Below are 121,896 nucleotides of genomic sequence, written 5' to 3' on the forward strand. Positions count from 1 at the left end.
CTCAATATTCGGTATACCTCTAAAACCACGCGCTGAAGGATGTGTTGAAGGGTAGGGTAATAAAAAGGAAGAGAAAAATAGCGGGGTAATGCTTGAACCTAGCTGTACGAGCGAACGCTATGATAAGCATAGTTGTGCATTGTTGAGCAAGGTTGTACACGGTTTGAGTTTTGAATCGGAGAACGTTCAAGCTTTGCCTAGGAGTAGATGCGACAGCAACACTGCCTTTTCATTCGGCGCTTTTTTTAAATATAATTTTTGCTCAAGCTGTTCTTTTTTTTTTTTTTTCTGAAAAGGCGCAGTATCTATCTTAAATTTCGGTGGACGCCTACATTTGATTTTAAACTGGTTACCCGTCGCTGTGGCTTAGTGGTTACGATGCTCGGATACTTAACCGGAGTACCCGAGTTCGAACCCGACCGTGGCGGCTACGCTTCGATTGAGGCGAAAAGCAAGAAGCCCGTGTTTTGTGCGATGTCCGTGCATTGACATTGCACGTTAAAGAGTCTCAGCTACTTAGAATTTCCAGATCTTTCAACTACGGCGTCCCTCAGCCTTAGTTCCTAAAAAAGGCAGGCTTCCCCTCTGAAATATCGATCGAAGAACAAGCATTCCGTCCCTCGCTGATACCACTAGCGTGCGCTTTGAGTTTCTCGGTTCTCGTGGTTTCCAGAGTTGCACATTATACCGAAATTGACTGCAATCTTCCAGAGCATTTATGAAAAAGTATAGACCAGACTTTTCTTAACCACGTTCTTATGCTGCTAGTGCGTTCCTACAGTCGACACCGGCGCCATCTGCCGGGTGCGCATGGCTCGGGGGCAACGGGTCGCGCGGGATACGTCTTTGTGAGCAAGCGCTCTTGAATTCTTCCGCTGAAGCGCTCCACCGTCTATACTGATAGGTGAGTGCAGGGCATCGCATTTCTCATCTTTCCTCGTTTCAGAGAGTTCTACAGAAATTAGAAGTGCACAGTTCCCCCGTTCAAGCGATATCCGAGGGTAGTCTACCATGCAGGTAACGAACAAGAAATCGCTGTTTGACGCAAAAATGATCTGGCGTCTTTTTCTTGTTTGTTTGTTTCTGTACCTGCCCTTCACATTCGATAAATGAACGTATGCTTCTTTTTTGCTTTTTGATTTTGTGCACGTGGATATGATTTTTGATGCCACTCCATGGCGTGAGAGGTAACCGTAGCGATGCGCTTCGCGTTGAACGTTGCTTAGGCAACAGGTATAGTGTTTTTGGTCACCAGTTATTCGTCTCTGGCTTCCTCTTACCTTTTATGTACAGGAATTGAAGCACGATCACCAGCAATCTAAATTGTTATTTCCGCATTTAAGAGATAAATCGGCGTGGAAGACGGTTGAGCCTATAGTATATTTTTGCTGTTAGTATTTGCCACGAGGCGCAACAAATAAGCACAATTTCATCAAATGCTATGACGCATGGCTCAAACGGCTATGGGGCGCTTTCACACACATACACACACCAATAGTTTAGAATTAAACCATACTCGTGTTCTGACCGCAGCAGTCGCGATAGCTGGGTCAGTTCAGTTCAGTCGTTCAGTCGTGTCCGACTCTTCGTGACCCTATTGACCATGTCACGCCATGCTTTCCGGCCTCTCACTATCTTCCTAACATCACATAACTTCATCTGCAGTGCCTCGAGGATGCCATCTATCCATCGCGTTCGCTGCCTACCCCTTCTCCGGCGACCCTCAGCCTTTCCCAACATGAAATCTTTCTCCAGCGACTCCTCTCTTCTCATCAGATGACCAAAGTAGCTGAGCTTTAACTTTAGAATTTGACCCTCCAATGAGCAGTCAGGGTTTATGGTCGACAATATTGACTGATTTGATCTTCTGGCAGTCCACGGAACTCTGAAGAGTCTTCGCCAGCACCACAATTCAAACGCGTCAATTCTTCGGCGGTCCGCCTTTTTCACAGTCCAACTCTCGCATCCATACATCACAACTGGAAAGACCATAGCACGAGTTATACGGATCTTGGTTGGCAGACTAATGTCTCTGCTCTTTACTAGGCGGTCAAGGCTAACCAGTGCTTTCTTTCCCAGAAGCAGGCGTCTCTTAATTTCATGGCTGCAGTCTCCTTCCGAGGTAATCTTGGAGCCCAAGAAGAGAAAATCTGTCACAGCTTCCACTTCTTTTCTCTCTTTCCACTTTCATTCCCACCTTCCTCCCTTCTCTTACGGCGCGGTTCGGGTGTCCACAGAGCAACTGTGACAGTTACTGCGCCTTTCCCTTCCTGTGAACAAATTAAACTAAATTAAATTAAACTTCCACTTCTTGTCCCTTGATGCTCCAGGACTTGATAGGGCAAGACGCCATGATCTTTGTCTTTTTAACGTTCAGTTTAAGCCCAAACTTCTCACTTTCTTCTTGTACGCGCATCAGAAGTCTCTTGAGTTCCGCTTCACTTTCTGCCATTAAAGTGGCATCATCCGCATATCTAAGGTTGTTTATACGTTTTCCAGCAATCTTCATTCCAGCTGAAGACTCGTCCAGACCGGCCTTCCTCATGATGCACTCTGCATATAGGTTAAATAGGCAGGGTGACAGTATGCAGCCTTGCCTCACTCCTTTCTCAATCGGAAACCAATCAGTAAGACCATGCCCAGTTCTGACTGTGGCCTCTTGCCCTTCATACAGGTTCCTGAGGAGACAGATGAGGTGAATTGGAACTCCCATCTCTTGGAGAGCTTGCCACAATCTGCTGTGATCTACGCAGTCAAACGCTTTCGCATAATCAATAAAGCAGAAGTAGATGGGTTTCTGGAACTCTCTTGCTTTTTCCATGATCCAGCGAAGGTTGGCAACTTGGTCTCTAGTTCCTCTGCCCTTGCGAAACCCAGCTTGCACGTCCGGAAGCTCCCGATCCACATACTGCTGCAGCCTACCTTGGAGGATTTTCAACATCACCTTGCTAGCATGCGAAATAAGCGCGATCATGCGGTAGTTGGAACAATCTTTGGCACTGCCTTTCTTTGGAATGGGGATGTAAACTGACCTCCTCCAATCCTGTGGCCACTGCAGGGTTGTCCAAATCTTCTGACATAATGTATGCAGAATGTTAACAGCGTCATGGTTGAGGTTTTGAAGCAACTCAGCTGGAATGCTATCAATTCCGCTAGCTTTGTTCTTAGCAAGGCTGGCTAAGGCCCATTCAACTTCACTCTTCAGGATGCCCGGCTCAAGATCAGTTATCACAACCGTCTTATGTTGGGTTTGCACATTCGGGTCCTTCTTGTACCGTTCTTCTGTGTATTCCTGCCACCTCTTCTTTATCTCTGCGGCTTCAGTGAGGTCCTTGCCTCGTTTGTCCTTTATCACGCCCATCTTAGAACAGAAGCTTCCTTTGATATCTTTGATTGTCTTATACAGAGCTCTTGTGTTCCTTAATTGGCTGTTGTCCTCAACTGCTTGGCACTGTATGTTCAGGAAGGCATTCTTATCTCTCCTTGCTATTTTCAGAAAATCCGCATAGAGAACCTTGTATCTTTCTCTTTCCCCCATAACTTTTGCCATCCTCCTTTCCTCAGCTATTTGCAAAGCCTCTTCAGATAACCAGTTTGCTTTCTTGCATTTCTTTTGCTTTGGAACTACCTTAGTAGCAACTTCTTGTATTATATCACGAACATCAGTCCACATCTCTTCGGGCTCTTTGTCTTCTAGATCTAATTCTTGAAATCGATTCCTCACTTCCACAGCATATTCTAATGGAACTTGATCCAGATTATACCTGAAAGGCCTTCTAGTTTTCAGCGTTTTCCTCAATCGAAGCTTAATCTTGGCAACAAGAAGCTGATGGTCGGTGCCACAATCGGCCCCAGGCCTTGTTTTTACTGCTTGTATAGCGCTTCTTCATCTCTGCCGGCAAATAATATAATCGATCTGATTCCTGTACAGACCGTCCGGTGAAGTCCATGTGTACAGGCGCCTCTTGTGCTGTTGAAAATGAGTATTCGCTATGGTCAGGTTGTTTTCTTGACAAAACTCTACTAGCCTCTGCCCAGCTTCATTTGGCTCACCAAGAGCGAACTTGCCTGTAATTCCGGATATTTCTTCACTCCCTACCTTAGCATTCCAGTCTCCTATGAGAAAAACGACGTCTGATGATGGGGTGCGGTCTAAAAGGCATTGTAGGTCCGCATAAAATCTCTCAACGTCAGCTTCTTCAGCAGTAGTCGGTGCATAGACTTGGATAACTGTTATGTTGAAAGGGTGACCTTGGATCCGAAGTGAAATCATTCGGTCGTTTTTGGGGTTGTACCCTAGCACTGCTTTGCCCATTCTTCTGTTTACTATGAGAGCGACCCCATTCCTTCTTTTGGATTCGTGCCCACTATAAAAGACATAATGGTCGCCAGAGTTGAATTCTCCCATTCCGGTCCACTTGAGCTCGCTGATACCCAAGATATCAATGTTCAATCTGTCAATTTCTAGCTTGACGATATCCAGTTTACCTTGCGCCATAGATCTTACATTCCATGTTGCTATGTGATACATCTCCTTGCAACATCGGACTTTCCGGTCGCTTCCCGACACATCCACAACTGAGCGTCCTTTTGGCTTTAGCCCAGCCGCTTCATTCGTCCTGGAGCTACTAGGAATCGCCCTTTGTTCATCCCCAGTAACATGTGGGACGCCTTCCAACCTGGGGGGCTCATCTTCCGGCGCCATATCGATAATGGTATTGTGACTGGCCATAGGGTTTTCTTGGCAGGAAATACTGGAGTGGGTTGCCATTACCTTCTCCAGTGAATAGCTGGCTACTCTATCAATATTTATTCAAAATTTAATACAGACAGCGAAACGGTGTTGTGCATTATAGCGGTGACTTAGTGGCTAGGGCTCTCGACTGCTGAGCTGAAAGGCGTGGGTTGGCTAACGACAGCGACGGCCTTGCTTCGATGAAGGCGAAGCAGAAGGCTCCCGAGTACTGTGCAATGTTAGCACGCGCAAATAACCCCAGGTGGTGGAAATTTCCACAGCAATCCACTCTGGCGAATCTCGCAGCAGATGCCACTATAGGAAGCTGAACTCCATACACCATATGGAAACTGAGTTGTTATGCTCCTGCTAGCATTCCTTTATTGCAAGTTTTTTTTTTGGCATGTTTGACAATGTACGTGCAGCATTTAACAAGAGTCAACATGCGTGCCACGTAGGCGCAACAGCTTGATAGGGGCTATAGATCTTCTAGGCATTACAAAACACGATCTTCATGCTGCGGTATTTATAAGTAAAGCACAACGACGTGTGCCTGCCGTTAGGTTGGCAACTGATATGAGCACACAGCGATACTTTGTTGATGTGACTGGCGCACCACCATGAAGCCGACAACACAGACTAATGGGCGAGGCTTACTATGGCTAGCATAACGGATAAAGAGCGCATTGGAAGTCGTACAAAAGAGTAATGCTGCAATGGTTGAAAAACGTTTTCTCGGCTGTAGAGTACCGAAATGGCAGCATTAGCGCGGCTGCGGGCTGAGCACAATTAACGTGAATGTCAAACTAAATATCTCATAAAAGAAAGCGTCGATTTCAATTCTACGACAACGCAAATAAACTTGCTCCAACACAACAGCGCAGGGAAAAAATCTTGGGCAATATTCTCTAGTGCTCGACGGCTAGCCAATCGGGGCTATCGTGCAGGCGCGGCCGCGGGGCAGTCCTGCAGTCCCGAGGAGGCGCGACAGTCACCAGAGAATAACTGCTCTCGAGAACGGCTAAAAAATATTTTCTATAAATGCGCAGTTCCTCGATTCAAATATCATATAAAAAGAAAAACACCATTCTAAGAAAGCTTGCTGCTTATCTTCACCTATATGGCACTGCGTGCTTCACTGGTTTTAGCGAATGTGAGCTAACTTTTTTCTTTTTTTGTAAATAGGCCTTTTTGAGATATCGATTTGGCTTCGGCGGCGTCGCATTACCAGTTCTAGCAACATGGCAAAACAGGTGGATCATGCGAAGTATAATCGGATGCAACTCCAAAAGAAAGCGCCTTCAAAAAAAGCGTTGCGACCTATTCTCGCGACGCCGCAGTCACACTAAGGCGTGGTTACCCTCCTTTTATCTGCCACATCTGAGTTGTTTCGCTAGCAGGTCCAAGGAGATTATGGGCGAGAATCGGTTGACACCGTTGCTGTTGGGGATGTTTTGAGGAACAAAAGCCTTTTATTGAGCTACATATGACTGTGGTAATCCGGCTAAGTAAACTCTATTAGTTTCGCTTTTAGCTATGTCGCTTAGGTCTTTCGTGCACTTAAAGTTTGTTTCGTAGCAGGCCGTTAGTAATATACATATATCTTTCTGAAATTTTCAAAACACCAATTCCTTCGGCGCTGAAGCTGAGCGAATTTCGCTAACCGTGCACGCTCTTTTCGAAAAGCGCGCCTATTTGGCGGTTCGTGAAGTGGCACCAGTCACAACACGCCACTATCCGGCGCACCTGAAGCGTAGTCTCTAAGTGGTCTCTCTTTTGCCTGGGTTGTACAAAGGCAGCGGCGAGCACTGCAGCGCGGGCGGGGCACGACGTGTCACAAGGCAGATGGGCTCCTGGAGTGACGTGTTTTACTCACGTCGCTTAGCCCCGAGCGGTTTTCGAAAATGGCGCGAAGATGATGAAATTCAGAGCCGCAGCGCCAAGGGAAGTTGCGTTTTAGAATATATATATATATATATATATATATATATATATATATATATATATATATATATATATATATATATATATATATATATATATATATATATATATATATATATATATATATATATATATATATATAAAAGAAAATTGTGGGGGTTTAAGCATGGCTTGAACCTAGTGATAGAGCGAAAGCTGTGAGTGTTGCAGCAAATGTTTCTGCGGACACCTGGATTTATTGTGCCGCCGTCACAACGTTCAAATGAACCTTCCGTCCTAGCAACTCACTGCTGGCGTTCGTCTCTACCAACTGCCGAGTTATCGGTCTTCTTCTACTTCTTCTTCTTTTACTTTCTCTCCTTCTACATTTTCTTCTACATTTACTACTTCTTTCACTTCCACTTTATTTTCATTTCCTTCTTATTTTTCTTCCTCTTCTTTCTCTTATTCTTCTTCTCCTTCTTATTTTCCTTTTCTTCTTTGTCTTCCGCGGTGCCACGCCGACGGCTTGAAAACCTACAATAGTGTAGCTTTCGCTACAAAATGATTTGGTTGTTACTGCCTGCTGGCTACAAATCTTCAACTACATTCAAGCACCTGTTTGGAATAACTCGTAGCAAACAGTTAAGCTTTAGTTTTAGCTAACCAGCTTATTAGTTAGCCAGTATTTTTCATCTTTCTTTCTGATTTCAGCCAACACTTACGACAATGGTGATTCCACCTTTATCCTCAGCATATATATATTTTTTAATTTTGGCCCCCCTTCGGTGAAAACGCCGTTATATGGTTGCAAGTCCCCAGCTCTAGTTGTAGCTACACTTGGTGCAAAATGGTCTTCAGACACCCCCAGATGCGCACCATCAAAGGCTTTGTTCGAGACAGGCCCGGAGTTAAAAGACGTGGTATCTTCACGCCTCTCGCTGCGTCTCACAATGGACACCCGCAAGCAGCCTCAACCATTTGGCCGCGGGACCGAATCGGCTGCCAATATATGAGCACGGAGGCCGATCACTACTACACAACACCTACTAGAGCTTCAGCTGTGAACCCACAGCAAGAACATGAAAACAACAGCGAGAGGAAAGACAGCGTGCGGCGGCTTGCACTACGGGAGGTCGGATTGCGCGCGCCGCAATGATCGCTCGCGGTTGGAGCACCTCTCTCTTGAGCGTCGAGCATAAAGGCGCATTGTTGTGTGTTTGGGCGACTCTCGGTAGTTTTTCATCGGCTGGACAAACAATGAACATCGCTCGGCCAGCGGTGCTGGCCTTGCGAGCTGTGATGAGAAGGAAGAGCAGGACACCGATCGAGTCTGCCTGCGCGGGAAGGGAAGTGGTGATCGCAGGATGCTGCTCACTCTGTCCTCGAACGAGTGAGCAAAACAAGCGAAGGGGAGTAGATCGAGGGGTAGGACTGGAAGCTAGCGTAGGCTCACCGAGCGTCTCTCCGGAGCTGCCGAAAGGAACATTTGGCTGTGACGGCGCATCATATGCGCAGACAAGGGACTGTGATGGGGAAGAAAAGGAAGGTTCCCTCGTTCGCATTCGCTGTGCCCGTATAAGACATGGGCCAACCTTCCTCTGATCAGGCGAAATGTCAGTCTGGATAACTGAACTTCATTAAGAAGGGGGGGGGGGGGGGGGTATAAAGCATGAAGTGCGTTCTTCGCAAACTTTGCGGAAAAAGTTTTCTTCCGAGTGGCCATTAACGATTAGTTGGTACACCAAGCTCATCTTGGCTATATAGGAGCACAGAAGAGGAGCAGGACAAAATGGCGGAACCTGCACTGGCTCTTGCTCCAGTATTATACCAATATTGGCCGATACAATGTCTGTATCTATATTCGAAAATAGATAGATTAGCTTTCCTGTCTTCGCAGTTAGAAGTGTTAAGAAACACTAGTTACTGAAGATGTGTTCACTGGCTAATTTTTCCTTTTAACGCATTTTTCTCTAAACACTAACATGTGACGAAGCTCTGATGCAATAGCATTTCGTCTGACTGCTTCCCAAGAAAGCTGCCTTTTCTTGACAAGGGAGAATTCAGCTATGCAACCAGCAGCCTCAGCTAGATTTCTCTCCTCTAAGAGGAAAATAAGCGAGGAAGAAAATAAATGCCAATGTCGGCGTCATCATCTCTTCTATCGCTGTTGAGACAATAGCAGTCATTTTATGCTTTGTACACCAACCAAGTACTGATAATAAATCGCGCGTCATTTCATTTTTTTTTGTCGTTGTTGCTGCACCTTTATTTCTCCTCTACGCTTGTGTGATAAGGGGTTTAACGACCGAAAACTTCATGAAGGCTGTGAGAGACGTCCTGTGGGAGGACTCCAGGTTAACGTTCTTAGACCATAGGCAAGAAGAAGGATTTATCTGAATGGGGTATCGAGTATCAAACCCAAGTATGGGAGCCACTGCACTTGTGCGAGAGTACCCGAGGCTCTTAAAGCCTACGCGTAGCAAACACTCCATGCATGGACTGTGACTCTCAGTTCTTAGTCATAAAAGCAGTTATGACTACGGCAGACAGTAGAAAGTAAGTCTCGGAGGCTATTCCTTTTATTATATACCTCGCATGCGCCCACGCAGCCTCTGAAGCCAGCCCAACTGGTGCGCGCTCCGCAGCGAGCTGCCGGCGGGCGGCCATCGCTGGGCCCGATGCCATGCCCCGGACAGCCGGCTTCGCCAGAGCACGGGGCCACACCCTGAGCGCCCCTCCGCGACCAAAACGCCGCCCGGTGGCCAAGCCAAGCTGTGGGAGGCGTCACCATCCGGGACAGGCCCTCAGGTCGCAAGGCAGCCGAACGCAGGCTGCAACAGGCTGGGCTGCTACTCTCCTGCTGAGAAGGCAAGGAGTAAGGTGGGCCATGGATCGAGGGCAGGCAGATTCCAAACGTGAAAATGACAGCTGTATTTGCCTCCTGAAAATTTTCTTTCACTCTCATTGTTTGGAGATTAAAGTTACGTGGCACTAGAGAAAAATGCGCCTGTAAATTTCATGCTTGAAAGCACAAATATATTGACAGCGAAGGCGACGGTTCCACAAAGCACTCCGATAACAGTGGGCTGCCAATAATTTGTAGGCGGATTCAGAAGGAAAAAAAGCATGAAAGGCAGCACAAATGACGTGGCCCCGTAAAATAAAGTACTACTAGTTATGAAACGACTGCGGAACAGATACTTACACTCGAAACCATGCATGGCAGAATTGAATTACAGTAATGGAATTACTGTAATTTAATTACTTTTCTCAGTAACTTGTAATGTAATGAATTCCTTTTTCGTGTTGGTAATTTAGTAATGTAATGAATTTCTTTTAGCAGTAATTTCGCAGCAAAAGTAATTAATTCCTTTCGAAATTCCTTTTACTAAAATGCGCCACTACTCTTTCAATAGGCAACGAAGTATATAGTGCCGCGAAAGCAGGAACGGCGTGCGGCAAGCGAAGCCAGCGTAACAGATGGGAAAGGGGGACCAGTGCTTCTGAGACCACAACCGTTTTCCAAGCAGCAGGATACAAGGAGTCAAGGGAATGCTGAAGGGAGAGATTGTGCAAGAAGGCTGGAGCGTAAAACTAGTTCGGAGCGCGGCGCAGCGTCACTCCCTTTTGCGTCGGCTAGGGCACAGTGGTGCCTGGTTACACTCGTCGCCACGGGGCGAGGGAGGATTGTGGTTGGGGGAGATAGGCAGAAGGGTCCATGAAGTGAGGCACCGTGGCTTGAACATTACTGCGCAGTGAGAACAAATGTGCCGACATCGATTCTTGGGACTGCAGAAGCAATAAATAACCTAGCTTCGGGCCTTTCAAATGGCGGAGACCGTTCCAGGCCAACAAGACGCTGTGTTCGCCGGTCATGTCAAGACCGTTCGACCATGTTTTGTTTTTCTTTTGCGGCAGTCTTGTTTTTGTAATCGCCCGTACTGTAGGAGAGAGGGAAGGAATAGCTCTCTGGGACGGAATTTGGCGGGAAGACGAAAGATGGGTGTGCTTCGCGTCTGGAGAACAAGTTGTTTTGTTTACAAGCTTTGCTTAGTTTTTGCATGCATGGATGAAAACCAGTAAGTAATTGAAAAATAATTTAATTACTCAGTAGAAGTAATTGCAATGTAATTTCATTACTTTTTGGTAGCAGTAATGAGTAATGTAATTTAATTACTTTTCTGCGATTTTCAGCAAAGTAGTTAGTAATGTAATTAATTCCTTTTCAAAAGTAATTTTGCCATGTATGCTCGAAACATACGCTGCTTTCCTGTACGACGAAAAGTTAAGCAATTCGAATATATATATATATATATATATATATATATATATATATATATATATATATATATATATATATATATATATATATATATATATATATACCGGGTGTCCCAGCTAACTTGAACCAAGGGTTACAAAATAATATATTTGGGGTAGGTCAGTGAAATCAGTTGCATACAACTGCCAGCCTCCTTGCGCACTACAGGCAATTTTTTGTTTCGCAATTACTTCATTGGCTAATTATGTTAATTTTTTTAATTTAATAAATATCGACTTTAGACCAAAAATGTGAATTGGAAACTTGTAGAGCACCTTCAGAAACCCCCATTCCATTAATTGCGATAAAGAAAGGCTCACGTGTATATTTTTTTCCGGGCTCAAAAGAAAGCCCGCGAAATACAAATAATACCACGTGACTAGCGCATTTGAGCGCCGCGATTGTGGTGCTCTCAGTCGTGGTTTGAGCGAACGAACTCAGCTGTGGCCGTGACCCGATTGTTCCGTTGCAGCGGCAGGCAGAAATGTTGGCGATGGTTGGAGCGAGCTCGAGCTCGCCCGTCGCCGCCGCGATGTTGGCCAGGCCTACCCACCGCAGCAGCCTACATCACGACAAGCGGATGACGATAAAGAACCGGCAAATGAAGATGCAGCGCTAATTTTAGTCGAGTCACATGATGTCATCTCGCCCCTTTACCCAAGCCTGTATGCGCAGATTCAGTGGCTGATACCGTATCGCTCATCCGTTTGTCGTGACGTTCGCTGATGGGAGAGAAGCAGGCCTTGGTAGAATCTCCGTGGTGTCGTCTCGCCGCTCTCGCCGCTACTTGCACCGTCACGTGGGCAGGCTGTCTGACGCGGGCGAAGAAGCCATTGCAGGCATATCGGCCTGCCGCTTTAACGGGGCCGAGACACGGCCGCCGCTAATTTCGTTCGCTCAAACCACGACTGAGAGCACCACAATCGCGGCGCACAAATGCGCTAGTCACGTGGTATTATTTGTATTTCGCGGACTTTCTTTTGAGCCCAGAAAAAAAGATACACGTGAGACTTTCTTTATCGCAATTAATCGAATGGGGGTTTCTGAAGGTGCTCTACAAGTTTCCAATTCACATGTTTGGTCTAAAGTCGATATTTATTAAATTAGAAAAATTAACATAATTAGCTAATTAAGTCATTGCAAAACAAAACATTGCCTGTAGTGCGCAAGGAGGCTGGCAGTTGAATGCAATTGGTTTCACTGACCTACCTCACATGTATTATTTTGTATCTTTTGGTTCAAGTTAGCTGGGACACCCGGTATATATATATATATATATATAGTGCCTACACTGCACTGTAGAATATGAGAGCTAGTGGTACCATTGTTCGGCATAAGCGAAACGATATCTTTCTTCCTTTGCGTTGGCATCTGTACTGTTTTGAGCATGGCTCTCAAGCCTGCGACCGGAGATCGCTGCTAAAGAAAGGAGGTCGCGTAAGCACAAAATGCACCTGCTTTAAGAAATATGAGGTAGCAAATGGTGCAAAGGCGAAATACATCGCAAGTGATGCTCTTTTGAATGACATGAAGCACGGCCCACACGGACGCCGTACATTTATTCTTTGGTTTCATTTGGTTCATAGGGTTTAACATCCCAAAGCGAATGAGGCTATGAGAGACGCCGTAAAGGAGGACTCCGGAAATTTCAACCACCTGGAGTTATTTAATATGCTCTGACATCGCATAGTACATGGGCGCCTTGCTTTTCACCTCCACCGAAAAGCGGCCGCCGCGGCCGGAATTCCATCCCTATTCCTTGGACTCAGTAGTCGAGTGCCTTAACGACCGATCAGCTGCGGCGGGGTGATTATTCTTTGGCGGTCGACATTGTGAACACAGCCGTATAATGGCGGCCTGGAATTTTTGGAGAAGGTTATTATAACGTCTTGGCTCTCCACATTTTTTAAGGCGACAACCTTTCTAGGTTCATGGAATGAAATCTCGAGCGCGAGTGAGTGAGTGAAAAAACTTTATTGAGGTCTTTTGGTTAGTCTCGGAGAGTCTTCCTGCAGCCGCTTCTTCGCCACCGTTGGAGACTCCTTAGCACGGGTGGTTCCCTCATTCCAGGGCTCCACTGGTCCTGGCTACCTCGCATGCGTGCTGCACCAATGCCCTTTGGGCGGTGAGCTCGCAGCTGGTTAGCAGGCCCTCCCATTGCTCCGCACTCGGGTTAGTTTGTTTGTGGAAAGTGTAGTTGTGTTTACATTCCCATGTGACGTGGTATAGGGTCGGACTGTCTCCGCACCAGGGGCAGCTATCTCTATACTGTGTGGGAAACATTTTGTTTAGAATGTATAAGTTGTGGAAGGTGCCAGTCTGCAGTCTTCTCCAGCTGGTCGCTTCTTCTTGTGTGAGTCGCTTGTGGGGCGGAGGGTATTTTAACCTGCTGCCTCTGTAGTGATTTAAAATATCTGCGTACGTCGGGTCCACCATCACGGGGTCCACGAGGTCTTCTGTCAGCAAGGCTCGGTGCGTGATTTCGCGAACCAGGCTGTCTGCCCTCATGTTGCCCTCTATGTTGGTGTGCGCCGGTGCCCAGAAAACTACTTGTGTTGCTTTATAGCCCGAGGCTCCTGCGCCGAGGAGAATGCGTAGGGCCTCCCTGCAGATCCTTCCTTGTTGGAACCTTCTGCAGGCTGTCTTGGAGTCTGTTATTATAACCTGTGCTTCGTTTCTTCGATAGCCCTCGGCCGCTGCGAGTGCCGCAGCGATCTCCTCTCCGTCTACTACCGATCTTCCTCTCGCGGATGCGCAGCTGATCGTGTTGCCTGAGCAGTCAACCACCGCTGCTGCTATCCTCGTGTTGGTGCTGTATCTGTCTCTCGGGTATAGCCCTGAGTCTGTATATACTGTATATGCCTTTTTAGCTAGGTGGTTCTCCACGTATTCTGCTCTTGCCTGTCTTCTGGTCGCGTGTAGGTTGGGATCCATATTTCGTGGTATCGGGCGAATTCTGAGGGTTCGCCGGATTTCGTCTGGAATGTTTTCGTTTGGGTCTGGCGTGTTTTCCGCCTGGTAGCCTAGTCTTCTCAGTAGTCTTCTGCCTGTTTCCGTGAGTTCTAGCCTTTCTAGCTGTGCTTCCAGTTGGGCCGTCACCAGCTCCTCCCACTACTAGAACTCCCAGTTCTAGTAGCTACTAGAACTCCCAGTTCTAGTAGCTTGTTGTTTGGGGTGTTTCTTGGTAGGTTTAGGGTCGTTTTGTAGGCTTTCCTTATCAGAGCTTCGGCCTGTTCTTTTTCTTTCTTGATTGCCGGGTGGTAGGGAAGGGAGTATGTCACCCTGCTGACTACCAGGCTTCTGACTAGTTTAAGGGTGTCGTCTTCCTTCATGCCATGCCTTCTATTGGAGACTCTTTTAATCATTCTGCTGACTTGTTCGGTTGATTTTTGCAGTAGGCTGATCGTGTGGCTGCACTTTCCGCTACTCTGCAGCCACATGCCTAATATCCTTATGACGTTTTTTTCCGGTATGTTTTGGTCTTCGAGCTTGATTTCCAGGTTCGCCTTCGTAGGTTTCTTCGCCACTCTGAGTAGCTCCGACTTGTCTGTTGAACACGCTAGGCCTCTTGCCCTTACGTATTCTTCTACGCATGTTGCGGCTCTCTGTAGGCTTTCCTGCTTCTCTTCTAGCGTGCCCCGGTTGGTCCATACCGTGATGTCGTCCGCATACATGGCATGCTGTATGTCTTCGATTTCTTCCAGTCTTTTGGCCAAGCCAATCATGGCTAGGTTAAAGAGCACGGGCGAGATCACCGACCCCTGTGGGGTTCCCTTGTGGGGGGTGCTGAAAGGCTGACTTCTCACCTCCCCCAGCCCTATGGTGGCTGTTCTGCCTGCTAGAAAGGCTCTTACATAGTTGTGAGTTCTTTCCCCGCAGTTTATATTTTGGAGTCCCTCCATTATGGCCGGGTGGCTGACGTTGTCAAAGGCCCCTTTGATGTCTAGGGCCATGACCACGTTTTCCCCTGTTTTTGGGATGTTGGTTAGGATGTCCTCCTTCAGTTGTAGGAGAACGTCCTGCGTAGATAGCTTAGACCTGAATCCAAACATGCTGTGTGGATAGATTTGCTCTCGTTCCATCCACCGCTGGATTCTTTTCGTAATTATTCTTTCATACAGCTTTCCCAAGCATGAGGTAAGGGAGATTGGCCGCAGATTCTCGATTTGCAATTTTTTGCCCGGTTTGGGAATCATTACCACCTCTGCATGTTTCCATTCGGCCGGGATTGTGCCCTCGGCCCAGAGTTGGTTGAGGTAGTTTGTCAGCTGGTTTACTGCCCCCTCGCTGAGGTTGCGTATGAGGGAGTTTCGTATCTTATCTCCCCCGGCTGCCGTGTTTTTAGTGAGGGCCCTCATCGCCTCGTGCACTTCTGCCAGCGTGATCGGCCTGTCCATGTCAGGATTCTCTTTGCCCTGATAACTTCCTTTGTATTCTTCTGGGCTTTCTTTCCCGTAACATTTGGCCTTTAGGTCCTCAATCATTTGGTCCTCGGTTCCTTCGTACTGGTGGATTAGTCTTTGTATTGTCTTGTTGCTTTCGGTCCTCGTTTTTCCCGGATCCATCATGGCTTTCAGGATACGCCATGTCTTAGCCGTGCTCAGTGTGCCGTTTAGCGAGTTGCTGAATTCCTGCCAGTTTTGCCTTGCTAGTTGTGTGGCGTATTCTTCTGCCTTGGCTGTGATTTCTGCAATCTTTTTCTTTAGCTTTCTGTTTAGCTTTTGTTTCCGCCATCGCTTGGTGAGACTGCGCCTTGCCTCCCATAGCCTAAGCAGGCGCTTGTCCACCTCTGGTGCTCGCTCGGTTCTGTCTACTTCCTTCGTATACGTTTCCTGTATTTGTTTGAGCTGCTGGCACCATTCTTGGATGCTCGTAATCTGTCCTGTTAGGTCCCTGCTCCCTTGTCTGAATGCGTCCCAGACTGTGAGGCGGGCTTTCCCAAGCTTCCGTCTGGTGGACTCTGCCGTCATTGTGAGCTGGACTATGTAGTGGTCGCTTCCTAGATTCTCTAGGGTGTTTTCCCACTCTGTTTGATTTGTACCCTTTACGAAAGTGAGGTCTGGACTTGTGTCTGCACTTACGCTGTTGCCCGTTCTTGTGGGTTGGTCTTCGTCCGTTACTAGTTCGAAGCCCTGGCCTGCCGCAGTGTCCCAAATGCTTTGGCCTTTTCGGTCAGACGTTGGGTATCCCCAGTTTGGACTTTTGGCATTAAAGTCTCCCGCTATCACAAGGGCGTTTGTTTTGGCTAATTTGTTTACTTCGGTAAACAACCTTCCAAAATCGCCGTCCTTTTGTCTCGGGGGGCTGTATAGGTTTACTATGAAGGTGCTTTTTGCCCCAATTTTCTTCTTTGGAATTATTTCGGTGATTACGTGTTCTATATTCGTTCCCTCGATCTCTTTGTGTGCTATGATGGCTATTTTGCTGCTGATGAGGGTTGCGGCTCTTTTCCCGCCTTCCTGGCAAGTGTATCCCTTTAATGTGGGTGTGCTGTTGGTTTCTTGGAGCAGGATTATGTCTGGCTGTTTCCCCCTGGAGTTTATGTACTGCTGCAGGAGGCCCTGTTTTTTCCTGTACCCCCTGCAGTTCCACTGCCAAATATTTAGTTGCTGTTGTCTTGCCATGATGGGTTTGCATTGTTGTTTGCCCCTTGGTTTTCTGTTGCGCCAAAGCGTCTTTCGCTAAATAGTCTGTCTCTAGCCTCGTGGATAGGTCTGTTGTTTTGATTCTTGACGTAGCTGCGGAAGCTCTGGTCTTGCATAGCTAGTCTCTGCTGGAATTCCTGCATTTGTTTCTGTACTGTCATCATAAAGCTTTTCATTTCGTCCCATTTTTGGTCCTCCGTTTGCTTCTGCTTCTCCTCGACCGGTTGTGGAGGAGGGGGAGAGGCTGGTGTAATATTGCTTGCCTCGTTTCTGCCCTGTTGCTGCCATTGCAGTTCTTTGATGAGTTCGTCTAGTTTCCGTTTAATCTGTTTAGTTTCCTCTCGACTTTTCTTTAGCTCCTCCCTCAGAGCCTTATTTTCTTCTTCTAGCTTTTTCTCCCTGCTTAAGGGTGTATTTATATCCGTGTATGTGTTTGAGTGCGGATTAAACGATTTAGGAGGACCCGCTTCCCAGCTTACCTTGACTCCGCTACTCTTCTTCTGCTGTTGTTTCGGCCCGGGGCCCCCGAGCTTCTCCAGTGGCGGGTAGGATTCGTCTCGCCGTCCGTCCCGGCTCTTGCTTCTCTCCCGGCTCGGGCTTCTCGAATTGTTCCGTGGTTGGGTGGCCTCTTCCTCCCCAAACCATCTTGGTCGTCGGTTTCTTCTGCCGCTCCTACTTCTTCCCCGTCCTAGCGACTGCTGTTGCTGCTGTTACTGGCTTCTGAATGCGGGTCGCCCTCTTAGCTCCGCCGCTGGCTTCAGTCTTTGCTTGCATTCCTTGGTGCCTGTTTGGTGGTCTCCGCCGCAAATCAGGCATTTCGGGGTGCATCGGTGTTCTTGGGTTGGGTTCTGCTCTCTGCGTTGCTTGCAGGCCTTACTGTCCGGGGTCGGGCAGACGTCGGATCTATGGCCTTGCTTGCAGCATATGTGGCAGAACTGGCGGGTGGGAAAGTATGGGTGGCACCACATCTCCCCTCCGTAGTATAAGACTTGTCTGGGTTTAATGCGGCCGTCGAAGGTGATTACCGCCGTGCTTGTCTTGCCTAGCATGCGAGCGCTGTGAATCTTGACTCCCTGGGTCATCATCATCATCATCATCAGCCTGATTATACCCACTGCAGGGCGAAGGCCTCTCCCATATCTCTCCACTTAACCCGGTTCTGTGCTAGCTGCATCCACTTGACCCCTGCGAACTTCTTAATCTCATCCGCCCACCTAACTTTCTGCCGCCCCCTGCTACGCTTTCCTTCCCTTGGAATCCAGTTTGTTACCCTCAGCGACCATCGGTTATCCTCTCTTCGCACTACATGTCCTGCCCATGTCCATTTCTTCTTCTTAATTTCCACTAGAATGTCGTTAACTTGAGTTATTTCTCTGACCCACTCTGCACGCTTTCTATCTCTTAATGTTACCCCTACCATTTTTCGTTCCATAGCCCTCTGGGTTGTCCTCAACTTAAGTAGAACTCTCTTGGTTAGCCTCCACGTTTCAGCCCCATAGGTGAGTGCAGGCAAGATGCAACTGTTGTATACTTTCCTCTTGAGCGATACCGGTAAGCTGCTAGTCATAATCTGCGAGTGCTTGCCAAATGCGCTCCATCCCAATCTTATTCTTCTTGTTATTTCCCTTTCATGGTCCGGATCTGCGGTTACTACCTGTCCTAAGTAGATATATTCGCCTACTACTTCCAGTATTTCGCTACCTAATGTAAACTCCTGTTCCTTCCCGAGGCTGTTGAACATTACCTTAGTCTTCTGCATATTGATTTTCAAGCCTACCTTTCTACTTTTCCTGTCTAGGTCATCAATCATTATTTGCAGTTCATCTCCCGAGTTGCTTAGCAAGGCAATGTCATCAGCAAATCGCAGATTACTGAGGTATTCTCCATCTAGCCTTATCCCTAACTGCTCCCATTCCAAGTCTCTGAATACTTCCTCTAAACAAGCTGTGAATAGTACTGGGGAGATTGTGTCTCCTTGCCTAACACCTTTCTTTATGGGAATTTTGTTACTTTCTTTATGCAGAATTATGGTTGCTGTGCAGCCAATATATATGTCTTCCAGCACTTTCACGTATGGCTCGTCTACCCCCTGATTTCGCAATGCGTGCATCACCGCCGAGGTTTCAACTGAGTCAAATGCTTTTTCGTAATCAATGAATGCTATGTATAAGGGCTGGTTATATTCCGCGCATTTTTCTATCACCTGATTGATGGTAAGGATATGATCGATAGTAGAGTACCGTTTCCGAAACCCTGCTTGATCCTTTGCTTGATTGCAGTCTAAGGTTGTCCTGATTCTATTAGCGATTACCTTAGTAAATACCTTATACGTAACAGACAGTAAGCTGATTGGTCTGTAATTTTTAAGGTCCTTAGAGTCCCCTTTCTTGTGAATGAGGATAATGTTTGCATTCTTCCATGCTTCCGGTACCGTCGATGACACCAGGCACTGCGTATACAGGGTGGCCAGTTTTTCTAGCACGATATACCCCCCGTCCTTCAGCAAATCTGTAGTTATCTGATCCTCTCCAGCTGATTTCCCCCTTTTCATAGTTTCTAGTGCTTTCTTGACCTCGTCCTTCGTCACTGGTGGAACATCTGACTGTTTTTCTCCACCGCCAATCTCATTACGGTCCTGACTACTTTGGCTACTGTAGAGATCTGTATAGAACTCCTCGGCTACTTTGACTATCTTGTCCATATTAGTGATGACGTTGCCCGCCTTGTCCCTTATCGCATACATCTGGTTTTTGCCTATGCCCAATTTCTTCTTTACCGCTTTAAGGCTTCCCCCGTTCTTTACAGCATGCTCAATTTTCTCCATGTTATACTTCCTTATATCGGCCACCTTGCGCTTATTGATTAGCTTTGATATCTCGGCTCCCTGGGTACGTACCCTTAAATTGGCTTTCAGCTCTTCGGGCGTTGTTCCGGGCTCGATGCCGTGGATCACCCCTCGTATTGTGTCTTCCGGCGCCGCCACGTGTGCGTTAACCTCGTAGGATTTCCCGCCGAAAATGAGATTGGATATGCGCCTCACTTGCTGGGCCGCCTCTTCGTTGTCGGTGCTCACGATGATTATATTGGAGCCGTTGCGTAGTCTGATAATTAGGTCTTCCCCCTTGCACCTCGAACCGGTCGCCACGACTACCGCCCGAGCCACTTGGTGGGTCTGTAGGTTTCTAACGATGAGGCCTTTAGGTCTCAAAATAATCTTCAAATCATATTTGGGTAGAGGAGGAATTCGTTTCCTCACCTCTTCTCTGCGTTTCTCGCCGTTGGTGGTTTCCATGCCGGCCTCGCCGCTCGCCGGGCTCCTCGATCCCGCTAGGCCTAACACCGTGCCGGCCGGTCCGCCGCTATCATTGCCGTCACTATTCTGTCTTTTCTTCTCTCGCTGGCGCCTCGCTTGCCTCCTCGACATTGCGAGCTTCCAGTTTTGGTTGTCTTCCTCCTCCGATAGACTTGGGTTGAGTGAGGGGCTGCTTCTCGGGGCTTCGCTGCCGACCACGCCGTCGGTTAGGCCTAACCCCGTTAGGCCTGCGCCTTCGGTCTCGGCCGCCTCGTGGTAGTCCATTTCCAGCGCCTCTGCCAGGCCCCTGGGTGGTCCCTCCATCATTTTCTTCGGTTCAGGGTGTTCCGAAAATTGTGCGCGAGATTTGTGCGCGAGATCTGTCATATTCCACGAGATTGTACGAGATTAGTTCTTGTCTATCGTCCCTGCCATCTGCAATGCCACACTTGAACGTGCGCCAAGGAACGCCACACGACCGGAGCGTTGGTGTACCGTCCAGACACGCTTACCAGAGAAAGTGTGACAGATAGTGTGCCTTTCCTTTCCTGCAAACCAATTATGTAGCACTGAAACGAACGTTGATAAGAAAAATACGATGATAAGAGGGAAACGGCAAATGATAGGTGAGGAAGGGTAGGATTTCGCCATTCTCCTCTCAAGATACATCTAAGAGACCCTCTAATTTTATTATAATTTATTTTAGCACTGAATGTAGGAGTCGACCAACGCATGGAGTGCCTTCGCTACTTGTTGCACTGCCGTTGGAAGAATAGCACACGGAATGGTCTTTAAAAACTTGTTTGCTTGATTGGGCTTGTTGGTTCCGCTATGTTGTATGAACCACAGAAATGGGATGATTTTATCAACGCTTTATTGACGTCGGGCCTAAAATATTATTAAGAATCACTTCCGATGTCTTCTCAGATTGTATGGTTTTGATTCGCCACTGCAGGAGTATCAGGTGCAGTCTCGCGAAAGCGAACAGTACACGCATATTTTTAATTCGCTGGGCTAAGTTTGTGGCTGCCTTATGTGCGAATAAAGATGCTCATTCACGGAAACCAGAACAAAATAAAAGCAATGATGAAATTTTCCAGAACGCTCTTTAATGAATCTTCAGCGCAAGCGCAGAACACACTTAAAAACAAATGCTAACTACGCATTGGAAGATTACACCACTACCGTCAGTATGTTAGTAAGAGGTTCTTGTAACACCGCTGTTGTTTCACAATTACTGTCAAAAAGTAACGCCATTGGTTTTCTATGGCCAATTAACTGATTGGCGTGAGTGCGGTACCTTAATAAAAAGGAAAGGATTTTCTACCAATGAGGACCACTTCCATCAACGCGTAAATAGCGGCATGAATATCCCACAGTTTTCTCGCAATTAGCAGGTGTCCCAAAATCCTGGATTGAAATATTTTGCCATAGTAGTAAAGATGTATAGATGGATAGGCGCAACGCTTAGGCGCCTATACATCTGTGGCCTGCTGAACGAACAGGCGCTGTTCTTCACCTTCAGCACCAAGCCAGTCCACCCAGGTCCAGATAGTATGGGAGGAGGTGGAAAAGAATCCCGATTGAAATGCAACTGGACATGAAAATAGGCAGTGTGAAAGGTTGCCATATGTATGTCCTATGCAAGAAGTGTTTATCTATGTCACAGTTTCCGCCATTTTGTGGTACAAGTAGCATAGCGAAAGGCTCCAAGCATACCTAATTGGTTTATCGCCTCCTGCTCCGGCTTGCACACCAGAACCTATACACAGCATGACAAAATGGCGCCCATGGAATCAGTTCAGTACATCCTATACCATTAATAAAGAAAAATGTATGCTTATCAAAAGATCGAACATTGAGATGTAAAACAAAATGATTGACATTGACATATTGGTATAAATATATCGATAGGCATGACTATACCATTCCCATCAGTATACTCCTAACAGCCACATGCAGTATTGCACATTTGCCTCGCAGTTAAAAATGATGATCAAGAGAGCTGAACATGTGTATAACAACAGATTAGTCACATTCACCTGCACAAAAGTGGTCAAGGTGGTAGTGACTATCTGCATGTTTCCATATGTTTAAGCTGTTATTAGCCCTATATACAGTCCAAGTAACCATGCAGCTCAATTCAGTCTCTCTAATGTACTCACAGCATGGTACCAAGATGTGATGACCATAATGCATGAGACCTTAGCACTGTTTTCAGGTCGCTTTTCTCTGTAATTTGATAGCGTTAAGAGAGATCATTTCGCGTAGACAGAAAGTGTTTTTGTGACCGTATTACTCAACTGCGCGTACAGTTTTGTCAAAGGAACGTCGATGCTCAAGTGAACGTTGCGTGCTCTCTTCAACTTATCACTGGTTGTACTTGGGTGTTTTTCGTGCAGGTTTCTGGACTGCCAGACGCTTCTAGTTCATCAGGACACCCGGTAGCATGGACTCCAGAGCGCACTATTCGAGCGAGGCTAACGCGAAGAGGACACTATGGACACTAAGGTACCGACATTTTCCCCTTTTAGTGACCACCGCGACACAAAAATATTATACCATCGCGTACAGAAAAGATAGACAGATAGATAGGGATGAGGAGGGAAGACAGGGATGTTAACGAGAAAGGCCTCCGGTTGGCTTATATGTTTTAAAATAAACTTCAAAGACGGTCATTTGAAAATACGGCAGCTGCAATACGAGGTTAAGTATGGTCTGCAGACAATGGGAAGCTGTCCGCGTACTTGATCTTGAATATGGGTATCCCAAGTTTAAATTTCTTTCCACTCAAAGTGTCCCCGCTGGGCAGAGCTTATCGCACTTGCACAGCGCCCGTGTTATATCGCGAATGCATCATATTTTCCTACACACAGCAGTGTCTGACAGTGCTGTTAATCATTCCAATCTAGCGAAATGGGAGACGGCGAGGAGGAGGATGCCGGTGCCGCCAGGTCGGAGGCCGAAGACGCCAAAAAGTACGTCCCGTGTCCTACCATTTACGTTTAATCCCTCTTAAACACTGTTCAATTGTTTTTAAACTTGGAGTTGCTGAGAAAAAAAAATAGCTTTAAAATGGCGCCGAAACCAAGCAAATCGCGACAGCTCGCTTTCTTTGAATGTGAAGACTTTGTGTTTTGTGGCGTCGTACTTTATGCAGACGCCATTTATGTGGGTAAAGTGTAGATGTCAGGTGTGCAGTTGCTGAGACCGTGAAATCATCAGTAGGGTGAAGCTATGAACTATTTCTCGAATGGCGTACAAAAAGTAGCTCAGCTATGCTTTTTCGTCACCTGTTGAGCGCCGTGCGTATCCCTTGTTCATCCGTACTATTTGCGTTCTTTTGAAAGAATCACGAGCAACCAACTACAATGTGCAAAATCATAATATAATGCCCAGAATCTAGTATTTGTGCCTGATTTTGTACCTTGCAGTTTCCGAAAAAAAAAAAATGGTTCCAACGGTCTTGAACTGCATTTAAGCACATAAGAATTACTGCTTTTAAAGTGCGAATTTTTCAAATGCAGAATGTGCTGACTCTTCCTACTGCTTATTTTATGCGGTACTTGTGATAGAGAAAGCCAGAATTTGACTGTGTTACCACGCCCTTCTCTTTGCTTCGGCATCATTTGGCACTATTTTGACTCACGAATCGAGAATGACCTGAGGAGGGACATGGCAGATGCGCAAAAAAAAAAAAAAATAAATAAAATGAGCCTGTCCTCTTAGCCCGTAATGAGCGTGCAATTAGGCAAAAAGTTGGTGGCTTTTATGGACCTACTCATATTTCTAAGCGTCGACAGGCAATATGCCTTCTATGAGGAAATTAATGACGGCAGAGTGTGCGCACTGAGGCAGCGTACTATTGCGGTTGGCCCTGCAGGCAGAATCACAGCGAGATCGAGAAGCGGCGCCGCGACAAGATGAACATGTACATCACCGAGATGTCGTCACTGGTGCCCATGTGCAAGGCCATGTCCCGGAAGTTAGACAAGCTTACCGTGCTGCGGATGGCGGTACAGCACATCAAAACCATACGTGGTGGGTCCCAGTTCAATGTAGTGCATCGTTGTGATTGCGTGACTTTCGTTAGGTCTTCATCCTTAGCGTCCACGCTCACATTGAAAATTCTGTCTAAATGTCGCAGGCTCTATCAACTCTTACACGGAAGGTCATTACAAACCGCCCTGGATATCGGACGAGGACGTCAAGAACGTTGTTCTTCAAGTACGTATGAGACAGGCGTGAAAGACGATAAAATTAAAGGTAAATCAGCGCAAAACACAGGCAAAAAGAAGAAAGCAACCTTGTGTTCTGTGGTTCGCGCTGGTTAATCTCTATTCGAAACACTTATCTTTTTCTGGGCCAGGCTTGTCTTCGTCCAGAGAAAGACAAGTCATTTTGTCGAAACGTCCCTTGTGAAAAAACCTTATGAGTCACAATAACCTCATACCGATTTTTCACACAAATCTCATTCTAAACACGTACAAGTCTCATATATTCTTGTACAAATATCATTCAATGAATGAGACGTATATGAGATTGTACGAGATTTGTATGAGATTAGTATGAGGAATCTGTATGAGGTTATTGTGACTCATACAGCTTTTTCGCTAGGGGTTGACTTGCGAAATGAGATTCTCCCTCAAACCTTGTTCGGTTTTCTTTGATACCGTGTAGCCATTTCCTTCCCTTCATTCTACACTACAGAAGCATGTGAGATTGGCTGAAGCAAGGATCAACTGACGCTTTTAACGAAGCATATGCAGGAAGCGCATGCCGCACACCGTATCGCGACAACTTATTCTCACCTCCCGAAAGAGAGTTTCAGGACTTTCGATGTGAAATGCGTAAAAGATTGCACGTTTTCTCTATGCATGTGGCTTTTGCATTAAACTAAGTTCAAAATAAGCGAAGTGCCATGTGTTGCGACAGAAACGAGGTTCTGCACATGCGAAAAGCATAATATTGGTTTAGTCTTTCTACATCGGGGTCTGTTCTTCCTTAAATGAATCAACGTAGCTGTACTGGCAGTGGTGGCAGTGCATGATGGTAGAAATGAAGCGGTATCATTGCCGACCGCGGGGTCAGGTTGAGGCCTTTTTCAGCCACTGCTTTCACGAAAACATGTAAGAAAGGTGTTACAATCATGCCAGTGGTATTGGGTAAATCTTATACTATGCTTCATCATCATCAAACGTTCAGGAAAATTAGGGGCACCCTTCAGTTGAAATCGAACACGATGAACATATTTCAACATGACAGATTGAGAAGAGAACGTTTTACCCAATATTGTTAACTTTTGTCTGACTTTTTATTCCATTGTCCTCTTTCAGGGTGCTGATGGTTTTCTGTTTGTAGTAAGCTGCGACCGTGGCCGAATCCTTTTTATGTCGGAGTCTGTGCAGCAAACATTGAATTACTCTCAGGTAAGCGGACTACTTCTGTGCTCAGCTAGGTTGGATGACATGATCACCTTCGTTTAACGAGTATTAAAATTCTTGATTTGCTAGAAAAATTTGAAGTGTGCTTTCAACAAGCAACAGTAAATGTAACATCGAAAGCAGGCTGTTTTTGAGAGTTGGCTGACTAAGTTTCCGACGCTATTTTGGCTCACAGATCGCATGGTGACGTGCGCGAACCGGCTGCACTTTTTTTACACTTCTGTTGAAGCAGAGCTATATTTGAATACACTGAAATATTACGTTTCCAAGGCACACTAAATTGATCCTTGCAAACGTTATGTCATTGAAAAACGTTGGGATCAGGTGACACTATATAAGCTTGCCTACCCATGTGCTGCGCAGTTGTGAATAAGTAAACCTTATTCCTGAACATTCACTGCCTCTATTGAGAACGTTGTAATGAAACTTTTTCGTTTGGTTGTGAAGATGCCGAAATTTGTGCCTCGTCAGTTACTTTCCATGGGCAAATGTGGTTTGTTTTTGTTCATGCAATTTAACGCCCCAGAGCTACTCAGGCTATCAGGCACGCCGAAATGGAGGCCTCTGGATAATTTAGACCACCTGGGGTTCTTTTACGTTCCTAGAATCGCACAGTACGCGGCGCTTTTGCGTTTCGTATCCATATAAACGGGGCTTGGGTTTATCGAATCCTAATCAGGATAGTTCTCTAAGATATCTCATTTAGAAACTTGCTTTAATTATCATCGTAAATTTAATTGCGAAGGACAAATAATGGATATCTTTCCCTGCACTTGAGATAAATAGATTTCAAATGTGTGAAAAGGCTTTGTGTGCTCTTATCGTAAAATGAAATTCGTAAATTCCGGTGCTGACAGTTTTGCATTTATTCGTCATTTGTTTTCAGGGAGACCTCCTGGGACAAAGCTGGTTTGACATTCTACATCCGAAGGACATCGCCAAGGTCAAAGAACAGCTCTCATCACCAGATATGTCTCCGAAGGAAAGGCTAATAGATGCAAAAAGTGTGTGCTCACGTGATTCCGTCTTCTACACTGTGTGTGCATGACATAGTTCAGCAGAGTGGAGCATTATATTGTTTGGTTTATGGGGTTTAGCGTCCAAAAGCTATTCGGGCTATGAGAGATGCCGTAATGGAAGGGTCCCGAAATGTCGACCCCCTGTGGTTCTTGCACCGAGATCGTGCAATAGAGCTTTGTATGCTTAGAAAGCAACATAATGTGTAGCGAAAATGACGTGTCGCACCGAGGGGAAGCCCAAAGCACAGAAGTGTTACGCTTTTAAGACTAGATTAGAGGCATGTTCACTTTGACTGTGATGTTGGTAAAACTCAGTGAAGCAACTGGGATATTGATCAGTCGTCAGCTCTCTAAATATTTTTACTGCTATGGTCGTTAAGCAGTATTTAAATTTTCAAAACCTGCTTTAAGTTTAGGGAAAAATCTGACATCGGCATGAAAAACTTGGTTTCAGGAAATTAAAGGCGCAGTAAAGGTTTCATTGCCAGAAAATCAAATCAGTCGATATTGGTGACCAGAAATCCTGACTGCTTCTTGGAAGCTCAAATTCTAAAGTTAAAGCCCAACTACTTTGGTCATCTGATGCGAAGAGAGGATTCGCGACAAGTACTTAACTTGGAATAAAATGTCACTCTTTCAATACTTTTTACCATAGTAGATTCATGAGCGACCACTCTATACATTGCTTTTTTTTTTCTCCCTTCCCCTCATGCTAATAGTGTAGCACCTAGTAACGAGCCGTATGAACCAAGTCCTCTTTCTGTCAATTATATCTTTGCTACCTCGACACCATGACCAAGCCTGGGGCGTACGAGTTGACGATGGATGCATTAGACAACGAGCGAAAAATGTCTCATCATTGACCGCTAGGAGATGAGCGCAGTTTGTTAATTTCTTGGCATTAACCACATAAAAACGAGAGCCCTAGCTCTTTTGTTTCCTTATCTAAGATATGCACTTTAAGCTCCTTGTCTTCTTTGTGTATACCAACTGTTATTGTCTCCGGTTTCAGCGATGTTGCCCCTGAAGGGCGACTTTCCGCAGCGGCAGAGCCGGCTATGTCCTGGTGCGCGGCGCTCCTTCTTCTGCCGAATGAAGTGCAAGACGCAGGCTACCGTCAAGGAGGAGGCGGACACCACGACGGGCGGACAGCGGCGCCGCAAGTCGCACAGCTTCGACCGCCGCTACTCGGTGATCCACTGCACCGGTTATCTCAAGTCGTGGGCGCCTGCCAAGCTTAGCCTGCCCGACGATGCCGCCGCTCCAGACGACAGCGAAGGGTGAGCGTCTAATGGGCATCCATGGCAGCCCTCGAGCTTACATCGTTCAGCCACTGCACAAAAACAAAGTAAAAAGAAATGATGAGTACGAGCACACTGGTTGCTTATTGTGAAATAAGCTAGGAAGATAACCATGGCGAACATCTGCTGAAGCAAATGGGAAAGAAGGGTATCAACCGTAAACAGTTAATGGGGTTGCTAAACGCTACCTTTTCAATTTGAGAAACAAACCAAGATATAAGTTCTTTACAGCGTTAATCTTCCCATGTTGAAGAAATTTATCCCCGCATATACAGACTAAACTGCACAAGTGACAAATAAATTTGAAGGCTATAATTCAGCTTGACCTAGGCTGCCGACAACCTGCTTTTCTGGCACAAATTGAATAGCCAGCCTAAGTTTATAGGGCATGAGTTAGTGCACCACCCACATGTACTTTAATCAGGTGGTTTTTTCGCCACATACTCGTCTTTTCTTCTATTATGTTCAGGCGATAGCCTTTAATGATTCATGCTCGCGGATCTTGTCTTTCCTTCCGTCCGTAACGCTTTCGTTACGGAGCTGGCAGCTGACATAGCCGAGCACTAACTGGACGTAGGGCTTCCTGACATTACGTTTGGCAGCAGCTGCCAACTCGGGCCTCCTTTCATATGGGAGGGTGATATCAGAATCAGCCTGCCAAGACCCTTGCGTTCACGTTACCCCTAGGCCACGGAGGCACGTTCATACGCCTCGGTTAAAACGGGGCTTTATATGTTGGCTGGCAGCTTACGCTATCGCGTCATCGCGAAGGTGGGAGTGAAAACAGAGAAAAAGAGGTGCTTTAGTGGAGGGCTTCGGACCACCGCGCGAAAGAGGCTTTCGCCTCATCGCAGTTTAGTGATCCAAAGTGTCCCCTAGAATTTTATTTGAAAGACATGTCGAGGGAAATGCAGTATCGTGCAAGCTTTGCACTCCGCCCCCTCCCCCCCCCCCCCCCCCCAACACACACACACAAACGCGTGTGCTAAACTAGATACCATCCGGCTGTTCCCCGCAGCTGCAACCTGAGCTGCCTGGTGGCGGTCGGCAGGGTGCACGGGGACCTGGCGAGCAGCCCCGCTACGAGGAACGCCATGGACGTGGAGCCTATCCAGTTCGTCTCCCGGCATGCGGTCGACGGGAAATTCCTTTTCGTCGACAAAAAGTAAGCTCTCGCGGGCTCCTTCAGGACCAGAGCGTAGCAGCATGCAGCAGAGCAGCTCGAAAATCTGTGTGCTGTGTTGTTCCTGTGATTTTCGAGGCTTAGATTCGCAGAGCTTATCGCCAGTGTCTGTGGACGGTAAATTTCTTGCTGAAAGAAATACAATGATATGAGTTAAATAGCAGCATACCACGCCGTCTCTTCTGCGTTCAGTTCAGTTCAGTTCAGGCGTTCAGTCGTGTCCGACTCTTCGTGACCCTATGGACCATGTCACGCCACGCTTTCCGGTCTCTCTTCTGCGTTACCTTCACTCATTTGTTTTCGAAGCGTCTGAAGATGCACCAAAGGCACGGTGGACGTCGCTGTCGGTCTATAGATAGTTACGTCCAACGTATGCCCGTCACTCGCGCTCTTCCCCCCAAAGCGTACTCAAGGTACTCCACATTTTTGCAACTTTCAAGGAGTTTCGTAGACAAGTTCGCCCATCGTTAATTCTCCGTGCTCACCACAAATGACTCTGATCGGCGTCTTCCCGTCTGGTTGTGCGTGGCAAGCACCGTAGTTTGCACTCAAGAGATAGTGGCAGGGGATGCAGTGGGTGCCAGCAGAGATGGACATCCGATTGGTGCCTTCGCTTCGCCCATACTAATCATTCCCATAATGGGTACAAAGACAAATCTCCTTATCGAAACATTGGTTTGGCTCACGAACTTAGGCTCCCCCTCAACCCTTGCTCAGTGCACTGTCATATTGTGTAGCCATCTCCTTCCTCTCGTTCTACCCTCGACCTACTTGTAATTTATGCAAGCTATCACTTGCATTTGCGCTGCTTATAATTCTGTACCGGCCTCTACCGGCACTGAGAACAGAGCACCTACACCCGGCACGACACGGATCTTACTGTGCAGAAAACCCGACCGCAACAAGTGGTAATCCGTAAGGTATGTGCTAGCTCTCGTTTACCGGCATACGGAGTAAGTGAAATGATCATCGTTAAACTTTTTTGGTTCCGTATAACAATTAAGGCGTGTAGAATCTATCGGAGGCCTATGCTGGTACAGCATCGGCGGCCGGGCTAAGACGAGCACCACCCTTATGCATCCGCTTGCTGATAAACGTGGTACGTTGTTTGGTGAAGACTGAGCAACCGCCCAGCCCCGCATCTGCGTCTTCTCACGAAAGTTCGCGTACATGGAGTTTCAACTCCCGCTGGTTCGATGTTAGCGCGAGTGGAACGGACCCCGCTCAACCATTGCCACACGCGAGCGGGCATGCAGCGCGCACTCAGTTTACCGGATAACACAGCTCACTGCAAGAAAATGATCAGAGTCCATGAAGCGGACTTCAGTACGCGGCAGAAAATGGAATGTAAGTGATACCTGCATAGAAATAGCGAGGAGTAATTTCGCAGTGTGCATGCTGTAGCACAACGACGTGTGCCAACTAGTATATAACCGAAAGACACGGTGTTACTTTACGCGTAGCGGTGCAAACAGTTCACTGCTTCAAGCGCTTCATTCCGGAGGGTAATGTTGCGCGGGTAAAGTAGAGAGGGAAGCTGCACCACACGCGCCACCCGCATTTATAAAATCGTGTCAGCTTGCATGTGCCGCATTTTGCCCATGTAATCGACCAAATAAAAAAAACACTGCCGTAGCCATACCGAACCCACGAGAAATTTTAGTCAGATACTCCTGGCTTTGAAAAACACTGATTGGATCTGCCCGACGTACACGGGGAAGAAATGTGCCTGGTTGATTGGTCCGACTTATACCATTAGCACACAGACTCGAAGGACATAGATCTGATTCGTCCGATATAACAAAAAAGAAAAGAAAAGATCTCATATCTGGTCCTTGTATCTTTAGCCACAGCAATGACGTGAGCGGTTACCGGGACATTACTCGAGGCTTCTCACTGAAGCCCGTTGCAGAGGTTAAAGCTGCAGAAATCAGTAACCCAAAGCAAGTCAGGAGCCAAGCCAGCAGGGAAGGGATAAAAAAAGAAAGAAAGAAAGAAAGAAAGAAAGAAAGAAAGAAAGAAAGAAAGAAAGAAAGAAAGAAAGAAAGAAAGAAAGAAAGAAAGAAAGAAAGAAAGAAAGAAAGAAAGAAAGAAAGAGAAATTTCTGTGTCTTTTCTGCGCGGCATGTCGCCTATATACTGCGGCATACCGCGCTGTTAGGTATGTGGTCGTTACTGCGTTCTTGCTCAGCATTCACCTTTACATCTGCTAACATTGCGCCTTTAGAAAAAAAAAAAGACGAACTGACGCAAAGAAAAAGGCCATGTTAATATTTTTTTGTAAAAGATATTTAAATAGGAAGACACTAACTTGTCTCGGTATCTGAAGTTCCTTCATGAATGAAGTCTTGCACGGTTTTTACGGGTGCATTGAGGCTTCGTCATACCCGAGGCAACACAGCGCATGAAAACAAATCACAAATGCGCATCCTGACATTGCGTAATGATAGATTTCAACTTGCAAAGTTTTGACATGATATAACAGCTTCACGTTATTCGCCGATATACGTTTTGAATGCGGCTTAGAAACAGGCATTGTGGCCAGCCTCTGGCATAGGAGCGCGGACACTCGTTAAACTTTTGTTTATGGATGTCACAGCGATTGTGTTCAATTATTGCGCTCAGTGTACCTATGGCGCTGGAGATGCTATCGCTCTGCTTCTGGCGCAGTGTTCAGGTGTCACACACTGGCGCTTTAGACACGATGCGAAGGATGGGTGTTCTGCAGCGAAGTAATTCCCATTACATCGTCCATGGATATCCGCAGTTGGCATAGGAATATTTTTGCTGGGAAGAATGATGCATCCTTATAGCTCGCCTCGGTGACATGCAGCATACAGTTATTAAGACGAAAGCCTTTCTAGGCTCACAGTGAAAATCTTGCGTTCGCGAGGTGTGTCCGCGAGACGTCGCAATAGGTTCTGACGTCGGCATAATTTCTCCTTTCGGTTAGTTAGGTCTTCATTCTCGCATGTCGAGGAGAGGAGTCCTGAGATGGCGATGTCGCCAACGACGAAGGTCAAAGAAAAAAAAAAAAGAAATTATAACAAGTACACAAACACACACGATAGAGGTAGAAGAGAAGAGGTAGAGGGAAGAGGTGGAAGAGAAGGAGGATGAAAGGCCTTCTTTATTAGGCTCATAAGTGAACCTATGCACAATCGTTTAATTTTTAAAGAAAGAATACCACAATGAATACACACTGCGGTACGATTTCCTATGTTCGCGTCCTGTATCCACTTGAGACTATATCATGTGTTCTAATTCACTGTCTCCATTGCAGTCTAAGTTGATCATTTATAGTATAGCTTTCTGTCGCAACTCTTTTTATGAAGATTCTTTTACCTATAATATGTCTCAGGAGCGCCGAAAATTTCTTGCTAAAACTAAACTGAGCGTGCTCTTCCATGCGCAGGGCGACATTGATCCTCGGCTACCTACCACAAGAGCTGCTCGGCACGGCGTGTTACGAGTACTACTGCCAAGACGACGTCTTGAGGCTATCAGAATGCCACAAGAAAGGTAATAGCTGATAGCTGCCACACAATAATGCTAAGCACACTATAAATATTGAAGAGCACTCTGATGAATAAGACATCTAGCCAAGCAAAGTATTTCAAAGCAGGGCAAATAAATTAGGGCTGACATTTGCTGCTAGCTTCTGGGCATAATGCTTTTAAAGAAAAATGGACATTACATTATGTAAAGGTCGAGCTATGGCCCTCGAGGTAAGCGGTTTACCGTTTCTTTGAATGAAACAAATTTTGCGGTGTTTTTTTTAGTTCACTAGAGCTTAGATCCCTTATCCATAAAAAATGCTGATGGTGTGACTAATTGCAGCTGGCATAAATGCGGATTGTAAATCTTAAAGAAACACGTTAATAATGTGGAAGTGGATCGAAGTGACGCACTTAAATGGTGCGAGAAGCCAACAGGGGACGTCTCTTATTTGAGCCAAATGCGTTTCATATGCACGTTTCTTGGCATCCGCGTATCAAAGCTAACTCTGAAAATTGTACAAGCGCATCCAGTGTCAGGATGACTTGCATTTCATGCACTAAAGTCATCGCAGGAAAGACTGTTTCCCCGTTTCATGCACGAGGGCTCTTGCTTCTCCTCCATCTTGAAAGGGAATGAAAGCGCCTGTACCTGTTCTATGCCATAATGAACGACCTGCTGCATGTCCACAAACAGAATTACATACAGGGTGATTCATCGCTAATCCCCATTGTAAGCACAGCAGATACCTGAAACAGATGAAATTAGAATTTCTAAACACTGTTTCAAACAGGCACGCTACCTGTTGCTGTACGACACCTGAATAAACTTCCAGATGATGTTGTTACATTGTCAAATTGTGAATAAGTCCAGTTCCATCTTCAAGAAGTGTTTAATACATAGAAGCTAAATATAATAAAATTGTTCTCGTGCTCCTCTTATACACAAATATTTAGTTTAGTGTGTTGCGCTTCGCTAGAACAGCACGCCGGATGTCTAAGTGTACACGGCTCTGTGCGCATTCTGCCTTGTCGTTGTTTTTTTTTTTTTTTTGATTGCCCACCCGTATCTGGGTAACAGTTAGGACCGAACGTATGAACAAAGTGCACCAGATCAGCGAGAGTAATCACTCCTTCTGTTTTCTTTGGCCTCGCAGTTCTGCAGACGAACGAGACGGTGTGCACCCAGCCGTACAAGTTCCGCGTCAAAGAAGGTTCTTTCGTTTGCCTCCAGACCTCGTGGAAGGCATTCAGGAACCCGTGGACCAAGGAGGTCGAGTGCCTAGTTGCCATCAACACGCTCATCAGGTACGATCCTGTAGTTTAAAAGATGCAGAACATCTGGTAAGCGAGCAATATCATTGCAAAGTATTCGATCTGGGCTGTGCGTTCAAAGAAACTGAGCTGCAGATAACACCATGCATGACGTAATGCGCATTTTCGGAAGACTCCCCACGTGCTACCTTGTACGATACACATCCAGGCGCACCTCTCCATCCGGTTGTTGTATACAGGGTACCATGTTTGTTCTTTTTTTGTTACACATGCCACGTGCGATTTGTAAGTATTGTGCATGCTCTATCACACTCCACCCCAAGCATGTGTGCATCCGTAGTCAGGTGTGGTAAATTTGTACTCTAGCTTTACACGTTCGTTTGCGTCCACGAGCAGGGAACTACGGGACATCACGAGGCAGGCGAAGTGCGAACATTGGCCGCCCACTTGTGGTGTTAGCCTGCTCAGGTATTCGGACAATAGCGGGAGAGCCGTGCGCTGTCTTGCAATGTTTTGTAGCGTGAAGCTACACTATGCGGGTCAGAGCCGAGCTTCGCGTCAGTGTGCGCCACCCGTTATGCGAATGCGCGAGAGCCGCGTGACGTCACGAGAGGCGCAGGTGCGTCGCCTCCTCGCCGCCGCCGGCGTGCGCTCCTCTCCGAAGTGTGACCTTTAGCCGGAGCCGTGTTTACGACAGTTGCGCCGCGCTCTACTGCGCATTCTTTACGCTACGTATATTCAGGCATAGCAGAGTTAAGCCACTGCCAGTTTTTTTAATGGGTTTTGTATAGCATTGTGCACAGTTCTAATCCTGTGCTTTCTCTAAGTATTTCCCCTCTGTGTTCCTCCTCTTTCGTTCATTTCCGCCGGCCGTAGCTCAAATGCTCTGGGTTATAATATAGAACGCAGTGGGCAGTAAAACCTTTTCATTTACCTTGCTGCTTTTTTAATAAACCTATAGTTAGAAGAGAAATGAGATTTTTTTCAGGTCAAAGTTGTAAGGACTGCCACGTGAAATCTCAAATTGTCAATACGCAGGGAAACGTAAATTGTACGTTCGTAGAAACACGGATAGAAGTTTGACCATGTCTTGCTGTGCTCAGAAACCAATCCATGCGATATTAAACACACACAGTAGGCCAAAGAAGCCTCGATTGTGACGCCATGCTCACCTGCTTGTTTGTCCTGCTTTGTGGGTGTCGCAGAGTCATTCGCTTCATGATGCTTCATAACTAGATAGACCATTAAAACGTCTCCTGTTGTCGATTGCATAATGTCTCAGTTGTCAAGCCCATATCCAGAAATATAGAAATATAAATGTGCTGCTGGTGCAAAGAGAAAAGACACTAAAATACACTTAGCTTACTTGTAGGATAGGAAACAAAATGCAGTTGTAAACAACTGACTCATTCCTCTGGTTAACTTCCTAAATTTCATTTCCTGTCCTTTCTTTTTATTCCTTCAGTTGCTGATCTGATCGGTGGGTTGAGTCAGCAGCAATCAATGCCGTTTGGTCAATCCTAAACAACGTACTCGCACGTTATGCTTTACAAGCTATTGCGTTAACGGTCTAATTAACTGCCCAGTTGATAATATCCACATTAGTGGTCTCAGAATACAACAGAAACTTATGACACGTTGTTTTTATCCTATAGCCTTTGCACATTTAGTATTGCGCTTTTTTTTTGTATTTGTGATCACAGTGACTCTGGCGCAACTGCACGAAAGTTTTCTTTGCGGATCATTCAGCTCTGGCTTGATATTTGGAATCTGAGCACTGCTACGCAAAGTCTATCGCCATGCGGCAAATGAACCGTTGCTAGACCAATTTACGCTTACAATTGATAATTCTGCTGCTACCATACAACTATCATAATTATTCAATCCTATTTTTACAGTTACCACCACCATCATAGTAATATCCTACTATTATCAAGATGTGACATAGCTTGGCTGTTGCCAAAGTTTGGTTGTAAATATAAAGCTTTCGCTTTGGTGCTGTCTTGTCAGGCTAGCAGGCGTATTGCTGCTCACCGCGATGACAAGATGACAGCCGAGAACTTTCGCGAAACGTTCTGTGGGACAACAGAACATGGCGGAAAGTCTTAACTGGAAACATTGGTGGAGTCAGCATGCTATATCATTACTTGCTCAAATACATGTAACGACAAGCTACTGAGCTTTTTCTTCGCGCCATCTTTAAAATAGCACCTTTCTCGTCCTCCTGTCGCCCACGCCCGTTACGTTGATATCTTCAACGCTGCCGCGATTTCACTTGATGTCGTATTTAGAAACACCACTCTCCTTTTTTCCTGGAGTAGGCTCAACTCTTAAAATTCATCCGAAGCATGCAACCCTGCTACTCTATTGACGGACGTAGCAGTGATTTTTGGACTACCCTTCTGCGCAGGTCTCAGGAAGTGGTGATCGTCGATAGCTCGAACGGCCAGCTGGACGAACTGCTGTGCGCCGGCTCTGCCGTCAGCGGCCAAAACATGGACGTGGTGATGCACAGCGTCGTGCCTGTGGAACACGGGAGGGCGCTGGCTCCGGCCAGGGGGGCGCTGGCTGCACATCACGTAGGATCCCGTGTAGGTGCCGGAAAGATAGGCCGCAACATCGCCATGCACGTCTTCGGCAACCAGATAAGGTGAGCACACCAACCCTTTTCGGGACTAAAGGTCACGCGGAGGAAACCTTTTACTTAAATTGTTGCTTACGGCTTGAATTTTAACGGCGGACACTGTTATACAGTGGTGAAAACTACGTGTTTAGGATAATAACCAAATATAAAGTTCCTGAAAGGAAAAAAAGATGGTATTATAGCGACCTCTTGACCATTAGAGCAGGAAGGACGAGGGTGGCGCAGGGCACGCAAAGAGCAGGACTGGTGCTTAAGTAAGAAGTGCTTTACTCAGTCAAGAGGACCACACTTGCGCTCCGAATAAGCATTACAACGGAGCCTCGTTTCTGCCTGTCTGAACCTCCAGAAATTCGTGATCCGAAATCGAAGCCATATTCACAAGGTGAAACGTGCATTTAAACTATTTCCATAGTGCAAACAAGGCAAAATAAAATACGGCATCTGGAGAGCTCTATTCGGGAGGCCTGTCCTTTATTTTAGTCTTTAAGTTAACCTTTTGATTAGGTTGTCCATTTCACTTTATCCACAGTAGGATCACACGATCGAACACGTTTGTTCACAGAGATTAGACTGAAGTCAAAGAGGACGACCTCGCCTACATCCCTACTGTTTATGAAATACCATCGAATGCCACTTCAAAACCACAAAGGCCTCTTCGGGCTGTTCAGCGCCGTTTTAATTTGCGTGGCAAGATGTACAAAACCTAAATCTACAAGACCTACAAAGCCTACAAGGTCTACAAGACCTGCTTTGCGAAGAGTATGGCGACCTGTAAGCACCACGATATCTACACCACGTGGTCATAACGTGAAAATGGAGTTCATTTCAAGGTCCAATCAGCGTTAGATGGAACTCCGTGTCTGCAGTGTACTGTAGCGCACTATTATTACAGTCTTCCTCAATATCGTCAAATTCTTTCTCGTAATACTTTCTCTGCCCTTTTTGTACCCAACCCCATCCTCGCCTTTTCCACAATCAAGGATTTGCCTGTGGCTTTGCTCAGGTGGACGCTAAAATCAACTTCTTTTTTGCCTTTAAGTGGATTTACTCTGAATTTGGGGATTATTCTAAAGACATCAGTTCTAGCACAAGTAAAAGGTTTCCGCCATTGAGATACAAAGAATAGAAAGCATTGCAAAAAAGCATATAACTCAGTTGAACCTTCAGCATTGATACAGGCGCTGTGGAACTAGGGCGGGGAAGAGCTACATGTAGAAACACTGCAAGATAGCTATCTGTAGAAGCTGCACTGACAGTATAGTCCTCCACAAATAAGGTAATAAAATATCAAAGTATATTCAACAACTTATACAGACAAAGCAGAACAGTCAAGCTAGAAATTAATACGCAGAAAACTAGTGTAATGTTGAACAGTGTAGTAAGAATACGGCAATTAACGATTAGTAACGAGACGCAGGAAGTGTTAAGGAGGAGATGGAAGATGAGGAGGAAAAGTAGGGAGGTTAACCGGTAGAGGAACTGGTTTGCTACCCTGCACTGCAAATTAAGATCCCAGGTCCTTCGCCACGGCGATCGTCTGCGGTGAAGGCCTCCCAGGCACTGATCCGCTTTATGAAAAGCACAGGACTGATCGAAAGGCTATGATTTTTTATGTTACGTGATATGACTGTGACGTGATGTGATGTGACATGTCTGTGATATGACTGTACTGTCTTCACTCATCCCTCTCTCACCCACAACTTTTATACCCAGGAAGTGTTAAAAGAATAAGTCTACTTACGGGATGTAGTTACCACATATCCAGATCACGAGGGTGAAATAATTACAATTGAGCTGAAGGGCGTTTCGCAAGGATTTCCTCATCATTAATGGTAGCTATTCAGTATCTTAAGAAAGTGGTATATAACAGCGGCAGCTTACTGGTACGCACAAACGTAGAGGCTTGTGAAAAATGTTAGTGAAGGAAAACGTTAAGAGACAGGAAGAGTGCAGAGTGGTCAGGGATCAAACGCGAAGTTTCTCATGTTGTGGATGGAATCAAGAACTGGTCAGGCACGTAATGCGAAGGCAAGAAAACTGGTGCTTGCAAATGGTAGCTGACTGGATATCAGGAGAAAACAAGCGTAGGAAGGGGAAGCAGATAATTAGGTGGGTGGATGAGATTGGGAAGTTTGTGCGGATAAAACGTCCACAGCAGGTACAAGACGTGACTTATTGGCGGGCTATGAGAGGGATTGTTGTCCTGTAGTGAGTATAGTTAAGCTGATAATGACACTGTCAATAGATGTAACGGGTTCCTGATCTTGGTTTACTCCAGACTGAGCACCTTGCTGCCGCGAATGTGACCATCAATCGAGGTCGCACGCTTTCCACTGCGTGCCATCAGCGATGCCGGATTTGGATGTGCTGAGAGCGCCTAGGACGATTCACTGGATGGAAAAAAAAATTGTCTGCTGTACAAACACACTAAAATGGCTGACGACCAACATTCCCAGGGCTTACGTGCAGCTAATGCGAAGACATCTTTATGAAGTGAATGCTGTTTGTTTACAAAACGGCGGCCGCGCTGCGTTAACGGGTGCTGAAAATTCCTCCCTTGCCCCGCAAGCAGGCAGGCGTGAGTAACCGGTACGCTATAATAGCAGTGAGATCTTTTCAGCTCTTTTCTTCAAGACATATTGGTCATGGGCGAATTTCAGCGACGGCGGCGCTGCAGTCCGCTTATATGTTTGTAACGAAGAGTTATACCTCTATTGAGCTGGTACCAACAACCATGCTCGGAGGAGGAGCTGGTCGTGCCTACCAACGCTCGTCGAAACATTTAGTTTGATGCGGAAATGTGCATAGAAAGTGCTCAAACACTAGGGCAAATGGCGTCCGGATATGGTAAGAAGGCTACTCTTGTCAAAGGTACAAACATAGCTAAATTGATGTGCGTTATGGAAACAAAAGGTACGCTGTGCTGTTTGCACAGTACAATGAACTGCACTGAGCCCTCAACAGTGGCTGCCTTTAATGTGGCATTTCCAGTGTTCGTTTTTGCCCAGCACTATAGTGCGTCTCACATTCGATTAAGGTAATCTTAGTTATTTCTTGAGGCGCAGAGAAATGGCGTACACTCTCGTCTCTCAAGCAAGTGATAGTTAATCATTATGATCACCAGCGCCATTGTCCTCACCGTAATCGTTATTTCCTTCCTGATCTTTGTCATATGCGTTGCATCCACTGCAGGGCATAGCATTTCCACTAATAAGTCTTGTATTGCACAGACAGATAAATGAAGGGGAAATGAGGGTGCTCGTTATAATACATGAAGGAAAGAAGCCAACAGTCGGCGAGGCCAAGGAAAGCATTGGGGATTGTACTTTCTTTATTATTAAACACAAAGTAGAAGAAAAAACAACGTGTCGATGGTGGGAACCGAACCCACGACCTCCGAATATTCATGTCCGGTGCTCTTCCAATTGAGCTACATCGGTCGCTGTCCCCCTGCTACTTTCTTGGGTATTAATGTTGTCTGTATACGAACCTTGAGAGTGTTCACCAGCGCCACCCTCAACCATAGCGGCAGACGTAGAAAGTGGGTTCGGTTCCCACCATCGGCACGTTGTTTTTTCTTCTACTTTGTGTTTAATCATCTTTCTCCTAAACAGATTGCATTACTAATTTCTGTGATTATCGAAGTAAAAATAAAAAAAAGACAAAGTACAATCCCCAATGCGTTCCTTGGCCTCGCCGACTGTTGGCTTGTATTGCACAGGTCACTCAGCCGCTCTTTTCCAAAATAATTTCCTATACTTATCTCACTTGAACATCTGTTGTCTCTTGCTGCCTTTTCGTTCTCTTGGAATCCATACTATTTCCTCTATTTCCATCACATACATTCAGGTGTGGTCTACACATTTAAAATGGTATTTCGCCCATAATAGATGGTTCATGTTCAAACAACCGACGTAGCATTAAATAACGCCTGCCACTCTTGCGGTACATCGTTTTTACGCTTTCTCGCGGCGCGCGAAATTATATTTGCGCTGTAATTCTTGTTGGTTGTCTTTGCTGCCGCTCACGGCTACGCCTTGTGAAAGTAGTTATATAAATGCGAAGTTTGACAGCTTTTTGTTCGTTTTCAGGACAAAAGAAGCCTGTCAGAGTTCCAGCCCAACAATTTTGGATGCAAGCTGCCTTAGTGGCTCGACAAACCAACCATCTACATCAGAGGTAAGCGGTGACAAAACATGATCTTAGTGTAAATTCTGCTGAGTAGCCCTGAGGTCTAGCTCGATTCTTTAGAACTCAAGATTAGCCGCGAAGAAAGTAAATCACCTTTAAAAATCCCATGCCTAATATGTTTGAAAATACATCTCTCAGAAGCAATCCTCCATTATTATTTTTTTAATACCAGCAGGCCGACTACTCGGCCTGGAATGTTTAAACGCTTTAACTTTTATATTCTATGTGTTCAGAAGTTACGTAATATTTTATTTTCTTCCTGTACCCGCAGCTTGTTGAGGCAATTTAAATTTTTTTTTTAATGTAAACTGCCTGAAAAGTCTAAAGGACACCATACCCAAATCACAGAAGGTGCGGCAGCTTGCCGAATCTCTGCTAATTCTTGAAACAGTACGCCACTGTAATGAAAAACATGAAATGCTAGTGAAATGACCGATTTCAAAGCTTTTCAGTCTTCTGTTCCTTTTCAACCGCATGAAAAACCTATTGCAACAGTTTCGCGACAGCGAGCTTGCTGCTCGAAAACGACGTAATCCAAGGCCTGTCACCAGTGACCTTGAGACCAAGCTCGGCATCATCAGATCATGAATGATCAAGCCTTAATTAGTGAAGCTAAAATGCACACCGACGTCTTTTATCTTGCTGGTTTGCTTTAGTCCCAAGTCTAGTCGCAGCATTGGAATGTATAGTTAAAACGACGTGTCGTTTCCTTTCTACAAACGTTCTAGGGCGTGTAAGACGAGCCCCACTCCGGTGGTACTATGAAGCTGGCTTCAGTCGTTGCTAACATGTCCATGCATCTGTTAGTGCAGTGTTGAGGCAAAGACAGGGAAAGGGGCTGAAAGTTTCATTCAGGTAGCTTTCGAAACGACATCGTGTGATCCCTGGCTGCAGGAAACGAGGAAAGCCTTCGGCAGTCCATCGCCCAGCTCGGGTTTGGGAGCAGCGGCTGACGTGAGCGGCGAAATGCAGACCGACTCGCCTGAGCCAGCCCAGATGAGTCACAGTGCCGCGTTCCGGTCCGCGTCGCCAGCCAATGCGACCATGGCGGAGTCCGGTGAGTGAGTCGGCTTCAGAGAAGCTAATGCACCGTACACAGCTAGCCTCGCGATTATGAGATTTCTAGAAAGTATTGCTCTTCTTAGGCCATACTTTACTGAGGCGGAATATTTTTATGATCTGTTTGCAAGCAGATTACGGTTCTCCTTCACTTTTATAACTTCTACCACGTTATAAGCGCTCTTGTTTATATCAGCCAGGTCTGTTCTTTTTAATTTCGAATAAACGCACGATGAACTTTGCGTGCAGCATAAGAATGTGCTTGCATTTACTTGTATTACGAGCATCGATGCAATGTTGTGCTTGCCAAAGTGGTAGTTGAAGGGGCTGAAAGATAAACACAAAAGAGCAGCTTCATGTTAGCCGAGTGAAGCCATTTGCGAAAGTATACTATTCGCTGTGAGCAGTGTGTTTTCCGCGCTGCCTTAAATGCTCATCTAGGTGTAGCGCTGTAATACTTTGCTCTCCCCCGCGTTCCTAAAATAGCACATGTAACGATGCTCGCATAAGCACTCGCGCATACGAGATGACGCTGATCCTAATGCGTATTGAAATACAAATTAATACTTGCGTCGTGAGCGGTCTCTTGCGCTAAACAGCTTGCGGTCTCTTCAAAGAGTGATGTTGAACAGATGTATTTTCTGTTATTCGAGTCCGCACCACAAATGCAGATATTACTGTTTACAACGACTTCACGCTGCCCTTGCAGTGTGTATTGTGTTTGGTTTGAACTGTGTCGTTTTTCCGAGAATAGTGTTATGGCAAAATATTTTATGCTGACTTTGTTTGCTTGCCTAGTCGACGAAAACGACAAAACTGTGCCAAAAATATGGCATTTTTTTGTAGTTTTCTCGGACTTGAGGACTTTCTGTTGTTCTGCAGTTTTTTTTAGTAGCTGATGTAGTACATTTCTGCAGTGTGTAGCTTTGTTGCTTTTTTTTTTGGGGGGGGGGGGGGGGTAGCTGCACACTTTTTGTTGCGATTTGAGAAATTTCCGTTCCTATGCCAGCGTGCTCGCTACAATGATCTTTTTTTTTTTTTGGCCTTTTTTTGCGGGAAAAAAGCTGATCGCTTACACCGGGAATCAGCAGGCAAGTATCACCTTTAACATTTGCGTTACTTCTACCGCCCAGAGCTGGATCTGGTGAACAGCTTCGTGAGTCGGGACATCCTCAGCGCTGGGAGCCAGGGCAACAGCGAGGGGAACGACGAGGCGGCCATGGCCGTCATCATGAGCCTTCTGGAAGCAGACGCCGGGCTCGGGGGTCCAGTGGACTTCAGCGGCATGCCTTGGCCACTGCCATGAACCCTGTTCGCGGACCGTGCTAGTGGCTAATTGTACTGGACCGGAGAACAGCCACGCGTGGTGTGCGCCAGAAGACGACAGTCAGTATTCACGTCCAAGTGTGCTATTCATGTCCACGCACACAAGAAGAACCTTTCCAACCCGTGTCGGCGTGGTATTGTGGACTTAAGCCGAAGGGAAGCGCTTCGCTGAACTGGAGCCAGCTTTAGGGCTGAGTGCCTGCGGCAGGACGCAGGCCTTTTCGCTATGAGTGATCCTCTGTTTTGGGCCGTGTGTGCTCACCAGCCAGTTTCGTTTTGCCAGCAGTGCCGGTTTCACTCCCTCGTCCTGTCTTAGTACACACAATGGAAGCGGTATATACTACGTCATGCAGCGCATTCGCAGCCATTTCGCGCGCATTTGCCTAAAGTACGGATGCTTGAAATTAGAAGTAGAGGCCAGCAAAAAAAAAGACAACACTGCAACGATCCGCGTTATTGGCTGCAACAAGTGGATTCCTGCGTTTTCAATCCAGCATGTCAGCTATTGTGGTGTACAGCGCAAGTCGCATGGCTCTGCATGTACTGTTTACGTGACGTCATTATAGTTTGACTGCGCTGCTGCCTAAAGAGGACTGGCGCATGTCGTGGCTAGTGAATATGTCGCGTTCTTTAGCCTCTACGCCGCGTACGCACAGGAAAGGTTATCATTAAGCTGGTCTCCATCACGTTTTTCGTTGCGAAGTAATTTTATTTTTGACATATGCGGGGTAGGAATTCTTGTTTATTGTCGCGTAAGCGCAGCTTTAAACTAGTCTCCGAAGCGATTGCCGAGCCCCAATGAGTATGCCTGCTGCTTTAGAATGTAATAAAAGCTAAAATACTAGGCTACGCGACATTTAATGGCACTACCAAATGTCCCTCTAATTTGCTGCCCTCATTGAGAATTGAGATATTACTACATTTGTTATATTGTTATTTAAGTCCATTTTCTATACAGAATTGCGACCACATAATCTTTGGTAACAGTCGGGGCTCAGCCTCTGACATTTGGGTATTGTCATTTAAACGCCGAAGGAGAGCAGTTTTCAAAATGGTCTACCAAAGGTAGTGCTGTACGGCGAGGTAAAAATGTTCTTTCCTGCGTATTTGATATTATTTGCTGTTAAAATGGCGCAAGTTTTACGCTTTCTCAATCGCATTAGCATTGTGTAACAGTACAGACAGACGAGCCATCTGTATTGTTCATGTTGTCAGCACTGTTCGTCGTGCACTTGTGCCCATTTGTCACGCACTGACTTATCCTGAGTAACACAACGAAGTGTTTGCCGCAGTCAAGTCTGGCTTGAGTTGCCTCGGTGATACAATGTTGAGAGACATGTTGCAGGTATGATGGTGAGAAGAAATCTAAACGCGTCATAATTGTTTTTAGATTACCGGCATCTATTTTCTGACGATGCGCCAAACTGTGGGTCAGAAGTCACAGTTCCGCCACTCACTTTTACTTTTACTTGGAAAATAACCTAGCTAGCACTGGGCTTGAGTTTTGCTGCACTGCGCACACACCTACAGCTCCCGACAATTCTGGTATTTACGCTAACCTAGGGATAAGCTACGCTAACGTAATCGCTAAGAAGCCTGGAGATATTCTGTCACGACTATTCCAGAAGCACGAAAGTCATCGAGACCCAGTGCGGCGTCAAACTTCCGTTGGTATAGGCTCATTCCTGAGCTTCAAACTGCGTGCATACATAATTTGGCGTGACAACTTTTTCGTACTCTCTCAGGTAGTGTTTGCAGCACTGAGTGAACGTTTATTCTGCTAGAAAGGAGTGAGAAAACAGCGCTGCACGAAATAAACAAACAATTGTTTTGAAACATGGTTTTATGTGTGAACTTTCTTTCCACCTTTCTTTCTTTTTGTGTGTGTGTGTTTGCAAGCTATGCACGCACGCAGACTTTTAACGGTTAACATTTTGCACATTCTTCATATGTTGGTGTTTGGGTCTTCTGTCCACCATTCTTACCATTGAAGTAGCAATTAAAAACGTCAAAACGGAACTAAGAGAGAACTTAGTGGCAAAACTTCTCATGTAACTTTCGCACTGCATACAGTCTATTCGCGTGGTGTGTAGCCCGTGTGGAATTTGGCATTAGTGTACTGAATTAGACGAACGTAGAGAATAAACGTGGCACTAAGCGTACTGCTGCAATACGCGTGCATGTTTTGCGCAGAGGCACAGAAACGCTGTAAACAAGCGTCATGCTTGATTCGAGTATTAGATGAATATAGGTCGATACCAGCGCAAACTCTTCTCAAGAGAATTAGATTATGCACAACGTCACCAAGAAAAGAAAACTCTACTACTTAATGTAAATAATGTGATTATTAATGATGATGAAAACTGTGCGCGAGTGTTTCCACTGCGGCATTCAGAAAGCAAAACTTTCTCTAGCTTTCTAAGTACAGTACTCTATTACTGATTATCAATATGTCTGTCGTCATTCCGAGCATGCCAAATGAACTGCACCTTAGTTTTCTTGTTTTCTTCATTACTGGCTCGGAAATGGCAAAACAATAAACAACCAAAGGTGCCTATGCATGATGTTTCTTTGACTCACGAGAATTCGTTTGCTGTTGTTCTTACTTCTCCTTATCTTAAGTCAATTGCTTAATGCAGACGTCTTGCATCTATCAGCGCGTAGGTGATTCGCACGAGTTACCTACGCAACAGCGGACGCGCGCTGACGGTAAGAACTTGTCCTTCCCGAATTCGAGTTAACTGCATCCAGAATAGGCTCACGAGTCCAGATTAAAGTCACATCTTCGACTTTCTAGATCTTGGTGCTTTTAATCTAGTTCGGCAGTGTGATCGACGAAGCTATTTTCTGCTCGCTGGCACGGGAAAAGAAAACGACACCATGTTATGTAATACAGCCACAGCTACATCTTCCTTTCTCTCTATTGCTTTCAACTTGAAAACACGACGAAAGTTCGACCTTTAGGTAAAACTCGGCGACAGCGTGGAGATAGGTAAACGGACACGAAACGAAACACTGCCGGATGCGTTGATCAAACCGTACACTGGTTCCTCGAAAACCCATCGAATCGAGCGGGCTGCGTACAGCAAAGCCGACTGCTGCGCCGCCCAGCGCCAGTAACCCGTAGCAACCAGGCGCATCGATTTCCAAGATGTCAGCCGCCCGGCCCGAAGCGGCGTGAACAGGATGGGGCCGAAGCGTGAGTATCTTTTTGTAACTGGCGACTAACGTTGCGATGGATGGAGACAGCATTGGCGCGATAAAACGCGACAAGTGTTTTGCTAGATATAAATATGACTTGGCCGGTCTCGAGAGTTGGCGCTCGGAGGACCAGCGTCGCTGCCCCGACGATTGTTGCGGATTCGAGAGGGATCAAAGCGGAGCACGTCATCGTCCGCGGTCATGCCGGTGGGCACGAATCAAGTGGAGACCTTACGTAACGAATCTGTCAATACTCACGAACATAAAGGTGCTTCCGATGATGTTATGCAAGCGACCGGCGCCGTCTAAGAGAAAGGCAGCAATGCGCAGATTTTGCCCTCAGACAGCAATGATGTCGTCTGTCTCAGAAGAAGGGGCGTACACTGCAGGTTTATTGACAACTGCTTTGTGTTGCGCTGCTGATTGCTTGATAAAATTCTCGCTTTCCTCATTCCGCGTTAATAAAATTTAGAAACACCCACGGGACTTTTCATTTTCGTGTATGGGACGGGCCCAGGTATAGCAGGTATAGCAGCCATTCGGTTCTAGTTTGGAATGCCTGCGACATTTTGTAGAAAGCAAGTTAAACGCAGAAAGAACGATTGACTAGGATTCCAGATAGGGACTGACGCGTTTATTAATTTAATCATTAAAACGTACACCGAGAGAGGATAAGTTACGGCGATAGCGATTGTCGTTGGTATAAGCGATGAAGTGCTTGCGTGCGGCATCAGCTTTGCGTGTCACGCGGAAGTTAGCTACGGCCGTGGTGAACCCCCTTGAAATGTCTACGTGTGTTAACGCTCGACGTGGCGTAATATTTAGACCCTTCCTGGTACAAGCACAGCGGACGATAGAGTGGTTAGGCCTCAGTTCGATGTGTGTGTCGTGCTGAAAAGCACAGGGGAGTGTTTTATTGAACGATTTGTCAGGATAGGTAGCAGTGCCGCTGAAAGGTACGTGTTCGTGCGCACATGACACTAGCGGACACGGGAAGTCACGTATAATGCATTGTCCTTCTTGTCTTTATGGCGCGTGTCTATGCTCTGTCTCTGCTTGTTTTCTTGAGCCACGAAAGCGCGCTTTAGGAGAGCTCCTGTAAGGCTGGCGTGCACTGTAGTTTTTTTTTTTTTTCGATTCATTGACTAGCATACACTTCCCGGCCATTGACTAGGTCCGGTAGCAGTGAATGGGAGAATAAGCGGCCATCGTCTTAAAAGTTTTACGGGTCCCAGGAAGGAGGTTGAAGGGGGTGACGCATGCGATTTCTCAACGCCATACACACATCACAAAAACGTAAATGTTTAACCGAAGGAAAAGAACACGACTATAAAATGAGTAACGATAAAAGTATCGCAGTAAAAAGAAAATATGGTAATGACATATAGCTATAAAGTAGTAAATGAGCAGTCATAATGACTAATCGATTGCGCTGCAGGGATATCGAGGAAGGAAAGCCATTAAACATGACTGTTGATATGTGGTCAACTAATTTGGAGCAATTATATTCAATGACGATGTGGTCGGAAGATTACTAAATTCTTATATCATACTGCAAAGGACACGCTATGGAAATAAAAATAACCACTGTGTTGTACCATGTTGTCTTAGGGTTGCAACAAAGTGGTGCACAGTGAAGCATTTCGGAAGCACAGTCACGCCAGAGAGATAAGAATCCTTGCGATGCTCTGTTCCGATGAGTACATATATGGTAAAACCATTAGTTATAAGGGGTTATGCTTTTATAAACGTGATAGATATTGCTACTATAGTCAGATAGAACTTGTGAAAAAAAGTGGTAGGTGTCCCTCAAAGGAGGCTCTTCAGCCTCTGCGCCGACAGAAACTCCAAGACCCCATGGTTGATCTGCCACACCCTGCGTTGTCCTACCAGCACGTCCAAGAGGATCATTCACGAGAATCAATTGACGCCATTGGCTGCTGGGGGCTACTTCAGGGGTACGCTTCTTGCGCTGTGTCCGACTATATGATATCTGCTCTTCTTTATTAGTAGTAGTGTTCAAAAACTTTACCTAGTTAGATATCCTGTCTCCAATTTGTACTCTTCCGGGTGACTAAAGCGGCACTGCCGCCCGTGTCAAATCCATAGTACCATATCGGTCACATGCAACGTGCCCTTTTGACAAAGATTTGCAACTTTCTTTCACATCTCTTGGTGAGGATGGGAGGTGCTGCATGTCCAGGTTCATGAAGCATAGCATGGGACTTCAATATATTCAGTTATAGTGAAGCACGGCTGACGTTCTTCAAATATTGTAGTATAATGGTGTCGCTGTAAGGATTCTTAGCATGCGTATTGTTGCTGTGACAGCCAATTAATAAAAGAACATTGAGTAGAAAGCCATGCGAAGAGATGGCTATAGTCCGCATTCATGGCACAGATAGTCAAAGAAAGACATGCAAATGAACAGTTATGACAAGTCTGTGATGCAAGTAATCAGTGTCACCGTGAACCACGTTATGTCCGCGCCGCAGGACAAAGGCCTCTCCGTTATGTCTCCTACTATACTCTGTCTTCTGCCAACCGCAATCAGTATGTTCAAATAAATATTTTAGTCTAATGTGTACATTTCGAACCCTTCGCCTTGTATGAAGGTTTGCTTGTATCAAAATTCCCCTCTTTACCCTAACAGACCATCAATTGACTGTCATTTGTATTGTATGCGCCGTCAAACTTCCCATCTTCTTCCTCATTTCTTCAAATCGAAGGTTTCGATTATTGCTCTAATAGCGCTCCTTCCTTCCGTTTTATTTTTCTTTTTTTTTCTGCACTACCTCTATCTTCTCTCTTTTTACGCCTCTTCAAGCTTTGCATTTAAGCCTGGGTTTGGAGACCACAATCAGAGCTTAGAGTACAAAGGCATGACATGGCTTGTAATTGGCTTTCATTGGCTACACAATACACTAAAAAACCATTCATATGGCAGACGTAATTTGCGACATAGTTATCGTCATTATCGAAAGTCGTCTGAATCCAATAAGTTATACGTGCCCCTGTAACGAAGATCCCCCGCCTGCTGTTTTATTCAAGCCACGACATCTGCCTCCTAGTCATCGCTGGTGAACTGCTGCCAAGCAAGCTGCTTCTATAGACAAATAAATAAGCTAGTAATACAGCGGGCACTAGGTCCGTGCTATAAAGGGGTGGTCCAGATCGCCTTGCTTGAATCCTGAAGAAGCGAGGTGCGAGGTCCTCGAATAAGTAGTTGGAAGGCAATGATTGTCGTAAAGTGGGCGTACGCCAATTTTCAGCATCGCGCTTGCTATATTTCGAACCGTCCTTCAAAACCATTCGAAGATTTTGCAATGTGCAGTAGCATAAAACTTTGTGTCTGGAGTCAAAGCAAAGATCCGAAGAACCAAGAAAAGTGAAAGAAGAGTCAAGTCATTCAAAATCATAGCACTGAGAGCTTATTATGATCTGAAATCCAAGTCTCGAATTTGCGTTCTTTCGCTACACGCGTTTTGCATCATTAGAGTGATGGTTGTCCGCGGATTAGAAAATGCGGTGCAGCACCTATGTTTTCGCCCCAGCCCCTGCCGAGTCCATAAATTCGCTACATTGCTTCGCTCTGTACATGAAACACGTCAGCGAGCAGCCTTAGAATAATTTTTGTTTAGTGCTGGCGTCGTTTAGCACATTCGCCGCCCATCATGAGAGCGATTTCCTGCATCCTAACTCTTCAGTCATGACTCATGACGCAAGGGAACCTAAGGAACCTAATTTTTTACGCGGAGAGAACGCCTTCATGCAACGCGTTTATGGTCGCATGCCCATAACAGCAATTTCAGTCATCCGTCATCAAGATCGGCTCAAAGACGAGGAGGTGGAGGGAAGAAACACTTGATGCGACAATGGCGCAATAATAGCTGGCCAGTTTACTGAAAAACAGATGATTAAATACACCAGACTGAACACAGACACTACCACTGGTGCACTTGTAATCTATCTTGCCCAAACAAGAAGAAATCGACAAATTGCTGGAGCAGTCACGTTCTTGTTTCTTTATTTCCTTCAGTAATTTACTTTGAATAATTTCTCGCTTTTCAGCTCAGCGATGCTGTTTTATGATCTGGTGATCTGGCAGGAAAGTGGCAGTCGGTCAGGCCCACGTATACAGTTGACGTAGCATACAGAACCAAAACGCCATGATAAAGCATGAGGTACAAGGTCTATGACAGTGTTGTCATTTATCACGTGTTGATAATAGCTGATATGCGATAAGAATGCATTCTTACTTTCCAGGCACATCTCGCTTAGATGAAAGGCAAAGCCATTAACGCCGGACGCAACAGAGGCATAACAATATCTCACATGAACTCAAACAAGCAGGTTCAGAATAATACGGAATTTTTTAATGATACCTCTAAGATGAACTCAGCGTGTCTTCTTGGAGTTGCGTGTCAGTTCTCTTTAAGTTTTTTCTCCCGGAGTCGATCTGCTAAGTGCCATGGGTTGTAGCTGTTGTAGCGGCGTGTGCCGCAGATGTACACGAACTGCCAAGCAACCAAGAAAATCCCCTTTATTTCAACATGCAGTCACTTATATACACAGAGCGACACTGGTGCCTCTGGCGGCCGGTGATCACAGACTCGAACCGAAACCAAATATACAACATATTCCCTTCCTTATAAAAACGGCTACATTGGTTAGCAATTTAGTAGTGGTAGTACGTTAGTGCTCGTTTACCGAATTATATTTACAATAACGACAACGTGCTTGTCCTAGCACTTAATACAAAAGTATATAGAAAACAAAACAAACAAACAAACAAACAAAACAAGATACACTTCAATAATGTCCACATCTTTCAAACTCAACAACATTCGTGCGGAGAGTGACAAATTCATGTTCACCGCAGCACAACGAGTCCTTCTGCACTTAGTGTCCATAGCGGTCTGGGGGTCGCCTGTTCCTTGGTGGCTGTACCCTACGCTGTGGTCCCGATGCTTCAGAGAACCCACTGGCTGCAGGTGAAGTCTCTTCCGGTTCACAGCAGGTCACTGGTGGCACAGGTTGCTGCTTAGCAGCAGCCACAGCTGAAGACCCGGTTGGCGCTTCTGAAACGGGTCCGTCCATGGTAGGCGGTGAGCTGCTTTCCGTAGCGGCATCATTTGTACCATTCCTTTCACCCCACCCACAAAGGGATGCAGAAGCTTGTGGCATCCTCGACAATTTTGAAGCGTTCCACGTTTTTCCATCATCAAGGTGAAAAGACGATTGCCCCTGCTTTCTTATCACTTTCCTTGGGCTGCTAAAAACGAAGTCACCTTTAAATGCAGTTGTAGGTCTCCGTACTCGTACAAGGTCACCAACATCCACTTTGGTTTCCCTTGCGGCCCTGCGAGCGTCTGTGTAGAGTTTACTGGATTGTTGCTTTTGCTTCACCCGCTCGCGTAGGCGGTGGAGCTCTGCACTAGGGTCAGTCGAAAATATGGCTGACGGGTACCCAACCACATCAAGCCGAGTTCTTGGCAAACGTCCATGCAGGAGAAGTGCTGGGGCAACTGCAGTTGTGGCATGTGGCGTGCAACGGTAAACGCCCAAGTATTCTGTTACCGTCTGGCGTAAGGGACGCTGCTCGAGTGTAGCTACTTGAACAAAACTTTTTAAAACTCTGTTAAACCGTTCTACTATCCCATCCTCGTCGCCAATGTTGTAGCGGCGTGTGTCGCAGATGTACACGGACTGCCAAGCAACCAAGAAAATCCCCTTTATTTCAACATGCAGTCACTTATATACACAGAGCGACACTGGTGCCTCTGGCGGCCGGTGATCACAAACTCGAACCGAAACCAAATATACAACAGTAGCCAAACTTGCAGTGCAACATAACGTCGGCGGACATTAAAACCACAACACCACATGCAAGATACACCGCACTCTACTCTTGCTGCTACCAACGGTGCAAGGCCATTAGGGAATCGATACTATTTACCGATGCACGGTCATGTGCGCTCACTGTACGCGTATGCGATCCTGAATCCAACTACAGGCGAGAAAAATTAAAAGTTTAAGCAGCAGGTACATTAACCACGTTTATAATTACGCTGACGTATTCGATGTGGAAAGCTAAGCAGAGTCAGAAGGGAAGCCGGAACATTGCGCAGGACGAGAACTGTCGGCTGCCGAAGGTAAAACACAGAAGAAATAAACCCACCTTCGAAGCATAGCTTGCGAGGAGAAACGGGGAAATCAGTTGGCCGGTCTCGGGACGCTGGAACTGTTCTAAAGCTTTCGCAAACGGACCTTGGTGGCTCAGACGCCGAAGTTAAAACACAGATTGACAGGAGAGCTCGGCTCCATATATAGGCGCACCTCACGCGTGAGTTTTTTTCTTCTTTGTACTCATTGAAGGAAAGGACGGATCGAATTAGGACGCGGTTGGCAAACCCTTCACACGAATTGCGCCGTCGGCGACGAGTCGCGAAAAGCCTTCTTGCATTGTGTGGAACGGCAGCCGGCAGTCTCTTTCTCACCACGGAAAGGGGCCATATTTGTCTTTCCATTTCAGTGCCCCGAAATAAACGAGTTTGGCTTGTACACAAACGGCCTCCAAGGAGTCAGAGCAATTCATCGCTGTGCGGGGACGCCGGGAAAACCGTTCCCGCGGATGATATTTCGCTTTCTGACCCATTGCTTTGAAGCATGAAAGTGTGGAAACGATGTTCGAGTTCTTTTTTTTTTTTATTTAGAGCACATTGATGATGGAAAAATAGCAATATGATTGTTTTCGATAGCCTAAAGAAGGTGCTCAAATTTAAATTTCCCAGCTTTTCGCAAAGTAAACGATGACCAATAAGGAAAAATATTTTCGCACATATGTTAAGCGACTAAGAGGACACACAAAGTGGGTCGGTGTAGTTACCTTCGTCAACGTGCTAACTCAGCAAAATAAACGAATAATATTTCTAGCCACCGCAGCTATAGGTACATCAATATACTGAAAAATCAGAGGCGGCCGCATTACTTTGGGTCGAATTCTGTTGCTCTTAGGTATACCCCTCCAAAATTTCAACTCAGTCATCACAATTAAGAATTCAAGCCGGGGCCGATTTTTGCGCAATTCCTCCGTTGTATCAAGCAGATTTTGTGATGCAGTCGAATGCGAAAAGGAAGCAATTATACCAGTTTCATCTTCCGTTCTTCGCTGTACACTGTAATCAAAATCGCACTCCTAAAGGTGCATTTCCGTTTATTTAACTCACGTCCTCCAGAGAATTTTTATTGATGTACCGATGCATCATTTTAATGAGTGCATCAGTACACAATGAACCCTACTTGGAGGGTGTCAGTTATTTATTTATTTATTTATTTATTTCCAATACCTCAAAGACTTCAGGAGTACGGGGTTTTACATGAGGGGTGAAAAAGGCTGACCGCCGAAGAATTGACGCGTTTGAATTGTGGTGCTGGCGAAGACTCTTGAGAGTTCCTTGGACTGCCAGAAGATCAAATCAGTCGATATTGTCGACCATAAACCCTGACTGCTCATTGGAGGGTCAAATTCTAAAGTTAAAGCTCAGCTACTTTGGTCATCTGATGAGAAGAGAGGAGTCGCTGGAGAAAGATTTGATGTTGGGAAAGGTTGACGGTCGTCGGAGAAGGGGTAGGCAGCGAACGCGATGGTTAGATGGCATCCTCGAGGCACTGCAGATGAAGTTATGTGATGTTAGGAAGATAGTGAGAGACCGGAAAGCGTGGCGTGAAATGGTCCATAGGGTCACGAAGAGTCGGACACGACTGAACGACTGAACTGAACTGAGGCTTGACAGTATTGTCGAGATTAACAAAAGTTTTCAATGGCGGTTCTGAAATGGCTTGGGTTAGAGTGAGCGACGAAGTCCGCGGGAAGATCGTTCCAGTCGATGGCTGTCCTTACAAAAAATGAGTTGAGGTGCGTTGTCGTTCGGGCATGTGGCGGATAAACGACCAAGGTGTGGCTGATGCGACTGGATGTTCGATGAATCGGCATGATGACTGCTGTGCTAGATGATAAGGCATGATAAAATTTATGAGATAAACAGAGTTATAGATGCTGAAGGGTGAGATTTTACTTACTGTGTAGGCGGCACCTGCGCCACGGCGCGAGGAATTTTACGCCTACAGCGTGGAATTGAAAGCGAATGTCTGTACTTCGTTTCACAAGCTGTTCTGCTGCACTGCATAAGGACAACACTGGATAATCCGGATGACGCCTACAATAAGATTGTGTTGCTACGCTCCTGTCAACCATGGTGTAAGAATGTGGTATACGAACACAACCATATAGTCATCATGACTGGCTCATATCACCTTTGCCTTTCTTAACGTGGTATTATAGGAATACGCTCGTGTTCGGAGTATTCTTTCATGGGGAGTGGCTTAGGAATGTGATGACCTCAGCGTTCTCAATATAAATAAGCACGCCAGTTGCAGTGACTAGCACTTAATTATTCCATTATAGTTCACTATAAATTTGATGACAATTATCACCCTGTAACTTTGTGTCCGTCCGGTCGCGTAAGCTACGTGTGACTACAACTTTCGAGTTGTCCTTAATGTTTTTTATAGCTTTATGTCCGGAAAGGTAACTTTGAAACCCCATACAATTTCAAAGCCTGCTAAGTGACCAATTCAGAGAGGCATACAAGAATACAAGGGTAAATACAAACCAGTAACTGGGTTTTATTTAGACAGTCGTTTGTTTGGTCGATTAAAGCTGGTTTTCAATGGCATATCTGATTTATTTGAAACTGAATTTCAAATTCTCTGCCCTAGGCCACGAAACAATGCGTCTTCTCGACAAACTTTCTCTCAGAAGTTTCAAACTTGCGAAAGCCTCTTTGATGGATGCGGAGTTGTTTGGCGGAGATACCAATGCGGTGGGAAATGTTCGTGTCATCAAATATATAAATTATTTACGGATTGCTTGCTTGCGGTGTCCTATATTGCGAAACGCTTCAGAATTTAAAATAACACGCATATCACTTTTTTTTTTAATGGTGTCCCCAATAAGTAAACGTTCCCATAAATGCGTAGATTAAATGATCTGCCAAAATCCATTTCCATCAACAAAATAACGGCGATACCTAACAGGAATAACATGAAAAGGAAAGGTGGTCATGTTGGCCCCTTACGCTCTTTTTTCGCCTATCTGGTACGGTGCCAAAATCACGTACGTCCCACAGACGCCGCTGCGTCATTCTAAAACACGCACCGTGGGCATCAGAAATTCGTCCGCGGCCCTAGAGTTCTAAATATGGCAACTGCGGGAACTGTGCCCTGGGACTCACGGAATATGGAAACAGCTGCGCGCTCTTTGGCGCGAATCGAACCTTGACACGGGGTAGTGCACGCGAGGTCGCCCGAAGGCGTCCCCGTCAGCGGCAGGTCCCAAGTGTCAATGTAAGTTAAATGAGCTCGATGCGCCTATGAGAGCCGAAGCGCGTGCAAACAAATGGCACAGAATCAATGCCACTTAACCTTCCGTCCGCCATGACTGACCCATACTACGGTTTTGAGGTCATCTCCCGAAGAAACCGCGGGAAACTGTGGACGCTACAGTCGGCTTCACATAATCAAAGCCAGGATTTACAAAGACATTTTAACGTAAGAACATTTTAAGATTGGCGGCATATTTCATGTTGGATGCTTTAATTAATCGGCTTATCATTTGGTCACAGCGCACACAAACGGGACGAAAGACAAAGTTTGCATACAAATAAGTGCTGACTATCAACACAGGTTTATTGAAGAACCGAAACAAATATATATCAGCGTGGAATTTGTCAGTACGAGAAAGTTATAAACACTACACGTGAGAAGAAAGACAGCTGAAGTCCGTCTCGGATAATCTGAGTTCTCTCTCAGATTACCTGAGAGAGAACCTCAGTTGATAGTCAGCGCTTGCTTGTAACATTTGTCTTTTGTCCCGTTAGCATGGTCTGTTATCAAATAATGCCACACCAACTAGCCCAAATTTCACTTTACTCAGTGGGTTATAGTAGACAGCCAGTCAAAGAAAAAGGGGCGCTTTTCACTATCGTCGCTATCATCATGGTAATATGCACTGGAATACGAGCAGAGGTGATGATTATGACGATGACTATAATGATATGATGGTTTGTGACACGTCTGGTATAAATTAGAGTGGGAAAGGCAGGACAATAAAAAAAAAAAGAAAGAAAAAAGTGCAAGCACACTGTTTACGAATGCAAGTTGCCCTTTTGCGTTTTGCGATGCGCAAGGGTAACGCAACCGTATGATGGGAATGACGCTAACAAGTATTTACCGCCTCGCACTAAGACAGCCATATTCATTTGCTATTTATCAACCGAGAAAGCACCCATGTATATCTAAGTTTCCTTTTTATCTAGACTGTTCTATATACTGCTTCTCGACAGCCGTGATGGATCCGGCGAGATTCAACTTAATCGCGAATTAAGAGGACATACAACATCAATTCCAGTCGTATGTGCGTAATGCAGTTAATTTACGCGGCTGCGTATTAATATTTGTAACAAGAATGTTCCAGTAGTGGTAATTATTTCAATTTAGAAGGGGTATTACAGTACGAAACTTCCCTTGTCATGACCCTTCGATGCAGCGATTAAGCAGAACGCCAGTTCAGCGTATACGTTTGTTAGTACGTAATGCTACTCATGGCATGGGGTTTTGGACCTTCAGTTGCGAAGGTACGTCCAGCCTGTTCGGGAATCTGCTGACACGAACGAAAACGACGCAATGCCCCTTTCACACAGTCATCTTAGCAGGTCACGCGAAGAATAGTTTCACTGGCTAAATTGTCCGCACCAAACTGCCTATGTTAAGTAAGGCGCCTATAGGGTTCAAGCCCGATCAACAAATTCTCCGTGGGCATTCCAAAACTTTCCACCATGGCGTGCCTTTACAACCGTTTCCTCGGGTTTATACCATTGAAAATTATTACTTGTTAGTTAATTTATTGTTAACTTTTATACAGCGAGTCCGTATTTTGCTCTTGTAACATAGGATCACGAACAACATGTGTCGATTCACCGCTGTTTTAAGAAAGCCATCCTGTTCCAACGAATGCACAGTCGACTTCTTTTTCTTTCTCCATCTCGAACCCTAACTGCTTTTTCTCGCGCCTTTTTGAGGGGCCTTATCGTTCTACCTCAGTGCTAAGCTATAGCCCACCGGCCAAATCCGAACTCGTTTGGGTTAGTATGTACCGCAAAAAAGAAACATTGGAGCTCAAAGAGGAATAGCCGAAGTAATGCAGTGGCATCAGACTGGCATTGAACTTGCATCTAACGTGCGCTATGCGCCCTCTTCGTTTTATATGTATTCATTTGTTAAAACGGAACCGGTTGCAACGTTCAGGCACACAAAAATGACATTATTAGCGCTGAAACTTCAGTAAACAGTTGCCAAAAAACAAAAACAAAAACCAGTTAAGACGTGCGAAATAACTGCTTGGTGGTTTAACAAATTAAATGTTAAGCGTCTTTAGTTGGTTTAGTTTTTGGGGAAGGGAAAGGCCCAGTATCGGTCGCACGTCTTGATGGAAGCCTACATTTGTATTAAATGTATATAATTGGACGTATATAATATGACGCCACTTCGAATGCCAACATGACTAGCAGATGGATGCTAAGGTATGACGTCACCCTGAAAAGTGCACAAAGAATGGTTGCGTCACAGTTTTTATACGAAATCGCTATATTTTCGTTGACATTTACTGTTCACGCTACTCATGAAGAAAGTAAGGCTTTCGTCTTAAAAAAAAAAAAAGAAAGAAAGCACCTATAATTTCTACTTTCATTTTTCTTCATGCGTCTATCTTTGCACTGCCTACAATTGCCCAGTTCAGAGTGCACTCTTGCCCTGACCGTCAGCCTTGTCGCAAAGTGGAATTTTTGTTTTTTGTTACTGATAACCCCGCCGAGGTGGCGCAGTGGTTCCGGCGCTCGACTACTGTTCCCAAAGACGCGGGATCGAATCCCGGCCTCGATGGCCGCTTTTCGATGGAGGCGAAAAGCAAGGCGCCCGTGTACTGTGCCGTGTCAGTGCACGTTAAAGAACCCCAGGGGGTCGAAATTTCCCGAGTCCTCCACTACGGCGGGTCTCATAGCCTGAGTCGCTCTGGGACGGTAAATCCTACAAGCCAACCAACCAACCTGCATCGCAGATCGAAGTGTTTGGCGATAAGCAGAAGAGCGAAGGGCCGAACCTATAGAAGATCGAGATACCTGCTTATGACAACAGTCTTTCATTTGGCCGCCTTGACAACGCGTAATCGTGACAGGAAAGAAGATACAGATTATCCGTGCGATCTATACATGACATTTGCTGCCGAAATTATGCTCTTCTCTAAACACAGGGTGGATAGCACAAAAATTGTGCGCAAGACGTTTTTTGCATTTAATGGAACTCTCCGCAGTACTTAAATCAGCAACAGAGCGCCCCGCCCCTTTCCTTGCTTAGCCTGCGGCTCTGTGGGTCGGCCGCGTCCATGTTCTCTTACCGTAAAGTGAGCAGGGCTCCAGCTGAGCCAAGGAGTGAGAAGCACGCACGCGTCAATCAACGAAACCCGGAGGCACGCGGAGACAGGGTTGCGTTTCGCCATCAGCCAGGCGTGCCCTCTTCTTTGCCGCTTCTCGAAGCGGTGTACACGTGTGGTGCGCGGTTCCTCGACACCGACTGCCCCGCATAGAGGGGCGGTGCGCGTCACGGCCGAGTTGTCCCGTTGCTACGCTGGATTCCTGAAGAGCGGTATAGGCACAAGCTTCTCGGCGGTCGCGCTTCCTGAAAATAACAAGGAATAAACGAGAAATCCGACCGCGGAGCAGTTCTGTTCAGCGCAGTTTGTATAAGCGACCCTTGTTGGCTCGCTCTCACGGTCGGTCCGGTGAAAGGGTTGTGACGTCTTCCAGACGCAAAGCGAAGAACAGCCTCAGGCAACAATCGCGACCTCTTTGCCAGTGCTTGAAGGCTCTGTACTTGCCACCAGATGAATCGAAGAAAGTTTCTTCTAATAAGTTTCGTAAATCAAGCAATTGAAAACAGACGAAAACAGTTAAGGTAGTTATTTTATGAAATCTGTAATGGATGAGAGACAGACAGGGGCACCGCAACGACTCACTCAAGCAGTGAGCTTTTGAACTACTCCGCGGTTGAAAAAAATAGAAGACAAGACACAGCTAAAGTAGAAGCGATACAATAGATTATCCAAATAATGAATCATATATATCAATAATGAGGCTGATAGGTTAGGAGCAGAGAGTGAAATGTGCCGCTAGTCCAAAGCTATGAAGGGAGTATACAGTGCGAAGTGTTAGCCAAGGCTGGCTGAGAGCATACGCACTGAACTGCATACCGCCCGTAGTGTGCTCACTTCATATATACACATAAACTACACCCTTTCTCCTCTCACTGCATAATAGGAACTCCGAGCCCCCATGTCGATTCCCGCAGTGCTTGAGGGGTTACGAGAAGCACGCACGATGCAGCATGATATCTACGACTATTCTGCGTTCATCACAGCGTATATCCATCTACTTAAGCACGAGGCCAAATTAAAGCCTTTGCACCATACTGTATACTCCGTAAGAGCTTGCGGTCGACAATCGGGATTACTGGCTCGTTAATCCGAGACAGGCAGCGAGTGCAGTGTAAAAGGGAGAAAGGGGCGACTATGCACGGCGTGCCGGATGACAAAACACGTATGCAATAGGATTTTCCATGGCCACGGACGTCTGTCTTGTCCCAGCGATGATGGCCACTACGATGTCCTTCAAAACTTTCTGTACAATTTCTTACAAAAACAGAAGAACGGTTCCTGGCTCTCTAGCAGTGTGATTGTCAGCCCGCGGCAGTTCCTTGCCTATGGCTTTTCCGAGCTTCTGATCGCGAGCGAGGTGGCCTAGAAACTTTTTAACGCCACTGTGCACTCCCCCTGAGGCCAAGGAGTGACCAAACGAGATGGTATCGCGACCGATGAAAGCATCGTTGCGAAGGCGCATCCTCTCGCTTACGTTTGGCCGGTCGTGCATTCCGCCGGCAGTGCACACTACTGATAAGGTCGATGCGGTCCACTGCCTGCATCCGCAGGGTGCCCGTTTTCGGCAGTAGGGAGAGAAGTGCCCTGTCTCAGTGCACCTGCTCTCTCCGTGCCGCCCAACAGTTGATGCATCGGCGCTGTTCCTCTCCTTCTCCACAGGACCATCTGGGTCACCAGGAAGCCGGCCTGGAGCGCACGACGACGCCGGGAGAGGAAGGCTGCGGTGGCGGCCGGAGGTGGTTCCGTGCTCCTCCTCCTCCACCTCTCCCGCCAAGAGTGAAAGTCTGCCGGGCGCCGAGCAGTGCTAGTTGGACGCGCGGCCGCTCTTCCTACCGACTCCGGCCGAAGACGGCGGCCGCCGCGCAGCACCGCATCCTCCGACGCCGTCGCACAGGTGGGAGACACACGCGTTCTTTTTTCTTCTTTGCGCGGCGGCGCGCACGTGGATTATGCGCTCTTCATGGCAAGTTGATCCTTACAGGTCGCCTGGCTAGAGTCAACCGAAGCTTTAACCTTTGCTCTGAAGAACGGAATGTGCTGAAAACCGTATGGGTATTTTCGCAACCTGCGAAATTTTTGGTTCAGTGTCAGGAGGTGCGATTCTTTCTCAGATATATGAGACAGAAGCGAATGGATTGTCGACATGGTTGTTGCGAGACAAGTATCCCCTGCGTCTGAAGAATATTAACAGGATTATCTGCAGGCAATACATTATTACCAAAGTGTCTTATCAAGATGTTTTTCATTGATTCTGAAATTTAAATTTTTACGTCCGAAAAGCAAAACAAACGGACTTATAGTGGTTCGAACACTACAGAAGTGGACTGTTAGTTTGTTCCTGCAGACTTCAGCTGTCGTGACATTTCGCAGTTTTTCCACTTCTTTACAGACATGACCATTTGAATCGAGCCATGCTACTGTGTTCAAGGTAAAACTCTCGGCATCACGCAGTGCATCTATTCCCGATAGACTTACAAGACCACGAGGAGGCCAGTGCGTACTAGGAAGAGGGGAGCCAGGGCTTTACTTGAAACGGATACGTCGTACAAAGTCAATTATCCAACAAAGAATTTTGTTCCAGGAAGCTGCCATCACATAGCATGGTGTGACAATTAACCACAGAATGACGAAGCCTTTCGTGGACATTGCCACCGTATTTCAGCCCGATGAAATCTGTACTGAAAAATTCAAATACAGGGCTAATTACTCATAGCGGGAACATCGTGCGCGTGATTCTGTAGTTCGCCTAGCGCCGTCAGAGGGCACATGGGAATGTGATGTGCACTGTCACATTGCCCACACTCTGTAGCAACGTATGGCTAGAATTTCCATGCGAGGCAACCACCGCTGAAGCTTTGTCATGACAAAACGCAGGCTCAGTTGTTTCGACTATAGCCGATCGATCGTGCATCGCTGATAATTTACGCACTCTCTGAGTGCACAGGCAGAGGAAATAGAATACTCTGAGTTATGAGGCATGTCATAGTCGACAGGCTCTGCAAAGTTTTCTATCAACGGGAATTACGCAATGTACACCAGATTCTGAGTATAACACGAGCGTTTTTGCATTTATCTTCCCCGGATACACAATCACAGTATCCGCGGGATCAAACCAGTGAACTTAGGCTCAGCAGTTGAAAGTCGGTACTACTGAGCCGTCGCGACGTACAGTATCTTGTGTTCTAAATAGGGCGACTGGGGTCATAGCGTTAGCTTCAACACTTACATGCTGGTGCCATACACAAAAATTTGGACAAACCTGCTTCGCACTTCAGTTTTGAGCATGTGCACTCGGAGGTCAAAAATTACACACGTGTGACTCCACCTTGACTACAATGCCTGGTATGTTCCGTCCCACATCGCGCTGCTTTCAAATTTGTCAAAACGATTCAGTTCTGCGCCACCCGTGGCAGCAGTCTCCTTATGAGTTTGGTAGTTAACCGACAAGTTTCGGAGAAGCCTTTTCAGATTTACAGTGGATAAAAATAAAATTTTGTACTCACCTTCCATTTATCTCTCCAAAACAGTATAACTTTTGTACTGGTCTATTGAGACGTGTGCGAATTTGGGAAGCACAGGTGACGCGGTGAATCAAATCGATAACAAATTACCACTTTAGAAGAGTGTCCATTCCAAACAGCTGTTACAAGACAAAATCATTTTTTTTTTTTTGTAAAACGCGAGGGCAAATCGGCAATGCAGTGTTGTTTCGTTAAATTAATGCAAAAGAAAACGAAAGAGCAGAAAGACGTTTACATTATTTTCTTATCACTTGTAGAGAACAGCTGCTAATGACCAGGTATTTTAAAGTCTGTGCCTTGCTCGAGTGAAATAGTGAGAAGGCATTTCAGTTAATAACTCTGGCTTGGCATCAGAGGAGCGGCCGGTTTGTCCCCCATTGTCATTTCGCCTTTCAAATGGTGCGAGGTCAGCAAGACACTCCATGTGAGAAAGGGTTGGTAGATGAAGGAAGGGGGTTGTATAGGGATCGCGTGTAGAGACCAAGACCGACTGAAATAAAGACCTGCACAGATAGCACTGCTCCAGCACGCATCTTCTAGTTCATAGTCTTCGGCGCTACGGAAAGAACACTACGGGCAGCCTGGCGCTACTGTAAACTTGTTGATAATAAGAATGTTTCTCATTATTTCAAATATCTATTAGTTCTGTCATTTTTGTTCGTCGCTATAGTTTATCTCTCCACGCTCCAATGCACAAGCCCTTGTTATGCTCATGCGCGGCGGGTAACTGCAGTGCCATCGCACAAAGTGTAATCGCGGTATGTCCTCTGGCGAGAGAAAAACATTATAAAAATACATACTCTCCGCTAAAATACAAAAAGGCAAAATTTTTGAAGTATACCTCGGACAGTCATTTTTTTTTTTAATTTGGTTACAGTTTGTTTAAATTATTTTAGTGATTTGATGGTGATGATAATGGCAGACGAACAGGTCAACTGTGCGCCCTCAACGGCGAGAGAGGTAACGAAAGTTGGCGCACGCAGTCCCATAGGACCCCACTATCTGTGAAGGCCTTTATTTCAGTCGGTCTTGGTATAAACGATGCTGAAGCCATTGTTCTGGAGTATCTTCCCTTGTTATATCTGTATTTTCATGCAATGCTCCTCCTGCCTGGGCTAAAGTTCTTACCTGTAGTATGACTAAATAAATATTCATCTAGTTCATGGAAGTAAAATCAGGCTGGAGAATTTCAGAGGTGGCAGATGTAGTAACATGATGGACTGTGTGAGATGTTCCGTTCTACATCTTTTTGAGAGGGTGATGGCATCGCAAGGTCTACGCAAGGCAGCGTTCGGAGTGCCTCCCCTGACGTTATCGCCGTGAACGTCGATGCTCCGTTTCTATGGAATTTCATTTTGACATGTAATTAGAAATTCACGTAATAACGGCGCAAAACGTCAGCAAGGAGTTGTGTAGTATTACTGGTTATGCCGTTTAAATGCCTCAAAGAAGTCGGATTGGTCATTAGGCCCACTGCAGCTTCAAAATAACGTCGACGTCTTTAGGTTATTTGTCCTAACACGGATGTTGCACAAGTCTTACGTTTCTACGCAACAAAACTAAAAACGAATTGAGCAACATAGCAACAGTTGCCCAGTTCTTAGTAGCTAGAATCTGTAACCGCAGAACCACTGCAGTAGGAAACTTGAATGACCTGATATATAATAACTAGCCATTATAACAGAAATTTTTAACAATTTGGATCGTCTTAACTATCGCAAGATAGCCTACCTAATGGGGACATACTTTCGACAGGATTATACATGCGTGAATATGATGGATTTTCACCTATGGCTCTCGAGACATCATTTGCGTTGAAGTTACCACTGAGATAATTTAGTTCTGGCTTCTTTTTCGGTTTATCACGAAATAGGGATATTAGCAACTACTTGCTATCAATCTTTATAATATCCTATACTCTTCATTCACTTCCATGATTCTAAACGTGAGGACGAATGCAACAGATGCAGAAGGCACAATATAGGATATATTATTACAGCTGCAACAATTGAGGCGAGGTTCAGTTCAGTCGTTCAGTCGTGTCCGACTCTTCGTGACCCTATGAACCATGTCACGCCACGCTTTCCGGTCTCTCACTATGTTCCTAACATCACATAACTTCATCTGCAGTGCCTCGAGGATGCCATCTAACCATCGCGTTCGCTGCCTACCCCATCTCCGGTGACCCTCAACCTTTCCCAGCATCAAATCTTTCTCCAGCGACTCCTCTCTTCTCATCAGATGACCAAAGTAGCTGAGCTTTAACTATAGAATTTGACCCTCCAATGAGCAGTCAGGGTTTATGGTCGACAATATCGACTGATTTGGTCTTCTGGCAGTCCAAGGAACTCTCAAGAGTCTTCGCCAGCACCACAATTCAAACGCGTCAATTCTTCGGCGGTCAGCCTTTTTCACAGTCCAACTCTCGCATCCATACATCACAACTGGAAAGACCATAGCACGAGTTATACGGATCTTGGTTGGCAGACTAATGTCTCTGCTCTTTACTAGGCGGTCAAGGCTAACCATTGCTCTCTTTCCCAGAAGCAGGCGTCTCCTAATTTCATGGCTGCAGTCTCCTTCCGAGGTAATCTTGGAGCCCAAGAAGAGAAAATCTGTCACAGCTTCCACTTCTTGTCCATTGATGCTCCAGGACTTGATAGGGCAAGACGCCATGATCTTTGTCTTTTTAATGTTCAGTTTAAGCCCAAACTTCTCACTCTCTTCTTGTACGCGCATCAGAAGACTCTTGAGTTCCGCTTCACTTTCTGCCATTAAAGTGGTATCATCCGCATATCTAAGGTTGTTGATACGTTTTCCAGCAATCTTCACTCCAGCTGAAGACTCGTCCAGACCAGCCTTCCTCATGATGCACTCTGCATATAGGTTAAATAGGCAGGGCGACAGTATGCAGCCTTGCCTCGCTCCTTTCTCAATCGGAAACCAATCAGTAAGACCATGCCCAGTTCTGACTGTGGCCTCTTGCCCTTCATACAGGTCCCTGAGGAGACAGATGAGGTGAATTGGAACTCCCATCTCTTGGAGAGCTTGCAAAAATCTGCTGTGATCTACGCAGTCAAACGCTTTCGCATAATCAATAAAGCAGAAGTAGATGGGTTTCTGGAACTCTCTTGCTTTTTCCATGATCCAGCGAAGGTTGGCAACTTGGTTTCTAGTTCCTCTGGCCTTGCGAAACCCAGCTTGAACGTCCGGAAGCTCCCGATCCACATACTGCTGCAGCCTACCTTGGAGGATTTTCAACATCACCTTGCTAGCATGCGAAATAAGCGCGATCGTGCGGTAGTTGGAACAATCTTTGGCACTGCCTTTCTTTGGAATGGGGATGTAAACTGACCTCCTCCAATCCTGTGGCCACTGCAGGGTTGTCCAAATCTTCTGACATAATGTATGCAGAATGTTAACAGCATCATGGTTGAGGTTTTGAAGCAACTCAGCTGGAATGCTATCAATTCCGCTAGCTTTGTTTTTAGCAAGGCTGGCTAAGGCCCATTCAACTTCACTCTTCAGGATGCCCGGCTCGAGATCAGTGATCACAACCGTCTTATGTTGGGTTTGCACATTCGGGTCCTTCTTGTACAGTTCTTCTGTGTATTCCTGCCACCTCTTCTTTATCTCTGCGGCTTCAGTGAGGTCCTTGCCTCGTTTGTCCTTTATGACGCCCATCTTAGCACAGAAGCTTCCTTTGACATATTTGATTGTCTTATACAGAGCTCTTGTGTTCCTTAATTGGCTGTTGTCCTCAACTGCTTGGCACTGTATGTTCAGGAAGGCATTCCTATCTCTCCTTGCTATTTTCTGAAAATCCGCATTGAGAACCTTGTATCTTTCTCTTTCCCCCATAACTTTTGCCATCCTCCTTTCCTCAGCTATTTGCAAAGCCTCTTCAGATAACCAGTTTGTTTTCTTGCATTTCTTTTGCTTTGGAACTACCTTAGTAGCAACTTCTTGTATTATATCACGAACATCAGTCCACATCTCTTCGGGCTCTTTGTCTTCTAGATCTAATTCTTGAAATCGATTCCTCACTTCCACAGCATATTCTAATGGAACTTGATCCAGATTATACCTGAAAGGCCTTCTAGTTTTCTGCGTTTTCCTCAATCGAAGCTTAATCTTGGCAACAAGAAGCTGATGATCGGCGCCACAATCGGCCCCAGGCCTTGTTTTTACTGCTTGTATAGCGCTTCTTCATCTCTGTCGGCAAATAATATAATCGATCTGATTCCTGTACAGACCGTCCGGTGAAATCCATGTGTACAGGCGCCTCTTGTGCTGTTGAAAATGAGTATTCGCTATGGTCAGGTTGTTTTCTTGACAAAACTCTACTAGCCTCTGCCCAGCTTCATTTGGCTCACCTAGACCGAACTTGCCTGTAATTCCGGATATTTCTTCACTCCCTACCTTAGCATTCCAGTCTCCTATGAGAAAAACGACGTCTGATGATGGGGTGCGGTCTAAAAGGCATTGTAGGTCCGCATAAAATCTCTCAACGTCAGCTTCTTCAGCAGTATTCGGTGCATAGACTTGGATAACTGTTATGTTGAAAGGGTGACCTTGGATCCGAAGTGAAATCATTCGGTCGTTTTTGGGGTTGTACCCTAGCACTGCTTTGCCCATTCTTATGTTTACTATGAGAGCGACCCCATTCCTTCTCTTGGATTCGTGCCCACAATAAAAGACATAATGGTCGCCGGAGTTAAATTCTCCCATTCCGGTCCACTTGAGCTCGCTGATACCCAAGATATCAATGTTCAATCTGTCCATTTCTCGCTTGACGATATCCAGTTTACCTTGCGTCATAGATCTTACATTCCATGTTGCTATGTGATACATCTCCTTGCAACATCGTACTTTCCGGTCGCTTCCCGACACATCCACAACTGAGCGTCCTTTTGGCTTTAGCCCAGCCGCTTCATTCGTCCTGGAGCTACTAGGAATCACCCTTTGTTCATCCCCAGTAACATGTAGGACGCCTTCCAACCTGGGGGGCTCATCTTCCGGCGCCATATCATTAATGGTATTGTGACTGGCAATAGGGTTTTCTTGGCAGGAAATATTGGAGTGGGTTGCCATTACCTTCTCCAGTGAATCACATTTTGTCAGAACTCTCTGCCGTGACCTGTCTATCTTGGGTGGCCCTACACAGCAGAGCTCACGACTTCATCGAGTTTCGCAAGCCCCTCCACCACGTCAAGGCAGTGATCCATGAAGGGGTGAGGCGAGGTAGCCCATAGTATCAACAGACTTACTACGACATCTAAATAGGGGAAAATGATTAAGTTGTTTGACACTCAGAAGATTTTGGTTTAATTAACAATTAGTTTCTTATCCTACTTTTTCAACATCGTTAACAGCTTCTAACTTCTATTTGATGCAGAAGCTACGAGCGGCTCAAAGTTAGAAAATCTTGGCTGCCCATCCGGTGTTTGTGGTTTGAGCACTAAGTAGCTAAATATGGAGCGCTTGCTTTGATATTTGCTCCATCCCTGAGCCAGGAAACAGCATCCGGAGGTTACTGCAAGTCACGAACGTTGAACAGCACAAGTCGTGTGCAATTAGAAGCGAAAGGCAGGATGATATTTTCTTCTCTTGCTTTCCTACAAGATATAGCACTGTTATAATAAATGTAATATTCAAACTCGCTATTAAATGATCCGCCGCACAGCTGTAGTAAAATCTGATTCCCTTTAGTTAAGCCATTTATCGAAAAAAAAATAAGAAAAACCACAGGTGTTATGGTTGTCAGCCAGAAGTAGCTACTAGGGCAAAATTTACCATTGAGCTAATTGAATTTCTATACATGGATGGACCAGCCCGAAATGATGTAACTGTAATATGATAAGGTTGAATAAAATAAGAAGAAAGATAACAGAAGATAAAGAAAAAAATTGAAGCTTAATATAACTTCGGGTCGATAAATTCATTCTCAAGACAAGCATGTAGGTTTTTACGAAAAATAGTCTTCGCTTCAAGAGAAACGTAAGCTGTACAGGTTCGTTGCGGCTGATACAGCTTTTCTTTGTAGCTGCCCTTGTTCACGACCTGCATGCCAAACTTGACTTGGATATCCAGAGTGACGGTACATTTTCTCAATTTTCCAAAACATTCCCAACTTAGCATGCGCTTTAACGTCTTGAAATGAAGACAAGAATTTCTGCCATATCACTTCCAGCCAGTAACAATTAACAGCCAGACGTGAAATCGTTTTCCTGCTTCTTCATGTGTACCCGTGGACTCTTTCCTGGCCCTTAATATGGCTTTGTTTGCCTTATTATGACTACGCCGCAATTTCTTAATATACATGAATGATTTATTCGAGCATCTTTTCTGAAGCATTCGTGTATTTGCCGGCCACTTGCGATCTACCAATCAATAACTAATATTTATGATCAAAGCATCCTTCAGAATGATCTTACAGTCCGAAAAATGTTGCTATGATTGTATGAGAGAACTGTGCCGAAACCAATGCAAGCTCGGTTTACTCCTCAGTAGACATAACCTGCTTTTTTCCCTTGACAGAACTGGAAACATTCCAACAGAACTCATTCAATTAAATATCTGGATGTTATCGTAAGTGATGATTTATTTTGGCTTGAACGTATTTCACTGATAATTTCATCTACAAATAAAAATGTTTTTTTTCTTTTTTTTTTTTTTTTTTTAAGCACAATTTACGTCGGGCAACTCAGGAGGTAACGTTATTCTCTTATTGTCGCGTTTGCGCGTCGTCGATGTAGAAAAGACGTACGCGCTACTGTGAAACTGTTAACTTCGTTTATTCACTAGATAAGAGGGTGCGACCAGCGTCCGTAGGCCGAGCTGCCGGGCGAAGAACGGAGGGAACGGAGGCCGGGGATAGGGATGGGGCTTGCTTCCCAGAACCAGAGGAGGGCGAGGGAGCCCGCCGTGGGGGGGCGTCCCGCTGAGCGCAGGCAGGCGGCGAGTCCTCCCGGCGAAGCGCGAAGAGGGGTGCGGGCCTGTTCATTAGCGCGCACTGCTCCACTCACAACAGAACGGGCGAGCACAGCACTTCGTACACAACACTTATATAATACATCGCTAGAGACAAAATTAGAAAAAGCATCTCCCATTTGGCGTCTCCACCAAGAATATTACATCGATGTATTTCAAGCCGTGTCCCCCGCTTTGCTCACTCCTGATATCCATGCGAGGTCAGTGTGTCATCCCTGAAATCGCCGCCCAACTTACGAAATCTGTCTTTCCGTCGGTGTGTCGCAACTCTATCCCTTTTACGTAAGTTCTATTACTGCTCACTCGGTCAAGAACCGCACATACGTGTGCCTCTGCCCCGCGTATCTCATAGAACCGGCCATTTTCTTCAAGTTAGTCATCCACACACCCGTATAGTCGCCTTCTTCACCTCCTCCTTTCCACGAGTCGTCTCAGATTGGAACAGCCTATCCTAGCCCGTCGCTTTCGACACTTTCCCAGCACGCTTCAAAATCAGCAGTGGAAATTTTAATTTCTAATAGAATTTGATGGATTGCTCCACCCCTTATGTAATGCCCCAAAAGGGGCGTCTAGGGTAAATAAATGAAATGAAAATTTTTGCGGCGAGCAAGCTGGTCTGCTGCATCGCGTAATGAGTCTAAACTTTAAATGCGACATCAGCGAATTTGTGAACAAGCGGGATGCTTTGTGAGTGCGAGTGGTTTCACTGTATAACTTCAGTGGCAAACTTACTATTTCAATAACAAGTAGCTATGAAAAGTCACGAAAACGTTAAATGCCATAACAAGTTTTGGAAAGATTGTGCACGAATTCGACTGCCGGTTACAAAAAATTCCTCGAATAATGTGCACTTTTTTTCATGATGCCCACACGAGAAAAAAACAAAAAACAAAAACAGAAGAGTTTTAAGAGGTACAGCTATTCGGACGCATCAGCCGTATAAAATGCGCGAAATTTAAGCGAATAATGCGCTTAGGAAGATACAGCTCTTCATCCACATTTACCACATTTAATTCCGCTTTTTAGCTGGATTCTCACCAATAATGCTATGTCCCAATCCCTCTACGTGGTGCCCCTTAGTAACGTAATTCAATGAAACGTCTTCTATTACTACCAGTTGCGCAAAATTGCTTAGACATAGGGGACATTTTAAAATGCTTCTCTTATTTTTGTAGTCTCGGCTCGCTTTGTAGAACGTGTGAAAGGCCATCACGACGCTGTAGAAACGTTCTTATGTATCGGAATTCCGGAGAAAGCGTCAATTACTTTCTTTTTCCGGCTCACTTCGATAATGGCGATAAAAAAAAAAACACCGAAAGGCGTTTTTGTTGCTGAAGGCATTGGAGTTGAACATTTTTCCGCCACTCTGTATTAAACTTATGACGTCAAGACCTTTCAAGACTATGTGATCATCACCTGGGCGTGAATAGCGCTGTAGCCTACTTAGTCTCCAAGATCTGGGTGCAGTGATGGAAATCCTTTTAAAATATACCTTTTTAAATACCCAATTTTAGTTAATGCGGCTCATTTGTCATTGAAATGCGGTAATCTATGGATACAGGCCTACTTGAATTTGTTCACAGAGTCCCATTAAAGCGATATTCAGTCATACGAGGTGCATTTTCACTTTACTCTGCAGCGCACCAAGCATGGGTCGGAACATGGACACAAACAAGCTATCCTTGTCTATGTTTCGTCCCGCTTTAGGTGCGCTAGAGCGAAGTGTTTGTACAAATTTGCCAGAGTTCGTGCTTTACTCAATATGCTGTGCATCCTCAAATATATATTTGCGGCGTATGAATAAGTGACGCATGGCGAGACATACATAGAGCATGCAAATGCGCGCGCCAGTTTTGACGAGCATGAATTATGTCTTCACGTTACGCCAAGCCGAATAGTCTCGAACATTTAATTTGTGAGGTATGCTGCGTAATATATATCACTATGAAGATTCATCCCAAATACGACGCGAGGTGAAGATAAACAGATATACGTATGACTTAATTCGAATGGTCTAATGCGTTGTATTCTGCAATTTTTCTTCAAAAATGTCCAAAAGCTGTGACAGTTGTCCGTGTTTTTAGGCGCACAAGGTAAAATAACCCGCGTCGAGCAGGAAATGCGAAAAAGGGTACAGTTCTAGATGCAGATAATTGATGACGGTAATATCTGACGCTCTACTGGACCAACTGAAGGCACCAGCAAACAGAAGAAATAAAAGCAAAACCTACGCAAGTTGTGGAGCTGATTCCGACCGCCGTACTTCCTTTAGAACCTAACACATAGCTTTTGAACTGAATTGAGCTGGGAAGCAGCCCGCTCTCTAGACGAATCAAAGGACGCGTTGCCCAGAAGAAAAAAAAAAATTAAGCACTCACGCTTCGTCTCCCTCGATAGCACGTATAGCTCTGTGGGAATTATTACGCCTCGCACCATCTTATCGACATGTGTTCAGATCGGCCTCTGCTAATATCGGGCTTCCAGATTCTATAGGCGCTGAGCAACCATGCACAGCCCTTAATGTACAAGCCTTGTCAAGTGCTCAACTCATGGTTGCTGGACGCAAACTCCACACATTTTCTACTTTCTTGGGGGTCTTGGAGGAAGCTGTGTCATCATGACGTCAGTGCTTGTCATGCGTTATGTGCGTGGCAAGCACACGCTTTTGCTAAGGTACGCGGCGTCTATCGAGATTGTTGGAATGAGGAACTTCAGGTAATGAGCAACTGTTATAACGGTCAAGGTGCCTTTTTTTTTTTCCTCTTTTTTTTTCAGCATAATATGTAGGCATCAGCGGTACATCTTGTGTATTTTCAAATCCAGGGGTTAAGCAGACCTCTAGACAAAGTGGCAGCACACGCCTCTAATCCAGATGCATTCAAATGTGGTGGCGTAAATAATCTAGCGCTGTTTAAATTTCGCATCCCTTTGTCGTATACCGGCGCAGTAAGATAGGAAGATATTACGATAAAAAGATATTACGATCAGTGCAGCAGCGGATTTCAGCGATTAAAATGAAAGTGGCGCCTGCAAAGGCCAATTAAAACGCTACTGGAGAAATGGGTGGTGGAAGGAAGAGGAGGGAGTGCAGCTTGGCGCATTGCGTCATCAGCAGATCAGGAGTGCACACGAAGCTGGTGAGTGCAGTTGTGTTTCAGCACCAAGAAGATCTGAGACGGCTTACACACTAAGGCACTTGAACAGTGCCTCCTTTCTTTTTTTCTTCTTTTGTTGGATAAAGACAGTATATGAATGACCTTCGTCACTTGGCAGTAATGCGAAAGCTTCTGCCGGCGTCTTTCTCTCGTCCCTGAGGATGCGATCTAGAAAGTTCCTATACTTTGGGCTGTTAGTAAGCATTGCATGATTGATGTCAATGTTCCTCGAAATGTAGCCAAAGGGTTATTCAGCATCTTTTTCGGAGTAATGGCTCGTTATTTGACTGAAGTTCGCGCAATTATTATACGTCTGCACTATGTAACATAATTCGATACTTCTGGTTTTTTGGTCGAGGGGTATGCGCATAGCCTGGATCGCACATGCGTAATGTTTGTTGTTTGGTATATTGATGGCGCCACAAGATCGCCGCGAAACTATAGGATCTCCACACAAAAATTCAGGAAAGAAAGCAGCTTGGAAGAATGTTTTCCGAATAGCCCGAGATTCAGTTCGTCCTAGCTTGTACAGTAGTGTTAGTGTCCAGCCTAGTAGACATGCTGATAGTAGACATGCTGTCTGGACGAAACGTTGATGAGTAAACGATGTGCATTGCATGCAGGTCAGCAGAAGAAGTTGCGAAGGCACACAACGTTCTGGTTTTCGTAATAATCGTCATCCTCATAGTATGCCTGATAAGTCGGCCTTATGCAGGACAAAGGCCTCTCTCGTTGGTCGTCAGTTAACCCTGTCTGGTGTCAGCTGCAGCTATTTTGTCCCAACAAGCCTCCTAATCTGATCCGCACACTTGACTGTTCTCTCCCGCTGCTGTACTTGCCATCTCCTGGAATCCGCTGCGTTACCGTAAACGACCATATATTCTCTGGCTTTATTTGGCAGTTATGTGTACCAATTCAGAGGTGAGCATGAAAGTCTGCTTTTCGAAGCTATCTCGATGAAACACTCAAACCTCCAGCCTAAAGAGCATCCGGCAAACTCACATCGCAACAATATTTCTTGAACGCGTCAGTAACATGTCTGCGTGTGAGCTGATCAACATACGTCAGTGCTTGCATAAGCAAATACTTCTACAGTTTCTATTGCTTACTTGATCCTAAAGGTCTCAATTAACGGCGTTTCTAAAGTTAGCAGTTATGTTCTGCATTTCATGTCTTCTCCTTCCATTCCTTTTTTTAAAACGTCCATGAATTAAAACGTAATAAAAGCAGAATAACGAAGTAGTTCATTTGGAAATCGGTGTTAGAAGAGGAAGAAAATTGTGCGTCAAGCGGATGGCTGCAGCAGGTTCAGTGAGCGCGATGTGTCACATGCGGCGCGCCCTTTACGGCCTGCCAGATGATTCTGTCTACTACAAATTCGTCAATAAAGGGTAGTTGGAAGACAGCGATTTATCTTGTAGAGTGCAACTGCATGCACCTCGACATAGAAGACGCCTGCCATATTTTTTTAACTTTGATACTATAGGGCGTTCTATATACAGTGCTACAATCCTTAGGTTGACGCTACTGCTTGATATAACATAAAGGAAGAACCAGCACCACATAATATGCGCGCTAATCAGGGACGCTATCAGTGCTCTGTGCTGGCACGTATTTTCCGCGAGCGATTTCCGCGTCGGCGGAAAACGTTGTGCAAGAATGCAGCGCACTTCCTTCTTGACAAAAAGGCAGACGGTGTCTGTATCGCGAAGAAACAGGGCTACGTTAAGACAGCTTGTGACATTTGTACGGGGAATTACGTTTAGCACGGTGCCATGCGCAAATTTGTCACACGCCCCCGTTTCAAGCGTCGTAACACGTTACGCGAACATTTACGATGAACAAATTTCGGTCGTTGTATAACTGCTAAGAACGTTAGACCAACGCGACTGTTCGTTTTCAATGTTCCTTTCGCCGACAGTTTCGGGAAATAAACATTGAAAATTAACAGTCTCGTTTATTGTAACGTTCTACTTTCTTCGGTAAACCCCTCTCTCTTTCTTTCACACACACACACAAACACACACACACACACACACACACACACACACACACACACACACACACACACACACACACACACACACACACACACACACACACACACACACACACACACACACACACACACACACACACACACACACACACACACACACACACACACACACACACACACACACACACACACACACACACACACACACACACACACACACACACACACACACACACACACACACACACACACACACACACACACACACACACACACACACACACACACACACACACACACACACACACACACACACACACACACACACACACACACACACACACACACACACACACACACACACACACACACACACACACACACACACACACACACACACACACACACACACACACACACACACACACACACACACACACACACACACACACACACACACACACACACACACACACACACACACACACACACACACACACACACACACACACACACACACACACACACACACACACACACACACACACACACACACACACACACACACACACACACACACACACACACACACACACACACACACACACACACACACACACACACACACACACACACACACACACACACACACACACACACACACACACACACACACACACACACATTGCAGGCGAAGCCACCCGTGTTCCCAGGAAACTCATTAACCTCATTGTTACACCCGGCCGGTTTACTGTCGTCGCCGATAATGTTTCTTCAATGGTTCCTATTATGATACAAAGACAGAATTACATGTAATTAAAGAATATAACTATTGAGCAGAACTAAAGAACTGATAGCATATGATAATTGTAGTTTTATGTCATTGCAGTTGTGGAGGTTAAAATACTATATCGAAGGAGGTCTCATAATAAGCGGCTGCATAAGAACCACCAAAGATGAACTAACTGAGATATAATGTAGCAGGCCACCGGTCATCAGTTATGTGGATTCCATGGGCGGCGCACTTCAATTTTTTGTCTCTCAACTGCCCTAAGAATTAAATCACTCCTACCATTTTCATTTTCTGCACTGCTGCAGTGTATGCATTATATCAATTTAAGTATCAAGCTTAGGCCTGTTGCACATCCATCCAAATTTCTCGGGGGATATTGATAGGCTGTTGCTTAGAATCTGGAGACATCTGCTATGCGCATTCTAAGTTACCCTAGTTTCTTCCGAAATCTGTCCTTTCTCGTGCACGCTACATACCCAGAAATCCTAACAATCGCATTTTCAACAGGAAATTGTTTATGCACACAATTTTTTGCATATCGTAAAAATCCATCACAACAATCTTCAGATCTCGTCTCGGAAGGCTCGTTGTTCTTTGCTATTAGCGTTTTTACTGTCGTCAAGAACGTCCTAAACTCGTGTTCTATGATATTGTCTATGCGAACGAAGGACTAACTTGAAAAGCTTTTGCGGCTCAAGCGATGACTGTACCATACCCTTCAATATCTTCCTAAAGTATCACACAGTATTCCACAGTTGTCGCACAGTTAAAATTGCTGTCCAAAGAAGCTGAACTTGATATCCGGAAATTATTTTATTCGTACTCAAAGGTTGACAGCTTACGAAACTGCTGCACTAGTCTATAGTTAGTACACATTTCTCAGGAGGCGGCACGCAAATAGCAGGACGGATAGAAGCAAGAACATATGACGACACTGACGCCAGTGTCGTCATGCGCGCCTTCTTCCTTCCGTCCCGTCGTTTTTTGCGCTTTCTCTTGAAGATAACAGCTCACTTACTTTCGGTGAACTACAAAGTACTTCCTCTGATAATATCCCCCCATGTACACGCACTGTGCTTGCAAGAACAGTGATCTCAATGAATGCAGCGAAAAGGGCGGTGTTGTAATTTTAAATGTAATTTGCCGATCGATTACACACTGCGAAATCCCGGCGATCCATCTTCAAAGAAACTCATGAGAACGCTCAATGCGAATATGGACCTGAAAACTATCGCGAAAAGATTACGAACACATGCGTGTTCATTAATTTTCTCTCTCTCTCTCTCTCTCACACACACACACACACACACACACACACACACACACACACACACACACACACACACACACACACACACACACACACACACACACACACACACACACACGCGCGCACACACACACACACACACACACACGCACACACGCACACACGCACACACGCACGCACGCACGCACACACACACACACACACACACACACACACACACACACACACACACACACACACACACACACACACACACACACACACACACACACACACACACACACACACACACACACACACACACACACACACACACACACACACACACACACATATATATATATATATATATATATATATATATATATATATATATATATATATATGTCGAAGGAGAGGTGTAAGAACCTCGTCGAAATATTTTACCGGTTATGCGATTATGCCAGATACGAAGTGCTCCGGATGTATATCTTCACATGCTGGCTTCATCTGCAACTGATTCAGATATATCTTATGCTGTCAGGAAGACTTTCGCGTTATTTGACAACCTATATTAAAAAACAAGTAACCCACGAAGGCCACAGCAGTTTTCATAGACCTGATATTTCGGCACCCGAAAATGGGCATTGCAAAATTTTCATATAAAATCTAATCTTTATTCCCACTATGTTCTCTGTAGATGGAGGACTATGGAAGAAAAGCTGCCAATCGGCAGCTTGACGAATCCGCAGGAGGCCGCGTCAGGACAGCACAAAAGAATAAACACAGGCAATAAAAAACAAAACTCTTGGTCAGTGCAGAACAAAAGCGAAACATTCCGGCTAGAGTAAACAAACACCAGGAGGAAAAAAAACATGTTTTTAAATCTTAAAACGTCTTGTTAAGCTCAGCAGCAGTGGCGGGACTATCCTAAACGTGGATGATTTGAAGCGTCTTCTGGACCGCCGTTCTGTAATTCACTCGCTTATTTGCCGAAATCATCCTCGAATGAGCTTGAATATATCAGGAAACCGTGTATTGCTGTAAAATAATATTGCGACCCAAATGAAGTTCAATGAGCAAGAATGCAAAATTAATAAAATAAGTACTAACACAATTTTGTTAGAGAGTTACTGCACTTCAATAAATATACACCAAAATGTCTGCAATAGTTTCTCGTTATCAGCTTTGGTGAGAGGTGCTGGCGTGATTAAAAATAGGCTTGGGTCGTAGCTACTACGTGTATATGTCGTCTCCCGACTCTTTCGGCTTGCATATGAGAATGGGTGATTTCACGACTAAGCGGATATCGTAACACTTCATTTTGTGCATGAAAACTGCGTTGTAAAGATCCGAACGCACCGCATACAGTACTGCATGAAACTCAGTATAGCGATCTGCAACGGAGTGCAAAGGGGACTCTCAGCTACGGTTTGAACAGGACAGAAAACACTATTAGTTGAGCATGCGCTCATAGGGGGTCAAAAAAGAATACTAACCCCCCCCCCCCCCCCCACGCACACACACACACACACACCAGCATTTGGGGCCCCTCCTCCCAAGCCGCCTCCTGCACTTGTGCTTCCTTATTTTTTCACTGGTATCGGTGACAAGAAAATTTCTGTAATGTTTATTTCGATCCCAAAGGCAAAAAAGGTGGTGATATGTGGGGGAGAATTGGGATATTTCTCCAACCTCTGCCCCCCCCCCCCCCCCCCCCCCCACAAACACACACACCTGCTGTGATGCAAGCGGTTTGCTGTTCCCAAGACAAAAAAGGAGGTGGTAGGTGGGGGGAGGAATGGGAATATTTCCCCAACCTCCCCTCACACACACGCCGCTGTGATGCATAGGGTTTGCTTCACCCAAGAGAAAAACCTGCTGACGCCCATGCATACGCTCGATGAGCTCCGAGCAAAGGTGCCCACGTTATAGGTGTAGTGACGTCATAGATATCTACAGAAAAACTGCGCAGATCTGTGACCGCGAACGTGAATACCGAAGTTTTAACTCGAGGCTGTAGCGTACACTTTCACAATGAATGCGTCGGGAGCTGTACGCATGGCGGAATACTGGAGCGAGACTGAAGTGAAGTACTACTACTGCAGATAGAGGCTTTCGTGCCTTTGGACTGCGCCTCGCGGTTTTTCTTTTTCGGTATTGTTTCCGGGAGCCTGGCATTTATTTTCATATGTGTCGTGAAGATAAATATAACGCAGTCGACGAGAAGATTTCTGTAAACTATAGGCAAGGTTATAGAGCCGAACGAAAGACGCTATGCGAGCCCTTGGAAAAGAAAAATACGAACAGCGCTGCATTTTTCTACGAAGGATAATGTTTGCAGTGCTTTCAGCGCGCCGGTTCTGCGGTGCCCTGCCTTCGCTAATCAAGGCCTGCCAACGACTCTTCTCGGCGGAAGCACACACAGCCTGTACAGCTGTGCGCAATCATCTGTGAAGTGGGCTGAGACGACACAAATGTCAGCCCCTAAAGCAGCGAGTGAGGAAAGCACAGCGCCAACGCGGAAGGAGCAGCCTTACGTTCTTATAAGCGACCGGTACATACGAGTCAGAGTCTGTACACAGACTTTAGAATGAGAGAAGAAAAATCGGAAGCAAACACGATCCAAATTATTATTATTTTTTTCGCTAGCTGTTCACTTGTCCTTGATAAGGAAACTCGAAGCCTTGCAACAACCACTCAAATACCGCCGCGTAGGCGATGATAGCCGCTTTGAAGAAATGCCAGACAGACGTCCGTCGCAAAAATCTAAAGCAACAAACACATACTTCGGTTCCCGCAACGACCAGCCCGTGTGTACAGTGGCAGCGCTGTCGTCAGTGTCACCCGCCGTCCCTGCCTGAGACCGCGGGCAGGTCTAGCGCAACAGTACTCTTGTCAAGGAGGTGCGCGCCCTTGACCATGCGGGCGCTTTCAAGAACGTCGGCCGCCGCCGTAGCAGCCGGAGGAGGAGTAGTTTGGAGCGGAAAAGAAGAGAGAGAAGCTGGAAAGGGGAAGGATCAGTTGCTCGAATGTGGGTCACCACTTTCGCCAACCTCCGCCGGCTCGGCGCGTCCCTATTTTTGGGGCCCCGCCAGCAGGAATCGAGGTCACGCCGACAGGAGGTGGTCGACCCGCCGCGCGCCGTGACGACCAGGAACCGCAAACGGCCGTGCGGATATGCCGTTCGGAGGAGAAGGCTCTCGATCGCCGTTGCCGGTTCTTTCTTTTGTCTGCCAGGAAGACGCCTCCTCTGGAAACGGGGGAAAGCACTCCAAGAGAGAGAGTGTGTGTGTGTGTGTGTCGATGTGTATGTGTGTGTGAACGGGAATCTAGTTCCTTCCTCTACTCGGTAGTGCGGAATTTCCACGGTGTTCTCGGGGCGTGTGCGTTTGCAACAAACGGTGAAGCCCATTGCGGCGTATCTGCCGTTGTTGGTCGCCGTAAGCGAAGACTTGTTTCGGAAGGAAACGAAGGGGGAAATGCAGCTGATCGAGCCACTGCCGGAACTAGGAAGGAAGCAGAGGAGCGTGAGGAAAGCGGCGATCGCAAAATGAAAGCAGCTAGCGCTGTACTTTACCGCAGAATATTCGCTTAAGCGACTGCAAGGTTGTTTCTTGAAGGCGCATTCAGCTTGAAGCTCCATTCAGCATGGAGCTGTCTCGTGATAAGATTTCAAGACGTTTTCTCTTTTTTCCTCGTTAGCCATGCAAAAAAAAAAAAAAAAAAGTGCGGCAATTACGTGAATGAGCAGTTTGCCTTGTTCGTGACAAGAGAGGAATGTACCACAACCGCAAAAAATAACAAAATGAAAAAATAAGACGAAAAAATTCAAATCGCATCTCGTGTGGGACATTCGTGACACAACAACATGTTTTTGGCTCAACTAAAACAACAGCGCCTGTGACTGCCTTCCCGCTTTAACAAAGGCCTGAGCGTGTACGTGATGAGGGCGGCGATCCAGAGGAAAAACCACTGAATCAAGCCGAATTAAGACGGTCAGCACAGGGAAGCACTTTCGGATGGGATCAACCTGATCGCTCACTTCCTTGCAGGGGCAGCCGAGCGCAAGAAGTTGAGACAAGAGGGCGTTCGTAAATGCGGATTTCTCAAAGAAAAAAAAAAAAAAAAAAAAAAGAAAGGAAAACGGTAAATTTTCAGGCAGAAATGTGTCTCAAAAAATGTAATTCCAAGTGCAATGAACAACTTATTGCTGGTGTTCTGTCCGCCAGAAAAGAGGCCTCCACAACTTAGTGCGCTTATCACATTTTCATAATTAACCTGTGTTGTGGAGAGACTCTATAAATACAGTGTTCATACTTGCCGTGCCCATGGTCCACAGTTTTCATCGTAACCATGACAACCATGTTACGTGTATCACACGACGAAAGTCTTTCTAACGATTAGTCCCGTCCCCCGTTTCCTGGGTTGGCCACCCTTTCGCAGCCGATTTCATCGTCTCATTTTCTACCGCAAATTCCTGCTGCCACTGGCTAAGTTTTGCGCTCCTACCCTGAGCTGGAGAATGCAGGCATAGAATTAAACCTTTTAACTGCATCAGCGTCTAAGTAGAGCGTGACGTAAGAGGATGTTTTATGTACTTCCGGTCGTGTTGGCTTAACTACGTTTCCTTAACCAGTGACCCAGGCAAACGTGACTCAGCCGACCCATGTCATGTGCCTCTTGAAAGACTAGGTCCCGAAACACCCGCACTTGACTTTCCTGCGTAATAATACGGTCGCTAATGACATCGCAAGTCGCATAGAGAACACAAAGTAAAAATAACGACAGTGAAAGTTATTTAATTTTTCCAACAGAAAAGGCTGAACGCACTTGGAAATGCCAAGTGGGAAGTGTACAAACTTAATTTACGTCATTGCCCGAAAGGAAATGAACGATGCCTGAAGTTGTCTTTGGTGTGCCCTGAAAAGACAGCAGGCATTGTGAATCGAAGAGTCCGCCTACATCTGCTTCAGTGCGATGGTTTGCGGAACGTCCAGAAGCAGAGAAAAAAAAGAAAACGAATTTAGCTTTCAAATTGGGCCCCAAAAACTCACGTACCCTAGCCGTCTGTTCAGCGACTGTGGACGTTTGCAACTTGTTTTATACAAACGAAGACCGCAGCGAGCAAGATGCACAGGAGCGAAGACAGAGCCATCTCTGTATTCACTCCTGTGCATCTTGCTCGTTGCGGTCTTCGTATTGAAGCAGCGCAGAATTAAGCGTTTTTATAAAAGTGCAAGGACGATTATGCGAGCACAGGATTTTTGCAAGCATTCAAGCAAACAATGGCAAGGAAGGGATGCCAAACAAAGAATTGGTTAAATATTTAGGGGAATCCCCCAAGGTGGAGTAGATTTGTAATAAGTGAGTAATTACTCATTGCATCCACCCAAGTGCAGCCAACACAAAGTTCGTCCCGGATCAGGACGAACTTTTCTTTAACTACGAAGTTTCTGAGAAAGCTGTATAGCTTTCCTCTGTAGCCGTATGGCTGCACTTGGGTGGATGCAATGAGTAATTACTCCCTTATTAAAGAATTAATTGAGCTTTTCCGAAGAGACACTGCTGATCATTTTGCAGTAAGGCCGACAGATGGCACTACTGATACATCCGTCACTTCTCTCTAATATCTATATGCTAAATGCTTATGCATTCTAAGTGAGCTTGACACGCTGTTTTTTTTTTTTTTTTTTTTTTTTTCGGAGTAGGTCCTGACTGTCGTCGTTCGTGTTCGAGAGCGTACCTTTCCCGCGTTCCAAGCAATGGATTAGCAGGTCGTCTCTTGGCTTCCCTGTAATAAAAAAGCATGTTAAAACAGCCTCTTTCTAATACACCTCCCTGTTCGTGTTTACGCGACAAGGCTGCACAGAAACGGAAAGTAACAGACAGCTTCGATCCGGCGCTGTATACGATCGGTTTTTTTTTTTTTTTTTTTTTTTTTTTTTGTGCTTCGAATTCTGTAAGCTTATTCAGGCCATCCAGCGATCATATATTGTCCAACGGGTGGAAGTCATATTATGGCGGTACGATTCGCGTTGGCTCTGAAATGTAATACGAAGATGATCACGACGTACACAGAGCGCGTAGTAAAAAATGATCCGCCCTCATTCGCCGGTATACACAGCTGTGACTACTCTGCAGAAAGCGGAATGCGCCACCACCGCCGCTTGTGGATATCTATAGCGCAACTATGCGCAACGGAACCGGGTGGGTCCGCCGCCATTTCCTTCCTCGCACGCCTTGACCACGTGCGCAACGCCAGTAGACGTTGTAGCCACGGCGAACTGCAGGCAGTTACGCTTTCTGCGAGAAGGAGCCGCGCCGCATTCCGCTCCGACGAAGCGCCGCTCTCTCCGATGCCTCAGGCATGTCCCCCTCTCGGCTGGGAGATTACGACCTCTCTCGCATAGCCAACGCGCGTTGCCGTGCAAAAGAGGCCGCTGCAAATAGTAGATTGCGTTCTGCATCACTTGCAAAACAATGCAGCTGGTCGCGCTAAAGGTATGGAGACAACGTCGTCGTGACCCATAACGATGGGTATGTAGGGGCAACGGGGAGTCCGACTCATATATGATTGGAAGTGGATTGCGCAACTTTTTAGCTGTGTAGGGCTCACACTTTGTCGCAAAATAAACTCCTCTTACTTCATCACTTTTACATATTTGACTACATAATTATTTCAGATCAATCAACACCCCACAGACAAAAATAAAAGTCCTTTCCTTGGTGTCAGTGGTTGTTACTCCCTTTTTGTGTATCTCATGACGAGCCCTTTATTTTCCCATACATTTGTATGCTCATCATGCCTGTTGCAAGTAATACTCAGCGCGACTGCAAGTAAGAAACTCCGCGAAAAGCGAGGTGCGGGCAGCGTTTTGCGTAAGAAAAAGGAGGAGGCCCACTTTAGGAGGCCGAAACTTTACATCATGCAGGTTAGCGTAATGTATCCCTGCGCCCACTAGTAGGAGGGTGACAGGTGCGGGCGATTATACATCTCTCTAGATTCGCGAAGCTTGTTCTGTTTGCATGCTCAGCAAGGAGTGAAGTGAACATGCCCGAACGCATCGTGTATGACACGGGAACAAAATGCAAAAAAAAAAAACAACAACAACCTGCAAAGCATACCCAAAAGCCCTTTGTACAGTGCGCGAGCTAAATTCTATCATTCGTTTATCGTAACAGGCTAGCAGCTGCAGCAATTAATGTCTTTAGAGAGATCGCGAAAATGTTCTAGGACAGCACATTTACGCTGTACTGTGCACCGCGGTACATTCCATCTGGAAGACGCGGTGGCGCATGTCCGCCAGGTACATGTACGCACAGATTATTGAGAAACCGTTGCCATCAAAGTTAACTATAGTGCCATCATCTGAGATGATGAAACACTTCCGGGAGGTGTTTTAATAGAATTATTGCAAACGTTCCGCTGTCGCGTTTTGATGCAGGAGCCGCTGCCAGCTGACCGGACGAACCATGGATCTAACACAACATGCGACGGATATCATGTTGTGGCCCTTCACCAGCTTCTACCAGACGTACATCTGGTGCACGTCTTTTGCAGGTGAGAGAAAGTGCTTGTGATACGCCCTAAGCGGAGGGAGGGCGCTGCGTGGGGTGCTCCCAGTCTCCGCCTGCCCTCTTCTCTCCTGATCATTCTCTACTTCGTGAACACACTTTTGACGAGGCTGCGTTATCTTAACCGTACCAGATGTTTCTGGGAGGTATGCCATGAATTTTTAAATATAGACTTTGTAATTAAAAAAAAAAATATGGCCATTGCGGCATAGAAATGGCAGCATTGGCGAACGTATATAAAAAGACGCCAGTCATGTTGACCAGCAGACCAGTTAAGCAAATTCTAATAGTTAATATTTAACCATTACAAACAGGCAAATAGTTATAATTAGATGTATGTAGCTGACCATTAGTAATGGAAATATCAGTTTTCAGAATTCGGTGAACGCGTTTACCATTCCCGTTGGGGCTCAAAATATTTTGGCAATTTCTCGCGCAATTTGCAAGTCGCATGCAAAGTGGTGCCCACCAGTGACGGCCACTCTGCGGCGCACGTGGTACGCGACCTTCTCTCTTTTGCCTCGGAAGGAGTAGAGCGCCGTAGCAGGAGTAGGGAGTGTAGTGAACTGTTGCTCAGGACGGTAAAGCTGGCGAGACCGAGAAGGTCACATGGCACGCGCGCCACGGAGTGACGCGATTTGATGAATCTCGCTGTCAGTGTGCCTAATGGGTCAGCGCTGCTTTAAAGCGGAGGCGCAGATATCTAGACACCTTACGCGAAGTGTGCACACAGTAGCAGGGTTTGCGAATTTCTAACTGCGCGAGAACGAACCGAAATTCGTTACGGCACATCGCCAAGCGTAATCGCGCTTACAGAGTTCTAAGAACAGATACGACGTTAACTAATGACCAGATAAAAATCTCTAATTGCAACCATCTGTATAGTCAAAAAAAGCTCACTATTAAAATTTAGTCTGCCAGCTTAGTAGTTACCATAATTTTATCTTGTTCTTGTATCTGCGAGAGTGCAGCAAGAATACGTTAAAGAATGCAGCAAAATCTAACTGTTTGCGTGTAAAAGCATTATGGCCGGCTTCTTTTAAACACGTAGTGCTATAAAGTTGTGTAGCAAATGCCTCACCGTGAGCCTAACAGAAGATTACCAAATACCGCATTGCCTCTTGAGTATTTTGATCTATATGAATATCACGCACCTGAGCCCCAAAGAAGATGTGAACTGGACGATGATAGCCAGGATGGAGCTATAAACACATTCGACCGTTAAGCTCTTGATGCTCCGATGTCTAGCGATGTCTGTCAAAAACTTCGAACTCGTGAAAGTGATCAGCGTGCATTCTTCAAACACATCTTGTTAACAGTACATATATGCACATACACGTGCAGCGACAAGCTGCACATTCAAAATTCACTGCAACGATGAAGGATCTCACCCTTTACGTAAGCAGCTTTTGGGATTAAGATATTGGATTTGAGAAGGTGAGCTTTACACTGTTCCTTTCGCACTTACAGTCGTTGCTATCTCATTAAACAGTCGTCGAAGTGTGTTACGTGATATTCTGACAGTTTTTCTCAAATATTGTTCTCCACTCTTAACCCTAAGCGTCTCTTTTTATCTTTGTTTATTTTTTTTAGCGCTGACTGGCGCGCATTGATTGCATGGAACAACAACACGAAACTTGGCAGGCAACCTAGCTGAACAACTTGACAGCACTAACGCCGCACTAACATTAGGTGTCCTAGCATACATCCTCGAGCTGCATGCGGGATGAACAGGTGCTGAATTTACAATTGTTTTTAAATTGTTACGTAGAGGTAGTTCTAGAGGTGACAGCGCTGAGGTGAGCGCATGAGACTGTTAAAGAAGACGCTTGCGCCCTATACAGCACGCGGATTAGCAAACGCATAAACCAAGGTTGGCCACATAGGCATATGTAAATAGCCATAAAAAATTATATTCTGTCAACAGCCGGAGTAAAAAAAAAGGGGGGGGGGGGGAAGCGGGGTGTAACTCACAATTGTTTTTTTAATTTTGCCCAACAAAGCACTTGGCCGCACTTAATGCCACTGAAGAATGGACAATGGGGCAAATTGATATCGGTTCATATTGGAAAAATACAGCGTAAAAAGACACAAGACGAAAAGGAATAAGGACGGACGTGCGCTGTCCGTCTCCACGTTATGGGGACTCCACGACATGGGGACAGAGTCTTCTCTGTGCATGAAGAAAGCTGTGTTCGGAGATCGAAATATGGAGGAGGAGGAGGGTACAGATGCCGGAGTCGTGAGCCGCACATGGACCCGCGAGGAGTAGTAGTTTGGCCACCCCTGATCTGTGCTATAAATATTAGTCAAGGGTAAATAAAAGCAACTGCTGCTGCAATAATGAAGTCCGTCCTACTCTCAATGAGTAAACGTGCGACTAAGTGCTCCGCTGACAATGGCCAGACTTTCAAGCACTCGACAAGTGGTGCCGAAGAGCTTCAAAGTACCATTTAACAGTAGATTATGCGGCTTGTGACTTGATCTTCATAAAAGATCTAACATCCTACATAAGCAAGCTACTCGCTTCGAGTAGGGCAAAAGGAGGAAGGGAAACTTTATTAAAAAGAGTTCTCCGTTCAATGGTCGGGAATATGTATTCAGTTAACTTGTTCAACATTTCTTCATAGTATAAGAAAATTACAGAAACCTTCGATCTCTTTCAGATAAGAGTTCGCATTCGACCATTGAGCTGGCTATTGGTAACATCAGCAGGACCCAAGAACGCCTTGGGGAAAACCCCAAAACTTGTCTCGAGATTTCGTAGCATACTTAGAGAATAATGTACCGTTTCAGCCGGTATTGGTGCACTTGGAAGAGACCACACATCCTGACCGGACAATTACTTGACGTCATTACCTCCTTCGTATTGTCTCGGCCTGAAGGAAATTTCTTTTTTGCCTGGTTGTTCATTACTCTGACAGCACCGAAAAAAAATAAAGAAATGGAAAGAAAAAGAAAATTTCGGCAGCTGTTACAGAATTTTTGGGACAATGTGATGTTAATAAATCCACGAGCACGCCGTTTGCACATTGCCGGTATAAAAATAAGGCTCGCTTAGGCCTAACACGCTAAAAAAAAAAAATTGGACACCAAATAAAGTTATCCCTCCTCCTTCTTCTTAGATTCGCGGAGCATCCCGTTACGGTCAGAACGAGCACGTGTATGCACGTTGCCGGTACAGAAACAGGCTCCCTTAAACCTAACAAGACAAAAAAAAAAAAAAAAAAATCGCGGAACATTTTGTTACATTGAGAGTGTCGCGATCGCATGGCGTGTGACCGGCGCAGACCGCCGTACGGAGGAGTGGCTGCTGGTGAAGTCGCCCATCCCGATGCTGCTCATCATTGCGGCATACCTGTGCGTGGTGCGGTACGGGCCCCGTATCATGGCCACCCGGCCGCCCTTCCAGCTGAAGCCCCTTCTGGTCATCTACAACTTCTCGGTCGCTGCACTCAACATGTACATCGCTATCGAGGTATACGCAGAGAGGCCCCTCCGCTGGCTGCTGCTACTGCCGCGCGGTGCGACCTCGGAGACGGGACTTTCAAAATGGGCGTCGTTTACCGGCCTGAACACATTTCTTTTCTCGTCACGTATTTTCACTGTTTCGTTTCCCTGATAGCAAAACCATTTCCTTTTTGATAAATGGGAGTAACCATACTGAAACAGCTTAATGTGTGAATGAAACCATTTTTCATGCCGTTGTTTAAGGCGACGCGAACTTAATAGGTTCGTGCGAATGAAGCGAATTCGCGGGGCACTCTTTTACAACTAACTAGCCGTAAAAACTTGCATAGAAAGCGAAACAGCTGCATTTTTGTTTGCCTTAGAAAACGCCTGCGGCTGTCGAAAGAAACTAAAGTGACCTACGCACAATTTGTTTTTTTTTTTTTTTTTTTTTTTTTTTTTTTTTTGTAGCTTCACATCTGTTCCTTGTTAGACGTTGCGGATACCTAGGATGTGACTCTAGGATGTGGTATCTAGGATGAAAAAAAAAAAAAAAAAGAACTTGCCTTAGATGTTGCGCTCTCACGTGCGCTTAGACATGTGACGTAGAAGTTAGTGATTTGAATGATCTGCTTCCGTGCATGTCTGTGTAGAGCTAGAGGATATATTGGGGGCTAAATGAGGACCGCAACCAAGCGCCGGCTACAATGCCATTGAAGGTCACAGGCGGCTTACGACTCTATATAAGAATCATCAGGTGGCGCAGGAATCCAAATATTTTTCAGCTTGCGTAAATTCATGCGTACTTCTATTTTTTCTATCTCTCTCTCAGAAAACTGGACCCAGTCCTCGAAAGCACTACGTGGCTGTCATGACTGAGCATTCCGTAGCATGACAAGCTTAATACAGTCTAAAGCAGCCGTCGGCAGGACATGACGTCGCTTCGCAAAAACAGGCGTCTCAAAATAAACTAACTTTGATTGTGGCGAAGGCCGTAAAAGGAGTTCGATTCATTCGGGCATCTCGACGTTTGTCGTTAACAAAGCCTGCCATGCGCGCGCTGATATACCCCTATACTCGGAAAATTTTTTGAGCAACTGTAGCCCTGTTTGATTTCAACTGATATGCCCAAAACTTAATACAGTGACCGCTACACTGTCTTAATAATGTTAGTGCTGGAACAGTACAAACTATTAATAGCCAAGGTTTGGTATTCAAAAGCAAAGCCTATAAAATCTCGGAAGATTAGTTGTTTTCGTGCTTATAAGGTCAGAGACGTTCCCCGGTTACACAATAAAGCCAACAAAGGAAGCTTACTAATCATTTTTTTTCCTGCCGTCGCGCGTTCCAGTCAAGCGTACTTAGGACAACGGAGAACATATCAGCGAAAGTAAAAAAATACATATAAGAAAAAGGCTTCAAACAATACTGATTTCTTGCTCAGAAGTTGCGCGTGTTAGTCAGATCATAAACGTTTGATTACCAGTAGAAATGTGCATCTGACTACTTGCTTATACTCTACTTCTTGTTCTTAAAAATGCCGAAAAACACTTTTTAATAACATGCAGTAACGTGAAATGAGATGTAACCGCCATACGCAACAAAATTAAGTTTTCGAAACGTTTCAAATTGAATTATGGTTTACACTAGTTAACGCAGTCTATACAATGCTATATTACTGAACCTAATCATTTATCATTGACATGCATTCTGCCTCCCAGATATTGTATTGCATAACCAAGCGGAGATACAGCTGGTTGTGCCAGCTGGTTGACTACAGCGACAATCCGTACGAGGTTAGGGTAAGTACGAGAGCAGCCCCTTCTAAATACCGCCATGAACGATTAGAACTAGCGTAGTAGGATTTGCTTACTTTATATATATATATATATATATATATATATATATATATATATATATATATATATATATATATATATATATATATATATATATATTCCATGGACTTCGAACAATGAACTGGCACTACCAAGTGTTATATTTAAGCGCAGAAAAATTGGCCTTACATTTTGAGGTACGTATTATGCACTAACTTTTCTTGTAGATTGCTGCCTAGTACGACGACAAAAAAAAAAGAAAAAAAAAAAGGACACAACGACTGGAATGTGTTGAAGTTGAGACCAAATATCTACTTTCCGGGTGAAATATATTAGTGTGCATTAAGCTGCCCTGCAGTTGCAAATGTTCTTTGCTTCAAATATCAGTCTCAACATAGCTCAGAAGCGAAACAGTACATGAACAACAAGTGTGCAGCGACTAGTCGCAGGCCGTAGCGACAACGTCCTCGTCGCATACGACCAGCGTCGCAGAAAGGGGCTTCGCCGCATAGGCACCCATTATGCGGTGAAGCCCACAAACCAGCAGCGAAAGGTGGTCATTTTGCGGCAAAGGAAAGGTTTGGAGTTAAGGAACTTTTGCGGTGAATGAAAACTTTTGACCGATATATTAATTTGTATTAGGTAAAATCTCACGAAAAAGAAAATAAAAGTGCAAATTTATATACACCACTAAGATGTAGGAGTTACCAGTGGATTGATATTGCTTGAAAACTAATTTTAAATACACGTGTGAAGAACTTGAGGTGTTTGTAGCAGGCGCCCTTTCTCTCTCTCTCTCTAATAGGCTCCAGATAGCCGTTTATGGGAACGCTTCGTGTAAAAGAATGGAAGCCTTTATATGTTCTTACTCACATAGCAGCAATGTTAACCCCAATCTGACGCCTAATATATTTCCATTTACCTCCGCGTTGTCGATTCGCATGAGGTAGCTCGCGCACGTTTTCTCAACGCCGAGCACGAAGCTAAGACTCGCAGGGCGAACAACTGGGAAGCGAAGTAGATTGGCTCGTAGTCTTCTTTTACAGAAAAACAAATGTTCTGTTAGGTACGTTGTGAACATCAGATCATTCGCGGGGTTTTCACGGTGCTGTGCCATACACATTTATTCTGCCCAGTATCCAGGCACACTTGAGTAACCTTGCCTTATACCATACTGTTAGAGGTCATATCTGAGGAAAATACTTATCAGGTCTCCACAGCAGTTTGAAGAGCGCAGAACCGAATGCTCGCAAAAAGCAGTTTCGTCGGACCAAAATGCAGCACCATAACTAGCATCTGCATCGATACTACAAACCTCTTCTTGCGCTGCACGTTCTCGAAAAACATTGCAACACTTAAAAATTTCCACAGACAACTAAATAAAAGAAAACAACTCGAAGGTTTTGTTGCAAAACCCGCTCTTTTAAGCAGCCGAGCAAAAAGTAAGAAAGCGCAAAGAAAGCGACTAATCGCGCCAAAATATCAGACGCGTCCTCGGAGTCTTAACCTCAGAGCCAACATAAAATACCAGTTGTAAATCACCCGCAGAGCAGTTGAACTTCGCCTATGCGTCGTGTGCAGATCGCGCGGGCCCTTTGGTGGTACTATATGAGCAAGCTGATCGAGCTCATGGACACGGTGTTCTTCGTGCTGCGGAAGAAGGACAACCAGCTTACCTACCTGCACGTCTACCACCACTCGACCATGTTCTTCTTCTGGTGGATCGGCATCCGATGGGTCGCCGGCGGTTCAGGTACGGCAGTTCGGCATTGCGTTAACAATTGTGACCTTCGTACGAGTGCTTATTTGTTGCATCACCAGGCAACGAAAAAAGAAATCAAAGCAAATGGGAAAATGTCAGAAGAGACGAAGGAAAAATTGTTGTTGTTGTTGCGACTGTAGGAAGAAGGAAAAGAAAATGCACGGGCCTGCTACTGGCTCTGTAGCTGAGCCACCTCCGCTGCCTCGCGCGGACAGAGGAGAAAATAGAGCAGAAAGAAAAAGAAATGGGGGAGAAAGACGCGCGTCGCAACAGCCGTCGTCCACCACTGAAACGGTAGCGGGTGCAATGACGGCCTACAACAGATAAAAATATGGTGGCAGGCTAGCCTCCGCCGCAAGCGATAGTGACCTCCCAGTCCCCGTAGGGCCAGGAGCAACCACCAACTATCCAGGAAAAATTAGAGGGTCCCTTAGATGTCTCTTAAGAGTAGAATGGCGAAAGTCTACTCTTCCTCATATCTTCTATCATTTGCCTTTCATGGTTTGCCCTTATCGGCGTTCGTTGCAGTGCCGGTTTTACAGGAAAGGAAAGGCGCAGTATCTGTCGCACTTTCTCCGGCAAGTGCGAGTTTGGACAGTACACCATCGCTTCTGTCGCGTGGCGTTCTTTGACGCGCGTTAAAGTGTGGGATTGCAGATGGGAGGAACGCTTGACAAGAACATATCTCGCGGAATCTCGCGGAATATGACAGATCTCGCGCACAACTCTCGCGCACGGAATTTCGTTCCATGAGCCTAGAAAGGCTTTCGAACTCACTGCACGTTACAAAGCAATAAGAACACTCCCACCACCCCATAAAACACTGGCCAGACAACAGCAAGTCATAGGAGAGAGCTACAGACGGGGACTCTCCCCAACCCTAACTACATATCAAAATTCATAAATAAGGATATGAATCTCTTCTGCCGTTTTTGCGGCGAGAAAGATGACTTCGATCATATGGTATGGGCGTGCAAAACCCAGTCTCCCTCAGAATTCTTGCCTGATCCCTCTAAAGAAGCTGGGAATAAGCTAAGGTCCAGGGATGACTCTGACATTCAGTTCAAGGCCGTCGAATAGGCCGGCGTCGCCTAAGATCTTCACGCCCTGCGGCACGCTAGCTAACTTTCCTTTATTCGTCTACACGTAATCACAATAACGTTTTATCAGCCTCAGCCTTAAAAAGTGCCCCGCATGCTAAAGTTTAAGCTTGTACACGTGGCGTTCTACTTAAACGCGAAGTGTCCTGCCTAAACATAAACGGCAAAGAAGGCCAGCTAGGTAAGTTACTGACTGTTTCGTCCGTTATGCAAAAAGATATTTTTCCTTTAATTCTTACTTTGGGCTGGCACCCACCACCCACATGCCTACGTTTGCTAAAATCACGCTGACAAGTGGTCACACGTCTAGAAAAAAAAAAAAAAAAAAACACGCAATTTTGTTTCTAACAAGTGGTCCCGACGAGGAGACTCCGTCAGGAGCAGGAAACTTCTATGGAAGCCGATTGTACTGCACTGACGCTAGCGCCAATAAATTTTATAGCAGCCGGAGGAAAGCCCATTGAAGCGTTGTAAAAAATCTTCTTCGAGCGCCATTTGAACCACCTCCGGCAAAAAGAAAAAAAAAAAGAGCATTTCTCGATGCTAGCGGTTTAGACAACTCGGCCACCGCCGCATCTTATCGCTCCGGACGCGTGAAAAGGGTCATTCCTTGATATAACATCAGTTTCCTTCAGTCGCCAGATGCGCTGAAGTAGTTGAAACCGAAGCTTGCCGGAGTTTCCTACCCCTCTTGGAAAAATGTTACGCCCTTAGGAAGAGAGCAAGGGGGAGTGAAAGACAACCACGAATAAGCAAAGATCAGCCGCCAGGTGCAGTTAGCCTTACACCAGATATCATATGCAACACCTCTTTCACTTGCCGAACGAGTGCTCGTAGAATAATATGACCAAGAGGAGGCGGTAGAAAAAGCCCATCCATGCGTGAGGTGGCTCCATGAAGTAGAAGGCCAATAGAAACGTGCCGTACAGCGGGGCGTAAACTCTAAGCGACAGCTTCGAACAGTGCCAGAGCCTGCGACACAAGTCGAGAACAGTCGAAACAGAAATTAAAATGCATCTGCGATAATATAATATTGCTGCCAGTGTGAAGAAGACAAGGATGAGAAGCAGAAGACGACGAAGTTCCCGTTTCGCGCTCGGACCGTTCGTCCCCGGACTTCGCCAACACCGGGCTCTCTGTGTTACCGGCTCTGCGGCCTCTGGAGTTGTGGCTGCTCGACGACGAAATGTACAAGACCCTTCAACGACGCAAACCACTTCGCCGACGCCGAACAACCCAGAGACGACGACGATTACCGAGCCGCCCAAGTTAACGGCAAGCCGACAACCCGACCAACTGCGTAGCCCGACTCCTTCTCTACGACACCGCACCTCTTCGACGCACCGGAGCCGAGACTGGAAACCTCGACATTACCGCAGCGAGACGTCACCGCCAGCAGATTTAGACCTTTCATTTGACGGCTTCGCCGTAACCACTTTGGGGCGCCCCACCCCAGCAGCTTGTGCATTGTGTCGTGCGCGAGATCTGTACGCTACGACAGGACGCTACGTGCGCGCGACTATATATATATATATATATATATATATATATATATATATATATATATATATATATATATATATATATTGTAAACAATTGCAGTCACCGCTCACGCGCAGGCATTTGTGGACAGTGCTCGGACACTTGCGCGCGAGCGACGCGAACTAGTTGACCGTTTGTATTTTGTAAATAATGTACAAAGCTCCCCCTGTCCTTTCTTCTTATCGCTCCCCTCTATACTTCCCCTCGCTATCCTCTCCCTATCCCCTTTTCTTTCCCGCCGGCTGTCGCTCAAGTGCTTCAGACTTTTTAGATAGCAGTTGCCGCGGCCGGCAACACTCTTTTCCTTCTTTTTGATTATTTAATAATAAACCACTACCACCACCATCATACTGGGGCCGATTATTCCATACTCAGTGGATCATTCTCCGCGGCCGACAGCTTGGGACGGCCCTCGGATACGTACCGCTGGAGGACATTTGATTACACCTAGAGGAACGTGCACAGCACGAGTCACAGTACAAGAGCGAACCTTCCTGGCAACGTTTGTTGTGCTAGCGGATTGCTCCATAGACGTTATACTCGGTATGGACTTCCTGACGGAAAACGGCGCCATCATCGACCTGCAATCTCAGTCGGTTCAGTTTTCGACAGAGAATGCCCTCGAAGTTAACTGTGTTCTGCCGGCGCCGCTACACATTCTCGACGAGCACGTGGCTGTTCCTCTCCGCTCCAGTGTAATGGTGACCGTCGGTGCGCACACCCTCCGGGGAGTGGAAGGTGTCGTCGAGAGTAAACCGCCCTTGCTTCTGGACCGCGGCGTTGCTGTTGCTCGGGCTGTTGTCATCCTCGAAGATGGAAAAGTCGACTTCTCACCAATTTCACCAGCGAACACTGGTATCTCAATATGGGAACAACGGTCGCTTATATTGATGCCATCACTGAAACTAGGTGCGTGCACAGTTTAACTTGCGATTCTCAACCGGAACAAGTGGAAGTCGCCGACCTAAAGTACGACATCAACCAGGCACTACCGCAGACGGAGCAAGATATCCCGAGAAACCTTCTCAATCGCTACAGAACTGTGTTCGCGTCGCTACCGCGCGTCAGTCGCACACCTTGTAAAACATTGTATTATTACAACCACTCCGACAGTTACCCTATCGTGTCTCATCTAAAGAACGTGCCGCAATTACCACTCAAGTTAATGAAATGCTTGATCACGACGTTATTCGACCATCTCAGAGCCCCTGTGCGGCACCCGTCGTCCTTGTCAAGAATAAAGACGGCACATTACGGTTCTGTGTTGACTACCGACGATTGAACAATGTAACTAAAAAGGATGTTTACCCCCTGCCCAGAATCGATGACGCTTTAGGTCGCCTATGCAACACCAAGTATTTCTCTTTCATGGACCTCGAACCTGGGTACTGGCAAATCGAGGTAGACGAGAGGGACCGCAAGAGGACTGCATTTATCACTTCAGGCGGGCTGTACGAGTTTCAGGTTATGCCGTTCGGCATTTGCTCCGCGCCAGCAGCTTTTAAAAGGCTTATGGACAGAGTCCTCGCGGACCTGAAATGACAGACTTGTCTCGCATATATGGACGATGTGATCGTCTTCGCCCCAAGTTTTTCAGAGCACATTCGTCGCCTCGAGGCGGTACTGCACGCTATAAAGTCCTCCAAGGCTCGGAACGGTAGCGGGTGCAATGAGGGCATACAACAGATAAAAAATCGGTGGCAGGCTAGCCCCCGCCGCAAGCGGCGTTGACCTACCAGTCACAGCTCCGCAGGGCCAGGAACAGCCACCCATCACCACCTCTCCACGATGTGTGGGGGGAGGAAAGAGGTGGTGAAGGATGGCTATTCCTGGCCCTACGGGGCTGGGATGGTAGGCCAACGCCGCTTGCGGCAGGGGCTAGCTAGCCACCGAATTTTTATCTGTTGTAGGCCGTCATTGCACCCGCCACCGCTTAGGTGGTGGACGACGGCTGTTGCGGCGCGCGTCTTTCTCTCCCTTTTCTTTTTCTTTCTTCTCGACTGTCTCTCTTCTGTCCGCACGAGGCAGCGGAGGTGGCTCAGCTATAGAGCCAGTAGCAGGCCCGTGCATTTTCTTTTCCTTCTTCCTACAGCTACAACAACCACGCTGTGCGATGTCAGCGTTGTTGTTGCGACTGCAGGAAGAAGGAAAATGCGCGGGCCTGGTACTGGCTCTGTAGCCGAGCCACCTCCACTGTCTCGTGCGGACAGAAAGAAAAATAGAGAAGAAAGAAAAAACAGAGAAAGACGCGCGTCGCAACAGCCGTCGTTCGGTGCAATGACGGCCTACAACAGATACAAATCCGGTGGCAGGCCAGCCCCCGCCGCAATTAAGCAGCGGCGACCTACCAGTCCTATCCCCTACTGCAAACGGCGCTTTAAGTCTTTCAACTATACCACGGGTTTTGCTTTCGTACCCAATTACTTTCCTGTGGTACAAAATCATTAAACAGTGTCTCACAGTTGTGATGAAATATTGCCACAGGCAGGACCAGCCACCCCCTTCCCCACTCCGTCAGCGCTCGTTAAAGATTCCTAGTTGGTCGAAATTACTCCGCAGCCCTCCACTACGGTATATCTTTCTCAAAGATCCCCCCCCCCCCCCGTTTATCGAAAATACTATCCAGCCCTCCACCACGGCACCTTTCTCTCCACTTTCCCTCCAATCTTTTTTCCCATCCCTTCAGGTGCGATTCAGGTCCACAGAATAAGTGTGACAGATAAGTGCATACTTCAACGAAAATTTTGGGCCAGGGATCCCTGCCGCTATATTATACATTGTTGAGTTACTCCAAATGGTGGCAACCCATGATTTTCGGTAAGGACGTTACGAGTTTGAATCGACTAATGGGAAAGCCTTAAAATCCAGCTTCTTGCCAAAACATGTGTGATTAAAGACGGAAAATTAATTTTTACTGAGAATAATAATAAGACGCTGTTGTCCCCACTGCAAGGTTGTGAATGAGTCTAGGTGTGGAATCTTCTCATCCTAGTTGGTTATGCCATATTACTTACTGCTATTTTGAGGTAAGTCATACAGATGAACCAAAATTACATGCAGTGCTCAATTCTCGAGTTTTGCAGTTAATGCACCCTACAAAATTTGCCAGGCAGGGGAGCACTAAATGTTTATGACTATGAGTTTAAACAAGTTGGGATGATTCTGGGAAGCCTGCATAGAATGCACCTTTCAGGTCTTGCGTGGTAGTGTACACAACAGTCATGTAGAGGTTCCCTCTGAACGCAGCAAGAATACCTTAAGCTGAACTTACACAACATACCTTCCTTAATAATTTGAGCTTCATATTTCTATTGTTGTTGTGAAGAGGGCATGTACAGGCCCAAAAACATTTTTTCCTCTTTCTAATTTGGCAAGCATTCATTTCATTGCTATGTTCCCTTTCCCCAGACGCTTTGCAGTCAAGCATTCAATTGTGAGGCAAATAAGAGTGCAAGAGGAAACAAGAAAGTAAAATAAAGACTGATTAGACATATTCACACAGTATATCGCAATTGTTAACATAGCGAGCTGAATGAATGCGTCCTATCAGCCTAGGTTCACCTTTGGAACCGAACTGTGTGTCAGAGACTAAAGATGGATACCAGCCACGAAAACTTTATCCATTGTCTAGAGTAAAACAAATTTTTCTGTAACAGTTCAACTTCATTGCCTGATGATTGTGTACCAGTAACTTGTATGGACATAGCAAGTGTAAACTTTGCACTCATAAGCCCCCACTTATGGCATTACATCTGTGCATGCAGCTGCTCCTGGCCCCAGCATCAACTGTCTGGTCCATGTGCTGATGTACTCATACTACGGCCTGACCGCCCTGGGGCCCGCTGTGCAGAAGTACCTCTGGTGGAAGAAGCACCTTACACTCATACAGCTTGTAAGTGCCTTGCGTGCTGTATATTGCAGCAGTTCTAGGGAAGCACAATATCAAAGGAACCATTGTTAACGTTGCTGTTTATACACTTGCGAGACAGCAACAAAGTCTTAGCATATACACTTGGATTACTGCAAGCAGCGAACATTCTCCTCTTTAAGAGCATTTACAAACTACAAGTAAAGCGTGTAGAATTAAACACAATGTGCAGGGTACACCAAAAGTGCCTTGCTCACACTCTTTGCTGGATGTCTAAAAGCAGAGGTAAAATTGATTATAAAGCTCGGCACACTTTGTGCTTGCTTTCTGTACTCCAAAAAATACTAGTGTGATGCAGATGACCCCTTACAAATCTTCCAGATTCTTTTGTTGATTCCAGCGCTTCAGTTTCACTGCTTCCTACAGTATCTTCAGATACATATAAACATGTTTGAGTGTCTATCCACAATATGTAAGCCACAAAGAACTATTTAGTGACAAAAATTGTTTAAATCCTGTTACGCATATGCACATACACTTTTGTCAGCATGTCTGCTACATTTATGTGTCTTGTACTCCTCGCTTCAGCAAAATTTGGTTTACTAGAATCCTTGCACAGTTGCGTACGGTGATGTCCATGTGCAGCCTGGACATCGCAAGGCCTTTCTCGTACGGGAAAAAATTCATTCAGATAATATTGAGCAGAAATTTTTACATCTGTGTAATGTGTATTATTCACCTAACCTTATCACTGTGGACCAAATTTAAGCCCAGAGATAAGCTATTCTGTGTGACCAATGGCCACTTATCGGGTAACAGAATGAATTCCAAGGTAAGAAAACACAGTGGGGTACAACAGAGGATCATGAGGGTGGATGAGGTTAGGAAGTCTACAGAGACATGCTCCCAATGGTGCATGGCAGGGTCAGTTCGGATGATATGGGAAAGTCCCTCATCTTGCAGCATAGAGTCGACAATGGATGATGAATGGCCTCCATGCAATCAATACAGTGCTCACCATGATAACAGCATTCATTATAACACGCGTGTACATGAGCAATAGGTGTGTTGACTGTTTGCACTCTTGCCTTGCAGGTGCAGTTTAGCGTTGGCCTTGGCTTTGGCATCAATGCCATCTTCAGTGGCTGCAAGTTCACACGGTGGATGCAGTACGCTTTCATTGTGTATGCCTTCTCGTTCCTGATACTTTTTGGCAACTTCTACGTTCACGCTTACAGGAGCAGGGTAAGATCTATTGCTCTGTCTGAACTCACTAAATGCAAATACCAATGCCGACACATTACAGCCAGACTTCAAACAACCTAATGTACTGTTACAGAAAACTTACTGCACAGGAGGCTGAAGACTAGATGAATGCGCGGTATTATCAACATGTAGAACAAGTGGTCATGATCATGTAAGAGCGGATGTGCTGGAAGAGAGTGGGGATATTGTGCTATGAAGAAAATCTGACCATCCTGCAAATGCAAAGTCTCATGACCTTGAGCATAGCAGCATCCTGGAAGAATGTTGACCTTATCTTAATACATAAGAAAGAGGACATCAAGGACTTGAAAAATTAGACCGATCAGTTTACTGTCCATTCTTTACAAAGTATCTACTAAAGTAATCGCTAATAGAACTAGGACAACCTTAGACTTCAAGCAACCAAAGGACCACGCAGGCTTTTGTAATGGCTACTTTTCAATAGACTAAATTCACTCCATCAATCAAATGATAGAGAAGTGGGCAGAATAAAATCAACCCCTATATATAGTCCCCAGAGGATAAAAAAAAAAAGAAAGCTGTTGACTCAGTTGAAACCTGAGCATTCATATAGGCATGATGGAACCAGGGTGTAGATGAGCTTCAGGTATAAGTAGTGGAAGATATCGATAGAAGCTGCATAAGCACCACAGCCTGCCATTGCAGGCAGGCAGACACGATCATTCCGATTGTTATTCACCACTTGATTACAGGAAGTATACAGGAACCTGGGTTGGAAGTAGCTGCTGATAAGAGTGAATGGAGGCTACCTTAGTAACCTGCAGCTCACTGATGACATTGCCTTGCAAAGCAACTTTGAGGAAGAATTTAAAATCACAATCACTAATTTAGATAGACAAAAGAAAATTGGAGGCACACTTAAGCTCAGCATTTATGAACTCTGTTTGCCCCGTTTGAATCCTTCTTCATGTCCATTCACTTTGCTAGTAGTCTTTTATCTATGTCCTTATTATGCCACCTGTACTCATTAGCATAGTCATCAGATATCCCTTTATGTGAAAGACCACTGAAAATAACTATAAATCCATGCTTTAACTAAGCCGTAGGAACGTGCCTGCATGGCCTAGAAGCAAGAGTGTCTAATTCAGAGTTCAAAGGTCCAGGAAATCTGGATTCCAATCCCATTCTCCCATCTCAAGGGTGGAGCCTGAATCGGCAGTGCCTGCCAATTTGGCCATGTCATGTGGCCTTGTGACTCATTGTGGCAATGTCTAAACTGCAATTATGTTTTAAAGGGCTTGCATTTATGACATTTTACAGAGCTTCTGAAGGCGTGTATGCTGAAGACAAACTGCTGCAAACATATTTCATTGTAGGATTCGAGGGGGTGTGTAGTACACGATACCATACATGCAATTTCTGAAGGCCTAATTTCAGTCGAATGAGTGTGTGATATCAAGCTTGAAATGTTATTTGGGTGAAACGTGTCGATGTTAACAAAAAAAAAAAAAAAAAAAAACATTCAACCTGTGTTCTAGGCCACTATCAAATAATAAAACACTAATGTATTCTCACCAATTAAAATTTTGCTAAAGATTTGAATACATCTAAAAAGAGAAAGTAAAGTTACAGATCTTGATGATTCCGATTGTTTTTTTTTTTTGTGTCCTTGCAGTATCAAGCGAAAGCAAGTAAAACAAAGGAGCTCGGTGAACTGTCACAAGTGGACAGTGATTCCATCGACAAGCAATACCTCTTGCCCTCACTCAGCACAATGTGCTTCCCAGAGGGTGTTATGGACAGTGACTCCAAGAAGAGGGATTAGGACATCAACGTCTTGCCTTCTGAGTGAACTGTGTCCCCTCAGCCCAGCCACAACATTCAGTGGCAGAAGACGACGTCGGCCATTCAATCAAATGCGCCCCACATAATCATAGAACATAAAATTATGAAAGATCTCGTTGAAATGAATCATGCAAGAAACATCAGCTGTTACACAGTGCATGCTTTGCATAACATGTGCTATGATCATTCAGCCAGTCAGCAAAAAACGAAATGGGGTAACAGCCGTGCCACATAGAATACGGCTTGAAATGTCATCATCAGGCTTATTTCTCTTTGTGATAAAGATGCAGCGTTGAACTAATGCTGTTTCTGTGCACAAAAGAAAACAGCATTGACACCAATACACAGTGAGCATGGCGTTTTATGGTTCAGCGGCCAGCCACGTTTTCACAATGTTCATTTCACTATGGCATAGGTGTTCCAAGCATAGCTACAGGCTCGTCCACGGCAACCATGAAAATTCCAGCAAAACAAAATGCTCCCTGTTGTGGCTAACCAAGTGATCCTCTCGTAGACAACACCTCACAAAAGGCAGATAAGCAAACTGAGGCCACATGATAACCAAACCATGCCTAACATCTTAACTGTACAGCTATATTGCTCCTATAGGAGACGAGTGTCCCGAAGGGGTGATATGCCTACCAAATGCATGTAAAGGTGCTGCTTGCTGTGTTACCATCACTTCGACACGGAAAGAGAGAAAATTGTTTGCACTTGCGAGAAATATCCGCTCCTGAATTCGAGAACTATGCCACAAGGGCATTTAGGACCATTTGCTATGCCAGTGCCACTATGCTGCAGCTGCTCAAGTCATGAGATATTTACGAAACTACTGCATGAAAAAACAAAAAAAAGAAATATTGCGCTTTTCTTGAGCTAGGCAATAGATTTCAATAGCTTTGATGCCTTGCTAATGATAGGAGCATCCAGAACTGAATACTGTGGTGATCAATAAGCAAAGCATATAAACATGCATATCGCGTTTTACACCAAACTTTCTCCAGGTTTTAACTCGCGACTGTGGGGTACTTAGAAGAAAAGAAATGCTTTTACAACCTTTTCTGCATGTGAATTAGCAAAGTGTTCTTAAGTACTTGAAGAATGTAATAAAACTTATGTTATTACAATGAGTGTCTCAGATATTTCACAGCCACTTGTAGTATCTTTTCTTTTTACTTTCTGGGCTCATGGTGAAAATTTCACATTCGTGTTCGGAGACTACACAAGATGTTTCTGCGAGACGTCAAGATAGGTCCCAACGTCGATATAATTTTCCCCTTGTGGGTACACTCAGGCCTTCATTTATGCATGCCGTGGAGAGGAGTCCTGAGATGCCTATGTTACTGACGACAAGTCCAAAGAAAATAAAATAAAAAATGAAATTAGAGCAAGTACACAAACATGCAAGATAGAGGTAGAAAAGAAGAGGTAGACAGAAGATGTAGAAGCGGAGGAGGACAGGTTTTTGCCATTAGGTTCTTAAGCGAAGCTAAGCACAATCCTGTAATTTTTTTCTATATCTATAACCAGGGACTTTGAAAGCAGGCTCAGAGATCATATGAACAATGGCATTTACTTTTAACACCAAGACAAAAGCCAACACTCATACATTCCGTATTTACTTGCGTAATGAACCCACTGGCGCTGAGAATTAAAAAAAAATACAGTTGTTAGTGCATGTCTGTTTCGCACTGTAGCAGCCCACAGCGCATTTCATGGCAGCGTGCCAAGATGCTGCCCAGCAATAACATCCCAGTGCATGTTATTTTTTTGTAAGCTCTCGCAGTCAGGGAGAGGGGGTGGAACTTGGCAGAGTACCAGTGCCCTTGACTGGTAAGCTAGCAGCTACTCGGTTGCACAAGCGTGCCGATTTTCAGTACATGCTGCAATTGGGCTGGTGGGAACTGTCCCTTGCCACAAAATCATTGGAACCTGTGAAGCAGCAAACACATTTTGAAGCGAAAAATGAAGGTGTCATGATCACGGCTGACCGCGTGCTTTCGTTGGTGATTGATGGGTGGGAGGGTGAACAACTATCACAAAAAAAAAAAAAAAAGTTTTTTTCTGCCTAATGAACCCTACCCCCAAACTGTCATCAATTTTTCTTGAAAAAGGGTGGGTTCATTACGTGAGCAAATACGGTAAATCTTATTTATCCATACCTAATACGATCCCAGCTGACGGGAAGGTAGACTTTGCAGGCATGTAAAGAATAAACTGAGCAACATGAATACAGCACGAGGAAAATGTGCGCATCATGCATAAAGATAGCCAAAGTCTGCAAAACAAGTACCCCGAAAATGACTTTCACGTGCCCCCTCTGCTTTAAGAGAGCTGTGCAAAAGATTATCACACGAGACCGACACAAAGATAAGTCTGGCCATGCTGCCACTGCATTTGTTGTAAGATTTAGAGCCCCCATAATTAAGAGGATACATCTGCCTGTCACTCAGCTGCGTGGAGAGTCATACCTATTGCATGCCAGTGGCCATTTTTAGTACCATGTGAGCAAGTCGCCTTACATTGAGAGCTGTTAATGTGCAGCTGCACATCAATACCGGCAAAAGCAGTGACGACTTTTGGAGTGCAACAGCAACATCGAAATTCCTGAGCAGCCAAGATGGATTACTGCCATTAGGGTGCGACATTGGCAGTGCCATGGACAGATACTGAAGACATCCACAAAATTTTAAAAGAATTAGAAAAAAAAACACCTTTCCATATTATATCAAATTCCCTCAGCCTGATGACACTTTGATATTCATGGTGCAGGTGTGACGACTTCGGAGATGAGTTTTTAACTGTTTCACTACAGTTCTGATACGTGATGCATCTTGTTGGTCGCCTTAGTTTACATTTGTGGCTTAGAATTTCCACAGATCAGACCAAGGGTCATTCTTATTGTTTCGCGAGGTTGCGGGCTTACATATTTATATTTCAGCATGGCACAACAATGTTCGACTTTAATAACGGGAAATTTTTATAATGCAAGAGCAGACTTTTCGTGTCTACATTTAGTAAAAAAAAAAAAAAGAAATCAGTAAAGGAACGGTAAGGGACAATCCTGACCTTTGTCCCCTTATTAGTATTGATTTATATTGGGGCTATATATACAGGCCACTAGAACGTTGAAGTAAGCCTGAAGTCTCTTATTTTTTGCATATGAATGTGTTGATGTCCCAAAGTGACTCAGGCTATGAAGAATATTATGCCGGTGAGTTAAACTACCTGAGGTTTTTCAGTACACATTGACAATGCATAGTGCACAGGTGCCTTGCATTGCGCTTCCATTAAATTGTGCCCATTGTCATTGGGATCAAATCTGAGTCTCAGAGTCTGAGCTTGAAAGTCAAACACCCTAATTACTGGGCCACCGCAGCAGGTTTAAAATTAATTTCAATAAGAGAATTGCAACACTTGTGTGGAGAGAAATTTTCTACGGCTAGTAATTGTAAAAATGTCCAAGTGCTTTTTTGCACAGTTCACACTTTTGGTGTATGACAGTGTTGATACCTCTGGTGTACCATAGGTGTATGACAGTGACTGTGACTGGTACTAGTATGTAAAGACCATAGCTCATGCTACAGACTATGTTCGAACCAAATATCTGCTTTTAGTAATATAAAGGTCTCTTGAAAGAGTAGACCCAGCCTAGACAATGGGTAAAGTTCGGGGAGACTGAACAGAAAAGACAAAAGACGACGTGCTGTGAAAGTATTGTTCCTTACAGCTTACTCAGGTTTATTTCGCACAACAGCAAAACAGGACACTGACAAATCCTGCCACGAAACTTCAGCAAGATGTTCTGAGAAACTTCGCTCAGAAGAGATGTTGAAACCTCCACTGAACCACTACTTTTTAAGTATAGAATTGGCAGAGGGGTACAGCGTAAATAGAAAGCTGCTGCAGCTTTCTGAAAAGCGAGAAGCACAAGGAAGTTTCCATAAAGCTCCATTCTTTGGGAAACTGCACATACCTGTCACAGAGGCATGCACACACAGCGCACATACAATTTCAGCTCCAAGCACTAGTCTTACGTTCCAGACACTTGAGGAAAATAACGAGTGACAGACAGTCTCCTATATATACATACACATATGTAGCAGGACAATTCCGAGAGAGAGAGGGTGCTATTACATAACTTTAGACACTAATTTACATCATTCTCGGAGAGGTCAAGGGAAGAAGATACACAGACTTTCAGCTAAACACCTAGTCCTTTCATCAAAAATCCCAATGGTTTGCATGTAAACTGTTCTAGAATGACGAAGGGTTTAGTTTGCGATAATGAAAATCTCCATTTAGGAATTTACTGCAGGATTGTGGAATGCCACTAAGAGGACGGCAAAACATATGCCATCAGTTACCAAGTCAGAGATTGCATTGTGCAGCCTCTGTTAGAGCTGTAAATTGCATATAAGTTTCCTTGTTGCCAGAAACAATGTAGAATAAACAATGGCAGCAGATCATGTTAAACCCTTCATTGTTACACCAAGACTGCAGACATAAGCGCTGCCAATTTAGAGTGCAGAACTATGCCCGAGAACTTTAATGAGGAAGGCTTTCAATGGCTGAACTAGCTAGGGACAACTGTGGACCGCATCCTGACGATTAATGGAAATGGCAGAAGATATCACATAGCTTTTACCACATTTTGGAGGCGAAGTAAACCGAGACCTAAATAATTCTCCATATACTCTAGGCGGTCAAGCTTCCATAAATAATATATGAAGCATCTTAAATGGCAGGATTAAAGTTAAGAAAGACGGAAAAGAACTTTGAATGCAGAGAAAAAAATGGCAGGACTGAACACTAAACAGTAACCGAGTCTCGCTTAATGCGCCACATGTTAGGAGACAAACCGTGCGGCAGCTCCTTTTAGAATCGCACTCGCTAAAACCCTGGAACCAGCAGTGTTCCGGTCTTTGTAAGGCACTTTACTCTCCCAAAACTAAGCTGCTCCAGCTTCCAACGGGAAGCGAGAGAAAACAAGAAAAGAACGAAGTCTCAATCTTGAGACGAAAAAAAAAACGAAATGCACAAAATGGTCGGGATGCTGCTGCATCACCGCAAGACACACAAAGCATGAACACCACGAAAGAAAGTGAACATACTAAATAAGGAATAACGCGCAAAGAATAGAGTTTCTTCTATAAATATCTAACCTCTCCTCCGCATTACTGCAACGTGCACTGGCCATCGTGTGAACATAGAAATGCGAAAGGGGCTGGAGTGAACAGCCACGGGAGGGGAGTTGCCCGTCCTTCTTGAGAGAATGCCATCAGTGGAGCAGATCCCTTATCTCTTGTTTCTCGGCAGCTTCCAGGTAGGTCTGGCCCTCGGGTGTCCTGCCATCCTTGGACGCACCCTACACGAGAGGAGTAACAAAAGAGGAGTAACCAGCAAAAATCCCCCACTCACATGTCCCGTCATGCATCCTGTATTTAATGGCGTCTAGGCCGATGTTTATTCTAAGCAAACACTCTTAAGTTGTTGTTGGGGAAAAAAAATAAAGAAAACCTTTTCTCGAATATAAACCGATCCAAAGACAAGAAAACAGAGAGCAATTACAGTTACAAAACGCAAACAACACTTGTCACGAGCTTACCCTTGCTCAGTTATTGTCGTTGTCACTAGTCTCCCTGTCACAGTCGTCACACAGTGCATAATGTTTTGTTCCATCAAGTGAGCTCGAAATGCAGTACATTCAATCCAGTTTACTACTGCTCCTGGTGACTTGCGCCACATGCAGCCTATTGGGTCAGCTTGCGCATTTCAACGAGCCAGCCTACATACAGCTTTCGCAACGAATCTGTGGTATGAGCGGTTGCACTGCCCCGACTGCGCGCAGAATGAGCAGACGAAAAATTACAGAAGTGCTCTTAAGTCTGCTCAAGTGCAATAATGAGAAGGCATTTCTCTTCATGCTGCCAATTTTGCTGCTGCATGCTAGTTTTTTTATGCCTTCGCCATTTCCAGGGCACATTTCCGCTCTAACCTCGGTTCTACAAAACCTCTATAGTCCTAGTAGCAAACTGACTCATACACGGTGCCACGTGGCTTTTATAGGGGGATATAGCTGCACTATGTCGATGTCCGTGGCTATTGTGACGTTTAAGTTTTGTCTCGACATTCCCAGAAGCACAGACGTGGGCCCACAAGGTGAGAATTCTGAAGTAATTGAATGTAAGTAAGCAATTATTTAGAATTCCTATCAATCTACTAAACAAGCAGATGCATGCCAATCAGGCACTGAAATGCCATGACATTACCAAGAACAGTTGCGCAAGGACTTTGAGGTTAGTTAGTAATGTTTTAAGAAAAAATGGCACACCAAATGCGATAGGGTGACAGGAGCCTGTGGCACAGGAGTAATTGCTGTGAATGCGGTTTTTGCACTTGCCGCTTTCACGGCCTGAAATGGCTACTGTGAGGCATGCGAGGGACTCGAATCACTCGACCTCATGCATGGCATCACAGCTGCTGTGATGCGAGTGAGGGACTGGTACCCATGGACCTTGACTGTAACGGCAACAATGAAAAGAAGGCAGGAGAGGAGGATCCGGAGATAGCTACAAAGCCAGATGGAGACTGGAGACTGAACAAAGTGCCGTGTAGAAAGCCTGCATCCTGTGCTTTGCCGACGAGGAGGAATTCTGCATCAAAATTTTGCAATTAGTGAAAAAAAAAAAATCCTATGCAATCTCAGTTCACTAGTGGGGTATGGCTCTATCAGGGAATGCAAGAGAGACAGTGAAACAAGGGACGTGCCTGACTCGACCCCTAAAGGGCTTGTTGATGCAGATGTCAAGAGATCAAAACTGGCCCGTCATGCGACATTTGTTCATCCTTGGTGACCGTGTATCTCACTCGTCAGGTGCCCACTGTAGGAATCGAGGATGAGGGTGGAGTCCTTGGAAAGGGATTTGAACACTGCCCAGCTATTTTCACCATGAATAATTAGTGCAAATTTGTACGAAACTGCTGTTTGCTGTTAGGCCTAAAGAGTAGACCCCATGTCCAAAGCCTCACGGTTTTTCAAGCGCCATTCATCGCCAGTGTGCAGGTAGCGGGGCGATATGACAGACAGGACAAAGTTTCATGGCCTGTGGAATTCCTGGATTAAGTCATAGCTGCCGTCTCATCAAGCATTTCCATCAACTATGCCTGAGTATAGTAATCGGTACAGTGCTGTCTTCTGATGAAGTTTTCAGAGAGCAGCACTTGTGAGTCATTTTTCCAGCTTTTAGTAAGTTGTCGTCGTGATTATGAATTACATTTACAAATTCTCTAACCTATGCCAACCTATAAGTCTTGTACCTCGGGTTTTAAAAATAAGTGTTAGCTTAGATTCAAATAAACAAGGTAACTGGACACATCATATTCCACTAACTTGAGCATGCCTTTGAATATCAAGTTTAACATATGTGAACTCGGTTGAGACTGGCGTTGACAAGGCTGCAAGGCCCAAGCCTGCAGCCCACATGCAAGACAGCATTTAAGCAGTGATTATCAGCCATGGATGTGTCGGGGACCACTTTCGTACACGTGGAAGCGGATTCCTGAGGAACCCCCTGAGAATGAGGCACCATTTTTTGAACACGTTCTGAAGCTGTGGTTTCATATAAGTCGAAAACAAGAATGGTCAGCTAGAAAACATCACAAACCTTATGACATCTGCGGTTAATTTTATTGACACCTCGAGCAGCAGCGAGTCTGAACATGCTGCTGTTGCTGTCAGAATTCATTTATGGCAGCGACAATGATGGAAACCAGGCTGGAACATCAGCATCTGCGTTTAGGATTGTTTCACTTTTGTTGTTTGCCCCATTTTGCGTGTCCAGTTATTACTTTGTACCAAGAATACTATTCAACTTCGAACTTTCATTTTTTCCCACATGCTGTGCGATAAGAAGTTTAACATTATGTATATTCCAGAAAAATTCCACTTTTTTCTTTTCAGACAGAAGTTCTGTATTTACAAATTTTGTTCAAAACTTTGTAAAATTCTGTTTTTGGCAATTTAAAAGTCAGGGAAGGCACAGCTGGAAAGGCGACACCGAATGTCAAGGAGCACTACAGATATGAGGTCCCTCTATGAGATAAGCAACAAGTCCTCAAGAATGTGGTAAAGACTGCTGTAAAATTCCGAGCAAATGCCCCCCCTTATGCAAGAGCCCTTTCCTAATTTCAAAGCTAATTTCACAATTTCGAGCCATTCCAGGAAAGCATGTGGTACCACAGAAGCAAAAACTCTATATGCTGAGCATTCTTGACCTCCCCTTTAACACTGCTGTCAGACTGACAGTGCATGTTTGTGAGCTTGGATTAGTGTCCCCCAAGTCTTTTGCTCTTAAGTTTGCTCCACATATTAGGCACCTTATTAGTGTGAAAATTATGCAACAACCAGTTCCTCAATAAAAAATGATATTAAAGTTGAACCTCACTATTACATTCTTTGCAGCACTAGTGATGAAAAAGAATGAGCAAATGAACCAGAAGCATGGTAACCAAGAAAAGCGAAGCTGCGAGGGTCGGTTGAACACAAACTAACCTCCATCTCAGCGTGCGAAAAATTTGTGCATTGGTGTCTCCTGCTTCTCTGAAGTTCGTCTGAATCTTGAGACAGTCTGTGGCTCCTGTGATTGTCGCTTGTGATAGCTCTGCACAGGCAAAGTGCCTTGAATGCCATGAAAGTTCTGAATTGTCAGATGGTGAGCTGGACTGCGGTGGTAACATGGAATCTGATAATTCAGGAAATGGTGATGTTGTTCATGCTCGTTCGCTTGCTGAAAGCGGGAGCGTGATAATGAACAGAGTTATTGTGACACCGTATCAAAGCCCTCCCATGCTTGTATCCCCATCCAGACAAGCAAAGATAAAAATGCCCTGAACATATTTTCACGTTTCTGACTAATGACATTTGGGACATGATGGTCGATGAGACGAAGAGGTATGGAAAACAGTGCACAGACTCGATCGCCCTGCAGGAGAAGTCCCAGGTGAAAAAAATGAACAGATACAAATGTAAAAGATTTAAAAGTGTTCGCTGGAGTACCGATCTGCATGGGACTTATGAAGCTTCCGACTTTGGGTCTCTACTGGGCATGGTATTTATGCAGTAGACTGCATTCTCCAGATCATGGCCTGCAACCTGTTTTATACTACTACAAGGTTCTGGCAGGGCATTTTGCTGATAAGGAGGAACCAAGCACATAGCAGGATTGTCTCCTTTGTATACGGCCCTTCACTGAAAAATTTAATCACTTTTACTGCAGTGTATGAAGCTATGCAAGGAATATTTATTCGATGAAATGATGATTCTGTGGCGTAGGAGCCTGACCTTTAGTGAATACATCCCTGGTGAAGCCCACAAGTATGGAGCCAAGCTCTAAAAGCCCGTGCCAAGGAGGGCTATATAATGGGTGTGCAAGTATATGGCTGAATATATGTTGCTAAGAAAGGCACCAGCCATGCCAAAGTTTTTGTAGTGAACTTGAACTTTTTGTCACCAACCTCTACACAAGCATACTATTTGTACCATGCCTGTTGAAAGTGAATACAATGATATAGGGCACTCTCCACTTAAACCAAAAGGGGCTTCCTAAAGAAGTCATAGAAGAAAAATTAAAAGAAGAGGAATTATCAGCTGTGAATCAGAAGACGGATAAAGGTGCTCAAGTTGATGGACAAATGATCCATTCTTATGATGGCAGCCATTGAAATGAGAAAAATACTGGAAGGATGAGTGAGTTATAAAACCAGGAATGGTCCTCGACTACAATGCCGCGAAAAGGTCATCGAGTAGAATGACCAAATGACATCTCGCTACTCCTGCCTCCAGAAAAGGCTCAAGTGGTACGTGTAAGTTGCTGCTGAACTCATCATTGGAACAGCTACTGTGAACTCGTGGGTAGATCGTTCAATGTTCAATGGTAAAAATCGCCAGTCCTAAAATTCCGCGAGCAGTTGGCACGCTCTCTCTTAGGCACAGCTCAGACTGAGACCAAAATTCCGCAGAGGAGGAATCGTGCCCATAGCCTAGAGGGAGCGGATATGGGCCTGCGTCGACTGCCAAAAGTCGATGCAAGGAATGTTATGCATTGCTAAGGGCCCACAGAAGTAACAAGGAGGCAAGGGTGATGGCAAAAAAAGCAGCCATATTTTGTTCAGATTGCCCATGAAAGCCATTTACATGCTTGCCTTGTTTCAATTCCCGACACGAGAAGACCGCCAGAAAATAGATACTGTTATAGTGATCAAGATCAGTATAACTCGTGCTATGGTCTTTCCGGTTGTGATGTATGGATGCGAGAGTTGGACTGTGAAGAAGGCTGACCGCCGAAGAATTGACGCGTTTGAATTGTGGTGCTGGCGAAGACTCAAATTCTTGGGAGTTCCTTGGACTGCCAGAAGATCAAATCAGTCGATATTGTCGACCATAAACCCTGACTGCTCATTGGAGGGTCAAATTCTAAAGTTAAAGCTCAGCTACTTTGGTCATCTGATGAGAAGAAAGGGGTCGCTGGAGAAAGATTTGATGTTGGGAAAAGTTGAGGGTCGCCGGAAAAGGGGTAGGCAGCGAACGCGATGGTTAGATGGCATCCTCGAGGCGCTGCAGATGAAGTTATGTGATGTTAGGAAGATAGAGACCGGAAAGGATGGCGTGACATGGTCCATAGGGTCACGAATAGTCGGACACGACTGAACTGAACTGAACTATAGTGATCATAAACCTGTAACTTGTGACACTTGTACTCTGAAAATACTTAAATAAAAAGTCCAAATCGAGCCAAATTGAGTCCGTGTCATCAAGTTTTTGTGCTTCGAAACGGAGTAAAGCTGGAAATCTATGTTGCAGTCAAACTTGTAATTGACACATGCTAGAGAACAGGTAGGTAGTAAAGGCAGCAGGCAACAGTATCAAAAATTGCATTTGTGCCTAGCAAATGAAAGGAGTTGGTGGCTTGACATTAAAAGGGCATTTGGCACATTACTGCAACAGAATAGAACGCTCAGCCGAACTCTATTCTCACCAGAAGCAGAGCTTGTGCAGATAACAGAAGCAACATTGTTTTTCAAGGACAGTGGTAGATCTTTAGGAAGACACCTACGCAATCGTGATCGTTTGGCATGAAGCAGACAGCAACCCCAGAACGAATAAACAAATTCCGCTGGTGCAGTGGTAACCTATAAAGATTCATTGGCCATTCTGCATTTTCACTCCATTTGGTCCTCTGGCATAGGTCTGAGAAGTTTGATGACACTACCATGATGTTCAAGCGACCACAAAATTAAAGGCTAGAGCATTGCCTCATTAGTGAGCTGGTGTGCACAAGGTAAGTGCGTAAGCTATTGATCACACGGGTATCTGCTACCTTCTCATATTTGTGACTGGTCCCTTGCTGCTGTCCCCGTATGCTTCCGTCATGCTGCAGACATGCCAAAGGGAATAAATAATGGATCCTTTTAAAATATGGCACCAGATGAAGCAATTTCACCAGCAGTGCTCAAGGCAAAGCGATTCAAGAGATTCTGAATAAGGCACACAAAGTAGGACAGAACATCTCATTTGTGCCATTTTTTCATTTCATTTCATTTTATTACCTTAAAGACCCCTCGCGGGGTATTACATAAGGGGTGGGATGAGCAGAAAAGGTACAAGACAATGCAATATATGTGATCATATACAAAAAATGTTGTTTAGATTGCTAGCAAACGATAAAGGGCAGGTGATGTCGACGATAAGCACACTGCTGAAAAAATCTGCGAAGTGTGACTCACCAGTGAGTCACTATGCACATGGATCAAAACTTTGAAATGGGGAAACGCGGTGAACATGTTAAAAGGCAACAACGGGGGTTCTTTTTGACATCCAGTAATTTTAATGAAATTTCTTTGGTACTTTCGTCCTGATCCATTCTACCGAATTTGGGTGCTGTGCAGGCATTTTATCCTGTCAAAGTCTATTTTAAAATATGTTGGTTCCTTAGTCTCAGCTCGGACGATTTCTGCGGGCAACACTGTGTTTGGGACATCACAAACATTAATCCTGCAGTACTGCCCCCTCCCCACATGAACAACTACTAACAATATAGCCAACACTATAATTTTCCATTCAATATAAACAACTAAGTCTGAGCAAGACCATACACTCAATCTCACAGAGCTCATTTAAGTGCACGTCAGCCAGCTGGGTTGCAGCAGCTTAGAACAACATTCTGGCTGGGATGATCGTGAGTTCATTCTGGAAATGCAGCATTTCACACATGCTGAAAGGCATCAAGGATGCATTGTGGGATGAAGAGAGCAATAAGGAAGTCTCCAACGAGGAGGAAGATGACTGAATAAGTTGGATTCACGACGAGTACAACCAGGATTCTTTTGAATAAATATAAATAAACGTCTATGTCGTTCAGGGTTGGGCTTCTTTTCTGTCAGCTCACATTCGAGGTTTCTTTTTTCTTTTGGGCTTTGCAACGAAGGGGGGGAAGGGGGAGGGGATTTGAGATTCGAGTAAATATGGTAGCTTTTACTTCAGTACATCTAATATGATGATTGCGGCCCTTCGGGAAATATATGGCCGAGATTTCTGTGAGATACACAAACCTTGCAAAATTCTCGGAAATGAAAGGAGCTTAAATTGTAACTGTTTCCTCCTACAAGTGAAAACCCCAGGGTAGCTGTCTTTCTTTCCAGCAATTCAAAAGAAGTAATTTTCATTTTTCTCTTCTACACAGCCAACTAGTTCATGTGTTCTACTTAGCACTTACTTCTGCTGAGTTGTCATGATAATACAGTTCTTTGACTTGTTGATTACATGATAATTGCAGGAATAACTCATTCACGAAAGTGCAGCGGCAGGCCAATTGACTGTCAGCAAAAAGGGGATACCATTAGAGCCAAGAGTGGCACAATAACTGGACTCACCTTCTCAACCATAAGCTTGACACAGGCAGTGTGGCCTTCCCAAATAGCCGCTAGCAGAGCCGATATTCCATACTTGTCTTTAGCCTATAAACGCGTAAAATAATCACATCATTAGATTTCTCACCCTCTTTACGCACTGTACCAATTCCAGATGCAAGTCAAAGGAACACAGTTGTCACACCAGAGAGCACTGATGCATATGTGACTGCTTAAGACGAATATATTTGAGTGCATACACAGAACGCTCCCATACCCTGCATACTAATGTAGTGTTAGATCATTAAAATGTGTTTTGTTTGCCTATGAAATCACTTGCATACAGTGACCAAACCAAGTGGAAGAGAGGGCTGGGAACAGACAACCAAAAAAATTTACCCCCGAGCATTTTCTTTGCAGTCCAACTAGAACCTTTTACCATAATGCAGCTCATATTAGGCCCCATCCTTGGTAAGCGAGTATGTGAAGCTCTCACTTCCGCATTTCATTTTATCTTTGTGAGGAGCAATGCCAAGCAGTCATCATGGTTACACAAAATTTGGCAGCCGCTTGCTTTGCGTTTCTGCCAGCAAATTGTAGCAGTGAACCAATGCGCCACTAAGCAACTAGATCAAAAAGCATCCACACAACTTTCATAAAGCTGCAATGTTACCGAGGTTACTTCGTTACAGAGTTATTTTGCATCAGTGTGCAGAAGCTTGGAACCCTATGCGTAGCGCCATTCTCTGCAAGTCATTTTACAGGCACGGACAGAATGGGGCGCTCGGCACAAGAGGGTCAGCACCGTCTAGGGGAGCTGGAAATTGCCAAGCGCATCTGCACGACCCCCCCATAGCTCCACTTGACTTGCATTCGATTGGTGTCAATCTGGCACTAACGATGGCTTTGATCAGATAGTCGTGCTTTTTGTAGTGAGCAGGCATTTCCCACTGGGGTCGTGCACCCGTTAAGGCACTTTGAGACAGGCATAGGCGGACTTCTGTTGTAGGTGGCCCCCTTTTTTTGAAATTCATTGCCTCTGGGACTTGTTCGCGTCGCGCTAGCGATCAAACGTGCTTGAAGTATTTGGCCTGTCACCTTAGTTTCATCCCTTTGTCTTAATATGGTTACCATTAATCTTTGCCTTGTTCCTACAAGCCCCAGATGCAAGCTCCTTTGCTACACAAGAGGACTCAAACTTTGCCACGTGTGGCGTCATTCCGTCACGTAGTAGACATTCTATGCAGTGGTGCTGTGCACCTAGCGGGTCAGTGATCCAAACCCGACACGACCTTTTTTACTGCAAGCACCGGGACAGAAACTATGAGACATGTGCCACCATTCTGCTGCTGCGTCGCGAACATGTGCTGTAGTCTCGTGCGCCTCACTGCAAAGTGAGTGATGCACAACGTGACTGCTTTTGCTTGCAGGTCATCGAGCCGTGTGCCATCCAATCCATGTAGCGTGGACAAGAATTAACGTGGTTCAAAAAACAAACAAAAAAAAGGGGAAGAACCAAAGCCATGGATCAGTAGTAGGTTTAGGTTGAACCGCAACATCAGCCTCGCTCGCATTTGCAACTCGTCTCCAACAAAACGCTCCACCGCTCACGGGATCTCAGTGGGGCACTAAGCTCGGGTAATCACCTTGTGTGCCTCTCAGATATTAGGGCAGTTATAGGCAGCCGCGCGCTCACTTAGTGTTGTGTGGTGTCTGTGCAAAATTTGATCCCCGCTGCTGTGTGCTCCCACGACCGGAGCATGAGCCATGACAAATTTGGGCAGCAAATGTAATTCCTTTGTGCAACCTATATGTGCTTTACTGCTGCAGATCACGCTTAGACGTAGGTCTTCTTTAAGTCTATGTGTTGCAATCAAGCAACAAAGGCCAGTACCCTTAGGATCAGAATCACTATCCTTGCGGTGCTGTATCACGCTGCAAAAAATAAAAAAGAAAAATGCTGAAATTTAACATAGTGAAGCTAATTAAAACACGGAAGCACATATGGGCCAAAGTACATTTTGGGAGTGGGTCTAATTGATTTCGGCCATGGGTCGACACAATTCTTGACTTGGGCAATGTCAGTTTTGGCTTGGGCCACCAAGTTGTGGGCTTTAGTGGAGTTAATTCTCGATTTGGGGCAAAGTCAACATTGAGGATGGGCCAAGTTTATCTGGGAGTGAAAACCGCAGTGTATATAGCCAATTTTGGGTTCAGGCAAGCAACTTTCCCTTGAGTGCCACTCAGATTAAGAATGGCAGTTACCAGTATACCTTACGAAAGGTCAAAAGTCGACGCTTCATACATGTCCCCCTGTTTTCAAAGTACACAGTGAGGTACTGCTCTGGCACTAAAATTCACCGGTAGCCGCTGTTCCCTCTCATTTCAAGCTCAGAAACTATAGACCAACACCGATCTGTGACGTAAGCACGATGCGGTGGCGCTTCTATCGCCAGTGTGAGCCGACTGGGGGTGAAAAGTAAGCTTAGTGGCCGTAGGAATACATGGAAGCGAAATATTCCAAAACAGTTTTCTAATTTCACGGGTCATCCGTGATGTCATTATTCGGTACAGAGCAACCATGAACGCTTTGGAATAGATCGTGGAAGTGTGAAATCTCATTACCGAGGCAAAGTATTTTTAAAACACCGCAAAACGCATGGGGGTGCGAGTTGAGAGGGCGACCCACAGAAATACATGTAAACACAACTTACCGCAACATTTTGCTCGGTTCAGCAGCGTTGAACCTTTCTCATTTTTTGGTGAACGTCTTGTACGACGCCCCGACATCATGTTGCATGACACACTACATTCTCTTGCAAGTAATGCAAGTCTGACGACTTGCGGAACCGCTCACAGCATGATAAACTGACCGCGCACAGTTGCAGACGACCATGCATCACCTGCGCTGTCGCTAGCAGACGCTCCGGAGTTGGAGGCGGCCGCGGTGGGTATCGCCAGCGGCGCTGTCGTCTGCTGCAATGCGCGAATCTCATTCGGTCCATATTGTCGTATGGTGTTTGATAACTGCTTTTTAAATGTAATTCTGTCTAGGACGTATCACTGGAGCGACAGTATTATCAAGTTTATTTGCCCTATGCGGCAGCATATCAGACTGTAAGCAAAACTGCGCGATTCGCTACACCCAGCTTGCCTTTTGGCGGTGTCTGGATTCACAACATAGGTTATTCGGGGAGTTTTAAAAGTAGACTGCCTCCATAATGCAGACCATACTTTATCACCCCCTTCTTCAAAGCGCTGGTCAATGTTTAACGACCGGCCACCACCACTTCTGACGCTCTGCGAAATGAGAAAAATGTTCTGGTAAGTTGTGTTTACATGTATTTCTACGGATCGCCCTCCCAACTTGCACCCCCACATGTTTCGCGGTATTTTAAAAATACTTCGCCTCGGTGACGAGATTTCATATTTTGACGATCTGTTCTAGGATGTTTATAGTTGCTTCGTACCGAATAACGACATCACAGGTGCCCCGTGAAATGAGAAAACTGCTTTGGAATATTTCGATTCCATGTATTCCTATGGACGCTAAGCCTATTTTTCACCCCCAGTCGGCTGCGGCGCCGCGAGCGCCCCTTTGTTTGTAAACACGGTGTTGGTCTATAGAAGGTTTCAGTGCAGAAGCAGTGTGCTACTGGAGAGACAGACGAAATTCATGCATTGTTGCTCCGTCAGCACCTTGTTGGAGAAATGCGAAAATAAACAGTACCTATATTAAGCAAACCTGAAAAAAAAAAAGCATGCCCAGTATTTCGAGCAAGTATGGTTGCTAGTGGCACGCAGTTGAGTACCAGAAGAAACAACATTTTAAAACATGTGGGCAATCTCCGGCAGAAACGCACCTACTGCCGTCTCAGACGAAGTGGCTTAAAGGTAGCCCCCCACCCGTGAGCTCTGCTACATCAAGGCAGCAGTGCACGCATTCCTGAATGCCGCCACTTACTACAAAAGATGCGACCCCCCTATTATGACCATCATTAGTGCTACACTGATGCTGCGCGAATGCAAGGCTAACGGAGCAATAAAAGGTCGCGCCGGCTGGGGGGTTGCAGGTGAGCGTGGCGATTTTCCGGCATGGCTAAACGGTACTAACTCACACTTTTTTCTTGTGCTGAGCACTCTGTTCACTTCTGTCCGCACGATGAGCGCCAAATTGTGGCTGTATATATATTTTGCATGATCTTCTGAACAGTGGTCTGCCTGTCTGCTAGAACAGTGGCCTTCGACCGAAATTTGCATTCACTCTCCCAATGACACTAGGTCTTTCTGTTCTTCATCTCATAAACCGAGGAACTGTAGCTATTTACAGCAGCCGAGTTCACTTTGTGCTGCTGCTTTTGAATTGCAAAAATATGATGCACCACACATGACAACTTTCCATTTACATGGTCCTATTTCATTTTGTAGTACCTTTGCAGCAATAAGTTGCATCAAGGTTTGACACCTTATAGAATGAGGGGATGACAAGGGTTATGTGCTTCTATTTCAAAGTAAGGTGTAGCAGTATCACTGTTCATACAGGGCAACGATACAATTGGGGGGATAGCCTGCTGTATTTGGTTTGCCATAAAACTATAAAGAAGGTCATCCTGGTATGTCACAAGTGTTTATGCTATCCCATACAATACATTGCTTTGAAAGATGCTTTGTCGATTCCTTTAAAATCAGAAGTAAAGGCTTCAATTCAGGTACAACCGGCTGCAAAATAAGTCTGGACATGCGACAGGTGACAGAAATCAAATAAAACTGCATCGCTGCACCACTTTTGTTGCAGTTCTGGTGTCAAGACATAGCAGTGCACATGCGTGTCTTTTCATTCTTGCAGCTGCATTTTTTTTGTCGTTTGCAGTGTATGAGCCGATTAAATACAGCGCTAGGCACCAGGGTTTGATTCCTTTATTCAATATGCCTTGTATGCAGTTCAGCGGGGCATGGCAAGAGTGAAACATGCGCTGCTGGCTTGGCCCTGGTAAGACAGATTGCACATAACTGCGAGATTTCTTTGCTTGATTCTTGAATGTGCTATACTCGTTTGCTTTTGTACTTTCTGTACCATGGGGGACACTTCTATAACCACGGGAAAAAATTTCCAAGCTCGCTAGGCACAAGCAGATTGCTCCAGAGGAGCATGATCACATGTGGCGGGCGAATTACTTTAAGTATAGAATAAAACTACTCGAAGGAGATGACTAAAAGGCACATGCAACAGCACAGACGCCTAGCACTGCCTATGTCGTTACATGTGCCATTTCGTCTCACCTCCTTGGCGTACTTTCATTTTAATTTATAAGCTTGCCGTCTGAAAAGCTCCTGGTACATAGTTGCTTAAGACTTCACGAAGCAGCAACGGTTTGTTTGCGTTGAATGACAGCTCACTGCAGCCGGAGGTATTGGCGCTGATGAATTTTCTGCTTGTCAGTATGAATGCCTCGCCAGCCTTCCAGTTTGTTCCATCAGTTGGCATTTTTGCCTGCCATCAAAGCATCTGTGCGTTCCTGCCTAACTACCTACTGTTCCACTAACTTTATTTATTTCATGCGAGAGGGGCCTTGCCTACTTTGTTGCATCTGATGGCAATAAGGTCGGCCATTTCTCGGCTAATCGCCTTTTCCTTTTCAGTGTGCTCGTTGGTACTTCAACATCATACGATGTGACTGAACATAAAAGAGAATGCGAAGAATAGAAAAAAATTATGTATGTGGCGCCGGTTTGTCACGGAGACACATATGATAGGTTATCCGTCTTTCAGGCGAAAGCGAGCAGCGGATGCTTCATTCTCGCCGTGCCCCGCCGAACTGTGTGCGTGGCACAGTGAATAAGGAAAGCAGACCCTGGCGCCAAGCTTTGCATGTAATCAACTCCTATGCTGCGAGCAAGGAAAAAGACATAGCTGCGAGAATGAAAGGTCGCGCATGCGTAGCGCTATGTCTCAACACCAAAAGTGCAACGTCAAGCGGCATGGAAATGCGATTGTATCTGATCTTTGCTGCCTGTCGTATGCCTCGACTTACTTTGCTGCCAGTTATACATACTGTCCTTCCACAGTCATAAATAGATAAATTGACGACATTGTGTCGCCAGCAAATGGAGGAGCTCCTAGCTCCAATACTCACATTGACATCAGCACCCTTGTCGATGAGGTACCTGAGGACATCAGCCTGGCCATAATCAGCTGCATGATGGAGTGGGGGCCGTCCATCAATAGCAGCATTTACGTCCAACCCCTGAGAAATGAATACATGTAATCAATTGCTATTTTGCATATGGAGAATAAAGGTAGCGAGATATGAACACAATACAACATGCAAGAAGAAATTAAGACGTGTCCATGATGGAGGTGGCGAAGCTGCTTGGTGAGATAACCTGACCATCTGATTCAGTCCTTTGAAGGTTGGCAATGAAACTCTCAAGGCAAGGCAATGTAAAACCTTTGTGATGGTAACTGAAACCTCTGACAAAAAATTATGCTCATTTAGTGTACCACGCAAGGAATCATAACAAACTGGGAATTTTCCTTACAATGATCACGGAAAGCGTGCTTTGCCCACTGGTACTCTGCACAACCCAAGCTGCGCATAGAGTTGATCTTGTTTACATAACTACCAGCACATGAAAAACTAAGTGTTACTCAGCCTACAATGAAATGTACAAAAAAAAAAACGCGAATAAAATATACACTGGCATGCTTATGTGCTCAGGTGTGGCTAACTACATGATACACACCGGCTCTCACCGGCGTTCTCGAGCACATCTGTGGTGATCCCTTTATACATGTTTTTAAGTACGAGATTCAAAAGTTAGCAACTCATTGCAATCGTATGCTATAACACAGTTAACTGTAAATGAAACACAGATGTTAGTGAAAAGGCACCGCATTCCCGAAACATCACAACTAAAAGGCGGAACGAAGATCAGTTGCCGCTTCCTGTCCAAACGGAACGCTTCGGTTTATTGCAAGCTTCCTGCGCCGGGCGACCTGATTGTTTGATCACATAAACACACGATTTAAGAGAGTTAATTCTTCAAACGAAAATAAAAACAAGCACGAATATAACTCCCTCAAAACGCCAAACCAAAAAAGGAACACAGTCCAATAACCGACGTGCGGAAAGAACAAAAATAAAGTACTATCACATTTGGCTAATTTCTTATGATGACGGTATGCACCTGTGTTCACAAAAGATACGAGCTGTTTCGTTACGGCAACATACAAAACTCTTTTGTAACAGTGATATTGGGGCGAACGACTGATAAATATGTAAACGGTATCGCAGCGACAGTTACGCCGAGTAAACCGAGACCGAGAGGTGATACGGCAACATCGGCATTTCCGCTTCAAGTACACACCTTCTGTTCCACGCAATCCTTGACTTGATCCAGGTCACCGTTCTTGAGACTCCACAGGAAATCGCTCATCTTTAGGGCTTGTACTGACAGCAAAGGAGGTATCACAAGCTGGCTCGGCACGGTTCTCTCAAGTTAAATGCCCACTCATTGAGAAAATTTCTGCTCATAGTTGCCAGCGCCAGATGCCTCTTTACCGCCGTTCATAAAGCCTCATTGTTTGCAACAATATTGCGCTTTAAGGTCACAAAATCAAAATAAGCATTAGTAACCTTAAGGCAATAAAAAAAAGAACAAAAAAAGTGGTATTCATATTACCTGATTTTTAACTTTAATTTTGTTTTGTTAGGACAAAACCACGAAAACAAATAATTTTATTTCCCCCAATAACAAAATAAAATAAAATCATCTAAAACTAAATTTAAGAAAGCTTTTATATTATATTGAAGGACAGCGCTTTCCCTTTTAATTTTCGTACAAATAAAGCCAGAGCGCGAAATTTAAATCTTATGTTTCATCCGTTGTAGCCTCGACCACATAATATGAGAATGCCGGCACTCTCCCGGGGTGGGAAAAAGTATACTTAGTTGAGAGAACATCTTATGTTTCATCCGTTGTAGCCTCGACCACATAATATGGGAATGCCGGCACTCTCCCGGGGTGGGAAAAAGTATACTTAGTTGAGAGAACTAGGGAGGTCCTGCTGCAAAGCTCGGACCTTGAGCTCCAGCGGAACATCGTCCACCTGGCGGAGAAGGCTGCCATGGGCCAAGGCCTGAAAGCCAGCCTTTAACCAACACCCCCTAGACTAAGAGAAGGCCAGTGCAAGTTCCCCTTTTTCAATAGTCCTACGTCACGACAGTGAGATAGATCGGCGAAGCCGAGCGCAAGCCTACGTAAGCAAGGCGATCTGGAACGACTCGGCCTGAGTGTGCGTGTTTTCAGCCTGAGTTTGCTGTGTTCCTAATCTGTGCTGCATAGGCGCTTGCGAGCAAGGTATCTACAATCTCTGGGTGTGGTTGTGTGCTAAACTGTCGCTCTAACTATGCCAATGGATCCAAAGCGCAAGTGTACAAGTTTCTGTCGGACTCGGCTCAAAA

General features: G+C 45.4%; 3 protein-coding genes across 3 annotated transcripts; 2 read left to right on the forward strand and 1 right to left on the reverse strand.

Moving 5' to 3' along the window:
- The first annotated feature begins 22,368 nt into the window (after positions 1–22,368).
- On the forward strand, positions 22,369–43,288 carry cyc (basic helix-loop-helix ARNT-like protein cyc). The gene is made up of 14 exons (XM_084599805.1): positions 22,369–22,430; positions 22,832–22,897; positions 23,803–23,960; positions 24,067–24,146; positions 25,256–25,348; positions 26,250–26,367; positions 27,395–27,662; positions 28,702–28,848; positions 32,281–32,387; positions 33,520–33,670; positions 36,048–36,287; positions 40,373–40,460; positions 41,367–41,529; positions 42,665–43,288. Exons 1-14 carry the CDS (start codon positions 22,369–22,371, stop codon positions 42,835–42,837), a joined length of 1,914 nt encoding a protein of 637 aa, XP_084455931.1. The 3' UTR covers positions 42,838–43,288.
- Positions 43,289–60,414: 17,126 nt separating this feature from the next.
- On the forward strand, positions 60,415–101,655 carry LOC146190557 (very long chain fatty acid elongase 4-like). Its single transcript, XM_084600960.1, has 8 exons — positions 60,415–60,499; positions 83,764–83,879; positions 87,184–87,371; positions 89,065–89,145; positions 90,763–90,934; positions 97,350–97,477; positions 98,549–98,698; positions 100,356–101,655. The coding sequence occupies exons 2-8, from the start codon at positions 83,792–83,794 to the stop codon at positions 100,503–100,505; spliced, it is 957 nt and encodes a 318-aa protein (XP_084457086.1). The 5' UTR covers positions 60,415–60,499; positions 83,764–83,791; the 3' UTR covers positions 100,506–101,655.
- A 2,574-nt stretch (positions 101,656–104,229) lies between these two features.
- LOC146190558 (myotrophin-like) lies at positions 104,230–120,979 on the reverse strand. Its single transcript, XM_084600961.1, has 4 exons — positions 120,800–120,979; positions 119,566–119,676; positions 113,456–113,539; positions 104,230–105,893 (listed from the first exon to the last, which is right to left on the reverse strand). Exons 1-4 carry the CDS (start codon positions 120,866–120,868, stop codon positions 105,807–105,809), a joined length of 351 nt encoding a protein of 116 aa, XP_084457087.1. The 5' UTR covers positions 120,869–120,979; the 3' UTR covers positions 104,230–105,806.
- Positions 120,980–121,896: the final 917 nt, after the last annotated feature.

Source organism: Amblyomma maculatum, chromosome 4, assembly GCF_055883805.1.
Source record: "Amblyomma maculatum isolate TAMU_Amacu chromosome 4, ASM5588380v1, whole genome shotgun sequence".
Taxonomy (NCBI): Eukaryota; Metazoa; Arthropoda; class Arachnida; order Ixodida; family Ixodidae; genus Amblyomma; species Amblyomma maculatum.

Bases quoted from the DNA above. Each gene is read 5' to 3' on its own strand.
- LOC146190558 (XM_084600961.1), bottom strand. From the start codon at position 120,868: ATGAGCGATTTCCTGTGGAGTCTCAAGAACGGTGACCTGGATCAAGTC. The intron at 113,540-119,565 runs GTGAGTATTGGA...ACGCGTTTATAG, and splicing joins ACAAGGGTGCTGATGTCAAT to GCTAAAGACAAGTATGGAAT. The intron at 105,894-113,455 runs GTGAGTCCAGTT...CCTCTCGTGTAG, and splicing joins TCAAGCTTATGGTTGAGAAG to GGTGCGTCCAAGGATGGCAG.
- cyc (XM_084599805.1), top strand. From the start codon at position 22,369: ATGGACTCCAGAGCGCACTATTCGAGCGAGGCTAACGCGAAGAGGACA. The intron at 24,147-25,255 runs GTACGTATGAGA...GTCCTCTTTCAG, and splicing joins TCAAGAACGTTGTTCTTCAA to GGTGCTGATGGTTTTCTGTT. The intron at 26,368-27,394 runs GTGTGTGCTCAC...CTCCGGTTTCAG, and splicing joins AAGGCTAATAGATGCAAAAA to CGATGTTGCCCCTGAAGGGC.
- LOC146190557 (XM_084600960.1), top strand. From the start codon at position 83,792: ATGGATCTAACACAACATGCGACGGATATCATGTTGTGGCCCTTCACC. The intron at 90,935-97,349 runs GTACGGCAGTTC...CTGTGCATGCAG, and splicing joins ATGGGTCGCCGGCGGTTCAG to CTGCTCCTGGCCCCAGCATC. The intron at 98,699-100,355 runs GTAAGATCTATT...GTGTCCTTGCAG, and splicing joins TTCACGCTTACAGGAGCAGG to TATCAAGCGAAAGCAAGTAA.